The following is a 144,179-nucleotide window of genomic DNA, read 5'->3' on the forward strand; positions in this document are numbered from 1 at the left end:
TAAGTCAAGTTGCATTTATTACATGTCTATGTACAATCTGTCTATGAATGCTGGTGTGAGTGTGTGGTGGTCTGAGGTGGCAGTGGTGCAAATTGACAGCTTTTTTAGTCTAACAAGGGGCAACTGTGGCTACAGAAGGAGCTCACTTCCATGCATTGGAAAACCTCTGAGTATTTTGAAAGACAATTTAATTCTCATCCATTATGATTATCTTTGTGCATTAAATAACTGAAGATAATACATGTTTTATGTGCAAACAAACTGCACCCAAGTCACAGTCTCCAGTAAGCTCATGCTAACAGTTTGTCTCAGACCAATAGGAGACTGAATATAGTAATTATTGCTTTCTGCTGTGCGTCCAAGCGTCCACTGTCAGCGCATATGTAGATTCTGCTGTGTACTGCTATGTATTACTGCAGTGTACTACTGTGATATACTGCAAGTACTTCAGATGCTGTTTCTGTTAGTGCAGGTGTGTATTGTCTCATTAATCTGTGCTGCCGTTTGTCGCAGTCTCTTCCCCCTCCGCAGTACTGCCCCATTTACACAGAACAGCAGCACCCAACTGCTAAACAGAGTACTGCTGTACACAGCTGTTACCACGTACTGCAGTACTGGACAGTTTTAGAAAGTAGTGTGATACTTCACTGTCTCTACAAAGCACTGCAGTACTGAGGGGTTTGGTACATGGGTGATTACTATAACTGACCTGTGTTTTAAATGTTGTTTATTATTATTTTTTGTACAGGTGTCACTCCTCCACTTCTTGCCGCTCCCCGCCCTCCTCATGTATATCCCCGCCCACCTCATGTGTTTCCCCGCCAACCTCCTGTATGTCCCCACCCACCTCCTGCATAACCCCTCCCTCTTACCCCGGGTCATCATCCAGTCTTCCTCCAAACAGCTCCTTCCATCAGTTCTGCTGCGCATCCAGACTCTTGCACCTGCCCCCTCCACCAAGCAAGCACTCCAGGTATGCTCTAACCTGTCCCAAATCTGAAACACCATTTCTCCCCCCAAAACACGTGTGGATACTCTAGCCTGATTCATGTCCTTTAAAAACCCTTCAGACCTGTACAGATCCTACTGAAACTAACCGTGTCCCTCTAAACCTGTTATGATCCCTCTTATCCATGTGCTGTGTATTTTCAGGGAGGACGAAGATGATGATGTTGCTCATCAGTTCTGTTGCCCTGCCTCCGAGTGCAGTAGCCCCTCCTCCAGGTAACCATGGCAATGGGGATACAAAGATACAAAGAGCCAAGAGGACAGAGGACGCAAGGACCAGTGGAGTGACAGCGACCAAGATTCAAAAATGAATAAAACTGTTTACACTGAGTGGAACCGGAGTGAATGTGATTCAGTTGGATCTAGCCCTAACCAGGTCTAAACAGACTTTCAAAGAACTCTCTGTTAAAAGCATGAAGCCTATCTCCATCAGCCACCAAATACCCCAGGAGCAAAACTGGATACAACATTCTTTGAACAACAGACAAGAGAGAAGTGGACATGGGACAGAACAGAGTGGACACTGTGTCTCTAACCTGGATTTACTTTCACAACAAAGTATTCTTTTAAATACAGGATTAAATCAGGACAATGACCACCTGAAAAAACAGGAGCGCATCAGGCCTACACCATAACCTATCCAGGAGTAAATTAGGCCTAAACAAGGTCTAATCCAGGAGAAAAGGGTCTTAAACTGATCATTGAAGAAAGTTAGTCTCAGGGCTGACACTCACTGACAGAATACCACTCTTACTCATACATTCATTCACTCTGGGATGATACAGTTTGTGGGAGTAAATCCAGGGTAGAATCATGACTTCTTGTTTGGGTTTGAGTTTGTTCCCTCACACAAACTGGGAAGGCTTACTGTACTCACTGTGTTTAAGGCCTTGTGCATTTACAGACAGCCGCGGAAGTGCCATCCTTCATCTCATTTCTAGTGTAAATATTATCTTGTGTAAAATGGAGGAACTGTCTGAGAGAAATAAAGATAATGATGCTCTATATTCTGCAGATCAATAAAGTCTATCTGAACCAGAAACGTGTCGCTCAGAACACTTACTACACCTTATTTGAGATTGTCCAAATTTGAGGAGGTTTATAGCCTGCAGTTCCTCAGTGGGCCAGCAGAGGGACCTCATGGAATCTGTAGGAGGGTGCAGTGTTGCCGGGAGACAGTTTCTATGGAGACGGAGACGGTTGCTGTGGAGACGAGCAGCAGGAGGAAGAGGAGGAGGAGGCGACGCAGTCCCACTCACTGCTGCTGTTCACAACAGCACAAGTATTATACATAGATTTCGACTTCATTTTGCTGATTTTACAGTACTGATACTTATTGTACTGCAAATAGTACTGCACTAACATCTTATTTTTCTATTGTGTAGTGATTGTCATTCATGCACTGTCTTTGTTTACGAGATTAGAAAATACTCGCATACGACATATTAGACAATTCTAATGAAAAAGAAAAGAAAACAAACAAACAAAAAAATTATACTTACTGGCTATATATTTATTTTACTGTGGGCTACTTTAACTTTTGCGGTGACACTTTTAAAGCATAAATTCAAGTCGGATACAAATATGAGACATAAGCTGTGAAAAGAGCCTGTGAGTCAGTGTGAACCAGGTGGGACCGTCGCACCTCCTGGAATCACCGCCTCAGCTGTCATCTCAATGTCATCTGATCCATGTCTAACCCTGCCTCGTACCATTAGGCTATATCACATAATAACAAACAGCCCTATGAGGCAGAACCACATCTGAATAGGGCCAAAACAACAAAACCACCCGCCAATCTCAGACGGGCACGTGACACACCGCCGGAAGTCCGCACCTGCCTACAGCTCTGCGTCAGAAGGGAATAGGAGCGAGGAAAGGAGAGAGAGAAGGACACTTAGATGGAGGAGAGAGAAGGCAGGACGGAGGAGGCGTGACGTAAGAGCACCAGCACACTTCGCACGCGCCATCTGCCTCAGAACCTGCGCTCATGGACCAGAACCGGACCGCAACACCCGCGCCCTGAGCCCCTTTCCCGTGGTTCCGAGATTGTTTTCTCGCGGAGTCATGTGGTGCATCAATTGCGCGTCGGATAAAACACCAGCGCTCAACAACAAGCTTCTGTTCAGGTATGATTTGAGTATAAACTGTCTTTGAACCTTATTTACGCCGAATCTGACCCGGACCAAACCCTATTCGGTCTCTGGGACCAGGACCTGTCGCTGTCAGCATCATTAAACCCTGTTAAATCTGGTGCGAGCGACTCGAATCCGCGCTCCCCGCCGCATCACCGCGACACTCTGTATCTCTCTGTCTTTTGGTCTTGGTGAGGTGTATGCCGTTTTAATGTTTATTCTGTTTTGTACGGAATTGAATCCTCTTTTAGACCTGACTCAGCTTTGGGTTAGTCCTGGTTTGATTTTGGATTTAGTGTTGGTTTTACTTCAGTGATTTATGCCAGTGTGTGCCGCGCAGTGCCGCCTCCTGCCGTGCGTGTGGTTTGTAACTGCGACATGGGCCCTGGTCCAGGTCCGGATTCGGTTTAAACCAAATTGGCATTTGGTTCATTGGAGTCACGTGACAGTTATCTATTCACACACTGGATTGTTTGAGACAGGTGAGCTGATTCTGGGTCCTGCTGTGTCCAGGTTCAGATAACAGTCCAAGTTAATGGCTGAACTTCAGAATGTTTAAATACCGTTTGTTTTATTGTGTTCAAGAAGTCTTTACTGTTCACTTTACTCCAGGCTTACCTGTACCCCACCTCAGGCCTGCAGATGAACTGTAATAGAGTCACTCAGGGTCATATGTGAGTTTTTCTGAATACTCAGGCCTACAGCACTGACAGATATAGTTAGGTCTATAATGTCTGCTTTGGACATTTTTCTTATAGAATGTACAGGAACTAAACTTAAGTACAGTCTTAAGCTGAAACTATTTTGACACTGACATGGGCTAAAGCAGTTATAACTCAAGATTAATTATGTAAATAGACCTGCTGCAGATGGATCAGTGGTACTTTCTTGGTGAAGTGAACCAGCCCCCACCACGCACTGGTGGAGTTTTTCACTCAATTTAATTTTGCACAGTTAAATAACATGTATGCCTCATAGGATCATACAGACTTTATGATTTGATCTAAAAGCCTGGAAATAAAACAGTTCTAAGCAAATGGATAAAAGCCCAGGGCAGGGCATGAGTCCCCTCCTCAGAAAGGAGAGGTCCACTCCCATAGACAGCACTTTAGATGTGATGTAAAGATAAGGTCCAGTCACCACTGGAGTATCTACGGAGAGTAATCGAATAGCCACATAACATTTAGTAACACAGAGAGCAGTTTGGAGTTTGTGCTGTGAGTGACAGCAAACACATCATCAGCATGTCTTTCAACTGTTAGATTGGACAAAGGACTGTTTAGAATTTACCCTCCTGAGTCTAAACTATAACTTCCCCCATAGACCCGTGCAATTCCACATGTGCCCAGATCCATCACAGAAGAGTTTTGGTAGAATTATTTATGCCAGACCGAGGCATTAACAGCACATTCAGTTCTGTATCATTTCTTTTTGCTGACGAAATGTTTTAAATATTACATTTGCATTTAAATTCATACAGTAGTCACACATTATCTGTGGAAGAGTCACACGACAGTGGACCCAGTTTGAACCAGTTCAGAGAGAAACATATGAACTACAGCCCCAGGCCTCAGCCTCCCAAACACACACACTCTACCCCCCTCTGGTAGTACTCAGTACACACGGAGTACACACAACACATACGACTACACATCACTGATGTACACACTCTACGCTGGTCTACACTGCAGTATATCCATACATGTGATTCATATTTTTATCTGAATAAAAACTTTCCAGTCAAAACCTTTTCCAGTCAAAACCATTGTTACGGCTGTTGCACTGTGTGTAGTATATCATTTTCCATTTGGTGTTAAAAGTGCTTTTTCCCTTTGCCCTTTCTGATGGTACCTTCTGTGTTTCCCACTGTGGCGCTGCTTATGTGACTCTGGCTATTTTCATATTGTGTGATATGAAAATCACCATGATTTAAAGTACACTTTAGGCTATATGAATATTCTTTAAAAAAATAATTCATATTACCATTGTGTTTTCAGTCCGGACCAGGCCCACTGCGCCGAAGCCACCATGATGCCCTTTGACCCATCCTCTTTCTCCTCTCCCTTTCATCGCCATGGCAATAGTCCCTTGCCCCTTCGCCATAGCAACAACCCTCTGCACCGCCCCTGTGACCCATGTGACCCCTACTGCTCTGCCCACAAACTCACTCAGGTAACGCTGGCATTAGCACATCTGCACCTGATCTATACCTAATCATTACCAGTGGACCACGATCAATCCTGTTAATTCTGCAGTTTAAGTGTGAAAAGTAAAGTGTCTTCCTACATAAAACCAAACCTTTCCCTTTAACATGACCCCCCAGGGCTCTGTGTCCCCCGTGTCTCCCCCTGCTCCTGGGCTCACCTGGGCTCAGAGGAGACTGCAGTCTGCCAGTGTGGCTCTCAGAAACCAAGATGAGGACTATGAGCTGTCCACAGATCTGCAGGATAAGACAGTGAGTATTGAGCGCTCGCTTTAGTGTAATCTAATTTTAAGCAAGTCCAATGGTGATTTGTACCTGTGCAGGTGGAGATGCTGGAGAGGAAGTATGGTGGGCAGTTTGTCACCCGCCGAGCAGCACGGACCATCCAAACAGCCTTCAGACAATATCGAATGAGGAAGAACTTCCAGCGACTGCGGAGCTCTGCTTCTGAGAGCCGCATGACCCGCCGCATTATCCTGACCAACATGAGGTCCCAGGTACGACTGGGCAGGGGGCACAAGATTGGAGCAGACAATAGATATAGCAATAATCTATCTATTTATATAAATCTAAGCTAAACATGTTACATGAGAGAAATGAAGGATATGTGTTTTAACAGTACTCGTTTGAAGAGCGACTTCCTCAAGGTCAAGGGTCTCCAGGTCAGCAAGGCTCAGAGGTTGGGGGAGATCTGGAAGATTCTTTCTCCAAAGCGGTACAGTATTCACTACTCTCTCCTCACAAGACAAAAAAAAAGCACAGACTGGATTGTTTGGGTCAAACCTGAAGGGGGAATCATGATCTAGTACTATTGGCATGTTCTGACTGGCCCCACTAACCTGACAAACCTGACAAACACTTACCATAGCCTAATAACAGTCTTGGTCTTCCTAAAGGTGGCGTCCTTGGCTGACTCTATGGACGACTCCCTGACCTGTCAGTCCCAGTCTGGTCTGGACTCTCAGGACCCTCCTGAGGACAGTGCGGAGGAGACACCCGAAGACAGTCCAGAGGAGGACAGCCCAGATGAGGACAGTCCAGATCCAGAGCAGTACCAGGGCTACCGCTGCTCTCTGGGGCCCGGCTCTAGCTCTGATACAGAGTTCTGGTCTGGAGACAGAGAGAGCTCCAGGAGCGGCTCTAGACGGGGGTCCAGGGGAGGCACTGCACCAGGGCACCTGCCTGTTCTCACCATAGAACCCCCCAGCGACAGCTCTGTGGACATGAGCGACCGGTCAGTACCGCCCCCTCCTGATCCATAACTGTCTGAATTGTCCCTACTGAACATTAATGTGTTTCTGTTTTAGCTCTGAACGTGGATCGATTGGGCGCCTCGTCTATGAGCAGGATTCTTCAGTGGATCGAGGGGCAGAGGGGGAGGTCCGTAGTGAAACTGGAGGAGAGACAGCAGGAGAGGAGGAAGAGGACAGCCCAGAGGAGGAGGAAGAGGAGACCCGTGACGAAGGAGACTCAACTGAAACTGAGTCTCTGCAGGGGACCATCAAACACAAACCCAACCAAAACCAGGCTCAGGGACAAACCAGGGTCCCAGCTCCTCTGCCCATACCCTCAGCCCGCACTCTGCCCCCACACCCACTCACTCACCCTCAGCCCCACCCCCAGATCCACACTCACCCACAGCACCCCCTCCTGCCCCACCTTCAGCACAGCGCCCCCTACTCTCAAATGCATCATCCACACCAGCCTTATGTCCAGCACTATCTGCACAGCCAGGGATACAACCAAAACCAAGTCTACAGTCAGATCCATGGATTCCACCCTCACGCTCACCCCCAACTCCTCGCACACACCTGCCCACAGAGTTGCCCCCAAAACCTACCACCGCTGCCTGCCTCATTCCCTGAGCACACATGTCTCCAGCAGAAGCCCCACTATCCACAAAACTTGCCTCAGCAAAGACCCATTCTGCCCCCACACCCAATGCATAACCATCCCCCAATTCACAACCACCCCCAGAACTACCCTCAGGTCCATCCCCATAGTCACCCCCTGAACCATGCTCATTTTGCCCCACACCAGATTCACAGCTTTCCCCAGGCTGACCCGCACTTCCACCAGCTTCCTCCTCAGATGCCTCCTCAAATGCCTCCTCAGATGCCTCCTCAGATGCCCCCTCAGATGCCTCCTCAGATGCCCCCTCAGATGCCCCCACAGCTTCCCCCATTACCACATTTGCCCCATTTGCCCCCTCAGTGCTGCCCCGAGCCACCAGTCTCACCTCACCCTTTACTGTCCTCGGACGGCGATAATGATAGCGTCCAATCAGCGACCACGAATTCCAACGATGATACAACCACGACAGCCAATCACAGCTCTGGCTCCTCCTCCCGCGATAGCCAGCCAATGGGAGCGCTCACGGGGATGGGGGGCGGGACTCTGGGCAAAATGACCTACCAGAGGGAAAGCAGAAACAACTGGGACTCTCCTGCGTTTAACAATGACGTGGTTCAGAGACGACAGTATCGCATCGGACTCAACCTCTTTAACAAGTGAGTACTCCCTTGAAGCTTATCTCCAACCAGCAGATCTAAATAAAAGTTTAGACTTAGACAAACTTTATTGATCCACAAGGGAAATTATTCCGGCACAGTAGCTCACACATCACAATATCTTCCTGGGACCTGGAGAAAAAAGTGTATTAAGTATATTTTTTGTGATTTCCTATCTATTTGGAGGTAAATGAACACCTTAGCATTTAGATTTTGTTCATTTTATTTGGACTTATAAGATTTTAGTGTTAAATCCATGTGAAATACAACAACCTAACAAAAACAACTTTTTTGATGGCCAACATCTCTGATGAGCTTTTTCAGTTGCCTCAAAAATTTTTTAGACTTCCTTTTAATTTCTTTCTTTCTTTAGTTTTTTTTTTCTTATCATAGTGCAGCCACAAACTATCTCCTATTGAGTTCATTTTGTATTCTGGACATGATAGTACCCTATAATCCACCAGTCCTATTTAGGCAGAGGAACCTAGTTCCCCCATTAAGAGTCTATCTCAAAACACTTGAAAGATAGACTGGTTAACTCAATGTCCACTATAAAGTACACAAATGAACGGGCCGGGTCTCAGGAGGATATATTATAATAAGTAGCAAAAATAGCAAGAGACCGATCAAATAAGGCATAATTATACAAATGCACATGTACAAATAAAAATAAAATATGGGAATACAAATATATCTCAGCTATATACAAGAAGTGGGTAAGGCGAAACAGAATATGCAAATATGAAATAATGATTGACATGATGTAGGGTTATCTATTATATAAGGATGAGTGGTATGATATGAATGTAGTCCTGTATCTCTCACTGAACCAAATCATAAACCATTGTTGTTCAACCTTTTTTTGTCACAAACCCCATAATAACAACTGCTGCTGGGACCCCCAAACACAAGAAGTGGGTCTAGCCTTTTTATGTTAATGCATAAATATTACATTTTCCCTCCATATCATCTGAAATCCTTCCGTAATTCTCCCTACCTTTGATAATCACTGTCATAAGCAACCATAATCAAATCAATGCACAAAAAAGCTACATGAAATTAAATTATCAGAAAGCCTCTCTCTCCCCAGACACTTCCTACATCCGCTCTTCCCTCTCCTCAGACACCTCTCTGCTCCTAATGCATACTGTAAGTTGATGATGTGTTTCTTGTGTGCACAGAAAACCAGAGAAGGGTGTGCAGTACCTGATCGAGCGTGGGTTTGTGACGGACTCTCCTCTGGGCATCGCACGCTTCATCCTTGAACGAAAAGGGCTGAGCCGACAGATGATCGGAGAGTTTTTGGGCAGCAGACAGCAGTTCAACAAAGATGTGTTAGAGTGAGTAAACAGCGTGGAATCGGTCCTGTTGCAGATTAAAGTAGAGCTACTCAATACTCTACAATACTCTCGCTGTTTTTAAATGGCCCATGTTGTGCTATTTTCACATCTTTTTTCCCCTAATGTGTTATAATATTGTTTCCTCATCACAAACATACCTGGAGCTGTGGGGTTTTTTGTCATTTACACATGATTAACATACAAACCCTGCATATTTAGGCTTCGTTCTTCTCTCTCTTCCACCTTCTGATATCATATGGTAATACAGAAAGTGCTCCACTGTGTTTTTAAACACCATACACCTTCATTAGGAGCTTTTGGATAGTTTCAACCCTGGGATTTCCAGTCAATACTAAACTAATGGTAAAAGGAGCTGTTAAATCTGGATTACTCATGTGTGAATGAAACAAAATACAACTCCAGGTTTGTTTTTGAGGTTGTAACAACATTATAACATAAAGCTCACAAAAGCCATTTTTGCATTACATAGGACCTTTAATGCCTTTTGTTGTGCAGATGCGTGTTGGAGGAGATGGATTTCTCTGGGATGGATGTAGACGAGGCTCTGAGAAAGTTCCAGGCTCAGATCAAAGTGCAGGGAGAGGCTCAAAGAGTAGAGCGGCTAGTGGAAGCTTTCAGGTACTGCAATATCCTACTAATAATACTAGCACTACTAGTATATTACCTGACCAGCCAGAGCCACACACTTTGACAAAACTTTACGAAGACGAGTGGATCTGGAGCTGTATCCTGTCTCCCTGATTACAGAGGGCATGATTGACAGGTGGATTAACCATTCAGATTGACGCATGCTCCATTCACTTCAAAAACAAACCTACAAAAGTTAAAAAGGGGAAAAAACAGCACAGATGTTCGCGTGATCCACATTCAAATCCGAACTATTATTTCTCAGGTAAAAGAAGTTATATATTTTGTTCTGAATGTTACAAGAATTTTGGAGAGGAGACTTCTCTCACAGTCTCTCCTCTTCTCCACAGTCTCACACAAAAAACGTGATACAAATACAAAAGGCTGTGGTTGGACCATCTCAAGTTTGGACAAAAGATTTTCATGTTCTGTGGTCCGATTCCAGTCTTTTCTGGATTTGAACAGAATCTAGAAGGGACTGGCTGGTCAGACAAACTACTACATTTACTGCAGTTTTCTTCATCTGTCACAAAAATGTTACTTAGATACACGTGTTTTGTATTTCTGTATGTATTTGCAGTCAGCGGTACTGTATGTGCAACCCCGTCCTTATCCGACAATTCCAGAATCCAGACACTATCTTCATTTTGTCCTTCGCGATAATTTTACTGAACACAGACTTGTACAGTCCGAGTGTGAAACCAGAGAGAAAGATGAAACTGGAGGACTTCATCAAAAACTTACGAGGTGAGTAGGACTTGTGAAAAGAAGCACTTAATTAAAAACATTCAGTCTTTTAAAATGTAAAATGGACAAACTTTAGTATTAAGAAATTATTTGGACACACAGCTCAAACATCACACGTCAGAGCAAAAATATAAATTGTCATAATAAAATCAAAATAAGTAGCAAAAATAGTAAGAGACTAGTGTCAGATAAGGCATAAGTATTATATACAGTATGTACAATAAAAATATAGAAATACAGTAAATATAGTCTATATACAGTCAGTATAAATATATTTTTGCTTACAGGATTACAGTAGGTATGTACTCACTGTGAGTATTATGTTTTACAAAATGTTGTAATAGGATGCTCTTGTGAGTGAGAGCTTTCAAATACCTTTCCTTTTTAAAAAAAAAATAAATGTCACTGAGAGGAGCAGCTCCAGTGTTGTAGCGTCAGACTGTTTCCCAGCCCTGTGGTCTCTGTGTGGAGGACAAAGATGAGTGGGACGCTCTGTGGATGTGATGAGAAATTTCTGCAGTGAAATAGTGCAGCTGTGAGTTGTATGAATATACGGATAAGAACATTTTCTTTTATTATGGTAAATAATCACATTTTTATATAGCGCTTTTCCACCTTCAAGTGCTTTACATCAAGGAACCATTCACCCACAAACCAACCTGTGGGTCAACTAGTGATGTTGGTGAACTGCCAACCTTCGGATCAGTGGACAAATGTTCTTCCAACTGAGCTACTGTCGCCCTGATTTATTATCATATAAATATGCAAAAATGACAGTGAAATACCGAAGCATCCTCACAACCAAATCTACAGTGTAGCCCTGGGGTTTTCTCATTTTCAGTAATGACCCATATTATGCTAAATTCTGTTTTCTGTTATAATCATCAAAACTTTCTTTACTTAGGCAGAGTTCTTCTCGAAAACAGAAAACACTTTGTTCCACCTTGTGATGTCATGTAGTCATACAGGAAGTGCACCATTGTGTTTTTTTCCATACACCTTCACTTGATTCATTTTGGGTGATATCAGCCCTGGCATTCCCAATCTCTACTGAACTAAAGGTAAAAGGGAGCTGTTACAACTACTGCTTCATGACATCACAAGGTGGAACAGAGCGTTTTGAGCTTTGAAGACGTAGACAGACTCCAACATGTGTAAACAAAATAAAACACAAGTCCAGGTTTTTGATGAGGTAACAACATTATAACATGACTAAAAGTAATATAAGACCTTTAATATTCAGTTCAGAGATACTCACTTGTATCTAGACGAGATATGTAAGCTTTCTTTACATTTCTTTTTCAGGAGTGGATAATGGCAGTGACATCCCAAGGGATTTGCTGGTGGCCATATTTGGTCGGATTCAGAAGTGGGAACTAAGGACAAATGACGATCACGTGACCCAGGTCCAGGCACTGGAGCGGATGGTGGTCGGCAAGAAACCGGTCTGTACCTTTAGTGGTTTTCTCTTTTTTTCTCTTTTTCTGTTTGAATATTTCATAAAGTACAGCACAGAGTTTGGTATAGAACATTCATAGAACAGTGAATCATTCAGTATTTATAAAGGTGTTTTTACATTATTCCCTTGAGCTTGGTGGTTGTTCTATGCTGTATTTATTCTGTTTGGGTATTTCCTTTTTTACGAGCTTTACAAAACTTAAAAGACTTACTAAAACTTATTTATCTTGATCTACAGTATAAACAATATGACATGTCTGTAAAATAACTGATCAAAAACACATGTTAAAAGTATTGGGATTAGCCTGCCCTCCTTCTGACTAAAAACAGCATTAAAAGTACTTTATATTGTTTTTGATAATCATATTTGTTAACTGCATGTAGACAGATCATATGAACATGTGCCAAAACACAAAGGCAGCTGTATTATGAAATCTAAATGTTCTTTTCAAGTTTTAATCAAGAATACACTTAATTTATAAATATTCTCTATCTAGAAGCCTTCAGTCTTCATATCTTAACCTATTTATATTATTGTTGACTACCCGACAACTCAAAGAAATGTAATGTTAGTTGCAGTCTGTTTGAGAAAGCTCAGATCCTTCCTAATTTGATCACTGAATTATGCCGTAAAAGCCATCTTAAAACATGTGGCATCTGCTTACATCAATCATCCTCACTTTATTTAAGTAAATGGTTGGAAATTTCAACTCCTAGATTGCTTGAATGCAAAATTAAGAAAATAAGGAATAGCACTTGTATTTTTAAATTGCAGCTAAAATATATACATATATGTTATATATTTCCAGGTGTTGTCACTCCCTCACAGGAGGCTGGTCTGCTGCTGCCAGCTTTACGAAGTCCCCGATCCAAACAGAGGACAGAAGTCTGGAGTTCACCAACGAGAAGTGTTCCTCTTCAATGACTTGCTGATGGTGAGCCTCTCTTCACTAAACACGGAGAAACAACACCGATTTTTCCTTTACATCCATCTCACACAATGTATTTAAAGGTGCACTATGTAACTTTTTGGCTGGAAGTCCTCCACCTGCTTGTTTCTGGAATGTTCCACAGTGTGACATTAAACAGCTCTACTTTACATTTCTTCAATTAGAGTTGGTTTTATAGCTAATACATAGAAAAACAGGAACTCTGAATGTGAGCGGGGTTGCCTTTCCACAGATGTGAACTGTAACTTGGTCTGGTTGGGTCTCCTTGATGATAGAAAGGTTTAATGCCTGTAAAACTGTGAAACATTCCTGATAAAGCAATAACATCTCCATGGAGAAAAGCGTTTGACGGACCCTCCACCAGAAAAGTTACATAATGCACCTTTAACTATATATTACTCGATTTGTGGCAGTTTACTGGTCAAGGCTCTTCATCATTATGTTATTTGCAGGTGACAAAGATATTTCAGAAGAAGAAGAACTCTGTGACCTACAGTTTCAGACAGTCCTTTCCATTAATCGACCTCCAAGTGCAGACCTTCCATAACAACTGTGAGTTCCTTTAAATCGAATATATAATATGTGTCTTCAATCCAATTCCATGATTCATTTATTTACACCTAACCTGACTAACACCACCTCTTCATCAAGGAGATCGGATATAGGCAAAACATCATGACAAATACTTCCAGTTTACTGGTCAAAACGTCACAACACCGGAACAAGCTGAATCATACTTTTGTTAAATCCAGCTGAGAGAAAAGCTTTGACAGCTTTCCCATCCACAAATGCTCAAAGCGCTTCTCTCCTTATCATTTCAAAAACAAAATAGTTTGGAACAAAAAATAGACTGAAGTACGTCCGTCTGTGTCGCCAGGTTTGATTTTGGTTTTGCATTTTCATTTTTTGACTTAAATTCAAATTTCAAACTTTGGAGGCCTGGGCAATTGCAAAATCTGGAGCCATGCCACATTTGTGAACTCAAAAAAGAATTCATCTTGCTGACCAGGTTAATTCACACTTTGTTAATGGTCAATTATTTATATTGTTGTATTTCAGTTTACCCTCATGGGATCCGGCTCACGTCTCAAACACCAGGATCCGAAAAGAAAGTCCTAATGGTTTTCAATGCTCCGAGTCACCAGGACCAAGCCCGCTTCAGTTCAGACCTGAGAGAGAGTATCGCAGAGGTGCAGGAGATGGAGAAGTACCGCCTCGAGTGTAAGAATGACATCTATAACTTTTACCTGCCTGGGTGGCATAGAGCTAACCCGGACCATTGTGTAGCCACTCAGGCTGTAGGTGCAAAATGAATTGTACTGTCTCTGTTTAATATTCTTTTAAATTATATCTGTGTTCATGGCAGCGGAACTGGAAAAACAGAAAGGACCAATCAGAGGAGAGCTTGTAAATGGTACCGGACCAATAAGAGGAGAGATGGTTAACGGGGTCCGCCCCAGTTTAGATGATTCATACGCCAATGACGGCCTTAAACGCAACGCATTAAACTCCTCTTTGAGAGATCTGACTGAGACAGGTGAGGTATCAACCCACAACCCTGAGATATACAAGCCCTGTTTGCTGCATATACTTATACATATATGTGTACTACATGTCTCTGCTGATCATGTAGTACACTGCAATGCTGTACTGTATGATTTTACACTATTTTTAACAGAGTGTGGGTTTCTTGCATAAAGAGTTCCACTTAAACAATTATTAGGCTTCACTTTGCAGTTTTTTTTATGTGTTGTTCTCTGATTGGCTCTTGTATTAACATACTGCGCTCTGATTGGTTACAGGGAAGCGTGGTCGCAGGAACAGTGTGGGTTCCCTGGACAGCACCATCGAGGTAAGTGCACATGTACAAAACTTAGGCAGGTCAAGTCTCTGTTGTTTAACCACATTGTGTCGCCCCTTTAGGGTTCCATTTTGTCAGGACCACACTGCAGAGAACAGCGCCCTCCTCAGGCTGCGCCCTTCTCACCTGTCTCTCCATCACCTGGTTTCCAGGGATACCGCTTTGGGGGTGTGCCCAAACCACCAGTCGCTGCGCCACATTCATCGTTTGCAGGACGTCGCGCAAAGATTCCGGTGCCTTTGGTGATGTCACCGCCTGTGACTCCACCCCCATTAACTCCACCCATTTCCTCTCCACCACACTACCCCGCTCCCTCTCCGCCTGTGGCCCCACCCCCTCCATATCACCTAGTCCAATCACAAGCTACCGCCAAACGGACAGTCTCTACTCCTCTTTCTCCAAGATCCCCGCTTCCTAGTCAATCACGTGTCCCCAACAGCAGCAACCAATCGTCTCGCAGCCCTGGGTATAAACTACCTCTAAGCTCCTCCCACTCTCATCCTCTGAGTCCTGCCCATTTCCTGTTCAGCGCCCCATCTGCCCGGTTGGTCCCTCAGCACTATGCCCCTCCCATGCCAGGCACTCTGGCCCCACCCCCTCGCTCGCCGCTCCCAGCAGGCGCCACAGCAACAGCATCTATGCCAACGGCAGCCATGGCAACAGGGACAATAAAAAACAAACAGAGCCGCATAAGCACCGTCGTCTAGATATTAATATATTTATACAGTTTGTCTGACTAACACTGAGTGACATCAGGGTTTGACATATAGAGATTTTAAAAGTATAAGAGACAGTACACGAGCAGAGACATCTTAACCTGTGCATCTAACACATTAAGGGATTGTCAGGGTTAGTGCAGAGGTGAATGGAGAATGTAATGAGAACAGCTTGTTCCAGGGTCAGGTTTTCTCTAGAACAGGGAAAAGAGTGTGAACAGCCCACTCAACAGTATATCAGCGCACAGAACAGAACTGCATTTTTGGAGTTATCTGAGGACTGTACAACCCGTTACCCTGCTCATGAAGGGGATTGCCAAAGTCCCTTTAGCTCACTGCGTATTGATGTGATTCTTCAGATACAGCTTTATCTTAAATACACCAGACTGTTACGACTGTGGACGCATCAATCAAACTTTTCCAATGCAGAGAAATGGTCCAGTTTGTATCTGTGTGTCAAACATCAGTTGATACTGATTCCCAGGTGGTTCCAGTGTTGACAAATCAAGGCATAAACTTTTGTTGGAACTCTCTTTGTGTTTCATCCATGGGTGAAGTCTGCTGCCAGTCTTCTGTACGATGTTGTTTACTTAAGAAAGTGTAAAACATACTTTATTTTTAAGGCAAATTTGAATATTGTTTTTTATGGACAAAGGTGAGCAGGACCAGAAGCATGAGAATCCCTCCAAAAATCAGAGTAGGATCCTATTTCATTTGTACAACACAGGGTCAATGCATGAACATCCAAGATTTTAACATGTTCTGATCTCTTGGGTATTGCATTACACACTGCCCTAATATTAAGGCTAGAGTTAAAAGGATACTTGTGTTGTGTGCAGTCAGTGTGGTACAAACTGTTTTAAAATCTTTTATGTGCACAGAATGTACCCCAGTGTGTCCAGTTGTTATTCCGTTGGTGATTGGTGTAAGATAACTCTAACCTAACTCTTGGGACAACAATCGTTTTAACTGGACAAAGGATCATTTGCGCTAAGACACATAAAACTAACAACATCAAGCATTACTTCCATATCTACAACTGAATTCACCCTCTTCCTTCCCAGCCCTTAACCCCCTGCCTGGCTTTTAAGCTTGGCGCACCTTCTTTACTCACAGAACCACAGGAATACTCAGAGGCAATGATTCCCTTTGGCTCAGACAAATGAACTCTGGGAAACTGAGTTCCTGCAGTAACTCTATAATTGGCTGTGGATGGATCAAAGCCACGTCTGACGTACACTCTTCTGATGCAAGGACAGATCTGTGTTGTGTATGTATCGTGTGCACAGTGAATGTGTGACTGCGTTTTGTTTCTATGCTCTCGAACCTTTTGAAGAGGGTTTTCTGAATGGACATTTTAAACAAACACTTCCTGCTGCCACTGATCTGGTTCAGAGCTAAAATAATGTGATTGCTTAAAAGTTTATTTTCAGATTATTTGAACTGAAGGAGTCTTTAAATGCACTTTCTGTCATCCGGGATTCTTGGATTACTGTTTATGAATGTAACTTTAAAAAGTTGGATAAAATGCCAAACCTTTAAGAGTTAATGGATAATTACTAAACCTAACCACAATGAAAAGTCCAAGGAAATATATTTGTAATAAAACTCCACTTTGGATTATTACAAAGTCAAGAGATAACCCCCAAAAACATTATTGAATTCGTACACTTTTGCACAACTTGGCTTTCTCAAACTGGTTCAATTTGAATATCTTGCTGAAATGTAATAATAATGAAGTGAGAGGGAATTAAACAGAGCAATAACAATGTGGGACTTTTTTTTTTTCACAGCCTGAAGTTGTTTCGCTTATGAATGTGTTTATTGAAGATGTCAGAGTTTCTTTTGAAGCGGCCTTTAGACTCACTCTGGACCTATCGGAACCAGTCAGACACAGTCTGAGTGAGTCCAGAACCGGTTGGGACTGATCTAACTATGACACAGCGCTGTATATTTGCTCTTGGTTTCTGTCTCCAATGTACAACTGACAATGACCAGGAGTAAGCCAGTTTTAAACCAGGTCTACACAATGATCAAAAACAGTTCACTAGAGATCAAGACTTTCCAATGTCCCTAAACATGCATGTAAATAATATACTTTACTTACTTAACTAGACTAAGTACAATCGATTAGACCTGGTCTATATCTGGATTCTTCCTGGTTTAAACAACGCTAAACAGTCTTTAGAAAAGTGCATCTGCTTCTGTGTAGTGACCATGCTCTGCCTGTGGGGGCAGTGTAGGTTGCATGTTTTTCTGCGCTGTAAATAAGAACAACATAATAAATCCAAATGTTCAATGATTGTTGTTGCCCTCCTGTTATGCCATAAAAGGCCTTTGTTCTTTGAGCCTCTACATGTTTCATCATTTTTTTTAATGTTTCACCACCACCAGTGCTTTCACCTGGTTGTTTTAGTGTTTTACTCTTTACTGTAATATTGAATTCATCAGAAAGTAGATGTGTCAAACCCAAATAACCACTAACCAAACAGGAATAAACAAGACCTATTTGAGGTTTCCATTTCATAACAGAAACATGCAAGTATATTACTCACTGCTTTCTCAGGATGTAGGCAACACGTGTTTGACAATCGCTACTGATGCTTGTTTGTAACCTGTTTTGTTTTGTATCCCATAGTTTTTGACAATTTTTCAGACTAGATTTCAGACTTGTTGTTTCTGAAAAAAGATATGGTAATTTTTCTATAGAAGTATGTCTGCCTAAGCCATATTGGTCTTGTCAAAAACAGGCCAATACTGGTCATTTACACCAGTATATTGCAGAATAGGATACACTAAAGTAGATTGCAGAATAGGAAACATTGAAGTAGATTGCAGAATAGGATACGCTAAAGGTGTCCCTTGCTTTGCCTAGAATGTTTACAAAGCACTGAAATGATCTTGCAGGCATTTTTTGCAACAAAATAGTTTTCAAAGTGGCATCATCTACTTGTATGTCTAGAGATAGATCAGTTTAATGCAAATCACTAATACTGCATATAAAACATGGAATCAAGCAGATGGCACTGGCCGACCTTCCACCTAACAAATGTTCCAGTGCACCTTTACAATCATCCTTCCAACCTGTGGGGTGAAGTGACCAAGACTTACCTGAACCAAACCAGGTTTCAAAAACTGAACATTCAAAATGTGTCTTAAATCACATACATTACACTTATATTCCACTGCACTAAAATGCTATAAATGGCAACTTATTTTCTCTGGAAAAGATGTGATTTAACAGATTAATATTAACAATCCAAAAGTGAAGCTAATAATTCATAAAATTTAGTGTAGGTTTATAATTCTGCTTTTCATGTTTTGTGGTCTATTCTTTTCTATCAGAACCTTATTTATTTATCTATATCCATCCTGAGGCGTTCCTAGATCAGTCGTGAACCACAGTCCCTCCAGCGTGTCCTGAGCACAAGATGAGTGTTACTGTGAAACTCATTTTGGAGGAAATTAATTTTAACCGCTTGTTCTTTCATTGGTTTCCTAAATTTCATTGGGATGAATTGGGCATGTTAATGGACATGATGCAACTTGAATGTAACAGACTGAATGTAGCCAAAGGAATCTGTGCAGTATTTCATGTTTGTTTCATCTGTCTGTAAAATTACTCACTATTACTCAATTTGCTGTGTGAAATGATGATTTTCTGGGGGAAAGTCCGCCACCTGCTTTTTTTTTTTTTTTATAGATCAGCAGGGTTTTTTTTTTTTTTTTTTTTTTTTTTACCAACGTGATTATTGGTGTAAGAAATATAAACCTACTATTCTAAAACAGATTAAACAGACAAAGGACCCAAAATGCCCAAGTCTGGACTCAAAAGGTACCTTGATAAACATCCTTACTGTAAACATGGTCACTGCTCCAGTTTTGAGATGTACCTGTAAGCCTGTCTCCATGGAGATAGGTATATACCATGCCTGCAACATTTCAGAAGAAGCAATAACATCTCCATGGAGACAGCATGGGTAGATGCCAGAAAGTTACTATAATAGGCCTAATAATATTAGCCTACAGTATGGGTAGTGAGGAAACCATTTGGAGGAGGTCATTTGTGGGGGTTAGTTTGTGAGTTTGTTCAATTTTGAGATGTTTTTTAAGGTGTTCTGTAGGGATACAGTTGCACACAAGGGGCATGGAGCCTTTTTTCCCCATCAAATTTATTGCATATATACAGTATATACAAATTATTCTAAACATACATACAAGAAAACAGATACACAGTATACACAAAGATGACAAGACATAGAGGTAGTTAAATGATTCAGATTAATAATTTAAGTTCTTTATAAATTGATAACATCTAATTAGCTTTGAATTAGGAAGGTTTTCTAATGATTCAAAATAATACTTTAGATTGCATTTGAATTGAAAGATATTAGAATTGGTGTGATTTCACTTATGACAAACAACCATGGATCTATAATATAACCTTTTTATTTTAGATTTTTAAAAATGTATTTATTTTATTATGTTTTATTTTTTAAATATATATATTTTTTATTATTTTACTTTAAAAATATTTTAGATTATTATTATTATTTTTTTTATATTTACTTGATATTTTATTCTATTTCTATGCAAAACAAAACAAAAAAAAAACCTAAACAAAACAAAAAAAACGATGGAGCCAGAGGGCGTGGCCAAAGCGTACGTCATCAAAGTTCGACTATTTTTTTCAAAGCGACGCAGCATCCATGGACAATTACACTTCTATTATTTTATCTGAAAAGATGTTATAACAAAACATCTAGACTTAACAGAAAGTATGTGTTTATTACCTACGGCGCTATTTCGAATACATTATCGGACCGCTTCTTATAGGAAACTGCACTGGTGAAGATACGCTTTGTTTGTGTGCGTTTCTAGCGAACTCCAAGAGAAGATGACAACCTTAACAAGACAAGATCTCAATTTTGGAAAAGGTTGGCTCAGAGTTTATTGTTTGCGTATTACTGCATGTTTTTACAGTTGTTAGACTACATGACTTCAATTTAGACGTGATATGTTGTGCAATAATCCAACTAGCATCTGACACTTGAATTCTTTGTCTTGTTTACAGTTGTTGCTGATATCTTGTGCGAGTTCCTGGAGGTCGCCATTCACCTTATCCTTTACGTCAGGGAAGTGTATCCATCTGGGATCTTTCAGAAGAGACGGAAATATAATGTTCCTGTCCAGGTAGAGTCAGTTTGTGTTTTAATTTTTGCTTGTTTGTAGACGGGATTGCAACATGGTAAATTCCTTATGTCTTAGTTGGCCTGTCATGATAATTACTGTATCATTCAATATATGAAAGCTGGAACAATATATTTTGGTGCTAGTATTTATTGTGGGTACTTTTTCTTTGCAATAGTGGGGAGATTTTTCCCATTTTTATGTAATAATGTAAGATTTGAGCGGTATAGTGTAGAACAGGGAACTACCAGTAGCTTCCACCCTCCTCCAAGTAGCTCGCTAAAGAATTTCTGAATTAAATATATTATGCTTAATAACTAACATCTGATTATTTATCAGTTGTAAATTTATAATTTAGATGCCTGACTTCTGCACTAATGAAGGTATAATTGTATATGTTTTATAAGCTTCCAACTGTACCCCATCTAAGCCTCGCCGTGGCTCTTATACTTTCTCAATTTCTTGCGGCTGCTGAAATTAGTAGCTCTCTGGCATTTTTGTTTTGTAAATGTAGCTCAGCAAAGGAAAAAGGTTGGAGACCTCTGGTGTAGAATAAATAACTTATATGGATAATTAACGGCTCATTCTGACATTTATTTGTTGCAGCTTAGATTTTTTAATGATACTGTCTATTTAAAATTGGTTTACTAGAATTGTCCGGCCTTGTGTCAGTGGCATATTTTCATCTATTTTCATGCTTCAAAATTTTTCATCGTGACAGGCCTACTTTTGTGGCTTTTTCAGTCAGAACCATTTTCAGTCTTACCTTGATTATTTTATTTACTATTCCTATGTGTCTTCCACAGATGTCCTGCCATCCAGACCTGAATCAGTATATTCAAGATACTTTATACTGTATAAAGCCTCTTATTGAGAAGGTAAAGGAAAAACCTGTTTTCTTCCTTCCAGTGCTACTAATGCTTCTAATTCTACTTGTCTATTTTTGCAGAATGAAGCTGAGAAGGTGGTTGTGGTTATAATGGATAAAGGGCACCATCCAGTGGAGAGATTTGTGTTTGAGATTTCCCAGCCAACGTTGCTTTCAATTAGGTATTTGTTTGTATGATTTTGAGAACTCATACTGAGATAGTGTAGAGTGGACAATTTGTGACTGCTGTTAAAGGGCTCATATTATGCTATTTTTAAAATCTATGTTATGATGTTGTTTCCTCATCACATGGACTGAATTGTTTTGTTTCATCCACACATGTTTAACACACTAACCCCTTCATATTTAGTTCCTCCTTCAAACAGAAAATACTCAGTTCCACCTTGTGTTATGAAGGTGCTCCACAGTGTTTTTAAACTCCATTCACCTTTACTAGAATCATTTGGATAACTTCAGCCCTAGAATTCAATCTCTACTGAACAAAAGGTAAAAGGAGCTGTTAACTGGGAAACTACCCCCACGACACCACAAGGTGGAACAGAGCATTTTGAGCTTTGAAGAGGTAGACATAATAAAGGATTACTCAAACATGTGAATAAAACAAAACACAACTCCATGTATTGTTTCTGAAGAGGTAACAGCATTTTAACATGAGTTAAAGATGTGTAACATAGGACCTTTAAAGTAAAACCCACCTCTTCATTAGTCTATTCTGTGGATGTTTTGTGTCTGACTAACTTCTTTGGTTTATGCTGTTGCAGTTCTGAGACACTACTGTCACACGTGGAGCAGTTGCTGAGAGCTTTTATCCTGAAGATCAGTGTGTGTGATGCAGTTTTAAATACTAACCCACCAGGTACACATATTTCAAATATATGCATAAAATAAGCACACTCTTGACCTGATTATTAATAATATATTTTGATTTATTTATAGATTGCTCTTTTTCTGTGCTTGTTCACACGAGAGAATCTGCCACACGTAACATGGAAAAGGTTCAGGTTATAAAGGTAAGGTATTTGAAATGTTTATTAGATTTTCTTATTGCACTTATGTGTAACATGCTTATGATTTCTTAATACGCCGCCTCGATGAAAATCTTCAGATTAAGGAATACATCAAGTATTTGATGTGACTCAGGTGGATCAAAACCATTTTATGACACAATTGGTGTAAATTAGTTGATTAGACTATTGATTCAGGATAATTGCTTTATCAAAATAGCTCTCTTATTTTATCATTATTAAAAGAGAGAATATTGAATTTAACTTGCATATGGTGTTCAGATTGTACTTTATTTCTGGAAAAAACATAAGAAAAGGTAATTCCTTAACTACCTTGCAACTATACAATAAAACATATATATATAAAACATGATAAAAATCTTTTACCATTTAAATAAAATACTTAAAGCTGAACTGTAAGGCAGGTCAATGGGAAAGACCTGAGGTGTTGTGAATGCATTGGGTAATAGCTGGTGGGGCTCTCCTTCTTGCTTTGTTATTAAATCAATACAAATGTTTATACATTTGTTTGTTTATACAGTTGACTATAATGTCATAAATGTAGCCTATAGCTGATAGTTAACTGTGACATGTTGTCAGGATTTCCCATGGATTGTTGCTGACGAGCAGGAAATCCACATGCAGGAACCAAGACTGATTCCCCTGAAGACAATGACCTCTGATATTGTGAAGGTACATGAGATCAACTTTACATTTTTAACTTCCACCACAGTAGAAATGTGTCTTTGGTTTACCATCACACGACAAACTAAATAAAATCATTACAAAAGGTGACTGTTACAATTAACAGACTTTTAAAAAGTCTGCTCTGCATGAAAAGTGTAGTGTGGTGCAACTTTCATTTGTGCTTTTTACTGCATTTAGCATACATGAATATTTTTTCCCCTTTATACACTTTCTTTGTTGCTAGAGCCAACAAGATTGATAAAACACAGACTTGTACTAATACAATTTATTAACTTTTACAGATGCAGTTGTATGTGGAAGAAAAGGCCCAGAAGATTTAAACTGAACCTTATTTCACACACACACAAAAAAACTACAACAACAAAAAAACTAAAAAAAATGGCTGTTGGAGGTGATAACTGAGAAGTATGCTGACTTTTTTCTGTAAACTATTCAAATAACTACAGCCCTCCTTTGTAAATACTGTGTGAACCAACAAGATTGTGAATGCTTGTTCTTATTGTTTCAAACTATATACTGTAAATACAAAATGCATCAGCAGGATTTGAATATAGCCTTGTTTCTCTTTGCCCTATATTCCCTATGAATCATTGCTGGAGAATTTTTAGTGATGGTCTTTGCTACAGAAAAATTTTTAATCCAATCTATGAAAAAAACTCATATGTAGGGTGTCATAATGTCTTTAACATTGTAATCCATAAATAATATGATCATACAAGAAGAATAAAATGGGAGAAGTAATGGGTCATTATTTTAGTGAAGCTGAGCCAAATTTTTTGTATTGTAATTATCAGCAAAACCCACAGAAGGTCTAGCACTAAAGAGCACCCGACATCAAACTGTAATCCAAGATAACACTATATTTTGTCCCCATCTGTTCTAATCATTGCAGCTCCCAAGGACCTTTGAACAGAAGCCTGATAGTATGTTAACCATTACCTTACACTGCACTGAGAACAAGCCAAAGTCCTACATTCAGACAATGTTAGACGGCAAGCCAAGCTTGTTGTACAGCAACTGAAGCTGAACACATGATCGTTGACCCTAAAGCTCAAAAACAAAGTGTAAGTAGGTCTACAAATTACAGACAGTTGTATGAGCTGGCATCCCAGCTGAAAGATAAAATACATGTAGGCCAACTGTATGAGAAAATCTATGTGTTTATCATTTAGTGCTTAAAAGGGCTGATCTGTTTAATAAGCTTAGGTCAGTGGTTCTCAGAGTGGGGTCAGCGAACCTCTGGGGTTTGTCCACAACAAGCAAGAAAGAAAATGTAATTTAAATCAACTTTACAAAAAATATTTGTTTATATTTCTTTATATCATTATTAAGCCCTATGTAATGTATTATTTTAACATAAATCTAAGGAGGAAAAGATTGCATAACCTTTCATAATGTAAAATATTTGAGGCTCAGGGCTGTGTGGTCTTAGCATCAATGGGGGCTGTGGCACAGCAGACTTTGGGAATGACTGGCCTAGGTTATTAGAAAAATTCACCATGCATATGTGCAACATAATTATGACCTATTGTATCCTATAGTGGCACCTATAGTGCCATTATAGTAGGCAACTTTGAGTAAGCTTCTCAGATGGCAGGGATCCTATCCAGGGGTTTTCTCACGCATGCGTGTAGACTGGCGGCGTCTTCATCGCGGAAAAAAAGAAATGACCACATTAGCCACGCCTGTGTGAGCGCCTCTCATTACAGGCAAAGGTGCTGCATCTTTTTAAAAAGCTAAATGCCTTTCGACACCAAAAGGTCGCATGGTGTCAGGGGCGCGCCTAGTCACGGGAACAGTCCGAGGCGCGTTCACGAGGAGGTGCAAGATCGCGCTTCAACTATGGAGAGTATCAAACAGAGTGCAGAGATCCAGCGCAATGGTTTACATCGGGTCACAGCGACCATTCAATGAATTGCTCCGGTATTTTTCTTCAGCCGTAGATTTTGCGAAGACTTATATCTTGCACAAAAGAAACTAGCAAACACATCTGTATGAGCGCAGAGCTGGAGCTCAAATTATGGTCCGGGAAACCAGACATTTATGGGTGGGAAATTTACCTGAAAATGTCCGAGAAGAGAAAATCGTTGAGCACTTCAAACGGTAAGTAGCCTATCAAAGAAGCACAAATTCCCTTTTTGTTCATATGCAGACGGCACGGCGGCATCCTCCTCTGGCACATTTAGAACCTGGATGGAGCAGCAAGTCCCTTTGCCAGTCCGTAAGCAGCGTGAGGAGAGAGCGCAGACACATCTTGCGTGTGGCGCCGTCTCGGAGCCGGAGATGTAATAAGCTTAACTTTTCGCGGACTGTCTTTCTGAAGCGAGCCACATTGACTAAATGGTTCTGCTTTTAAACACAACCCTGTGAAGAATATGTGGGGACCTTGTATTGTACATCAGTGCGTTCATCCAACACGCTGTCTCCGCCGACAACGTGCAGCCTGTTATCATGCACTGTAGCGAATGCCAGCCGAGGAGCCGCTGTCCGTGCGGTGAGCTCACATCGACATGGTCATCCCAAAAGCGCTTCTCTCGGTTCACTGATGGCCACTGCCGTGTCGAAGGTAGCTAGACATCACGCCGCCACCTAGAAATCAGCATTTGATCGAGCATAACGCCTCGCTCACACGTTGGCAGCAATACTGTTGATGCAGAGGCGAAGAAAAGCCATCTCTGCAAATTACCTTGGGAAGCAGTTTGCAGGACTAAATCTGCCTCCACTCTGGCTTTATATCATACATTTCCCCCCCAAAATGTCCTAGGGGATGTGTGGACATTAATGATAAAAGCCCACTGCCGTAGGCTCATTTGCACAGATTTTCTTTGATGCATATGCATATGATTTGTTTGGATACTGTGTGCGCGCTCTCGCCACTCCGGTCGGCTGTCAAGGAAATGGCAACCCGCCACCGTACACTGTTAGACAGCCTTCTGTAATAAAGGCTATTTTTCTGTTTCACGTGTCGCCTCACCTACCCTCATGGACAGCGAAATCAAAGCTCATTTACGAGCGTGTTAAATAAATTGATCTGCTTCTTCTTGTACCACAGTGCCTTCATGACGCCTCTTGTGTCTTGTGTGGTGCAGCCTTGCAGGGGACTTTGCCTATAATGTTTATTTGAGCCTCTGCAGATGTGCGTAGCGTTCCGTTGGTAAGCGCATTTGCGGTAGGACACTGCTCTGCGCCCTTTTCTGCCATGCACCAGTGTGTGTCCGTGTGCCGAGAGCGAGCGGTCTGCAGGTGCATGGAAACCTTACGTGTGATAGGAGCCATTGAAGATGGGAAACGGCACAATGAGTAAACAGTGCGAGCAGCTTTTCTAAAATGGCGTCGGAGGCTGTTTGGTGTTGGGATACATTTATAGGCACCCCACTTGTGTAGGAGCCGCCGATAGGAAAACAGCCCAGTAGGCTAATGATGCGTAGGGAAAAGACTATTGTTGACTGTTCAAAATGTAACCAAATATTTCCATTTAATAAAGCTTCTAAATTCTGGAAAAACAAAATAAATGTGATGATGTTAATATTTGTGCATAGGCTTTAGAGCATTCTTAAAGATCTGGTGGTGTGTTAATTGACTTGGATGGAGAAGGGGCATTTACAGGGTTTGTGCAACTGCGCCATTGTAAAACGTTATTCGTTGTAGTAAAAGTTTAAGTTCACAGGGACTTTGAACTGTTGACATATCTCATGTCAAAACAAACCTCAACACCTCAAAATGTTGAAGCTTTGGGGATATGTGTAGCTCTGGTTTTGGATTTTTTTTTTTTTATAATAGCCTAATAATGCATAAAAATATATACACTGAATTTCATTAAACTTTACTTAATGAATAATTAGTTACACAAAAGGACTGAAAGTTTACAATCATTAAGATTATGTGTGCACAGTCTCAGTCTGATAGCTTTAAAATGTGCTATATTTTGCTTGAAATTATTAGCATGCAATAGCCACATTTATACTATTACATTTACCACTAGACACTCAATATTTTTGACACCCCCTGACTTAAATGTAGCCTATAATGTCTCCTAATAGTTTGGTATGCAATGATTATTAACATGTGTTTTATCCTTTTTAGATATGGACGTGTGGAAAGTGTCAAGGTCCTTCCAAAGCGAGGTTCTGAAGGAGGAGTGGCTGCATTCGTGGATTTTGTGGACATTAAAAGTGCTCAAAAAGCTCACAATGCTATCAACAAGATGGGGGACAGAGATCTACGGACCGATTACAATGAACCAGGAACCATCCCTAGTGCTGCACGGGCACTGGACGATAGCCTGTCTTTAGGTTCTCGTGGCCGGGATGTATCAGGGTTCACAAGGGCGTCCGGTGGGTCAGTATATGGCCCAGCCACGTCACTCCACAGCAGAGATGGACGCTATGAACGCAGACTAGACGGGTAAGTGGATTCAGTTTCTCCGAAGGCAGAGGAAACTGTGGTAACTTGTTAACACCTCACCACCAAGCATCTTTTCATCATCTTTCATTTATTTGTTGGGGGTTTAAAATGAGGAGAATTCCAGAAAGAAAGGATATTTAGGGAGTAACCATAGCCCATTGGATTTGTCCTTAATGGCAGCGTGTATTTAGAGTGAATAGAGAGAAGATAATGTATTTGTGGATGTATAATTTTCCCAAAAAACATGGGGCAAATATTGGATTTCGCAAAATTCCCAGGATTCTTAGAGATTGTGAGAGGGAGGGGGAGAGAAGGAAAGAGAGAGTGGTCCATCGGCTATCGCTGGGATTTGATTATTCTGGAGTGCCTTGCTTGGTGGATGTATTCTCTTCCAAGTGTACACACCACAGAAAATTACACATATTTGGATATTACTTAAAACATGCCAACAACGTACTTCTCCAGGACGAGTGGAGATAAATACAGGATCTATACCACTGTCTGGAATATCATGAAATGCACAAAACGGATGTACCCCTCAAGTAATGATGGACTACATTTTTATGGAATCCTACCTCAGACCTGGACACTGCTATAGGAGTGAGACCTCTGCTGGTTGTCCAACAAGCAGACTCATGATAAAGGGACCTGCTTTTCCTGCTTCAATTCTTTTCTGGAGAACTGTACATTTTTGAAGGGGGTCACCAAAGACTTTGAGACTTTGGATTGTACAGTTATGGTACCTACCGCATGTCGGTGGAATATTCCCCTAAATGAGAATATAATAAAACTATGGACAAAAAACTATGGATACAAACTTTAAATGGATGAAGATATAATGTGATTGGACAGTGCGGCCATGTTTGGAATTCCTCAAAGATGGAAAAACAGCATTCGGATTTTTTTTTATAATTTTTGCTGCAGAAAATCATCTCAAATCTGGATTACCTCCTGGTTCTAGTGGAATTTCATCATTTGTAAACACTGAACAGAGACCTTCAGATGTCCTAATGGGTTTTTGGATGTACTACAAAGTTCACAGAAGATGAAATACTAAAACCATTTTCATCCTTCTAAGCAAAGGATACCCATACTGATGACTGTGGCATGTGTTTTTTTGTTTGTTTGTTTTTTACCGGAAAAGACCAAGCCTACTCTGCCGTAAAGACACACCATACACCATCTCCAGTCAAGACAGTAAGGATTACAAATTACTGCCTGGACTATAAGCTTCATTTTTTCCACTCGCAACATTTTTGTCCATCTTTTCAGCTCACAAAACTATCTCCTTACATTTTATTTGGAATTATAGGTCAAGTTACCACTCTCTCAAAAGGTTGGTATATTCTGCCCTGTGTATTTTAGCTGTCCTCTCTAACCCCCTAGTTTGAACCTCCATTTCCCCACTAACCTCAGTATATAGTTCATAGACTGTTTCAGTCTGTAAACTCTGTAAACTACTTTTCACTTTACCTTGAAATGTTATCTGATTTTGTTTCCTCTTATATTGTCTTCCTAAGTTTCTCTGCTTTCAAAAAAATCAGTACCCATTGCATAGCTGCTATTAAAACCACCTAAAACTATCTTTTTACAATGTAGTTGTACAAAGTAAAGTAGTTGGTTCCATGAAATCATTGTTATTCAATATATTTGCATTGCCTTAATCCTTTTTTAAAATCTTTTTTTACCTTGTATGACCCAAGATGACACGTTACACAACCATAACTAAACATATCCTGATCAAAATAGTGATTATGCTTTACTTGTCTCCACATTTATCACTGCAACACACACATGTGAACTGTAGGTTACTACAGGCTAAGCCCAAACTGAGATGATTCGTCTGTACAGGATGTGAGTTGGAAGGGTCTGGTGATGTCATAATACTATTTTAAATTAAATTAAAACTCTTTTTTTTTTTTTTATTAAATTAAAACTCAGTTTTGATAAGGAAAATACTTTAATAGTACAATATCATTTTCAACTCAAAATATTTAGTAGTTGTTCCCAGCATTAGGTCTGAAATAATGAACATTTTAAAACAATTCAGGAAATGTTCCCATTTTTAGGTTAATAAACTAAGCAGCAAGAGGCTGCAGTCAGCCATCTCCATCACACTAAATACAGTGAATTTGTTCAAATAAAAAACAATGTCATTCTCTTTATTTCACAACAAACATTTATTGAACGTGCTGTATTAACTAACCTTAATCCTAATCTGTTCTGCCATGTGCTGTTGGCACATAACAGGGAAAATACTTGTGTACCTGATCATAATAATTAGGACAACACCAGTTAGGACATTTTAGGACCCATGTTCATTTGAGTTTGAATAACTGATCTATTGTCTGAAATTACAACCATTTTAATTCGTATTACAGATCAGCTTTTCCTCCTGAACATGCTATACAATCTATTACAATTACATCTCTGCATCTATGACTACAGCCTACAACCAGACACTCACATTCAGACTCAAAAAGGCAAAATGTCTTGCCAAAGCTTTGTATGTGCAGGAATTGATCCCCCAACCTCCGGGTTGGTGGGAGAGTGCACTAACCACTGAGCTACTGTCACCCTGAATATTACACACACGGAGTGTGATCCTTAATAATAGCCAAGTATTTTTAAATAAATCCACACATATGCACACATTTCCAGTGTGTACTGAATAAAGCAGGAGTGTGCAAATGTTGGTGTTGTGAATTTGTCTCGACCATTGGCTGAATGTCTCTACACTCTCTCTCCTCATTTCACACTCCTGCTGTCCTCCTGTCCAATAAAGACCACAGACCGTTTAACTAAACGGAAAATAACTGCAGGTGTGATATGGACAATTTGTACAACAAACAGGGCCAAAACATAAAAACTTGATTTTAACTGAAGTCAGAGCAGTGACTGCTCGTGTTTTAAACAGAGGAAGCTCTTTACATTTTCATTCTTCTTCTTCAGTTACATTTGTATATATAAGTAATCTATTTTTAATAGTTTAAATTATTTTATCAATATATTATTATATTTTTGCACCATAACCCTTCAAGTAAAAAATCAAGAGTAAACCTGTTTCATAAGAATCCTCGATTATTAAAAATATGAAATAATAAGATGTATTTAATTAACTGCCTAGTAACAACTAATGGGATTCATTTGATTAATTGATTATTCCAATAATCAACAATGTATTTAGTAATCAATAAGATTTGTTTAGAAGACTACATACTATAAAACTGAGCGGAGCCCCTAAAGTTCTCATAGGATAGTATTTTGTTCACATAAGATAATCTGTTTAAGGTTATACAGACGCTCTGGAGCCACAAGACAAACTGATATTTGTAATATAACGTCTTATTATAAAACATTACAGATGAATACACCTCAAATGTTGAGCTCAAAGAGCCTTTCATGGGCTATGGCTTCAAAAATATATGATTCAGTGAACTCAAGGCATCTTACAGAAACTTCAGTTTTACCATTCACCAGCAGAGTCACCTTTCCATAGATCTGACCTGTATATTTGGCCTGGTGGGTGTTACCTGCTTTTCTCATGGCAGATAGAAGTTTAATATCATGCTGTGGAACATTCCTGCCTAACCAGCCAGTCCCTTCTACGGTTTGAATCCAGAAAGGTCTGGAATTGGACCATAGAGCGTGAAAAACCTCCTAACTTGAGATGGTCCAACCACAGCCTCTAATTTGTAGCACATGTTTATGAAATGTGGAAGACATCTCCACTCAAAAATTCTTGCAACATTTAGAACTAAATATATAACTTATTTTACCTGATATAAATTACTTGTTTGTGTGTTGATTCTGCAGAAATCTGTTCTTTCTCAGTCTTCAGCTGTATTTTTTCTCTTTTTTTAATGTAAGCGGCCATGTTTTTTTACACATCTCTCTGATTGGTTTAACTGTCTGTCAATAACGCCCAACTCAAATCATGGAGACAGGACTCGATTCCAGACCCAGTTGTCTTTGTAAAATTTTGTCAAAACGTTATTCTGGCTGGTCAGGTAAGGACAGTCCAGTATTGTGGCAGACCGTCCACAAGAAAAAATGACATAGTGCAGCTTTAAAGGTGAAGACATTTGAGTACACGTATGTGGGCCATTGCTCTGGTTGTATGCGCCCTTTATCTTGTGTGAACAAGGTAATTTATTGGACTTTTACTGGACTTTATGGGGCTCAGTAATAACCTTATTAACACAGTGTGATAATTAAGTCTGAACAGGACAGGAAGAAAGTATATTTTAACACTTCCTTTAAGACGTCCTCAGGCAGTCCTCAGAGTGTCGCCATTAATTGAATTTAAATCAAATCAATATAAAGTGTTTTCAGATTGCAGTGATGTGCTTGGGGCTTTTAATCAACATTATAACAGTCAAGCGAAAGCATTTGTTTTTGTTTGTTTTTATATGAAATAGCACTGACTAAAAGTAATCTTAAAGGTGCATTATGTAACTTTTCTCTTTAGGGGAGCTCTGTCACAAGCAGGTGGCAGACGCTCTACCTGGAAAGTTGCGTAGTGCACCTTTTATATTTTATTAATTACAAACCCTGTTAACACTAAAGAAAAATCAAACTGAAAGGTGGAATAAAATTTTTTGACGATTACAGGCGTGATTTTCCTTTGCAAAAAGGACTAAGATACAAGATTATTATAGTGATCTATATTAGGTCTGTGGACCTAATAAAAATGTACTAGTAGGTATAAATTAATATAATCTTTTTAAATGTTTTATACACTCGCTATTAAACACATTTATCAGCTGTTATCAGAATGTGTTAAATATACATTTTTCAAGTATTGTCTGAAAATACATTGTAAGAAGATGATGTCCCTGTAAATTCCATGATGTGTGCACCAAAATTCACTCATGTTACTTTGCACTGTTGGTGCTTGTGGAGTTCTGAACTGACCCCACACTGTGGAGTCAAATATTGTTTTATACACACAGAGATATGGACACACAAAAAATATTTGTATAGGCATATGTTCAAAATTAATGTGAAATCTTTCACTCCACTCTGCTTAAGTTTGAAGTGTGTTTTGAATTTTATTTTATTTTTTTTAAACTAAAAAGAGAAACAAGGATTTTGTAATCTGCACTCTGCATGTAATCTTAGCTTCTTAAAAACAAACTTTAGTTTATGTTTTTGGTGAAGTTTTGTTCCCATTATTTCATGCTGTGTTTTCTCTTGTTTGTCAGAACTGCTGAAGGTCGAGATCGGACATTTGACCACAGTACCTATGGACACCATGAGCGCCCTGGCAGCAGTTTTGAGCGCCAGCGCCATTATGAAGCAGACTATTATCGCAGCTCTGGGAGTAGTTCTGGCTCCACTGGCTGCACTGGGTCAGTGGGGACATCGGGGGTCGGTGGAGCTCTTGGGGGTGGTCCCACAGGTGCCACTGGAGCTGGAGCAGCTGGGTCTGCTGGGTGCACCACAGGAGCAGGTGCAGGATCAACATCCAGTGTTGTTGCCTTCTACCGCTCCCACAGCAGGAGTCCATGTCGCTTTGAAACGGCAGAATCTCGTTACGAATCTCGAGCCAGGGAGGCCTTCACTTTAGCTAGTGTGGTTCACAGGGACCTTTACAGGGAGGAGAGGGCGCGTCGAGGGGACAGATCTTATCGACGCAGTCGCAGTCGCTCGCCGCACTCCGTTCACTCTCGGAACCCGTCTCCTCAGAGACTGGGCCCGGCCCCTCGTGCCCCCTGCTCCCGCAGTGGCTCCGGCTCTCACAGCCGCTCTTCCAGTTCAGACTCTGTGAGCAGCACCAGCAGCAGCACCAGTGCCAGGTAAGGACCTCTTTTAGTGCTGTCAGTTTAGACAGATTTTTGGAATTTGACTTTTTAAAAATATAAACCAGCAGATTTTAGTAAGAGCTCTGTCCTTCCAGATGTGCATGTTCTGTGCTGTTTTCTTTCATTCTATGCATTCTATGTCTGCTGTGCTGATTGATTTTTCTCGAATAGATAGAGTCATTTCATCAGGCACACTACCTTTTAGACAAATATATTTATGTAATTGTTTGTTTTATTATTCTATTCTATAAATATTGGGTTCTCCTCTTGTGTTTATTCTGCACGTCTCAGGATCAAACAAGGGCACATATTAAAAAAAAAAAAAAACAGTGAAAATTATATATAAAAAAGGAGTAATAGCTTCCTTACATATCGTTTTTATTAAAAGAGCTACATTATTAATGTAGTTGAGGATCAGTGCTTTTACATTGTGAGCACTGAGCATTCTTAATTGTGTATTTGATTAGTCGCAGTTGAAGTCTGAGTGTATAGCGACACATGTGGTGTAATGGGGTAGTGCTTCAGGAGAAAATCAGGAGATGCTGCCTACCTCTGTGTATGGGTATTAGACCCCGCCTCCGTGAGATCCAGTTGGAACTGGAAAATTCTGGCCACTGCTGGCTGTTTGCCCACTCCCACAGGCCAGGCTCTGTCAGCAACACTTCCGGGAGTGTCTGGACAGAGGAGGGAAGAGAAAGTGAGATGGAAGCAGACACCAGAGGGCATGCAAAACCAAGCTCAAGCATAGGGGACATTATGTAAAGAGCATGAGCCAGACAAAAGACCGTGTCTCATGAGGAAATAATGATTATTTTGCAAAATATTTCATAACTATTACATTTCTGTGTTGCTGTGCTGGACAAAATAAATGTATATGTATTTGCATCTATTTACTTTTCATTCTGAATCGGTACATTTACCACTCATAATTGTAACCATACATAATTATTTGTATGCTATTGTTTTTCCTTCTACACTTGTGGTCAGTGATTCTAGCAGTAGTTCCAGTGATGAGTCTCCAGCTCGCTCTGTACAGTCTGCAGCTGTTCCTGCTCACTCAGCGCTTCTTTTATCCTCTTCACTCGACAAGGATGAACCACGCAAAAGCTTTGGCATTAAGGTCCAAAATCTTCCTGTACGCTCAACAGGTTCGATTATTTCATTTCAGATGAAGTCATTAAAATATAAATATACCCCATAGAAAAATAGCATGGTAATAAAAATCCCTTTGAATATTACAGATACAAGCCTAAAGGATGGTTTGTTCCATGAGTTCAAAAAGCATGGCAAAGTCACGTCTGTCCAGATTCACGGTGCTTCAGAGGAGCGGTACGGGCTGGTGTTTTCCGACAACAAGAGGACCAGGAAAAAGCACTGGCAGCTTCAAAAGGGAAGCTGTTTTTTGGGATGCAAATAGACGTAACTGCGTGGAATGGCCCTGGTAACAGTTTGCTCATTTGTAAGCCTGTCATGATAACAAATTTGGAAGTGCGATATATTGCCTAATTAAATATAGACAATAAACAGTACTACATAAACCAAACCCTAAAGCAGAATTACCCCCCAAAAAGCATTCCAAATATATGTTACTGTGAAATATATGATCTCTAATTTATAAATAATAGAATGCAACACTTAAGAAATTTGTATCTCATCATAGTATAGAAAAATAACCAAAATGTTTCCATTAGTGCAAAGAAAGACTACACACGATAAATATTGATCCCCAAAAATAATTGTTCCATGTAACATGTGTTGATCAATAAGTCGATATAGTAATTATTGTGTCAGGCCTACTCATTTATTAAAGCGCATAGCTATTTGGGCAAATTATGTCAGTGTGTTGATATGTATTTTCAGAAACTGAAAGTGAAAATGAGTTTCGACCCTTGGATGAGAGAATAGATGAATTTCATCCAAAGGCCACACGGACATTATTTATTGGAAACCTTGAAAAGACCACAACCTACCACGATCTGCTGAACATTTTTCAACGCTTTGGAGAAATAGTGGTGCGTTGTTTTTGCCAAGTTTGTTTGAGTCTCATTTATCTCAAAGATGTCAATAATAATTACCTGACCGTGCTCACATAATATGTTTCAGGATATTGACATAAAAAAGGTCAATGGGGCTCCACAATATGCTTTCCTGCAGTACTGTGACATTGCTAGTGTCTGTAAAGCTATAAAGAAAATGGATGGCGAGTACCTCGGTAACAACAGACTCAAGGTAAGAGAAAAACAAGGTTTACATTATATTTTAAGTCGCATTCAGGAAGTCACTGACTTTTATATTATACACAGATTGTTGATCTTTATAGACCAAATGTTCCAATAAATCTTTATGTTTCAGCTGGGCTTTGGAAAGAGCATGCCCACCACCTGTGTTTGGTTGGATGGATTAGCCTCAAACACGACTGAGCAGTTTCTCACACGCCATTTCTGCCGTTACGGACATGTTGTCAAAGTAAATACTTTTTCGTTATGTCTGTTACCTCTTCTCTTTTTGAGTACTTAGTAAATTTATAAATTTTAATTCAGATTAAAATTTATGAAATGTAATTTAAAATTTGCAGGTTGTTTTTGATCGCATGAAAGGAATGGCTCTTATCCTTTATAACAATATCGAATATGCACAAGCTGCTGTCAAAGACACAAAGGGTTGGAAAATAGGTGGTAGTAAAATAAAGGTATGTTAATATCTCAAATGTCCATACTAAAAGTGTTGAGCAACAATTAACCCATGCATTTTGTATTTTTAGGTCGATTTTGCTAATCAGGAAAGCCAGATGGCTTTCTATCGCTCCATGCAGGCTTCTGGACAGGATATTCGAGATTTTTATGATATAGTTTCTGAAAGGAGGTGTGTATCAGTCTCCTTAAAGTTGAATGTTGAGAGGGCACCATTGCATTTTATGTTGTTACATTAAATGTTTAGAGGAGTGGCATAAATATATATTTTTTAATGTCTTGGTATTTTGGTCTGCAGTAGGGACGGGCATTATCACAAGTTTTGGTAATGATATGATACCAAGTACTTTTTTCCGATACCGATACTGGTCAAACAGAACACCTGACATTGAAACTATTAGTCCAAAATGCTGGTGATGAAGGAACAATGAAGACATGACCCTAACAAGTTTAAAATTTATGCCAGCCTTAACTTTTTTTTTTTTTTTTTCAGGGACGACCGAAGAACTCAGTACGAATATCAAACTGAAAGAACATATTATGAAAATGTACGCACCTCAAGAACGTACACAGATGATCCAAGCCGAAAATACACCACAAGAAGTCGTGAATTCTACACTGAGTGGGATCCATATCAGGGAGATTACTATGAGACACAATACTTTGAAGACCCTCGAGAGTACAGAGAATACAGAGCTGATCCATATGAACAAGACATACGCAAATACAGCTATCTGCAACGGGAGCGCGAACGAGAAAGAGAGAGATTTGAAACTGACCGTGGACGTGATCATAATCGAAGGACAATCGAGCGAAGCCAAAGTCCATCGCACCTCACATCTCGGCGTCCTGCCAGTCCTGCTGCATCTCCACCCCTTTTAGAGAGAGTCCCAGGTGATCCAGATCGACGTGTCTGCTGTCGCTCTTCAGACAGAAGTGGGAGCTGCAGTTCCATCTCTCCACCAAGATTTGACAAACCTGAAAAATCACGCCTCGAAAGGTACAACAAAAGTGAAAAAGTCGAGAAAGAAAGAGTGTTTGAAACAGATCGAGGTATTTTGGTTGAAAAAGAGAAACGTGTGCATAAAGAAAGAGGTGACAAAGAAAAGCGACTTAAGAAAACTAAAAGTGGACCACCAGGACTTCAGGCTTGTGAGACAGAAACAGATCTGGATAGGGATACAAGCCCTGATACCGCCCTTCGAAACGACTACAACAAAAGTTCCAAAGAAAGTACAAGTAAAGGGAGACTTGACCTTCTGCCCTGTGTGGTACAGTTAACACGTGTAAAAGAAAAGGAGGGGAAATTGTTTAGTCATGCGCTTGAAAAATGCAAAGGTGGGAGTGACAGTAGTCCACAACTAGCATCTCCATTAAGTGAGCAAAGAAGCCCTCTATTCCATTCAGATTTATCCAAAGGCAATGTCTCCAAACATGGGAAAAACAGAGATGGGCCTATTCAAACTGTCGATAGAGATTTGAAGAATAAACCCAAAAAACATGGAAAGCCAGAAATGGGTTTTGATATTGCAACTGCTCTAGATGTCGACCGCTTAGCAGCAAGAAAAAGGCGCTTTGAGGACACTGGCCCAGTTGATAAACAGAAAAAGACTAGAGAGGATAATCCCAGTTATTCTAGACCCCAAAAAGTCTTCACAAAAGAAACTGAAGCTGACACTATGAAACTACATAAAAAGGAAAGCACCAAGGAAAGGTGTGTTCAAGAAGTTACTAAAAGTAGTCCTCAAAATAGAGAAGATTATGAAGGGTTGATAGATCTTGAATGTCAATCTCAACTGAGAGAGCACTGTAAAAACTCACCACACCGAAAACAAGTTTATGAAGGCTCAAAAGGTGATTCTCTTGTGAAATTGTCAAATGATTGTCTTGATAATGAATTGAAAGAACAAAAATATCAATTATCTGAAAATGAGCAGGGTAGAGGAAAATGGAGAGACTGGGAAGTTGGGAATTCTCTCTCTGACCAAAGCAGTATGTCTAATAAACAAACTGAACAGATTCAGTGGTTGATGCAAAAGCTTTCAGAGTCTGAAAAGTTAGATGTCAAGATGTCAAGCCAATTATTACCACAGATGGACAAAGAAAAGGACTGTGACAACAGTACAACATTTCAAAAGAAAACAGAAGATGACATTTCTACTCGTAACCAAAAGAAACCTGAGCATTTTGAATTTGAAAATAAAAGCTTTGAAAGTACCCAAAGGCCAAATGAGGATAGTTTTTTGACATCACCAACTGAAAGCAGTCATTATTCAGCCAATGCAGATGAAATTAGTCAGATTTCTCTTGCAATACTGAACAAAGAAAGAAAATCCCAACCAGGTGAGAACAAAGCCTCATCAGCAGAATCATTAAAAAGCAGATTTGGACGTTCATCCAGGTATTTTTCAAATACACACCCTGAGATGTCAAAACTTTGCTGTGATGAGGGCTTGATGCAACACTGGAATCAAAACTTTAAACCTGATGGTGAAGGAGAAAGGGGAGCTTTGACCTATACAGGTGCAGAACAGAGTGGAATTCAAAAACACCTATGCCAAGATTTGGAACCTGGTGAAGTCCAGTCTGACTCGGACGAAGAGTTGGACACTAAACAGTCTTCTCCTTCTTCAAACAGTTCATTGTCTTTTATCCTCAGGGAGAGGGATGAGAGAATGACAGATGTTAAGTTATCATCTTCTTTGGAAAAGAATAAGTTTTACTCTTTTGCATTGGATAAAACTATAACTCCTGATACAAAGGCACTCTTAGAAAGAGCAAAGACGTTGTATTCTACAAGGGAAGATAATTGGTCATTTCTTCCCTCACGGTTCCCAACCTCCCATAGCTGTTCAGAGAAGGATAAACAAGAACTAGCTCCTCGACCGATCCCCTCTTGGTATATGAAAAAGAAAAAGGTACGCACAGATTCAGTAGAAAATATATCCAGTAAAACTGAAGAACTTAAATCACAAGACCCAGAGCGCCAAGAACTGTTTGCGTCTCGCTTCCTGCATAGTTCCATATTTGAGCAGGACTCACGACGTTTGCAGCATCTTGAACGTAAGGATCAAGAAATAGTGCCAGGGGTTTGTAAAATTGTAAAGCCACATAGGACAGAGGTCAAATCTAAATCAACTGTTGGTGGAAGTCCACAAGAACCTATTGTGCTTTTCCATAGCCGTTTTCTAGAGCTTCAACAACAAAAAGACAAAGATAATTCTTCAGAAAATGAATTTGTGACTGATGTGAAGAGAGATGGAGAAGTGCAAAAGGAAAAGAAAGAAACTGAGTCAGCCATGATAGGTGAAGACAAACCATCTAGTCCTCAGTTAACCTTGACTCTTTGTACCTCTGTTCCCTTAAGTAAAGAGTCTACATTACAGCCTGTTGAAACCCAGGCCACAGATCAAACCGTAAAAGTAGAGAACATAGATTTGGAAGCCTCACCTCCTGTCACATCACATGAAGTAAAACAAATGGCTCCCAAGGTTACTACAATTCATTCCCCTGTTGAGTTAGAACTCAGTTCTGACTCTCTGACAAAACAGAAGGAAATCAAAAAAGAAAGAGAACAGATTTTGTCAGAAGAAACTGTTGAAGAAAGATCAACCAATGTTGAAAAGAGAAATACAGAAATTACAGATTCTGATTTCATAACTGAGAATAAACCTGAAGCTGTTAAGAGTGAACTCAAATTAGATCAAATAGCACGAGAAAAAGAGGAAACAAAACAATCACCAAAAATTGAAGAGGACACTGAAGAAGTGCCAGAGCCTGACACGGAAATCAAACCTGTAACTAATCGCAGACAGTCTAAAAACAAGCGATCCAAACCCGTTTCAGTGTCTCGAACATCAAAAGCTGCCAGTGAAAAACCAGCCACCCGGAAAAGTGAGCGCATTGATAAGGAGAAACTTAAAAAAGCAATGTCACCTCGAGCAGAAGCCAAACCAACTGAAGTTAAAACTGCAACCAAATCTCCAAATCCCCCATCTGATTCTGAACAAAAAGTGGAGTCAAGCCTTATCCATGGTCGAACTCGTCGTAGAAATGTAAGATCAGTTTATGCCACACTGCGGGAGGTTGGTGAAGAGACTCCTCCATCTCGATTAACTCGTAAAAGAGCTGCTTCTAAGGATCCCCTACAAGAAACTCCACTTCCTGTTTCCAGGCGGGGACGTCCTCCGAAAAGAGGACTTAAACGAGGTGAAGATTCATCAATAACAAAACTGGATGAAAAAACAACATTGAACAACACAGAGGTCACAGATACAGATGCAGAAGTCATTAAAGAACCAGAGGGTTTGCAGCCAGTCTCCCAAAGAATATACAGTGCCCCAAATCCGGCTGGCGAGAAGAAAGGAATTAAAACAGGTCCTTTGAAGAAGGCAGGTAGCAAAGCTTCCATAGATGATACTGATGAAGAAAATGAAAAGCCAGAACCCAAAAGTACTGAATCTGAAATGCCGGGGAAGTGTTTAGAGAAAACTGAAAACTTGACTATTTTGAGCAAGAAAGAAAAGGATTTCAGTGCACATAAAGTGGAACAAACTGATGTTGAAAATAATGCAAATCTGCCAGAAAAGCAACCAGCAAAGAGCGGCAAAACCAAGACAGCTTGGGTCAAACGAAACATGAAACTTGAGGAAAGATCACACAATCTGAAAAATCTTGAAATCCGTGTTAGTGTTGATGATGTTAAAGGTTTGCTTCGTTCAGAAGATAATGAGCAAGAATCATTTCAAACTTCAATTCTTAAAACAAAAATGGTAATACAGGAAAAGACTGAGCCTGAAATGATAAGCAGTGATGATCAAAACCTTGGTCTGGAGAATAAAGATGAGACACTGTCTGAATCTGAGCTTAACACAGATCCAACTGCTGCTCTTTTAGCTCGACAGAAAGAACTAGAACAAGCTGTTGAAAATATCGCTAAACTTGCAGCTGAGCAGCCTGCCCGCACTTATAAGGAATCTGCAAATGCAACTACTACAGTGTTGCCTCCAGTCAGTGTGGAGCCAGAAGAAGCTGAGGAAGAGAAGAGAGCCAATCCTGCGAGTGAAACTGAACTTGCTGCAGCTATTGATTCTATCACTGCTGAAGTAAGTTCTGCAGAGGGAGATGCATTCACTACTACTTCAACTTACCCTGCTGTAGTACCTACCTCTGGTTCTGCAGCACCATCTTCATCAAGTGAGATTACAGAACCCGAGGCGCATGTAGCAGTCTCCAATGTTGCGCCACAATCAGACAATAGATGTCCAACACCTAGTCAAGGTTCCACTCTTCATGAAACACTCAAGAAAACAGGTAAAGTTCAGACAAAATCCCCAAAGAAGCCAAGAGGACGCAAAGCTACCAAGAGGGAGGATATGGCTGCTAAAGCTTCAGACCTTCAGCCCTCCCCATCAAAGCTACCTGAGTCAATTCCAGAAGACCCTGAGACTCCTAATTCAATGACAGTTACCACAGGGACTAGTGCTGCGGCCACTGTTGTAACTGCTGTTGCAACTTGCCGGCGAGATGTCACAAGTTCAATCACAGTTGACACACCCAAAGAGGCAGAGAAGCCTGAAGTAGAACAACCTGTGCCTAAAGAATCTGCCTGTCACTCTGGTACCTTTCATGTTTCTACATTTAAAAATCAACCCGTGGTGACGGAGCATCCAACCATTTCTCAAGATGCTGATCTACCGCCTGCCCCTCAGCACAATTTATCTCAAAGAGTCCCTAAAATGTCCCACTGGACTCCAAAATCTGAGGAAAGCAGAATGTATGTTCCTCCACCATGTCATGTCACTGTTGTAACACCCTCTATACCATCAACTGCCCTTGGAAATACTTCAGCAAATCCTCCACTCCCCCCTGATACCAAGGCATCAGATATAGATCCTAGTTCTAGCACCTTAAGAAAAATTCTCATGGAACCAAAATATGTATCTGCGTCAAGCACGTCCACTATGAGTACCACCACCACAACCACTTTAGTCACATCGACTCTTTCTGATCCTTTGAGAATGTCAGAGAAACCTGCCCCATTGTACTCTGAAGAAAGAACTGCACCTTTTCAGCCAATTCATCACAAACCATCCCCTCTAACAGAATCCCAGCAAAATTACAGAGATAAGCCACAAAATACAATCATTCCCTCTCCCACTACCTCCGTAATCAGTCGAATTCCTTTGCCCTATGACACAGAGGACACTCCGAGAATATCCTTGAGTGGCCGAAACGTTAGTCAAACTTCTCCTAGGCCGAAACATAGAACCAACTCAAATGAGAACACTCGCTATCACAGCATAGGCACAGTAGAGGATGGAAAGAGGGGACGTTTACTTAATGATGCATTCACCACCGCCTCTGTCCCTGGACTGAGGGTCAACACATCTGAGGGTGTTGTTGTGCTGAGTTATTCAGGGCAAAAAACAGAAGGCCCACAAAGAATGAGAGCTAAAATTAGCCAAATTCCACAGGCCAGTGTTGTTGATGTTGAGTTTCAACAGCCTACTTCAAAGTCTCAGACTAAGCAAGAAGCATCTCAGTTGTCCTCTCCAAAGGCTGTACCTAGTCCTTTGGCGTATGGACACACTGGTGGTCAGGCATACAACACTCAAAATGTCATTACCACTACTAAACAAAACAGTCCTGATAAATTAGACGCACCGTATCACACATCCTCTCAAGGCGGTGTGGTAAAAATGTTCCAGCAGCCTGGGAGTTCTCCTCAGGTGTTATATAACCAACCTGTCATCCAGCAGCATGGTAAAAGAGTACTGGGGCATGAGCCACCACCAAAAAAGATCGACTCAACTGGCAAAGTTCTTCAGACACACAACGTTAGCCCAGTCATGTGCCCACCACATGCACCTCTGTCAGGAACATGCATTAGTCCCAGCCCTGGAATACCAACTGACAGGTCAGTCTTACAAGGGAATCAAGAACCTCTGTCGCCACGCAGCACTGTGCAGTCCCCTCCTCCATATCATAAAGGCTGTTCACTCAGCAACTCTCCCATTGGTTCATCTGTTTTAGGTCACAGTGTATCATCGTATCCTACTATACACCATACACACTCAGAACAGTCTTCCGTTATAATTCAACCTCACAGTGTCTCTCATGCACTGGCTCACTCTGCCCGAGCAGACCAGAGAGCTATATCTGGAATAAACTATGGGAAGAGAAGTGACTCTCATTCCTCTTCCAACCCAGGACCTTCACAGCGCTCAAATGCACCACAATCTAATGTCATCCATAATATGGTGCTACAATCACATTTAAGTCCAAAAGGGTCCGTACTGAGCGCAGGAGTTAGTGGTGCAAATGAAGATATTTCCAGGCATTTAAATCAAGCCACCAGTAGGCACTCGGCATCCCAGTCCCAGCCAGATGTGACTATTATTCACAGTGAACACAGAGCGCTGCACACAGGGGCGCGCATGGATCAGTATAGAGACATGCACCAAAGGATGCTTATGCACCAGCAGCTGGGGGAGCAGGCATCAGCAGAGGTCAGGCAGCTCTGCTCCACTGATATTGGCACATTGTCTTCAAACCACATCTCTCAACCTTTAAAAAGTTCTATCGTGTCCAAGGGCATTGACCTCACGATTAAAGGAACGGACAAACAACCTGAAGGGAAACTTATACAATCACCACCCAGTGACAGTCGGATCAGGGGGGTACAAGTGTCCAGTCCAGTCTTCAGTCATCCCCATGGAGTCAAGGTCATACAGCCAGGTGCTCCAGGCTCCTTTCCAGTCTACCAAGACATGCAGGCTTTCCCAACACAGTTTACTGGACATCTCCCATATCACAAAATGGCTACTTCACAGGTGAGTGAAATACATTTTTCTTTCATAAACTACTCAATGTTGGTAAGATATTAGACGATACCTTTTTAATTTTGGAATGGTTCACTCCTTCAGGTTCCAATGCAGACTGGCCTTGGACACCGAAGTAAAGTTTCTCATCCTCATGGAGGAGGAAGTAACCCCAAACCTGACACTTCACACCTGCTCCATGCTACATCTACAGACTACTCCCACATCTCACGAATGCCTGGAGACACAATCTCACCCTCCTACCAGTCCCCAATGTCTTCACCTATAATGTCACCAGTGGGACTGAACCACAAACCAGAGGCTTCTGTTGTGAAACAACCTTCTCTTCTGCGAACCCCTTCACCAGCTGTACCTCCCAGTCCAATCCAACACCAAGAAACCAAGCAGGAACACACTGGACATCGCTCCTTTGACATGATGCAGCTACTCACGGTATTGTATCATATTATATCATAGATGAGTTAAGGAAATCAGTGTTATAATTAGTGTTTTTCCCCCAGAAATATCCCATTGTGTGGCAAGGGCTTTTGGCACTTAAAAATGACCAAGCTGCAGTCCAACTGCACTTTGTATCTGGGAACACACTGCTGGCTCAGCGCTCCCTGCCCCCTCCTGAGGGAGCACCCCTTCTTCGTATTGTCCAGAGAATGAGACTCGAGGCCTCTCAGCTGGACAGTGTGGCACGCAGAATGACTGTGAGTGTGCTTGAGGGATCTGAATTTGGTTTTGTAATTAATAAATTAAATTATATTAATAAATGTTGTTTCTTCTGCGGCAGGTGGAGAATGACTACTGCTTACTATTAGCTCTACCTTGTGGTCGAGACCAAGAAGATGTCCTTAGTCAAACCCATGCATTGAAAACTGGCTTTATTACCTACCTTCAAGCAAAACAGGCTGCTGGCATCATCAATGTTGCTAATCCTGGCTCCAATCAGGTCCGCTTCAGTGTTTTTTTTAGAGTTTTTAATCACCCTCTCTACTTTATTTGTTGTGTAAGGTTAAGATATAATGAAAGCGTGGTAAAAATGGACAGGAGTTTATCCTAAAATTTAAAATGTAAATTGTAAAAATGCACAGAAAATGCTTGAATGTGTGTACTTGTGACTTACATTACCTGTGTTTCACAGCCAGCCTTCGTGGTGCAGATCTTCCCTCCTTGTGAGTTCTCAGAGAGTCATCTGTCTCTTCTGGCTCCAGATCTGCTCAACAGCATTTCCAGTATTTCTCCTCACCTCATGATTGTCATTGCTTCTGTTTAATTACCTTTGGTTTATCTGGAAGAAAGCCAACACCAGCCCTTTTGGACTAATCCGATGAAGAAAACTGCCTCATATTTATATGAATTTGAATTTTTAAGAATCAGCATGCACCTCTCCCTCACTTCACCAAGTCCTTAATTACCCCTGTGACAATGTTTTTCAGAATGGGGACTTGTTCGTATTGGTCATTAAATTTTTTGTCATTTTAATGTAGTTAAGCATAGCTTTTTTATAATTACTTGCACCAAGAGGCTACGGACTGGGATATTGTATGGGAGGTTTTTCTGACATTCATAAAGTGTGTTTGTTTTAGTTTGAAACAATGTGATAAATTCTTGCACTATGTTGTGACAGCTGTGTACAGCTCTGGGTCTAAAATATCCATGTTTAAGTCTGCCATTTGTGCTTTTGTTCTATCTGCCAAATTTTATTTGATTTTACAATTAACTCCTCAATTGTTCCCATCCACTGAAACTCTCAAGGGACATTTTGGAGTTGTATAGTTTACACTTCAATGCCTCAAGTGGGGGATGAGGGGAGGGGGTTCTGACCATATATTTACTTGTAAATAGTCTACATATTTAAAGATGGACACAACGAGTGAAGAGAGACAGATCATGTAATCGTTTTATTTCTATAGCTGTGGGGACAGGGACAGAAAAGATGTATTGGGATTTTAAGGGATTATCAAATATTTGTAATTTTATTCTGTGCCAAAACATTTTTGCAAAAAAAGTTCAACACATGCAATGTACTGTAAGTTTGGAAATGTACTTATTTTCATATGTGATTTTACGGCCCGTAAGGCACTTACTTTTGTATTTAATATGTTTATTAACTGCTAAATTTCATCATTGACTTTGTGTTTGCATGTCCCTAATTTAACGTTGTTCTGTACCGCCCTCTACTGTTGGAAAACCTCTTTACAAAAAACTCCTCATCTACAGCTCAGAGACGCTGCATGCTTTTTATCATAATGGTTATAGACTCTCTAACAGACAAGAATGTGACTTGATATTATGCCGCTATTGGATGTGTTCTTAATCTTTATCTCACTCACTGTCTCTTTGAGCCAAACTGTACATAGTTGTTCTTAATCTGTGCTCTTGTCTACTTTACCTTTAGCCTATTATTTTCTTTCAGGGTTCTTACTTTGGTTTTGTCAAACAAAACAAAGTATTTCTGAAAGAAGGGGTGATGTTTCAAACCGATGTTGAAAGTAAATTACGCTTGTCAGTTTTTGTGTAAATATGAATTTCTTTAACTGCAAGCCGATTATGCTGGTTCATGGTGATGGCACTTAAAACTTTTTTTTTGTATAAAATGACTCAAAAAAATATACAAAAAAAAAATGTATAATATAAATCTGTCTTTGATCAATCTTAAACTTGAGTGTATTTTGCTGTTCCTCTATGAGGACATTTTAACCTGTAAAAAACTGTTGTTTAAATGCAGATCATTAAATGGTTCATTAATCAGATAATTTCTGGCATCCCATAATGTTTTACCGTACTTGTATAGGGCTGCTGCTGAACTACCTATCTCATAAATCACTTATAAAGATGAAAGACACAAGGTTGACACTTGTTTGAGATCCTGCATCATACATACAAAACCAGACCCAAACAACACTCGCAGCCTACTTCACGACTTCTACCAAACTCCACACAAGAATATCAACTTTTTTTTTTTTTTTTTTTTGTGCAAATAAAGGACAAATAATATTCAGATGCTCTATCATTGTGTTTATAAAATGTATACTGGACCTAAGATTAAAACTCCTGAACTTATTTTTGCTGAATCGAGAGCTTGAGAGATGAAGCTGCAGTATACTTATTATGCACCAGAGGACAGTGTCTGACAGCACTTGCATTGCTGTAGTGACTCATGACTCAACAAGAACTGATCCTTGGGTACATCTGCAGTGGGTGGAGGTCTGCAACCAGCTCGCTCTCCTGGATTCTGACATCCTGAATCCTGTGTGTTACTAAAATCATTTAGCTTGCAGAATACCATTCTAAAGAGCCAATATTTTGCAAGAAATATTTACACTGTCTAACTTCAGATTTTGACCCAGTTAGTTAATGGTTAATATCACATTTTACTTGGTTGATCAACACGATAGTTCTATTCACTATAATCATTAAAAATCACTAAAAGAATTGCAAAACTGCAACTGTAGCCTGGAAACTTATTGTTTTATAAAAGGTATTATATAATCACAAGTGGACCTGGGTTACCAGTGTCTTACCTGCTAAAGATTTTTGTAGTTTATATCAATTTAAAGACAAGCCATCCCTCGTGTGAAAGCTCAGGACCTCACTGAGCTGCAGAGATTGCTTTGATGAATGATTGCCTGCAAGTATTGGGGTTTAGATGTCTACTGCATCAACTGGATCTGAGCTTTGCAAACTGTCAACTCAAATAAGACACTCATTTAAGGTTAATTACCTCCGCCAAGGAGGTTATGTTTTTGCCGGCGTTTGTCTGTTTGTTTGTTTGTTTGTTTGTTTGTTTGTCTGTTAGCAACATAACTCAAAAAGTTATGGACCGATTTTGATGAAATTTTCAGGATTTGTTGGAAATGTGAAAAGGAAGAACTGATTTCATTTTGGGGGTGATCCGGAAGAAATCCTGGATTCTGGATCACTTTGAAATTTTAGTTAACATTGTGGTAAATGGGGCCAAAAAATTTGTTTCTCAATATCTCGGTTAATTATTGACCAAACCCCATGAAATTTGACTCAGGGATGGACAATGGGATCCTCTTTCATATTCCAAAGGCTGATCCGGATCTGATCCAGAAGACTGATTTTATCGCAATTTATATAAAAAATGGGGGTAGTCCTTGGCGGAGGTCTGCGCTCTCTGAGTGCTTTTCTAGTTAAGAATAAATCAGCATTATCCTTATTATACATTATACTCTGGGGAAACTGTTAGCACATTTGTGGATTCAAAGTCAAAATCTTACATACAAATCATTTAACAGGATCCATGTACCAGTAGTTCATTTGATTTTCAATTAAGAACGAAAAACAATTAAATGGAAAAACAGTTTGTTATTTCATTATTCTGTTTTAGCGTAAAACAAACAAGATTTCGAATATTTAATTTAATGTTTATTTCAAATAGCACCAATCAAAAACAGTCTCGGTGCCTATTTTAATTTTGATATTTTATTCTCTCTGGTTTATTTGCTCCGAAAGCTCTGCTGCTAGAAGGAATTACTTGAAAAATCATTGCAATTTTGCGAACAAACATGTCTTCCTCCTTTATAGTGACACGCTTACAAAAAAAAGTAAATGTTGAACTCCATGACGAGAAACTAGTAGTAGTGATAAACTTTGTTCAGTTGACACCATAGAATTATAATAAAAATAGTTTTTTATTATAGACCTATGGTTGAACAGCAGAACTTCCAGGACAGACAAACCAGAGAGAATAAAATATTATCAAAATAAAAAATAGTCACAGAGACTTTAAACTTTAAATTAAATATTGAAAATAGAGGTCAAAATCTTTTTTTTAAATTTTATTTTTTTTTATTTTTGACACTAAAATAGAATAATGAAATAACAAACTGTTTTCCCATTTTACTATATTTCGTTCTTAATTGAAAGGATGAATGGTACATGGACCAGAATACAGAATACCCTCTAGGCTTATTGCATTATGGACATTTTTGACTTCTGTGTTTTTATCATCCAGTCTATTATAGGGAAGAGCAGTTTTGTGTGCTGTGTCTAGAAGTGTTGCTTGGATGGTGACAGAAAAACAAATTTTTGCAAACTGTGTCTCGTTCTGACACTACGACCAGGAATGTTACAGATAGTAGGCCTACGTTGCCAAGGAGCCACAGGACAAGGCCGAGATGGCTTCATTACACAGTATAGGTTATGCATGTTTTGGTGATTATAGTTCAGCCTGACTCCCATTTTAAAGCTGTGTCATACTTTTAGCTTCTGCCACAAAATGTCACTGGGAGAGTCCAAGTTTAGCCATATAATGTTAGGAATGTTGACAACTTGCATTTGTGATAAGTATATGTTTTAGGACTGGCTTTGAACAATTTATACTTACAGGGTAAAAGAAACGATGCTAAAAATGTTAATAATCTTAAACTATTGTGTGGGCAATGATATGATTTTCCACAGCATAATTTCCTGCCCATTTTTTATGACACCATATGAATATTAAAGGTGCACGGCATAACATTTTTAGTGGAGTGTTCGCCAACTTCTTGACTCCATGGAAATGTTATTGCGTTGTCTAGAATCTTCCACAGTGTAGATTAAAGGAACAGACCAGAATTTTGGACAGAGGACTTCATTTCCTCGTGAGCCAGAGTGTTGGAGACGTGTGGAGACACTTTTTAAAATATTCCATCCAGTCCTTGTATTTGCAGAGGTCGATGGTGCTAGGCTAGCACATGTCAATGGTCAAAGTTAGCCTGACATTAAAAACAGTCTTACCCACTCTACAAAACACCTGAAGCCAAACCATTATTACACCAGACACCACTATTACACCAATAGAAACATTTTAGACGTAAAACCAACCTTGCATTTGAAGGATTTATGTCTGAGCAGCAGCGAGTTGTACTTACTGATAGAAAGTTTGGCAGTGGCGGACTGATATCACCTAGCACCTATCTTGCAGAGAAAATAGTCCCTCAACATGCGATGATTCATGCGATGCAAGGTTAGTTTTATTTCAAACATTATTCTGTCAACACAGACATTTACATCGATATTCTGGCGTAATAATTGTTTTGCTTTGGGTGTTTTGTGGAGTGTGTAAGACTGTTTTTAGTGGCAGGATAACTATGGCCATTGACATGCACTAGCCTAGCAGCAGCGACCTCTGCAAATACAAGGACTGGATGGAATATTTTAAAAAGTGTCTCCACACGTCTCCAACACTCTGGCTAACTAAGAAATGAGGTCCTATGTCCAAAATTCCAGGCTGTCTCTTTAAACAAGTTTATCACAACGGAGACAAGCATCTTACAGCATAATGCTACGTTACAATTCAGATTTGTGGAGAATTGATGTATTTTTGAGCAACAGAAACACCCACAATGAGTAAATACTAGATAAATATGTTTAAATTCATACTATGGAACATTCTAGGCAAGTATGTAGTAAACCCTGCACCAGAAAAGTTGCGCAGTGCACCTTTAAGGAAAAAAAGGTGTCTCTATATTGTTTTGCTGACAGGCCATGCTTTAACATTACAAAATAACTCAGATATGTGGGTATGTTTCGCTGTATCAGTCAAAAGTTAGCAGAAATGACTAAGCAGATCCCTTGGGAACATGTGTAGGCCGGGTTTACAAAGACATAGCTCTGCATTGCTAGCATTTCACAGGCATTACGACACTCATGTTCTTCTATCCTGTTTCCACCCACACAATTCTGGGCAGAGCGTACAGGTGTGCTTCATATTTGTTGAAAGCAAGCTTCAACAAGCCACATTTGAGGTCTTTTTTTTTTTTTTTTTTTTTTTTTAACAAGTGGCTACTGCATAAAAAATATACCTCTGTTACACAATATCAAATGCGGGGGAAAAAATGGTGTACCACAGGGTTCGACTCTTGGCCCCCTTTTATTTTCAATTTTTACTAACAACTTTCTTCAAGTGTGTGTACAAACTGTCATCTACTGAATATGCAAATAATAGTTTTCTCTATTTTTCAGGCTTCAACTCAACTCAAAACAACTCAATAACTATGCTGATTTATCCACAAACACAAGAGACACAAGGTTCCTTTTCAACTGATGCTTACGGCGGTCTTTGTTGGCGTCACAGTTCACATCGTAGAACTAGCAAACATATACAATAAAACATAAGCTCTGGCTCATATTATATACACACAAAGTTACATATTAACACATAAAACATGCATACCACTTTGGCCTGCTAGTAAACAAACCAGTGAACTAAAAACTTTTAAGATTCACTTCACAATTGTTTCTCGATTAGTGCTGTCTGGTCCGACTTCGCATTAATGTAAAATAAAACTGGGACAGGAAGTGGTTATTGACATTAAACTACACTTAGAATAAACAATACAAAATTTAATAGTATTGCTAATATATAGCCTTATAAAAGATTAACAAATAATGAGAAACCAAATATAAAACTGTATAAAAGAAAATAAGTGAAATAATCTCTCTCACATGAATTTTAAGTATTTTAAGTACCCATCTATGGGTATAACAAGTAAACTGTTACACATATTGTGAACTGTGACAACAACATCTTCTTTGTATATGCTTTATATGCTTTTTGTCACTCATTATGATCTTCAATTGTCTTCAATCAGCTGAATTAAGTGTACAGTTTGATAATGGCTCCCCAAAGACAAAGGAAAACTCAGAAATGCTTGTACAATTTGGAAATGTGGCTTGGCCCAGAATTAAATTTCAAAACACATCTTGACTCCATGATAAAACAGACATATTTTTGTTTAATGTCTCTATACAGATCAACAAATTGCTTTACACTACAAGTACAAATGTTAATCGTCCACTTTATCCTAACAATTACTGACTACACAGACATCTTAAGTCACTAACTAATGTAGTTAATACGATTAACTGAAATTCAGGAGCAGGACCACGCCTCAGCCGCCCTCTCCTCTCACCAGCGAACCACAACTCACCTCGACCACACCTCTAATTTCCCAGAAGCCTATATGTAGCAGCCTTTCCCATCATCCCAGTTTGTCTCGGCGAACTCGACCCAACCCTCCCATCCCCTATTTTGTCTTTCAGTCATAAGACCCCCTACAAGGTTCTGGCTGGGCCAATTGTAGATTGAGACGGAGCCCCCACCCATATTCTCAACCCAGCCATCTTTGCCTTGCTTCGTACATTATCAATAAACTTCTTCGCACTATGTCGTCGTTGGCGTGGTCCTAGCTAGTGAATTTAGTTTAATGTCCATGCTATATTGTACGACATGTGTTCACCCAGTATGTATACGACGGCTCTTCAGCTGTCCCACTTGACTGTCACACTGGACATGCCCATCATACACCCCCAGTAACAGCTGAACTGCACTGTGCAGAGGGAAGGGGGACCTGCTAAAGACTGCTGACAGCTCCAACACTTGAACAAAGACATCATCACATAAGAGATGAGGTGTGTCCAAAACAGTGAGGCTTTTGACCAATTCCACTTGTGCCTGTGCAGTTTTTAAGCTCATGTATGTAGTTGTAATGATGGGCCCCAACTGCTATAGCACAACTCATTTGAGAATTTCTGTGTGAAAAAGAAAAAAGTGCTTATGACAAGTGACACTATTAATTTTATTAAAACATTTAAACATCTAAGATCATTATATTTAAGATTTTACTAATAGTGGAGCTGTTATGGACCAAAAAAAAGCCCAATTGTTCACTTTTATGGTACAAGCATGAAACGTTGCCAGATAATTAACATCCCTACAGGACCAAGATTTCTGGGTATGGAATCAAACCCAAGTCGACTATGGAGCTGAGTTCTGCGCAGGTTACAAAATGGTTAACATGAAACAAGGCTGGTAGCTTTTTTTGGAAAATAAGTGACGTGTGGAGGGGCCTGGTTATGGAGGGCCATAATGTGCTTATGACTTGAGTCACAACATAACAAGCTGGGCTGATAACAGAACAGAAGAGTCTGTGAGGGAGTATGTGGAAATTCTTCCCCAAAACTGAGACATTTCTGCTTTCTTTCTGAGGTTCATCAAATACACATACACATACATACACATACTAAAATGCTGATAGTGGAGATATCACTTCTGTACACACTGTATCTTCTGTGACATTTATTACCACAGTATAATTTTCACTTCTGTGTTCTCTAAAGGCCCACACTTCTTTGGGGTTAAGGCTTGCTTCCATGCAACATTTCATTATCATTATGAAATATGATATGACACTTACAAATCTTTAGAAATGGTTAAATGGTTTCTGTTATCAAAAACCCAATGAATATGGCTATGAAATATAACTCTTCCAAGGGAAATCCACACAAACCTACATTCTTGAGGAAAACAGTTACATGACCTCATTAATGCTTTGGAGTTTAGAAAAAATTGTTGTTCAACATTACAAAACTAAACAAATTAGACTGTAAGAAAGGGATTATGTACAATTTTTATGCCAGCCTCGTTTTCATGTAGTCCATTTTGTGATATGCACAGTTCTGAGCTCCAGTGTTAAATTAGACTTGGTTCCATATTCAGAAATACTAGTCCTGGGGGTGTTAGTAATGTGGCAAAGTTTCACACTTGTACAATGAAAGCAAACTATTTTGGTCCTTAACAGCTCCACCATAAAGATTTTAAACTTTTTTTCCCCCAATTTGGCCATTTTTTAGGTTTCAAATTTGACTTACTAGTTAGAAATCATGACATGACGCTAGAGAATTTCATTACTATTACCTAGCTGCCATGTTGTACACTGGGCCAAAACTCCTCTAATGCACACCGAGATTATTATTTTATGAATAAAAATGTAACACCTTTAATTTGTGGAAATAATGTGTAAAATGTTAAGGAAAAAATGTGTTTCTTGCATGTAAATTATGTCAAACTTTTGAATAGAGCTCTCCCTAGTGTGATGTTTTACAACTCTCTGCTTGCTGTAATTTTTTTGATGTAATGTAATTTTTCCACTTTTCTTTGCAAATTGGTACTTGATTTGTGTAAAACTATCATTTTGATTTATACCAAGTATTATCACACAAAATGAAGTCAAAATTTGAGAATCATAAAAAAACAAAAACTGTCATACACACTTTGATTCTGAAATGTAGATGTTTTTTATATAAAGGATTTTAGATGTGAATCGATGCACTACTAGAGCTCGATAAAAGCAAATCTAAACAAAAGATTTTCAGCCCAAACATTCGTGCCATTAGGAGCACTGTCTCCACTTCCTGTCCCTGCCTGTGTCCAGTGCAGTGAGGTCATGTGGAACATTTGAATGGAGTTTCTCTTTGGCCTGGGGGAACGAAGCACTTCCTCTCTGAACCCCTTTAATGACCAATGCAAGGTTTTCACACTTTTATGAGCATGCTTCGACTTTAATAATGTTGTTTCCTCATTAATGGGCCTATATTGCTATATATTTTTTGTTTTTACACTCCACACACCTTCACTAGAATCATATAGGATGATTTTAGCCCTGAATTTTCCTGTCTAAAGTAAAAAAAAAAAAAAAATGACTACATGAGATCACAAGGTGGAACAGAGCAACCATGATAAATATTTACCATGGCGACAATCCAACCAAACTAAGTCATAGTCATAGTCATAATCTAAATTAATCTGTCAAATGCACTTTAATCTTTTTTCATTACACATCATAAAATAGGTTGGTATAGTTTTAAATGGCCCCTCCCTTCAGCCTGGGGGTCCTAAACTCTTCTCGCCACCTCATCTCCTCATCCTTTTTCTATCACAGTGGTCGGCGTCACTTGATCTGAGTCGGGAGGGACCAAGGAGGCACAGGTCATTCTAGTTGAGTGAGCAAATGTGGACATCTGCCAAATTCACCATGAGTCTGCAGTCTCCAGAAAAGAGCTCTCTGGAGGCGTCGGATGGGAATACGAGCACGTTCCGGCCCAGGGCATCGGAATGCTCTGATAATGTTGTGATAAGGATTTGAATGGACACAGGCTTCACGTAATCCAACCTCCCCCAGGATATCCGATCTATTAGACAGGAGTAGGAAGAGTTGGCGAGCAACACTGCTTAAATACCTGTTCATTTAACGCATATCTGGGAAAATCTTGGAGACACTGTCAAAAAAATGTGTCTTATGACTGGCTCCATGGCTAGCAAGACACCAAAACATGCACTGAAATCATACAGTTTAGTTAAAGCCATGATACAGAACATTTTATCCAACAGTTAGAATCAAATAAATGTTTTTTGAAAAATATTTAATAGGGATGTAACAATAACCAAAATAACATGATATCGTATGGTTTTATAGAAGCAACAACTTATCAACATAGGGAACTACATATCCCATGATTCATTTCAGTGCTGACAACATGAAGAGATATGTTTTTTACTTGAATTCTTGGAATTCTGACAGAAATAATTCACATCAAAATCTTGTCAAGGTATTTTAAAAGCAGCAACGTGTCCTATCTACAATTATATTAGCCTCCCCAAAATATCGTAATAAATATTGTACTGTGAGATTTGGATATCGTTACATCCCTAATATTTAATATTTTTATAATGTAATTATACTTATAATATAACTGCTGTATATAATATCCATATAGTGAATATGTTTGTCTTACTTACTTTGTCTAAAATTCACTGCAAGAATAGCATTGTCAGTGTGGTTTTGGTTCACTGGCATGTGATGTATCAGCACTTTGCAACAGTTGGTGGGGTTGGAGGGGCCAAAGACGCTGATTAGCAGCCTTGCTTCCATCAGTCAGCCCCAGGGCAGCTGGGCTACAATAGTCTGTGTGGAGTGAATGAATAATGCAGTGAAAAGCACATTGGGTCTCCTGGAAGGCTCTATATAAATCCAGTGCATTATTGCTGTGTATTGAGTTAGATGCTTTTGTTTAAAGTATGAACACATGAGATGGATTGTTTCGTAATGGGCCTTAAATGTTTTACAACAAATCAGATTAAATGCATATCCTATGACTTTTTTTCATGTTTGCTTGTTCACCTGTGCACAGAGGCTGATGTCCAACCATCCAAACCCATCTGAACCGTCACTAAACCTGTTCTTATAGTTCTTATGAGTGAACATGGACAACAATGCTCTTTTAACTTGACAAGAAGAGTTTCCTTGAATCTTGGATCTTATTTAGACCTAGACACCTTTTCAACAAGCTTTGCGATTCCTTCTAAAAGTCATCACACTGAAAACTAAGAAGCAAATAATAAGGCTGTAGGTTGGATCTGGGGGGCACCCCTGGGAAAGGTGGATATTTTGGTGGGGAGTCACAGGTGTAAGTCAACGACAGCAGCATGAGATGGCGAACAGGCGCCCTTTGTTTCCCGTAAAAACAGTGCGACAAGTGTGGCCCCCGGCTCCTATGGGCAGAGGAAGAAGCTCATGTTAGTCAGATCAGTGTACGACCCCGTGACCCCGCCCCTCACTCTCAAACTGCACCTGATCCTACACCGGACACAGATGGACAAAATGCTTCCATATGCAGAGATGTGTGGGAGACGAAGAGGGGGTGATAATGACCTGCTGATATGTTATGCGGTTCATTGTAAATAGACAAATTGGTTTTAAATTGCTTAGTAACAGAAATTAAACAATAGACTCTGTGCACAACAGCACCCTGTAACCACACTGTTAGCGTCACTACTTCCTGTCCAATTGTGTAGGCCTAATTATGAGGGTTTTGCTGAGTAATGCTCAAATGAATACATTATATAATGAATAAATATATAATAAAGATAAGGCATTGGACAGGATGTGACTGGAAGTGTGTTAAAAAGTACAAAAAAAAGTACTATTTCAGAGGAGGACACTTCTAGGTGTTTGTGTCTCAATGTTAATGCTATTTTGAGGCATGATACATATTAAAACAATGTCACAAACTCAAGTATTTTGCACATAAATCTATCAGGTTGCCTTGACTAGTTACATTTCATCATAGCAAGCAGTGGATTTAAAAAAAAAAAAAAATACAAGTTAATACTGGGGAAATGGGCGGGTATAGAGGGGAGGTGAAAATATACATTTTCTTTGGTTCTTCGTGCAATGATCTTAGAGAAAAGTATATGATGATGACACCAGTCAGAGATTAAACATGTGTAATATTAATATACTTAAAAATGTTATGATTTTTCCAAAGAGTTGAGTCATTTGTGCTGTTTAGAGCTTCCTATCTCAAAACCTTTTCCAGACCATGGGAAAGAGTTTTGCCGGGCATGTTAGCGTGTCCTGCAGAGCACAGGCTCTTCTCACAGTTATTATCCTGCTCTCTGAATAGAGTGGCGGCTGCTGGACCTCTTATCACCTCTGGCATTGGCCCACACTGTCCCAGGACAACAGAGGGAGCGCAGATACGAGCGGGCAGATTCCTCTCACTGCCAGTTGCTAGGTACAGGACTAATACCACTTATTAAAACTGCTCTCCCTCATCGCCCCCTGCACCTTCGACTCAACCTCCGAGCTCTGCTTCTAAAGAGATGGCAGGGTGCAACATTTTTTAAATATTTCCCATAAGTTATGACGGCGTATCAGCAGGCCAGCTGTACTGTGCAGATCGCACCATTCATGCTGCTATTATACAGATATGAATACATCTGTGTGCGGCTGTCAGCTCGATTCCACCTCTGTATGTGCGACGTCCTCAACAAAGACACAAGAGAGGAGGCGTTCCCGCGTGCTCCCTCCCTACAGCCATTCACTGAGCCAAACTATTCAGTGTCTTTATGCAAATAAGATGGTGCCTTCAAGGCACTGTAAGCAGCATGGTGCCTTTAAGAGTATACTGTAAACCCCAGTACTAGCAAAATATCAAAAGAACTGTTAGGTAAAAGATGGATCATCCATACTTTTCAGTTTAAATTTTCATCAATAAATAAACAGGAATACTTGAAATTAAACATTATTACTTGAAACAAACTTTAAGTTTCTAACCAGAAACAGATCATATATTCAGCTAAAGGAGCTAAAATACAGTGAAGACAACCATGATTTGAAGATTTCAGCCTTGGTTAAAGTGTCTTGCATCAAATTTACATTGTTTTTCAAATACTGTATTGAGATTTGTATTTGATCTTTTTGTGAAAAAAGTAACACTATAAACTTAGTCATTCAGTACATGAATAGACAACCACCAGCTATTCACACAGTTTGTGAAAAGACCAAAACCACAGAAACGTACTACTACTACTACTACTACTACACTTCTATTCATCTTGTTTTAATATAGAACATATTTATAGTAATATTTTATTTCCAAACCCTTCACAGGATGGGGTTTTCAGCTCCAGACAGAACAGGCCCATCACTGCTGTTGTCAGTCACGGTGCAGCTGTGCGCAGCAGAAATAGGTGTAGTAACACAATCTGCGCTCAGTATAAACTAAAGCATCAGATCACGCAGTATAAACTGTGGCATCAGGTGTGCTGTGGACAGTTTGATGACTGCACCATGGTTTTGTCGACTACAACAGCCAAACATTTCTTCTCCCTGAGACTGGACACTGGAGGGAGTTCAGCCGCACTTTACTCTGAGCCTGTATAAGTAGAACCATATAAGCTAAAAAGGAGCAGAAACATTATAATGAATGAATGATGCATAATCACGAAAACGATAATAGGCCTACTAATACACAGCTATACACCAGTTTTGCGATGAGTTTTTATCAATGTTAATCAGTGCAGCAAAAGTCTATTATTTTTCTAGCTGGACTTTTTCTAAAATGTTTCATACTATGCTGTTGTTTACACAGGAGTTAGGTCTTTCTTTTCTTTTTTCTTTTCTTTTTTTTTTTTTTTTTTTTTTTTTTTTTTTACGTGTGACTACTTCAGATAATCGCGATGTTTCCTTGTTCTCGTTGTATCGATAAGCCCCTGCGGGCTGCAGGCTCCACACTCACTTTACACACACACATTCCAGCGGTAGCGGGCGGAGTCGCGGGGCAGGGCGGTTTGTGAATGAGCGAGGACAGCGCAGGAACAGACGGTCCACAGAGCGCAGCGCGGAGCCCAGCAGCGCTCACACGGCGAAGGAGAGCCGCACAAATGGAGCTCTTTACGGGAATCGGATCTTTACTTTTCTTCTCTGTACTGATCAACGGCATTTTCATCACGATCCAGACCAATGAAGGTACATGTCTAATGTGTCAAACAAGTGCTATGAACTTTTTAAAAACTTTCGATAGTTGTCAAGTGGAGCCAAGCGCGCGTGCCATATGCGGACTGGGGAAAGTTTCAGCCCGTAATACCTCTGATTGTTGTGTGACAGTTTATTTGAACGCAGACTGCCAAACCTATTTTAGTTGGTTTCATTTTAACTTCGTATGTGTTAGATTAGTGTGTTTAGTGCCGATTGTTCTTGGAGTACAGCTGTATAAAGTCTGATTAGGCTGCAGTATGTCCGCAGATTTTATTTTACGAGGGCAACAGGTGAAATGTCAACACATTTTTAGTGGAATAGTAATTTCCAAATCTTCGTATCTTTTTATTGACATTCCCGTTGGTTTTATCTTTAGCGGCGGATTGTTGGCTACAACCTTGAAGCGTCCAGATAACTTTGAGGAATCTAAACCTGCTCCACTCGCACTGATAAAGAAACGATTTAAAATGTGAACATATTTAATCATCTATGTTCGCACTTTCACACTTTATAATTTATGTTGATAAATGAATGTTTATTTTAAAGAGTGCATAGTTAAATTTAAAAAAAAAAAGCGTTTTGTACTGGCACAAGCACACTTATACACTTTCCTTGAAACAAAACTCATTATAAACTGTCTCTTGTGTTCACAGAGGTTCTCCTGGACATGCGGGCTACAGGAGTGGACCTGGGCTGGCTCACTTGGCCCTTAGACCAGGCGGACAAACCAGGGGTGAGTACTGCTCCACACCATCTCCAGCGTCTCCTCCATCTCACGTGTGGAATGTGCCTGAGGGAAAGCGCTTTGAGAAACGACATAGGAAAAGTCGGGCCTTGCACAGCACTGACCGTTTGACTTGTGCGGTTAGCTGTAAGCTGCTTTTGAGCGTACACTTGTCACATCTCTGTAAATCTTGAAGCAGGGGCCCATGTTACGCTAGGAGTACTGGGGTCCTAGTAGAGCGTGTCTCTGCTGCAGACAGACTAGCTGCAAGCTCAGAGCTGGGAATACTTGTGGCTTCTTGTGGTTTCTTCAGAATTGTATGTTAGAGAGCAATTAACTTTTAAAGTTGTAGCATGTGGTACCTCTTTGGGATGGGAGGGGCTATAGATGTGGGCCAGTTACCTTTTTCCGTAACGCACATGAAAATGACTGAGAGAGATTCCACCCTTTATTGCACCCAAATGCTGTGGTTCTTGCAGTGCCAGCAAACGGGACGCATGTGTCTGCCTCCGTGTTGTGTCGTTTCAAAGTAATTGACAAACTAAGCTCATGCAAATCCGCTGCTGATAGGTTCATTTTGCGTGAGTCAAAGGCAAGTGTGGGCGTGTTCCTCTGACTATCCCTGCACAGTTTCACTCTTACATCACATTTTGACATTTTGTTTCACTTTTTAAAATCACCATTATTTCTTCAGTACCAGGGTGTCTGTAACATAATGCACAATTGTCTAACTGCGGGCGTCATTTAGCATAACCTCGAAACGTATAAAAACCATCACCAGCTGGGTAATAGAGGAGCTGGCCCTGCTGTACATCAGGTTTATATGCAGAGCCACACACTCGGCCAGCAGAGCACATTCCTTTAATTAACAGCACAGTGACTCCATGCAGAGAGTAAACCACAGCCCATGCCCTTGTGCAGCCCAGTTGTTCTTTAAGAGCCAGCCGTACCTTAAAGGGCCCATATTACGCCATTTTCTGATCTATGTTATAACGCTGTTTCTTTATCAAATACATATCTGGAGTTTTATTTCATTCACACATGGTTAACACACAAATATCTAAATTTTGTACCGTTTCATGTGAATGATACAGTATTGATATCTTGGGCTGCTGTATCACTGTATCGCCAAGAGTATTTTTTGGTATATTTTACTAAATTATTTTGTTACAACGCTACAGTTTTGTTGCTTGTTTAGAGGAAGGAAACACATTTTTGAGCCACATTTGACATTTTCACTGTTTTGATGATTAAAATGTTTCATATGAACTTTGCACAAGAAGTGGTTTAACAAACACTTTTAGTATCAGCCATGATTTAGCCTTTATTTCTTATTGAACCGTATTGATTCGATTTGAAATATATCGTATTGAATCGAAAGTGCACTGTATCGAGGTACATATTGTGGCCTATGTATCGAGGTATGTATCGTATCGGCAACTTCTTAATGATACCCAGCCGTACTCCATTTAGTTTTAAACTCCGTACACCTTCACTAGAATCATTTGGATGATTTCAGGCTTGGAACTGCCTATCTTTACTGAACTACAGGTAAAACTTAGCTGTTAACTTGAAAACTGCCACTACATGACATCACAAGGAGGAACAGAACATTTTGCCAAGAGATGTACACGGACTAATAAACTTGGTTTTCTCAAACATGTGTGAATGTAACAAAACACAACTCTAGGTATGTTTTATTGGAGATAAGAGCATTCTAACACGACATAAGCTCACAATAGTCAATTTTGTGCAATATTGAACCTTTAAAACATGCTTAAATATCTCTGTGATGGTTCTAACATGCATTGTTTCACCAAATTAAAAAGCATTGTATCTTTATTTGTGAGTTGTATATTCTTTCCCGTGCACATCCTTGAGGTCTATATTGTTGGACTGCTGAAAGGTCATAAAGTGGAATTCCCAGTCTTGCAGTATGCGTTGTTGTCAAAGCTAGTTAACATATTTGCAGGAAGCAATTAGCAAATGTGTGGACTAGATTTTTTGTTCTAGTTTCATATTACAACGGTTAGACCCTCACACAAGCCCCTAGGTACTAACTCTGTTTTCTTTTTAGAGGAAAGCGCTTACACGATGATTAGGTGTTCCCCAGGGGTCTGTATTCGGTCCGGTAACATTGTGGCTTGTTTCTTGTTGCAGTGGGAAGTGGTGCAGCGGACTCTAAATGGTTCCCAGTTCTACACGTACTCAGTGTGCAATGTGGGGGAGCGCGAGCAGGACAACTGGCTTCGAACCACCTTCATCCAGAGAAGACCTTCAGCCTCAAGGGTTTTTGTGGAGCTCCAGTTCATCGTAAGAGACTGTAACTCCTTTGATGGTGCATCACTGACCTGCAAAGAAACCTTCAATCTCTTTTCTTCTGAGGCGGACGCAGATGTTGGCACCACATTTCGAAAAGGTCAATTCAAGAAAGTAACCACTATTGCTCCAGATGAGATCACCAGCAAAAATGAACTGCGTATCAACACTGAAACAAAAGTAGTCGAGAACCTCTCAAGGAAAGGGTTTTACTTAGCTTTTCAAGATATTGGAGCTTGCGTGGCTCTGCTTTCAGTTAGAGTTTATTACAAGACATGCCCCGCTACGATCAAGAGTCTCGCATCTTTCCAAGAAACTGTGGCAGGAGGAGAGAATCAGGCATTGAGAGAGGTCATAGGTGAATGTGTGGATAATGCTGTGAGTGAGGAGCAGCCGAGGATTTACTGCACCGTGGATGGCGAATGGGTCGTGCCCGTTGGACAGTGCCAATGCAAACCTGGATATGAGGAAGTCGGGAATGTGTGCAAAGGTAAGGAGGTTTTGTTATATACAGGCCTGTCATGATGATTATTATATCGATGTCAATACATGAAAGCTGGAACAACGATTTTTAGGTGTCAGTGTTTATCATGTGTACAATTTCTTTGCAATATTTTTCTATACTATATTTTGAGTTGTAGGGGGTAGAATAATTTGCCAGGCTGATTCAACCTAGTGCCTCTGCTCAATTTCATTTCTGTCCAGCGACTAGGTCAGGAATCGGAACACACTAGATGGGTTGCAAAAACCCTGGAAGTGCAAGTTCGGGCACCAGCCAATCAGTGAAGAGCCATATATTCTGTGTTGACCACGATTCCCGAGATTGAGGAATAAAAGCCGGAACAAAGAGAATGTTTGGTGAATTTTATTAAGGGGAAAGACGTTATTGTCCTTCTTCCTATGGGATTTGAGAAAGCTTAATATACCAGTTAGCCCCATTAGTGCCGCATTTCATACATCTCAACCAAATAGCAGCAATTAGTTAAATGAAAAAAGTACCGCCTACCATTGAGCAAACAAATTCTAACGCTGCGAGGTCAGACGGTCTCCACAAAGTGAAACTGGCTGATGAAACAGGCTAAGAATAAATAACTTCTATGGCAAAATTTTGGTTCATGATGCTGCTTTGTGTCAGTGACATAAAGTACTTTCAGTATAATTGTTAATGACATATTTCTCTGTAGCTGTATATTGTGCTTCAAAATTTGTTATTGTGACAGGCCTAGTTATGTGTTATGTTTTCTTTCGTTTGAATCAACTGGGGTGTGATTTCAATTTGAACCAATAGCAGCAGTTTTCTCTAGTGACAATTTAGTAAAGCTGCCCATTTCACTTTATGTTAATTGCTGAGCTTGTAAAACACGACTGTGAAAGAGCACACATATCTATCATAGGTGTTATTATCATTGTTGGGTGGAATTCTGCCCGTGGCTAACACAACTCCTCTGAAATGGAAGGAATGCTCAAGTATACTCGTACATGCCTCGACATCTGCCTTGACCTTGAACCGATACCTGTAAACTCAGAAAATGTGCATGTCGTTTGAAATATAATTTGAATATGCACATGTTTGAAGAAAGTGTGTTCAGAGCTTTTACAGTTACACCCTTTGTGCTATCAGATCAGGTTTGAACATTGACCAGGGGTGTTTGAAGGAAAGCCTTACTTGGAGTTCCTGATTAGTTTTAATGTCATGATGTTATTAGGTGTAACTCTGAAGGACAGTTTGCATTTTTAGCCATGAAGTTACATCTTATGACATATTCTATCCAAAAATTGCATTAATATCTGCCAGAATTTGATCATTTCATTTCTAAAAACTAAACATAATAAGACCAAAACTTTAATACTGTTATTTTCCACTTAAAAGAAGGGGCTTTTATGGTTTATAAGGTCAAAACCCTGTCTTTCCACAGTTTCCACTGCAGTGCTAACAAAATTGTCTGAATTAAGTTATTGGACATGGTCTTAATATGACTATAATCTCCACAACACACAGCCCATTGTTCACAGTCCACCTTTTGGAATCAATCACTGGGCCAAAGGAATCCATTCACTTTATTAAAATACATTTTGAAGCAAAAATATATGACTTTCATAAAGCCGTGTTTTCTTTGGGCCCGAGCCGTGGCGGACTGAGAAACCACATATTCCAAAGGCGGTTTAATGAATGTCATGCCTCTGTGTAAGTCCTCTTGCGTCAGGTGTTCCCCAGCGCCCTCATTATCAGCTCAGCTCTTATCTGCTTGATACGAGCTTACCGTGGAGTGGAACTATAACTCAGGCCTTTGTAGTGAGGCGTCTCTGTGCTTGCGGTGAATAGGAGGCCTTCATTGTTGTGGGACCGGTCGTCAAAGTGCTCCAGAGTGATCAAAGACTCTGAGGCTACTGTACTGTGATGGATTAGCATCTTCAAGAGTGTTGTGGGTGAGGGGAGGGGGGAAGAGGGGGCATGCTGACTCCATGTTCCCCTGTCTGAAGGATCGTCGCTCCTCTCTGCTGCTCCCAGCCTGAGCTTTGGCCTGTATTGTGTGACTGCTGTGACGGATTTAACAAACTGAACTGGAGCTGGCATGCAGAGGCCTGTTGAGATCTGCTCTATGACTAAGTAACGCATGACTCCTCTTCTGCTTATTTTGATAGTATGAATTTCCTGAAATGACTGGTGGAGACATCTTAAACTGATGATAAACTCTTTGAAGGATATATGTAATCGTGTGTATTTCCGTGCTTGCTCAAATTTACTGGCCCGGATCCCTCCACCTCCCTTTATATTAATAGTGATACGAGAGTTTAAATCCATTTACATTAGGCAAGAGAGGAGGAGATTTTTATGCTTTATTTGACAAAACAGGATAGTGTGAAATGGGGGTGAAGAGTGGGGAAGACATTCATCAAAGAACATTTGATCTGAATTGAATTTGGGTGCATAAATGTAAAATTAGCCATTGATTGTCAATGAAACATAACAAAAATTACAGAGTACTTTTTGATAGTTTTAAAAGTAGAGTCTTAAAGGTGCAATATGTATCATTCGTTCATTTGTTTTTCAAAATAAAACCGAAAATAAGAAAATGAAAAAACAACTATTTTCTTCATTATTTGTCTCCAAAACCAAAATGAAAAAAAAAGGATAACGATTCTTTTTTTTTTTTCAGTTTTTGATTTTGTGTGTTTAAATGAATAATGGAAAAAATGGATAATGACCGTTTCTCTTTTCCGTGACTTAAACTGCGATGCCGGAATTTTGCACCGCACACAGACTGAACCAGGACTAAATCAGGTCTAAACCAGATCCGTTTTTTTTTTTTTTGGGGTTTTGGAGACAGATAAGGAAGAAAATTGTTGTTTTTTCGTATTCTTATTTTTGGTTTTATTTAGAAAAATGAATGAACAAATGATACACAGGTTAATATGCAACTTTTTTGTTGGGGATCCATCGTCTGCTTGTTCCTACGTCATTGCTCTGCCTGGAATTTTCCACAGTGTGACATTAAACAGCTCTGATTTACATGTACTCAATTGCAGGTGGTTTTATAGCTCAAAAATATCTAGAAAAACTGGTATTCTGACTGTGTGTGGGGTCGCCTCTCTGCGTGTCTGACCTATAACTTGGTCTGGTTTGGTCTGTATGAAGATAAAAAAGGTTTAATACCATACTGTGAAACATTTCAGACAAATCATTTCCATGGATTAAAGCATTTGAAAGACCCTCCACCAGAAAAGTTACACAATGCACCTTTAAGTGAACCGCATGGCCACAAATGAGCCTGGAAAAATACTCAGTGAATTCCCTTTTGCTGTTAGAACACACACCTTGAAAATGCCTGTAAATCCTCCATAACTCCTCCTGTAATTAGGCACTTTTTCCTCTCCGCTGGCTGTCAATTGATAAAAGTGATGAAGTCTTCTGTCACTGCGTTGTAAATAGGGTATGGTGGTGGGAAAGTGTCAGGTACGATGATCACGGAGGGGTCATAACAGAGGGGGTGGGGTTGGGGGGAGTGATCCAGGAAGCGGGAAGTTCTAGCGCCAGGTATAGTGTTTATGCGAGGGGAGCGAATCCAAAGGAGAGAGGTGAGGATTTGAGATTGCAAAGGTGCAAAGGTAGCAGAACAATGAAACCCTGTGTTGTCCCACCTCCGCCCCCTCCATCCACCCCACTTGGTACATTCCTGATCAGTTTGCCGAGGAGGAGCCAACATTACTGCAGACCTGAAGAATTCCCAGAGGGGGAGAGAAGGTCCTGACCTAGCATCAAAACGAATAAACAGCGAGAAAACCCCACAATTGGTACAACTAGAGGTCAGATAGTAACTCAGGCAGCTGCGTAGCGAATCTTAACACACACTCATACTTAATCATCTCTTGCCTTCTCTCCTCCAATGTTTTAAACTCCACTTGAAAGTTTCCATGTTCTGCTGATGTACACTGTCTGCCCTTAGACTCCTACGCTCCCCGGAGACTTTTGAGATGTAAAAACTGTCAGGGCAGAGAATGCAGGGGTGCTACTTGGACATGAGGAATGAGGTCCTGGTTGAGCCCAAGTACATTTTGGGATCTTTCAGAAATCCCCTAAAAGTCCGTCTATTCCATATGCTAACGCCACACATGATTACCATGAAGCTAAAGGGCAGTTAAGTCAAATGGAACATGGCTTTTTACAGCTCAGTAAAGTTATACCGTTTGATGTAGTGACATAATACACAAAGGAGGAGAAAAGAAATAAGATGCTTACAACACCAGTTTACACTACATGCATGCGAGAAAACCGTTGGCATGTGTTTAGAGGCGTATCCACTTTACACTATAACAAAGACACAAATTATAGTACCTCCGCCATGGACTACCTTGTAACCTACTGTACTGTTGTGCTGACAAAGGTTAAAAATGAAAGTAGTCCAATTGAGCTGTAGGAGAGTTCAGTTATAGACTTAGACTTAGACAAACTTTATCTATTTACTTATCTATTATCTGTCTATTTACTTTTATTTAGCTCACACATCACAATATAATATAATAACAAAGAGTGAAAATAATAATGGTAATAATAAATTCTAATAAGTAGCACAAAAGATAGACAAAGGACAGGTGTCAAATAAGACATAATTATATAAATGTATGTGTACAAGTCAAAATAAAATAGAAAGACAAGTAATAAAATGAAATCAGAGCTTTATACAAGAGGTCATTGGAAGAAAGTGCAACATATGATGATTGATGATGATTGAGTTAGAGTTTGAAAAATATACTTAAAGGTCCTGTATTACACAAACTTGACTCTTGTAAGGTTTAAGTCATGTTATAATGTTGTTACCTCCTCAAAAACATACTTGGAGTTGTGTTTTGTTTCATTCACATGTTTGTGTAATCATTTTTTTTTAGTCTGTCTACATATCCAAAGCTCAAAATGCTCTGTTCCACCTTGTGATGTTATGAAGTGGTAGTTTTCAAGTTAACAGCTCATTTTACCTTTAGTTAAGTAGAGATTGGCAGTTCCAGGGTTGAAATTATCCAAGTGATTCTAGTGAAGGTGTATGTATTATGGATGTAACAATATCCAAAGCTCTCAGTACGATATTTTCATGATATATATTTCACGGTATGATATTTATTGCAATATTTTGTGAAGGCTAACAAAACTGTGGATATGCTACTTTTTCCTCTTAAAATGCCTTGACTGGATTAACCCAAACCCTAAGATTAAAAATGCTTAGAACAGTTATTTCTTCATGGAGTCAGCACTGAAATGGAGCAAAGGATCATGGTCTATGTAGTTCCTTCTGCTTTTTTAACAATGAATTTAAACAGAGAAACTTGTAATTTGATATATTGTGATGGTCCATATTATTGAGAGATTTCTGACGATAGGATATCATGATATTTGGTTATTGTTACATCCCTAGCATGTATGTACGTATATACTAGTATGTGTCAGTTGAGCTCTCTTGCTAATGTTGTCTACCTCACCTCACAGTACATGTCTTAAATTTAAATCATTTGTCAACCAAAAATTAGTCCATGATCATGTGACCTGTTATGTAAATCTTCGCATAAAAACACCTTTAGGGCCTCTAGTTATTCACACTCTTGGCAAATTCACTGAACATGCCTGGGCATGGAAGATACACAATATTAGTTTTGAATAATTATAAAAGGCATAATTAAATGTCTAAGTACTCAAATGTATTCAAATCCAGCTTAAAAGTGCCCTATGGAACTTTTTAGTTGGGGGTTTCTATGGAAATGTCATTGCTCTGCCTGTAATGTTCCACAGTATGACATTAAACAGCTTTATTTACATTTATTTAAGTACAGGTGGTTTTATAACTCAAACATACCTTGAAAAACAAACATTCTGACGGTGAGCGGGGTCACTTCTCCACAGATCTGACCCGTAACTTGGTCTGATTTAGCCTCCATGATGATTGAAAGGTTTTTCGCCATACTGTGAAACATTCCAGACGAAGCAATAACATCTCCATGGAGAAAAACATTTGACGGATCCTCCAGAAAAGTTACACAATGCACCTTTAACTGCTCCGTCAGCAGCTGTACTGTCAGTGAAATCTCCCATCCGCATTGCGTCTTATTTTAGCCGGATTTGTCTATACATTTGCTGTGTGGTTTGCGTAGGTGGTGTGTGACGAATACTCTGTGGTCATCCCCGCTTGTGCTAACTACAGGGTCCTGTTTTGGACAAACCATCTTCAAAGCTAACGCATCACTTCCTGTAGCTTGTGGACGTACAGAGGGATAGAAGCGGCTGTGTAAGCGTCTCTAAATCACGTCCTCACAAGAGATAAGGCGAAGACTATTTATTAACATACCATTCCACTTGGAGAGGTTTATAGATGAGGCTGGATATACAGTAGTGTTTGCTCATTGTTAAAGTCAAACATAGTAGATCCCTTTTAAAAATGTCCCCAAACTGTTCTTATAACATGGGGTTAAAGGTCCTGTATTACACAAAATTTACTCTTCTGAGCTTTAAGCCATGTTATAATGTTGTTATCTTATCAAACACAAACTTGGAGTTGTTTTTTGTTTCATTCACACATGTTTGAGTAATCTTTTATTATTTGCCTGTCTACATCTCTGAAGCTCAAAATGTTCTGTTCCAATTTGTGGTGTCCTATTTGTGGTGTCAAGTTAACAGCTACTTTTACCTTTAGTTCAGTAGACAGTTACAGAGGATGTCCCACAGTATTTTAAAAGACGTGCAACATTCACTAAACTCAGAGTTTCAGCTGCTTCCCGCTGGTCAGAGGCTTTTAGTCCCAAGATCTAGAATGAATCATTTTAAAAGGAGCTTCGTTCCAGCTACTATCGTACTTCAGTGAATAAATTGTAATCTATTTATCTATCAGTTTTAGTACATTGTCTTGAAAAAAATGTGTGTGTTTTTATATATTTAATATTTATTGTGATCTTAGCCAAGTGTGATGGATGAATTTAATTAATTGTTTTTGGAACAAAGCCATTCTGCACTGGAGCACTGTAACACTTTATTTTGTAATTGTGTTTTTATGTGTTTATTGTAACGTGGATGAATGAAATGTGAAATGCGGGACGAACCTCTCAAATCTGCAAAACAAATTTACCTATGGGTACAAATAAAGCAACTTAACCTGAAGAGACTGGCAATTCCAGGGTTGAAATCATCCAAATGATTCTAGTGCAGGTGCATGGAGTTTGAAAACACAGTGGATCACTTCCTGTATTACCACATGACATCACAAGGTGGAACAGGACAGAGGTTTTCTAGTTGTGTTTTCAGTTTGAGAGAAGAACTTAGCCTAAATGTGCAGGGTTTGTGTGTTAAACATGTATGAATGAAACAAAACACAGCTCTATGTATGTTTGTGATGAGGAATCATCATTTTAACAGATCAGAAAATAGCGTAATATGGGCTCTTTAGAATCCCCAAATTATTCTTTTTTTATAATATGGGGTTAAGTTGTTTCCCAGAATTAAAGGAAAACCTATAGTCTCAGTATTTAAATATAGGAAGCCGGTTTCCGTTGTTCCACTCGGCCCCTGATCCCAACCACAATGCCGTGATTTAATCCTCATTCATGAGTAAATGAACATTCCTCATTTATATTCCGGAAAAATCTAAACTTGAGTTTTTTCTTAGCACAGAAGCGGTTGATTTTAACGTGACAGCACCGTCGTGGCTTTAACCCTGTGACTCACTGTTGACATTGAGACAGTCTGGTCCAGTGCATCACGCCCTTTAACCGGCCGTAATCCCTCCACCACAATGGACCCAGGGCAGCCCCGACCGCTCCCCAACCCGCCACACCAGGCCCATGTGTGCAAACTAATCCCTGTCATGGTTTCCACGCGGATTTTCAAAGGGATGCACAATGCGCGGCGTTTAGCTAGCTCAGGGCACTGGTGAGGCCCAAAGTGAAGTGGGTTTCTGGTTTGGGCTGGTCCATTGCCATTTTGACAGAATAAAGACAGGCTTGATTGAGGGGGAATTTATAACCTGTGATGGGAACAATACTATGAAAATGTATTTAGTATTGGTGGATGAGATACAGTTTCCACAAGACAAGATGAGACACGAGATTGGATCTACGAGACAAAACGAGATTTTGACATTATTTAGACCACACTACCTTTCAAAAGTTTTAGAACACAACACTTTTTCCATTTTTTTTTTTCAGTTTACTGTTTACTGTTGACCAAAATGTATTCTAAACTTTTGATTCTGAAAGTGTCCACCTTTGGCAGATATAACAGCTGAACGCACTTGTGGCTTGTTCTTTTTACAATAGAAATCAAATATTCTTCAGAAAGTTCTTCTCAAATCTGTTGCAGAAGTTTCCATAAATGTGTGTCACTTGAAGGTTGCGTGGCCTTTACGTTTCTGTCCAGTTCATCCCAGACCAGCTCGATGAGGCTTAAGTCTAGAGACTGTGCTGGACACTCCATGTTTTCAAGTTTACCATCTTGTTCTTTTTTCCTGAGGTAGTTTTGGCAGAGCTTGGGCTTGTCTTTTGTTATCTTTTATCTTTTTTTAACCTCTGGCTGTTCAGTACCTACCGAGCTCTTCATTGGACTTGCACGACTTGAATTACAATAAAAAACTGGAAAAATTAGGGTGTTCTAAAACTTTTGACCAGTAGTGTATAATAAATACATCTAGCTTCATATTTTTTTATTTACTTATATTTAATATTTATGCTGTCATTGTAGCTCTGCTTTTTGGGACTTCACATTCTTAGAAAATGTAACTCACCAGTACTTTATTTTTTCAATCCAAATGTAAAAACATGAGGAAAAAAATCACACAAGATCATTTTCAGTATCAATCTGGTGTCAGTTCTGTCTCATGAGATATTTTGGCACGAGATCTTGTCCCTTTCCTAGTATTTAGTAAGAGAATACTGAATACCTGCATTAAAATGTATTTTGTAAAGTATTCAGATACATTGTCCAATCAGAGAAGGCGACGTACACTATAGTGTAAAGACTCAACATTAAAAACAGCTTTATATTTGTTTCCCTGTTTATTATACATTTCCTATCACTATCTAGAGAGGTAAAAATCACACATGCCTCACCACAAGAGCTGTGTTTTCTATTTTTCTCACTAGTTATGTTCAGTTTGAAGCCTAAATTCTGTGATCAAATATCACTGTGTATTTTTTGTAACTTTTTTGTACCTCTATTGGAATACAGTTACTCAAAACTAGTCTTAAGCTTCATGTGTTCTGTGATCAGTTCAGTTACTTCCCGATGTGGTTATAATAGACGCAGAGTTATGGTGCCGACAAGAATGGTTTAACTGTGATTGCTAATTAACATGAAATTTATATCTTGGAAAGTCGGGCTGGACGATTTTGGAAGCAAAAATAACAGAATTTTATGATTTGCGGTTGTGATTAGATTTGTGATTAGCTTTAAAAAGTCGGTTTGGAGTGCACATTGTAAGTTGGACTCCAAATCTGAAATATCTGCTGGATTAGATATCGGCTTCCAAATATCGGTTCGCTCCTGGTTGACCATTTACAGTAAATCAATGTAATAAGACAATTTACTGGTCATAATTAGCCCTGAAAATTTCATGTTTGAACTTTTATTTATACGAAGTTGTTCTGTAGTTGCCTGAGAGTTAAATAACACATTTCAATTCGTTTTGTCTTATTTTATTTATGTTTAAAGGAAATAAATGCTGTTTTTAGTCCCTTCTCTGGTAACGGTTGTTATTGTTCATCTGCACATACTTAAAGGTGCACTGCGTAACTTTTCTGGTGGAGGGGCCACTACCTGCTTGTCTCCATGGAGATGTTATTGCTTTGCCAAATTGATTTGTTTAAATTTATACTTTGTGTCTTATATATACAGTAAGCCGTAAGTGAAATTGTAAATGTAAACTTGCTGTTCAAACACTGCTTTTTTTTCTTGTAATACTTTTTTACTTCAGCCTAAACTCTTTCAGTCATGATCTATGGGATTGTAGTCTATCTTTTTATGTTTTGTTTTGTAGTGCGGTAAAATGAATAAACTACTACTACTACTACTACTACCAAAAAAGTTGCACAGTGCAGCTTTAAAGCAATGGTATCAATATCGCATCAGAACTGAAAACGCTGGATCGGTGCATCCCTAATTGTAAACAACCAAAAGCATTAACATGTGAGAGAAGACTGAAATATGGACGTATAAACTAATAGACGAATCCCCTGCATTTGTTTATAGAAGTCATTGATTGACATATTGCTTGATGTAAACTATTTCCTGGGCAGCCTCTCCCTACACAAATACTCACTATTGTCTCGGTATCGTAGTTACTAATAAACACTGGAAGAGGTGATGATAGGAAGAAGTATTCCTAAAATTTGACAGTGGAGTGTAGGAGTCATCATCCAAGTCTGTGTTTGTGAACTTGGCTCCACACATCGGATCTTCGGAATTCCAGTAAGACAGGCTTCCGAAGTGCCAAAGTCTTTCCTGTATTAGCCTCTGTCTCTTGCCCGTCCATCCCTGTCTTTGGTCTTTGTGTCCTTATCCTCTCTAGGCCTGTCACGATAATTACCATAATGACTTCAATCGTTCAGTGTATGAAAGCTGGAACTATAGTTTTTTGGACTCTGTATTCTTTGCTAGACATGGGACAAGATCTCGTACCACCAAATTTTGAGATACAAAATTGCCACAAGATTGTGCACACATGAGAAAAATGATCTCGTGAGATATTTTCCTCTGGCAAGTTACATTTCTTGAGAAGCTGTAGTTCCAAAAAACACAGCTACAATGACGACAGAGGCCAAAATTATGAACTGAAATGTATCTATTATGAGTTATGATAAAACATCCCACCCCGATACTTTGCGTTACTGGGAATTTTTAAATTATTTTTTAGAGATTGATTGAAGGCTGATTGAAGATTTAAATTTTTTTTAAATTTTATTTTATACAATAGACACAATACAAAACTTACCGGTTTACATTAAAAAACATACAAACATACACATATATGCCCTCCTGCCAACTTGTCTTTTGAGCCATTGCCTTGTCTTGTCGCCACCTAGTGCCTACGCTCAATTTCTTTTCTCTCCAGCGACTAGATCAGGACGGAATACAATAGACGGTTCGCAAATATCTTGGAAGTGCAAGTTCAGGCACAAGCCAATCAGCAAAGAGCCATACATTTTGTGTTGGCAACGATTCCTGAGATCGAGGATTTAAAGCAAAGTGAATGTTTGGTGAATTTTATCAAGGGGAAAGACGTTATTGCCCTTTTTCCTACGGGATTTGTGAAAATATACCAGTTAGTGGCACATTACATACGTCAAGACCAAATAGCAGCTATTGGTTAAATTTAAAAAAGTACCTGCCCACCGTCGAGCGAACAAATTTTAACGCTGCAAGGTCAGACGGTTTCTACGAAGTGAAACCGGCTGATGAATCAGGCTATGAATCAATAGCTTCGTCTACTAAGTTCTAAAGTGTTTCATTCTGTTGTTGATTTATTGCAGCTTATAATTGTTTTACAACATTGTAGATTTAGAATAGTTTTGTGGTTTTAATCTGCTTTTGGGCTATTGTGTCAGTGGCGTAAATTAGTTTCAGTATTATCGTGACAAGCCTGGTTCTCACATGATGTAACAGTCGTCCTTTGCCTGTCTACTGTGGCTGGTGATTCGCATGCCTAGTAATTGACTTGGGTGTGTGTGCTCCTAAAACTAACTCTGACCACTGCCTGCGTTTTCCTTTGTGCGATGTCTCTCTTTATTCTATATTTTAACTGATGTTGTTGCCATGTATTTATTCAATTCTATCTTATCGGAAAACCACTGCAGTCACCGCTTTACAATAGTTTACACAAAGCCGTACGAGCCATCCTAAGTTCAACAAACAGACCGGAGCTGGTTTCTTGTCGTGTTGACGGATGGAGCTGGTGTTATTTTTGGCTGAGCGAAGGTCCCCTTTCACATGGACTCCTCTGGGACACTTGAAACTATTGTGTACAGGCCTCTTCATATTTATACCACAAGTACCGATGGTAAACAGAAGGGAGAGTGGACAAAACTGCCGTCTAGGGCACTAGCGGACTTGGATTAATGTGTGTATGGAGGTTTGGGGGAAAGTAGGGCAAAAATGTGATAGTTAAACATTTATTTATTTCAGCCTAAATTTGCACACTAGCTCAAGTTTCATGTTTAAAGATGTAGTGTGGAACATGTCTGGTGGGGGTCTATAGCACCTGCTTGCCTCCACTGAGAAGTTATTTATTTTGTGGTAATGCTTCACAATAAGAAATTAATCCAGTGTTAATGAAATTACTTTAGTTGAGATTTTGTTGGTAAAATATACCTTTAAAAATATGCCTTCTTACTGTGAGCAGGGTTGCCTCCCTGCAGATCTGACCTGTAACTTCACCTGGTCGTGTAATTTTCTTGTCTTCATTCCAGGCAAAGAAATAACATCTCCACAGAGTCAAGCAGGGGGTGGGCAACTGAGTTATTCAAGTTTTAACAAAAAAAAAAAAATTGGGTGCAATTTGAATTCTTAGGTGATTTTTCTTTATTTAGTTTATTTAAATACTGGCTTCATCCATTTTGAGATTGAAATGTCCAAAAATTTTACATTTTTACACATAAAATGCCTTATTTTGATTTGAAAACATTACAAGAAAAAAAACTTGCAATGCCCTTTTGTCTTACATTTATGTGAATTAACGACCGAAGAAGTTTAAAAAAAAAAAATCTCTAATTTTAAGTTTTTTTCCTCTTCACCTTGGCTTATTAAATGTTTATCTTTTGCTAAATTAAATGTTTGACGGATTTGCTCTATATTTTAATGTATTTTAATAATAGCAGCCTGTTTGTATTTTTGAATTAACATACGTTCTCGTTATATAAATGTCTGTATTGTCTGGGCACAGTGAAGAGTGTACACTGAAGACTGCAGCTGCTGATTATTCAATTAGAATACAACAGAAATAAGTGGTTGATTGAATAATTCACCAAAACGTGTGACTGTTCACCCCAACAGAGAATACACTCTGTGTTCACTATGGTTTACAATTCACAATGTCTCACCTTTTGGATGCGTTTCCAAATCGGTGTCAAGATTGACTGGAATGCTGTTGTAATTACTTCCTTGGTTTTTATTCAGGGCACATGCTTCCGATAATGCTGCTCCACTCACTGAACAATTATAATGGGTTTACCTGCTGCATCTTGTTCACCTTTAAAGAGCCATACCACAACTGGGTCATGATAATTGCTATATTGATCTATCTTCAATATATGATAACTAGAACAATATCTTAAGGCACTCAATATTTATTTTGTATTTAATATGGTGCGATTCGAGTTGTAGAGGGTTGAAAAAGTCACTTCTAAAACTAATTATTGTTTTTTTCCTGCTATTTATTTATTGTAGCTCAGGCTTTTAATGATACTGTACTTTTAAAATGGGTTTTCTGACATTATCCTGCTTCTTTTTGTGTCAGTGGTGTAAAATAGTTTCAGTATCATCGTTTATCACACTATATCTCTGTATCAATATATCACAGTTTAAAATTTATTATCTTTAGGGGGTTGCAAAAACATCAAAATATTGATATATTGTCATACAAAATTTGGTGATAAAGTGTCATTATCATGGGCTGTTGTATCCATATATTGCCAAGCGTATTTTTTGGAATCTTTTGTTTGAAGGAAATGTTTTTTATGCAATACACTTGAAATATTCACAGATTTGATGATTAAAATTGATGTATTTTATTTACATTTGCACAAGTAATGGTTTAACAACAAAATATTGTTCCTAAAATGTATTTGGTTCTTAAAAACGGCAATATATCACAGAGTATCATGTGCAATATATCAATTATTACATGTATCACCATGTCATGATAATATCATACCAAGAGCCATTTTTTGTATTTCGAATTGTGAAGGATCATGCGATTCCCAGTCTTAGTTTTCATGACAGGCCTACATCAGATAATCAGATAATGCGTTTTCACGGACTGAACAATTATAAAGGGTTTGTACCTGTGCCCATCTTGTTCACCTTTAAAGAGCCGTACTCACATCTCTTATCTGACAGAACTGTAGACTGGAGAATACTGGTCTGATTTAGGCATTTATTTACATTATACAATTATAAAATAATATAAAACTGATCCAAATCTGTTATATAACTGTTAAAGCTTTGTGTAAATACACATTTTAACATTATGAGACTTTCTGGGCCAATTACATCCAGAAAATAGACTTATTACATGAATTATATGTCAATCAATATTATCCATTCAACCGATATTTGAAGGCCGATATCGGATCCAGCTAATTTTTCAGTATCGTCTGGCTCAGTGGATAGAACAATTGCCCACTTATCCAAAGGTTGGTGGCGTGATCTCAAGGCTTTTATTCAGAAAAATTTACCAAACTTGATGTGAATGCGAATGTCTGTGATGGAAACAACGTTTTAATGTGTATTTTGTGTGTGAATAATTGTGAGAATCCTTAAATCTGTAGACTGGTCTGAGTTAAGATTTCACATAATGGAATCATCTCACTCTGAGGGGATAATCCGCACTCTCAAATTTTCTGCTCCACTGATTTTCCGAAACGCTTGATCCGGGCAGATTAGAGCATTTAAAGTGAACCCGGGATTGTGTCAGTTAAGATGCAGGGCTCTTTTTTTCTCTTCTTTTCTTGTTGGTAGGTTTGATGTGGTGCCTTAGGGGGCTGCTTGTACACTTGGAGTCGTGCACTGTCATGTTTTTTGCAGTTAACACATAGCATTACTGTGAAGGAGATGACAGCAGCAGTTACCTCTCATGCCATCTTTGAGTTCAGTATAAATCTTTGGGGTTGGGGAAGTGTCATCGGTGAAGGAGGGAGGACTTTGATCTGCTAAAAAGAGGATATCCATCTTGAGCGCTCGTATTTCATGTCTCAAGGTTTTGTGAAGTCATGTTCGAAAGCTGACATGTCAACGCAGCAGACTCTTTTATCAACAGATTTACAGATTAAGATCAAATTCGTGATGGTTTGTCTTTTAGGTAACCCAAAATAAAGTAAAAACAACCTTTGAATTACAGTATTTATTGATACAAAAACACATTTCTTGTTTGCACCTTTTTATATTATATATATATATATATATATATATATATATATATATATATATATATATATATATATATATATATATATATATATATATATATTATATATATATATATATATTTTTTTTCAAATCAGTGATAATGTTGTAATAAAAATACATTTGTTTTAGGTTTGTGTATCACTTTAAGCAACAATTTTATTCCCAATAGTTTTCTCAAATAATTTTAAATAAAAGCCTCTTGTCAGTAGAGCTCCTGCACCCATGTGACTGAATTTGAGAGACGCCGTATTAGCCATGGTGAATTTGCAGTAATGAATGGCACAGAATGAGCTTTTGGAGTTTTTTTTTTTGTCATTAAAAGTGCATTGTGTAACTTTTCTAGTGGAGGGCACACTAGGAAATGAGGTCCTATGTCCAAATTTCCGGACTGTCCCTTTAACATTACACTGTGGAACATACCAAGCAAAGCAATAACATCTCCCTAAAGACAAAAAAGGTAGCGTGCCCTCCACTAGAAAAGTTACACAATGCACCTTTAATGACAAAAAATGTCATTTCTGTCTGTTCAGGCTTTATTTCATTAGAGGTGACTTTATTGTTCAGAAATAGCTTTAAGAACATTCATTCTTGTGTCAGCGGGTCCTCCTCTCCAGCGAACTGATCTGTACCTTGACCTGCTTGTCTCCATGGAGATAAGTTTAAAGCCTTACTGTGAAACATTCCAGACTGAACAGTTAAGTACATCCACATGGAGACTTGCATGTGACCCACATGTACCCTCCCCAAGAAATGTTATGTAGTGCACCTTTAAATGAAATGATAGACAAAGCTTTATGTTAAAACTAATCAGATCTCTTGTTAACTCACATGGGTGTAATTTTAAAGTAGTAGAGAGAGCAGTAGAGTAAAGCTCACGAGGATTTTCCCCTTAATTCTGCAGTATCTGGACATCTGGTTTACTTTTCGCCTTCTCGCATCATCAAAAAGGGTCCTTGGAGATGATTGTGAAAATATACTATAAATCATTCGAATGAAAAAACAATATTGATGTAAAAATATATTCATAGCTTCATAAATGTCCGGTTTGATTAGCTGCTAGTCTGTTCTTCTTCTACTTCAGTATGGAGCTTTGTAAATCCGGTAAAGGACTCTGTTTTTTTTTTTATTTGGTTTTTTTTACCCTTTAATAATGTGTGCATCCCAGTGCGTAACAAGAATCCAAAATCTCAGATAAAGATTGTTAATTGTAGCCCACGGCGCTAGTTTTCTCTGGGAATTCTCCACTGCTTCCACTGCCAACATGGGGTTTGGACGTGCATGCTGGGATTGCATGACAACAAGCGCATGAGCTCTATCGTCGTGTTTGATATTGAAACAGTTAAAATCTTTTCACCACTTTATGGCTAACGAGTATTAGTGGAGGAGACAACTATAATTCTCAAGTCCAACCAAGTCTAGTTTAGTTTTTGCCACTATATTACAGCTACTTTTCGCTCCTCCAAAATGATGGTTCTTTTGGAGCACCATTAACCAACATGAGGCTTGGACTAATTCCAGCCTCTCTCCCTGTGGCCACGAGATATGTTTAAAACTGCTGACTGTCCACATCTGTTGTCAGTGGGAATGCACCAGTTCCCATTATAGACCTGGGTCAAAGCACTTTAAAAACAGCCCACTTTTAAAACTTCATGAGAACTCTTTATTTGTTAAGCGCGTTATATCCTGCTTTATTGTCCCCGACCTTCGACCTCTTTCTTCCACATGGTGATTAGTTTGGAGTGAAGCAACTTTGGACTCCAGCTCCTTCACAGCTAATTACGACGAGCTACAATGTGGTGTTAGTCATTGAACAGCCAGAGATGGAGCTTGTGTCAACGATGATGTCAGGGTTACTCACTATTAAAAATGGAGATGTACATGATCATTTTTTTTGGTTCATTTCACACTTTCTTTGCTTTTGGTGGAGACATTTGCCAGGATATTTGAGCAAGTTCACCAAAAGCTCCAAAAGTTAGCTCCATAAAAGTCAAGTTATTCATTTTTGTCAATGTATTAATTACATTTAGGAAACCTTCTTCATTTTGGGGGCTCAGTTAATAAAGCGATTGCCTGCAGATCCAAATTAGGGATGCACCGCTATGGATTTTTCGGTTCTGATACCAACGCTGATACTATGGCTTTAAGTATCTGCCAATACCAGTGCAGAGACAAAAATAGACTTTATTTTCCTAAGAACAACTTTGTATTAAAAGCTCAAACATAATGAGTCTTTCTGGACCAGTTACGGTCAGTGAATAGTCTCAAGTTGCACTATTCCGCTCACAAAGTTGGATGTGAATGTGACTGTATATGATGGAAACAGCTTTTTGGTGTGTATTTTTTGTGTAAATAATTGTGAATCCTAAAAGCATGATGTCTTCTCACAATAATAACAAAAAGCATTTTCTCCTTTAGGGCCTGTTTACACGAGAGCGCTTGAGGGTAAAAACAACTAAATATTTTATTGGAAGTGCTTTTTGTTTAAACGGAGACGGCGTTTTTTGGGCTTAAAAACGTGAAAGTCTGAAACCACCCTCCAGAAAGGAAAAGTTGAACGTCATCCGCTGTAGCGTTTCTGTCTACACTGCCCAAGACGCAAAACTCTGGTCAGATCTGCTCACATCGCTTACACGTTTACATCACATACATCACCAAACCCGGTCAAATTCCATACACTTTTGCGTCACCATATGCACACAAATTTCCTCCCAAAAACGCTCATCTAAACGCGGAATAAAAAGTGAAGACGTGATGCTGCTTTTGCTTCTTCTGTTCAGAGCGTGATCATATAAACGTATCCATAGAGATCAACCAATATGAACAACCTTTAGCTGATAAACTCTGCTGATAGTTTTGGGCTGATATGTAGGGCCAGTTTAGATTATTTTCCCCCAAATTATGTTGTTTAAATTTACTAAATAAACACCTACAGCTCCTTTTCACCACAAACCCATAAAAGAGCTATGTAGTCTCGTGTTCAGCTGTTCTATTTGCACTAAAGTGTTCAAATAAAGCTTTATGTATAGTTTTAGGCTGCAGGTCACCCAAAACAAAACGTTCTGCCTGTGCTGGAGATTTACGGCCAATTGCAAATACGCTAAAGTCCAAAGTCTATCTCTAGTGTGTTCCTCAGTGTCAACAGGCCAAGTATAAGTGTACATTAGATTATCTCATTAAACAGAGCAGTGTCCAAAGGGCCTGAGCCTCATAAAGGATCCACAGAGCACGATGGCGGTGGAGGGACAGTGGCATTCCTGACCCTGAATGTGAGTGCAGAGAATAGGAGCTGTTGCATTGTATTGTACGACTGTTGTGTGAGATCAGCACTTTCCTTCCCCTCTGTGTGCCGCGCTAACAGGCCCAGCGGAAACCGGAGGTCACCTAATCCCCCAGTGACTGCCGACCCCGCGGCTCAGGCCCTTCCATTGTGGGACCTCACTCAGCCACTTTTCACTCAGCTGCCCTACCAGTGTGACAGTTTGTTTATTGGTGCTTTTGGCCCCAGTTTGTCCTTCCTCTGAAAGCAGGAAGCAGACGGTTCAGTGTGTGACCTGTGGGCCTGGAAGTGAAACGGTGTTGTGTTTTACACCACCCCGTCTGGACCGGGCCTGCTGTAAGGTGGCTAAAGGCTAAAGGGGCTGCCTGTAGCTCTTCTCTACCTGGTCACTCTGAGCTATATGGGCCATTACAGCTTGTGTTTAAATAGTTTAGTTGAGGTTCAAGCATTGGTGGAATGCAACTAAGTAGTAAATTACTGTACTTAAGTATACATTTCAGGTATCTGCATTTTACTTAAGTACATTTTACACTGGATACTTTTTACTTTTCCTTTATGACATTTGAGAGGAGGTTTCTGAACTTTCTACTCCACATTTGAACTGATCTGAAAAGTAAAAGTGTTTCTTATCGTTTGAGTCCTGCTGAAAAGGCTGAGGGGTTTATTTTTAACATGTTCATAGTTTGAGGAAACAAAAATATACAAAGAAGAATAGCTAGGAAATTGAAATATTAATTCAATTGTTTATGTTGAACAAAATTCAGCACAAATCTGTATCAAAATCTCTTACCTCAAAATCTGTTTGGAATATTTTTTACTTTTTACTCTTTAAGTAATTTTTTTTAAACTACTACTTTAATACTTTTACTTAGATTTTTATTTAGATTTTTACTTTTACTCTACTTCTATCTACTTTTATTTATTAGATTTTGTCAGGTGATACTTCCTTTTTTTTGCTCTGGTATCTGCACTTCAACTTAGTGAAATGACCCACAAAAGTGCAGAAATATCACTTTATATCCTTATTTTCAAGTTTAATTTTTTTCATTTTTAATTTTTTATCAGCTCTTTTTGCAGCATTTCTGTTTTGTAGATAAAAGATAAAAAATATCTTCAAAACAACATTCACAATATTCTGAAGTTTCTCTACCTGCCACACATGTAAATTTACATTACAAACATCCCACATTATGCATTATTCAAAGTTTCTTTTCCTCTGTTTATATTTCCTGTACTCTTATGAAAATACTTCGAAGCCTTAGTTTGCATGGACTTTTTAAAGTGCACATTGCATAACACCACAGCAATATTATATCTAAAAAATGCAATTTTCGACTGTTAAAGGGCCATTTTATAATATTGTGTAATGTTATTGTTGTAATGTTGTTTCCTCATCACAAACATACCTGGAGTTGTGTTTTGTTCCATTCACACATGATTTCTTTTCTCATTCAGAAAAAAACTCTATTCCACCTTGTGATGTCATGTGATAATACAGGAAGTGCCCCACTGTGTTTTTAAAACCCCCCCACACCTTCACTAGAATCATTTGGATAATTTCAGCCCTGGAATTTCCCATTTCTATTGAACTAAAAGTAAAAGGAGCTGTTAACTTGAAAACTATCACTTCATGACATCACAAGGTGGAACAGAGCATTTTCAGCTTTGCAGATGTAGACAGACTTACAATAAAGATTTACTCAAACATGTGTGAATGAAACAAAACACAACTCCAGGCATGTTTTTAATGAGCTAACAACATTCTAACATGACTTAAAGTTCACAAGAGTCAATTTTGCAAAACATAGGACCTTTTATAATATTTGACTGGTATTTTCCATTTTCATTTCCCAGCACATCACCTTGCACGCCCTGATGTCTTCATTATGTTTCTAAGTCTTATGAAATAGACAGTTAGCAGATAATTCCATAAAGTCTGCTCATTGTATGCTACATTATTCAGAGTGTGTGGTGTTATATTTGGATCTGGTAGACATATTTTGGGTGCATGTGAACACAGCGGTGCCCCGTCCAATCACAACAAGCATAAAGATAAATAATTCAACTGTGGTCTTGTTGTAAAATTCATGTCCGTGGTTGAGACAAGACAGAGGAAAAGAAAGAGACAGAGAGAAAGAAGTCTTAAGAGCTGTCTGCGCCTTGAGACAGATTTGCAGCACTAAAGCACAAGTGTCAGTGTGATGGTTCTTCTGAGCGCCTGCTTCCACTCACAACCTGTTGGACATGTTTTATTATGTACCTCGAGTCCACATTTCACAGCCCCCCTCTTCTCAGCGCGAGTGGACACAGCCGTTCAGAGGAGAAAGCCCATGCAGGAATTTATTGTGTTTGTTAACAGCCCCAGATGAAAGCCTGAGTGCAATTGTAAAACAGATGTAATGCCCTTACAGCTGCTCCATTGCTCTGCTAATCCCCAGCCTAACGTCCCACACTTCCCCAGACCCTGTAGCCCCCCTCCCTCCTCCTCCTCAACACGCACTGGCCCAAAACCATCACCTCCACCAGGCATACAGGCTCAGGTTACAGACCCCACTCCCCCATCAGAGACCCCCATTGTTCCAGCGCTAACTTACTCCACCAAAATGCTAATGGCGAGTTGTCAGTCTGCACACAAACATCGTGACATGACATATTGCAATTACGGCCCTGGTCAAGCCTGGAATGAAAATAAAGTGAGGATGTAGGGGGCTGGGGCACTGCTCTCATTGGATCTTTGTGTAGAAGTAACTTTGTCCAGATGCCCTGACTTTATTGGCTGCAGTGCAGGTTCACAAACAACGGGCTGACATGATTTTTAATGTTGTAATTATTTTGGCCGATCACATGTGTTCACATGTGCATTGGGTCCATTGATTGTTGTGATTATGGGTTTGTTAATCCTCAGTGACAAATGAGGAGTTAGAAAACCACTTTTGGCTATGTCTCCCAATAATTATAATTTCATTAAATGTTGCAATATTTATATTTACATTATAGCAGTGTCCAAATCTCTTATTTAGATTTTTATCATTTAACAAAACAGGAAGTGTGAGAGCAAACAGAATTAGGTTAGTGCAACATGTTTGTTGACCTACTGGTCCATCAGCCTGAGCTGACTTTTTCTATTGAACTGGGAAATGCCTTTATCTCCTGAGTGTTGCACAGATGGTCCACATGTTGTGTGCATGCACATGCTCTGAGGTAGCTGTGAACTATGTCCTAATTCCTGTCTGTTGTAATTGTATTGTGACAGAGCATATAAATCTAGTAAATCTTTGTTTGACAAACTCATGGATTTATAAACTTTTGTTAACCACATTCTGTTGTAGTGACCACTCAGTTCCCTCCTCACCTCTCGTCTGAACATGTGTTTGTTTGAGTTGGCGAGCAGCTCCCATCAGCCGTGCAGTATTTAACTCAGCAGTGGCCTGAGGCAGTCGTGACCTCCCTGTCTTTAAAAGCCCCAGTGCACAGCTCCACTGTGGGGCCCCACAACACTTACCCCTGTGGGGCTGAGGGCCCTGTGGACTGAGGGCCTCTGGGCTGAGGGTCCTCTGGGCTGTTCAGCCTCCATGTTACCCATTCATCCATCCATCTCAACATAATTCATCACTGTCGCCATCTCATCCATCTTAACTTGCACCGACAAACTTGGGGGGCCCTCAGTGACAGCTTCAGAGCCACTGTGGCCCTCTGCATTCAGGCCCCTGCACTCAGTCTCAATAAACAAATACAGAGCCACTCCAGGCCTGGGCCCCTAAATGACAAACAGAACAGAACCAGGAAAGGAAACTGTGAGTCAGATGTTTCAGCTCAGGAGACGTGTGGTATGAGTGGTGGCTTCAGAAGCTGTCACTGTTCACACTGACTCACAGCACTCACAGAACTCACAAAACTCACAGCAGTCACCAGGATTCACCAGGACTCACCAGTGCCTGCTCCAGCGAACCACAGGGTTCTGCTCTGACCAATCTTGAACATTTGACTGTCATCATCCACTTTGATCTGTATCTGCTCAGATGAGACGAGCACTAAATCGACTTTAAATATCAGAATGATTTTACACTTCATAAAGTCACGCTAGTGAACAAGTGTCTACTGTTTGTCTTTAGTACTGGGATTCTTTGTTACACAAGTCACCATGACTAAACCACGGTCTCGTGGGTCAGGAGCCTGTTAATGAGTTAAAACAGTGATTACACAAAGTAAGAGACAGAGTTATTATTCTGCTTCTCTGCCCAGAGCAAACACCACACATAATCTCCAGTTCAGTATTGTCAGCTCCTGCCACACAGCACAGTGTCGTCTTGTCTCAGGGCCAAGCTCCAGCTTCCGTGCTTTGATTGGCCGAACTCGGAAGGAAGTGCTGCGTCAGCCTTACACTTCCTGCTTCCTGTTGTGGAGCAACAGTCCCAAATTTAAAACTACCTTTTGTGTGTCAAGCCTGGAAGTTTATCGAGGAATTGCACTATCGAAAGTTCACTTACAGTCTCTCCTTTATGCTGAGCTCACCATGACGATGTAAAAAAAAGGGATTTTTATCATAATGTGAAAGCTGTATGGTCCAGAATAATAATAACAAAAGGCAAAGAGTTGTTTGCAACATAAACCCACATATTCACGTTTGTACTTTTATAGGTTTGAACCATGATGTATCATTGCAGCAACACAACTTAAAGGTGCAGTATGTAACATTTTTGGTGGAGGTTACAGAACTTGCTCGTCTCCCTGGGAATGTTATTGCCTTTCCTGAAATGTTTCTACAGTATGACATTGACAAGACAATACGGTGGCGGCACTAGGCCATATTATGAGTCAGATTTATGAATAGACGACTACACAGTGTATATTTTTAGCTATCAAAACCCCTTGAATAACTGCAGATACACAGGTTTAATGCAATACTGTGGGACATTCCAAGAAAAGCAACACTTTTTCCAAGGAGACATGCAACCTTGCACTTCAGAATCCATCTTGGGGTGCTCCCGCTGTTAAGTTAATTGAGTGGGCGACCAATCACAGAGTAGCAGTGAGGTTTGTGCAGAAGATAAAGCACCCAAAAAAACCAAAATAAACATGGTGGTGCCAACAGACTTCAGCCTATTTTAGGTGTGAGCTAGGTTAAGGTGGCAGACCCTCCACCAGAAAACTTACGCAGTGTACCTTTAAAATCTTAACTATAAGAGTTTTGTAGGAGAATTCTCAACAGAAGTACAAGTAATGCCTGCTTCTGTATCTTTGTGCAGCAGGGGCGTGCAAAAATATCAAAATATCGATAAAGCGTATTGTTTAATGTGATGATGATATCATGAGCTGCTGTATCGATATATCGCCAAGAGTATTTTTTGGTATATTTTACTAAATTATTTTGTTACAGTGCAACAGTTTTATTGCATAAACGAGTTTTCTTCCTCTGAACAAGCAACACATTTGACATATTCACAGTTTTACCTATTAAAATGGGTGTGTTTTATATGAACTTTGCACAAGAAGTGGTTTAACAAAGACTGTTAGTGTCAGAGCCGTGATTTAGCCTTTATTTTTTATTGAACCGTATCAAATCGATTTGAAATATGTCATATCAAATCGAAAGCTCACTGTATCAAGATATGCATCGTATCGTGGCCTCTGTATCGCGGTATGTATCGTACCAGCAACTTCTTAATGATACCCAGCCCTACTGTGCAGTCCGTTTTTCATTGTAATTGCATCTTTTGAATGTTTCCTCAGATACATACTGTTCCACCATCTCCTTGTATTAGAATGCTGTTGTCTTGTGAGTGCCTGTGTCCTGGTGGTGTGCACAGGAATGCGCTCTGATTATAGAGGCAGTTCTGGGTTCGGGCCGGAGCGCGCCGCAGCCCAGCGCTCTGTCTTCTCCTGCCATGTGGCACTGGGCGATTCCCAAGCGCTGCCCGCCTCTGTGTTTTTCCTGTCAGCGTTTGAATGGCGTGGCATTCTGCAGGCCCACTGGTCAGCTATGAATGGCCACGCTAATGGGTGAGCCGGGCGCCTGAGTGGGGAGCTGAGGAGGAGAGACGAGAGGGAAGGAATTCGGGGATTAGGAGCAGGCAGGAGCAGGCAGGAGCAGGCAGGAGCAGCGTAGGAGTGGGGTAAGAGGTAGCAGCTGTTGCCCCTCCTCAGTAGAAGAGTGGGACGGGCTCTCTCCCGTTCTCTCTTTCTCTCTTTCTCTCTTTCCTCAGCAGGATACAGTATACCTCTGTTCTCCTGCCCTACCTCTCTGCCTGTCCCGGGGCTGTTAATGAGTACTAGCGGCTGTGGGGGTAACAGCTGTCTCTCTCCACAGAGTTGAGGTGAACACAAGTGTAAGTGTGCTCTGTATTGTGATGTGGGACTGATATTGTGACGAATGGATGTTTATAACAATGCTACGCTCTGGGCCCTTTTCTGGATATGGATAAATGAGGTAATCAACAGCTCATTGGGGGGATGCAGTGAAGCTCAAATACAGAAAACAGATGTGTGAGCCCTCAAAAGCACTCGCATTCAAATGGGACGAACCTCAGTCAAATGAATATGTAGATCATTGCAGGAAGCAGGAAGTTAGTGTAGAGGTTAACTAGTAATCCAATGGGTCTTTTTCTAGGAATTGGCTACTTTTTTATATGTCTGAAGATTGATAGAAGACAAGTTATATATTTGGTAGGTTTATCATGATAAAAATTTTTCAAAGTGCGATACATTGCTGAAGTACACTGAAACTAAACCATAAAACAGAATAATGCCCAAAAAAGTATTCTAAATGTACAATATTGTTAAAAATATGAGCTGTACTAAATAAATAACAGGATCCAACACTTAAGCACAAGTCGATTTTAGAGTTTCCATGTATATTGAGTCAAGTTCATAATGTTTTGCAACTTATAAGAGGTAATGTAATGCTGCTGAGGTTTCTCACTTCACTTCACCTGTCACTCACTTAGAGCATGAAGGAGGAGGCAATGAAGATTTGAGGACATATTTTAGTTTGAGCGTAGACATGGATTAAACAAAAAAATCACTGAATCACCATATATGCATCTCCTAAATCAGGGGTGTCAAACTCAAATTCACGTAGGGCTAAAATTAAAAACTGGGACTAAGTCGTGGACCAAACTAAATATTTATTTAAAAATCTCAACATCTGTATGTTTTCTCTTCTTTTGAGATATGTAATGTTAAACCTTTTCTTATTAAAATAAATGTTTAATAATAGTTTTACTTAAACATTGAGTCCAGAACAAGTATTATATAAAATAATAACAACATTTTAAATAAATAATGTCTCTATAGTCTATCTGTAGCCTGCGGGCCAGCTCTAATACATATTTGATATGATCTCGCAGGCCAAATATAATAACTCTGAGTTTGACATGTTTGTCCTAAAGGGTGAAATTAAATAATATTGAATTTTATGGCCATATTGTTCAGCCTTAAACTTCCTAAGGCCCTCCATTACAGACGTAACTGTTTTTCACATGTCCTTTAAGTGTTAACTGATAATCTGATTCCTCAAGCTGTATACACTTTTTAGAGTTAGCTAGGCAGCTTTACCTAGTCAAATAATTTTCTTAGTCAAACATTATGATAACACTGTTTACACCATAACTCAGACACCCACTCCTCCTCTCATCTCAGAGCAGAGCATCTACTAATCTCTTCAAGTGTGGCCACATACATCCATAGGAGCCGTCTGTGAGAACATGACCAGCCAGCTCCTCGTCCTTGGCTGTCTCTGCTGTGTGCTGGAATCTGACATCTAATCTGCTGTTTGTCTTTGACTTTATGTTACACGGATTCTCCCTGCTGTCTCTATCACTATGTGGACAGGGATCTTATACATAATGTGTAAGTCAGTAGTTTTAAGGGTCAGTTTCGTATTTTGTTAAAAGATTTTATGGAGAACTGTAGTCATCCATGTCAACATTCAGATTCTCTTTTTTTTATTTATAGAAACCTAATAACTATACCTTAATTAGCCTTAAAGATGTAATTTTTCTGGTCTGTGAAATGCTTTTTTTCATGGAGATGTTATTACTTTGTCTGGAATGTTTCACAGTGGGGCATTAAACATTTCTATCTTCACGGAGACCAAACCAGATCAAGTTACGGCCTGTATTTTTGAGCATTAAAACCAACTGTAATTGATCAAATGCAAGGTAGATTTGTTTAATGTCATACTGTGGAACATTCCAGGCAGAACTATTGTTATTACATATCCATAGAAACAAGAAGGTGACGGACCCCCAATCAAAAAGTTACACAGTGCACCTTTAAAGACATCAATATTTGATGTAATTACCAATGCGATTTGAGAGGTAATTGCGGTTAAAAGCATAAAAAGTCAAATTTCGAAACAAGTGGGTGCGTCTCTTTGCAAAGCCAAAAGTCAAAAGAAAGCATTGTCTTTCTCTTCAAGTTTTTTCCCCTTCGCACTAAAGCTTTTATATTACATCCAGGCGCCTTTTTGAAGTGCCTGAGTTCACTTGTGATTTTAAAACCGATCCAAATCCACCGTTTTATTCCAATAAGGTTGTTTTTTTTAAATAAAGCATGAAGAAAGACTTAACACATAACATATTTAGTTCACCATGCTACCTCGATTTTTGCCAAGTATAAATTATTAACATATTTTATACATTTCACTTTCATTTTAGACCCTCTCAGTTTCCTGTCCCTTTGCTCTCTGTGCTAGTCCCCCTTCAGAGCGCTATCACAACCCAATCAGCGTGCATCCCACTAATGATACTACACTTTTATGACGTAGGCTACGGAAACTTATATCAAGAAGATCGAACTAAAAATTCTACCTTACATAACCATTTGTTTTGCCACTGTTTCGTGTTACTTTTGCCAAGTTTTTTGTGTGTTTTTTTTTTTTTTTTTTTGTCTTGGAACACCTCATTTACACATCCACTTTCTCTGGCTGGTGTTGGGCTGTTTATTGCTGAGGGCGATGATAGGAGACTAATGTGTGCATGTGTGTGTGTGTTGCATGTGAAGTGCGTGCCTTGACGGAGGAACACGAACAGGTGAACAGGCCCTGATCCCTAGCTGTGAGGCAGGGCCGCAAGGATAATCACAATCCAACCAAAATCGCTGTTTGACGTAACATAATTTCCTTCACAAACATCAAAATATCCTGTCTTACTTTGCGCAAACTGCCAACTGTAAAATCTGTACAAACATGTTCTGAAATGTGATTCTTGTATTTTGTCAATTCATATTTCAGTCTATTTGTCAATTCTTCTGGATGAGTTTAAAATGTAAACTTTGAGCAGACTTCTTTTATTAAAACATACATCGCAAAATCAAATCTCAATGCTTGTCTGAAAAAAAGTAAATAAAATTCTGTCCACCACAACAAAAGAGCTTCTAAACTGGGCAGAGCCTGTGGAATAAAAAAAAAGTGTGAGGTATAAGAAACACTGTGATTGGTCTAACAGGTACACTTCAAACTCCGCCCCTGCCGTCAAGTGTTGGTAATTGTACAAACCTGGTCGTCATCAGGGCAGTCTTGTGTGATGTCATGTAGTACTTGAAATTGCAGAAGCCCCTGAAAGCAGCACAAACTTACATTTAGATATTCTACCTTTGCGTAGTTTGCACTAAAGTGACCAAAAATGACATTATGAACAGTAGACAATGCTATGCTTCAATATGCACACAGTTTAGTAGCAAAAAAAAAAGTGGATTTAATGTTTAGTTCCTCTTTTTAAACATTCTTTATTACACAAAATTGACTCTTGTTATATTCAGTCTAGTCACTTTTTTTATATAGCACATTTTATAAACATGACAGTTTACAAAGTGCCGCACAGACGAATTAATACAATAAAAAATAATAAATCATAATTTAAAACAATAAAGAAAGTGTCAAAATTCATAAAGCTAAAAATGATAAAACAATGAATACAATGTAATAAATAAATAAAAGACACAGTGTTTTGTTTCATTCACACATGTTTGAGTAACCTTTTATTAAGCTCAGAATGCTCTATTCCACCGTGTGATGTCATGTGGTGGTGATTTTCAAGTTTACAGCTGCATTTTCACTTTAGTTTCAGTAGATATTGGCAATTCCCAGGCTGAAATCTTCCAGATGATTCTAATGAAGGTGTATGGAGTTTAAAAACACAGTGGAGCACTTCCTGTATTAGTGCCTGACATCACAGGGTGGAACAGAGTGGACAGGATTTGTGTGTTAAAGATTTGTGAATGAAACAAAACACAACTCTAGGTATGCTTGCAATGAGGAAGTGACAATATAATGCAGATCAGAAAATAGCACTGTATGGGCCCTTGAAAAAAAATCCTAAATCTTGTAGCTCTATTGTGTATTGCATGTTTTCCGAGTGCCTTGGCGGAGGGACATGAACAGGTGACTGGCTGGACCCTAATCCCTAGTCCTTGAGTGGTTCCAAGACATGTCTGTATACGCAGTGAACACAGAGGAGCGCATGTGAGAGTGTGAGGGGCCCTTCTTAAGCTGGGCCCCTGCTCATTCTCACTCTGCGGGGAGGCTCTCACAAAGATTTCACACTGTATTAAGTTCATATTTCAGCTTGGCCCCTCACAGCTGGACGCACTACCTGCACCTCTTTATTCTGAGCCTGTGAAGCTTGAGCCATCTTAGCTCACTGATAGAGTTTCAAAAGTCTGAGTATGAGGGCCCCCAAAGGAAAGAATGATCTCAGTTTTATTTTTGTCTTGTACTCCCGTCTGGTCCGTATGCACTGCCACTGACTCAAAAGCATCAAGTAACCTCCTATTAACTTTACGTGTGCACACAACTTTTATTACTTTTTCCTCTGAATTGTTTGTTATAAGTTATAATTATCAAATATACCGGTAATAGCAATTTGAATGCACGTAATTAGCAAATTGTATAGACTGTGATTATAAATTCCTCTGCAACATTGAAGTGTCCGGTTTTATTGTGTATGGCCTTTCATGTTATGAAATGAGATACTTTTATTAGTTAAGCAGTTTTTCATTTTCGTCTTCTCTCTTGTAAAAGTTTAAAATTGAAAATAAGGGAAGCACCAATCAAGCTTTTAACTTTGATACTATTTATTTATCAACTGATACCAGCGCAAAGACTGAAAACTGCATTTATTTCCCTAAAAGTAAAATAAGACAATACAAAACTGATCCAAATGTGTTACAGAGGTTCCTTGTTTATCACGGGGGGTTATGTTCTAAAAATAACACGCAATAGGTGAAATCCGCAAAGTAGTCAGCTTTATTATTATATTTGTTTTAAGGCTGTAAAACCCCTCACCTCACACTTTATATTCTTTTCTCAGACAGGATAGTTACAACCGTTTTTGCATCTTTCTTAATTTTCTTTCTTCATTATGTAACGAACCGAAGATTAATTTATTCTGTAATGGAACACTACAGCCACGTCACTTCTACCTTCCTTCAGCGTGTCCAGAAGTCCAACTTTTTGTGCGATGGTTTGCATCTTCCTCTGCCTTTTGGGTGCTACCACAAAAGCCTTTGTCGGTGCCGAATGTTTTGTCGACATTGTGGGTTTTGTCAGACAGAAAACTTGCAAACATACAGCACTTCAGAGTCACACTACTAGTGATGGAACATTTATGTAAATTTGGCAAGCTAAACGTATTCTGTACTGTAAAGGAGACACGGCATGGAGGAGATTGATTGAGAATGGTCTACAGTCCCTTAGCCAATCAGGACGCAGGGGGAGGAACGCAATCCATGTTCATACGCTGTAAAAAAAAATTAAAATAAAAAAAGCAAAATTGCACATAAAAAAATCCTCCGAAACAGCGAGGCCGTGAAAGGTGAACCACGCCATAGTGAGTTATAGTGTTATACCCAATCTTTGTCTGTCTCTCAAGTATCTACAAAACAACGTTGTATAAATAAAAGTTCAAACATAGTGAAACTTTCTTGACTGACTACGACTAGTAAAAAATGGTATATCGCCTGAATAGATATTTGATATCTGTTCCAGCAATTTTTCCATAACGTTGCCGATATTCACTACCAGTATCAGATTAGCGTATTCCTATTTAATTCTTAACACCCTGAACAAAATCCTACAATTAAAACAAAAAAACTGTATTTTATATTTTCAAAAACTGTTCCATGAAGAAATTCTTATTCTTAGACATTTGTACTTTTAGAATTTGACTCATCTTGTAAAACACAATATTAACAAATTACAATAGGTCTAAAAGTCGCATTGTACTGTAGATTTAATGTTTTATTTTAAATGGCTGGTTGACAAGTTGATTGCACAGTCATCACAGTCATTAATCATTCTTTTTCATTATTTTTTTCTTTTTATTCACTTCTAATAATAAAACTGATCTCTCTATTCAAGTCGCAGTGGATGGGTGTGGAGCTCATGGTAGTAGGTTAAAGAACTATTGAATACCATGAATACAGTACAAATGATCCAATAGAGAGCAGGATACGCTATTGACACACAGAATAAACTCTCTTTTGACATATTGATTTCCCAAAAACAATGTTATGACTGCTTAGGTTGGGGAGTATAATAGTTTTGAATGGGAGGGATTCGGATAGTGACTATAGGGTTAAAGGCCGAACACAAACCTATGCGTAAAACATTAAGCCACTTCAATATATTGTGTAAACATTTCAAACTTTAGCGTTATTGCCTTAAAGGTGCATTGTGTAACTTTTTGCTTGGGGGTCAGACACCTGTTTGGTTCTATGGGAACGTCATTGCTTTGTCTGGAATGTTTCACAATATGACAACAGCTCTACCTTACATTTATTCAGTTACAGGTGATTTATAGCTCAAAAATACACAGAAAAAGAGGCATTCTGACAGTGAGCGGGATTGCCTCTGCACAGATCTGACCTGTAACTTGGTCTGTTTTGATCTCCATGAAGATAGAAAGGTTTAACGCTATACTGTGAAACTTTATAAACAAAGCAATAACATTTCCATGAAGAAAAGCTTTTGATGGACCCTCCACCAGGAAAGTTACTGTTATTACTTGCAGAATTTTCTAGAGTGATTTTGCCCTGTGAAAATGTTGTAGGAGTAAAAGGAGAGGAGTATATGTTCTGAGGCCTGACTGGGAGCGGAGGAATGCAGGATGACAGGTTGTGTTTGTTGAGAAAGACAGCAGAGGAGCAGCTCTTAGAAGGTTGATAAGTTCGTGAAGGAGTGGCAGGAAGGAGCTCTAGTGAGAAGAATCAACAGAGCAGACTACCTCACGTGTCCTTCTGTGCTCTATTCCTTCTGTGTCCTACATCAGAGGAGGACAGAGGATGTAGTATGTGTCCTTTAACTGTCACCTGCTCATGCACCTGTCCTGTCTGTGTTTGCAGAGTGTCCACAGGGCTTCTACAAACCGACCGCATCCGGTGACAGGTGTCAGCCATGTCCTGCCAACACCCAGAAGCAAGGGACAGGAGCAGCCACCTGCACCTGTCTCGAGGGCTTCTACAGGGCCCCCACCGACCTAGAGACTGACCCCTGCTCAGGTGAAGCGCTGTCTACAAATATTAGTCTGTATTTTAAGGCACTGTCACTATTCTATTTAGTGCATCACAGTACATTTAATCATAGTAATGGTAGTGTAAAAGTGCAGTGCTATTGAAATAAAAATGGGTGTGCGCATATATATTGTTGACATATTGATTATGTTTTATAGTTTCATTATTACACACTGCCTCTCTACCAGCAGTACTTGGACTGAACACAGTGCAACTTGGTGTGAAGTTGCACTGTGTTCTAACTTCTCGTAACCGTCTCTCTGGGCAGGGCTCCCGTCAGCACCTCGGGACCTTGTGGCCAGCCCCATATCTGCAGGGAAGCTGCAGCTGTCCTGGAGCCCCCCGGAGGACACTGGGGGACGCTCTGATATCACCTACAGTGTGGAGTGCCAGCGCTGTGATGGGTCTGTGTGCCAGGCCTGTGGAGAGAAGATCCGCTTTGACCCGAGCAACACCGGGCTCACTGACACCCGCGTGTCTGTGAGTGAGCTGGACGCTCATCTCAACTACACCTTCAGTGTGGAGGCTCACAGTGGAGTGTCTGTGTACGCACAGCAGCTGCCCTCCACCTCCGCCCTCACCACCTCCCTGCACTACACAGGTGTGTGCCACAAACACTGATCCTATCTGTGCACAGCTACCTCTGCATCCAAATGAGAGCAGGAAGTGAGATAAGTCCATTTTCTGTCTGCTCTCAGCTGGAAACCACAACAACTCACCAAACTGTACTGTCATGATACATTCCCCACAATATTGTGAGATAGTGCTGCTGTGAGATCCACCACATTCCATAATCTGAGATCTTTGTCAGTGTGGAAGTGATGGGCTCTCCCACAGTTTAAGGCTGTTTTATATTAACAGTGCTATCTCACTCATGTGCCTTCAAATAATTTAACTTTACATATATAAATAATGACTATATTTACATATATCCAGTCTACTTCATATGTTCCTGTGTTTACAAATGTACAATCTTCTCACACAGTAAACTCTTTCCTTCTCAGAGCCTCCAAAGATCACCACCATGAGACTGGTAGAGAGGACGCCCACCAGCCTATCCCTGTCCTGGGCAGTGTCCTCCAAAGCCCGGACCGCACCACGTGCCTTCCACTACGAGCTCATGTACCGCAAGAATGTGAGACCCTAATCTCCTGTATACTCTGTATTATAAACTGTGGTTCAGCTCAAACTGTTTTGTTCTAAACAGGCTGGTGTTGATGTGTTACAGGATGCAAACTCAGATGTAACCACATACACGGTCCTGATCCTGGAGAAGAACTCAGTGCAGATCAGTGACTTAGCCCCTGGGACAGCCTACCTGTTCAAGCTGCAGGCGGTGGGGTCTGATGGCAGCCATGGATCCAGCATGGAGGAGCAGTTTGAGACCTCCTCTGAAGGTACACACTGGACAATAAAGTCAAATATGCCCCTGTTTATATGAATCACTCAAAATGCAACTTTAAGAGAGTTAATGATGCAGGGACAGCACTATCACATGCTTTAAAGCTCTTGCATGTCATTTATGCATGTTGATTAATTGCAGCTAATCTTATTAACATTCTCTAGGAGTGCAAATCTGCAAACTGACTGAAAGCGCTCCTCTGTCAGAAGCTCTATTACCTAAATTAGACAAAATATAAGCTCTATTTTTACACCATCTGACCAGAAAGCAACTGACTTGGTTGGAATAAATAGGTGAGATAATTTGTGTCCTTAAAAAAAGTAAAAAAAATTATAGGTCAGAAGCCAAGAGTTTTTCAGAGTTTTTCATCACAACCTCCTGAAAATGTGTTGTTTAAATCCATTTTGTATTACTTTTTCTTGAGTTTTTGTCCGTGTTTGCTAGTGTGTCCATTGTGTCACCATGGTCACTGATGAACATTCTGCCAATAGATATACACGTAGAACACCCTCAGCATGACATCACTGCAAAGTATCAACTCCAATTGTTATTGTTCACTCAAACAGCCGTCAAATGTTTTCATATAATATCATGGCTACACGTGTGAACTGCCTGACCCTGTTTCCTCTCTGTTTTCCTCAGTAGACTCCCTCACCACCAGCAACACGGCCGTCATCTTCGGCGCAGCGCTGGGAGGAGCCGCCATGTTGTTCATTGTTGCTGTGGTGCTGTTCCTGCGCAGACGGTTAGTTACCCCGCACCCCCTCTCTCCTGTCTGCGCCGCTGTAGCCCACTTCCTGTCTAATTCTCCGCGAGCTTCCTTTGTGGAGATTTTCCCTCTCACCTCAGCTCCCCTTTGGCCCTGCTTTTATCTGCCAGTGTGCACCAGCGGCCGCTCCGGAGGGCTCAGTGCTGAATGGGCCCTGTCATTACTCCGGGTTTATTCTGCCGCGCGCGTTGGGGAAGGAAGCGAGTGGGAGTGGGACATTGTGATGATAAGGAGCTTGCTCTCTCTGAAAAGCTTTGTAGAGATGACCCGTGTTCAGACAGTACCGACGCAGCCTCTAATTCACTTCTGAAAACACACTTGTATGAAAAACGCTGCTTTCTTTAAATAATGTGGAGTGGCAGCAGTGGAATTCTTTACAGGGTTTTACAAAGATTTCTGTGTGCTCCAGATTACACTGCTAATGATATCTGTACAATGCTGAGCTTGCTTTGATTAACTTTTTATGTTCTTTTTGAAAACAGTACAGTAAGGAACATATTTATCTTGTTGCTGTCTTTAAAATGTCCAGAGATCACTGTATTCTGCCTTTAAAAAGAACCCAAGAAGTTAATGTACAAAAGAAGAAGTTTGGGGATTATCTTACTTTGATGATTTGAAGTAAATTGTGTGTGTGTGTTTTTTTGTTATTTTTTTTTACAGAAAGAGAGGCTCTCATGTGAGACAAGGGCCAGAGGACACGTACTTCTCCAGCTCAGGTACAACTTCTAATGCGCTTCAAGACAGAATATACAGTACCTATAGTCTACTGACATATTTTAATATTGTTTGTAGTCCATTAAAACAAAGACCTATACTGTGTACATTACATTGCGTAATGGTTTAAAGTGGCTTTGGTTTTGTGAATAATATTATCAGGATTACCAAGAAGTAAAAAGCAATCCCCCAAATAATTCATGTGCAAGATTAAAAAAATATGTGGTGGTGAAAAACGTACTAAGTAACATTTGATTCAGGATCAAATAAACAAATATAAAAATAAAGCATCAATTCTGGTATTTCCAAAGAATACAGTGGTTTTTAGGGGCTCTGAAAAACACAGTATTTTTCCCCATGTATTTCATTCCAATCCAACTTTATTTGTATAGCACATTTTATAAACAAGACCGTTTCCCAAGTGCTTTATATAGCAATTAAATCCTTTTACGTAAAAAAATTAAAATAAATAAATAGAAAAATAAAAAATAAAATAAAAAAGTAAACTAATAGAATCAATAAAAAATCTATACATTAAAGCAGTACTAAAAAAATAAAATACATAAAAACTATAAATAAATAATTAAAATAAATAAAAGACACAGAGGACCACACAACTCACATGTGTCAATTTGAGCAAAATTGTCTTTCCCCCATACAGCATATATTAAATAAGCAGCTCTTGAGGTCAAAACACATAGTAAACATGTCTCGATTTAATTATAATGTGCTTTACTGTCCAAGAATCAGAAAGTGTGCTGTAGCATTCTAGTCGTTATTAGCTTTATCGTGACAGCAAACTCTCCTCTCATGTTTGTAATTTCTGAAAAGCTTTTGTAAATAATTAGGATGCTCAGAATGCATAACATAAATGAATAATAACTTTAAAATTAACTAGTTATTTATTATTATTATTTTTTAAAGGTGGTAAAAATCTGGTACAGCACCTTTAACATTAAACAAATACTTTTTTTTTTAGAACTTACTTTACTCAATTAAGAGTCCCATTAAACCATTCAAAAAGTTACTCAAGTAAATGTAACTGAGTAAATATAACTTTTAAAACCCACTTCTGGAACCGCCTTGTAAACGCGCCTGGTGTGTTTTGCAGAACAACTGAAGCCTCTGAAGACCTACGTGGACCCCCACACCTACGAAGACCCCAACACTGCCGTCATGAAGTTTGCCACAGAGATCCACCCCAACCATCTCACCAAACAGAAGGTGATCGGAGCCGGTGAGTGAAGCTCGGTGGAGACCTGCCCAATCCGCCAGAGTGTGTTTGGATAGTGTGTTTTAGCTTCACAGCTCGGGTGACAGTGCTTACTTTGGTGAGATTAGTCCTCTGTCAGTCAAGCAGATCCCGCACAGAAAGCTGACATTTGTTTTGTATGGTCTCGGCATGCACGATTTACTAAGAAAGGTGTTTTTTCTTTTTTTTTTTAATAATACGCAATATTGACTCGTGCGAGCTTTAAGCCATGTTAGAATATTGTTACCTCATCAGAAACATACCTGACGTTGGTGTTGTTTCATTCACACATGTTTGAGTAATCCTTTATTATTAGACTGTCTGCAAAGCTCAATATGCTCTGTTCCAACTTGTGATGTCGTGTAGTGGTAGTTTTCACGTAAGGCGCTACCTTTTACAGATTAATTTTCTGCCTTCTTTGTCATTATTGTTGATTTGTGCAACCGTAAACGAAAACAAAACTGGCATCTTTAAAAAAATGAAGATAAGAACTCAAAAAAAAAAAAAAAGTTAAAAAAAAAAGGTGATTGTATTTCTTGGTGGAATGATCTGAGTGATGATTTTTTTTTAAAGTCTAACACTGTTGAAGCCTTTAAAAAAAGAGTATAAAGCAGATATAGAGCTCTGGAATTAATAAAATATGCAATAAATTTTGTTTGTTTTAATTTATATTTCGTCTCTTATATATACAGTAAGTGGTAAATGAAATTGTAAATGTAAACTTGGTGTTCATACGATTGCCTTTTTTTCTTGGATTTCTGTCATTGTTTAATAGAGTTTTACTTCAGCTTAAACCCTTTCGGTTATTATCCACGGGTTTGTAGTCTGTGTTTTGTTTTGTTTTATTTTGTTGTGTATTGCTGCAAAATGACTGAATAAAAAAATTAAAAATAAATATATAGTCAGTAGATATAGAAAATTCCAGAGCTGAAGTCATCCAAATGATTGTAGTGAAAACACAGTGGAGCACATGACCTCACAAGGTGGAACAGTGTTTTTAAAACCCACTTCTGCACACAAATACCGAGACATTTTACCATGGCCCTGACTGATCTCTAAGTGTGTGGAATCCCCTTGTAAACGCGCCTGGTGTGAGATCAGTCCTGTGTCAGTCAGGCCATTCCCGCATAGCAAGTTGTGACATTTGTTTTGTAGGGTTTCAGGTTGCGTGATTTTCAAAGAAAGGTGTATTTTTTTTTGTTTTGTTTTGTTTTGTTTTTTAAGGAGGTACCTAAGCCCTCCTCTGCAGATCTCTTATAGGATCGGTGTAGTGAAGTGTGACCACCTTTACCCCCTGAACCCAGAGGCGCTCGCAAAAGCCCCTCCCCTCCCTGTTTCCCACAGACACGGGCTGGGTTCATGTGACAGCTGATTCCCATGGCTACATTGAGGCCCGCCGCCCGCCCTCTGAACACCTCCGGGGCAGACACACGCGGCCTCACACGCCTTGTTCTCAAATCTCTGTCAACAGGCCAGAAATATGTACCGCAAACAGGGCTCAGCGTGCTTACAATTTACAAATAATGTCACAAAATATACATGGTTTAACCAGAGCATTGTGAGTACTTGTATTGTCAGGATGGAGGTAGTGTAAACCTGTGACCTGATATTGTTCTGTATGCGTAACAGAGCTTCAGTCATTTAGGTACACCCATTGACTGTATAAAGAAGTGGACTAAAAGGGAGTGTGGTTCCAGTATTTAAGGTTAAGTATTTAAGGTTAAGTATTTCTGGACAAAATAGTGAAATAAAAAACACCAGGCTCATGTAGAGCGGGTTAATACAAACATTTTAAGACCAAAATGACAAAGCTCACAGCAGTAGTTTTAAGAGTCAACTGGAGCCAGAGTTGATGGAGCTGGAAGCTTCCTCCATGCTTACTTCCTATTTGGAACGCAGCAACTAGCAGGTTAGCTATGTCTATTTACTAGGGTTGTAACGATATCCAAGTCTCAGAATACGATATCGTCACTGTATAAACCTCACGGTACAATATTTATTGAGATATTGTGGGAAAGCTCACAATATGATGGCGAGGCTCATGATTAGGGATGAAACAATATCCAAATCTCTTGGTACGATATTTTCCCAATATACATCTCACAGTACGATATTTATTGTGATATTTTGTGGAGCTAACAAAACTGTGAATAATAATAACAATAACTCTTAAAATGCCTCAACAGGACTTAATCCAAAGAACTAAGACTTAAAAGTGCTTAGAACTGTTATTTCTTCTTGTAGTCTACACTGAAATGGAGCAAAGGATCATGGTCTATGTAGTTCCCACTGTCTTTTTTAGCTATTGCTGCACCATAACTCTTAATTTAAGCAAAGAGACTTGTAATTTGATATATTGTGATGGTCCACAATATTATTGTGAGAAGATATTTTGGTTATTGTTACATCCCTACTATTTACAGTATATATACAGTCTATGGCTATACCTTATCACCCTCTAGCATTGAAGCTTTTGAATGTATCTATAAAGACATTTGCATGTATATTTTTTCAGATTTTAAACTGTATTTTGATGATTTCAGGTTGTATAAGTGTTGCACAATGTCATGTGTTCTATTTAGACATAGCATGTAAAGACAAGCTCATTTTACAGCACTCCTTCTTCTGTCTATTAAGCTGAAACTGTATGGCTGCTTTCCAGCTGTCATTTTGTTTTCTGAATCTTCCACCTTGTGATGCCATGAAGCGGTAGTTTTAAAATTTACAGCTAAATTTGACCTTTAGTTCAGCAGAATAATGCCAGGGTTGAAATCATCCAAATGATTCTTGTGGAGTGTAGTTTAGAGAGAAGAACTCAGCCTAAATATGCAGGGTTTGTGTGTTAAACATGTGTGAATGAAACAAAACACAACTCCGGTATGTTTGTGATGAGAAAACAACATTATAACATAGATCAGAGCAGAAAACAGCGTAATATAGGCCCTTTAACCCTATGAATTATAATAATGCTATAATTTGGCATACATCTAGTTTTTGCAACAAAGCTGTGAGATGTAAATGTCATATTATGATGCCCGCAGGGGAGTTTGGTGAAGTTTACCGTGGAAACCTGAAGGTTCCTGGGAGGAAAGAGGTTGCCGTGGCGATAAAGACCCTGAAACCAGGCTACAGCGAGAAGCAGAGGCAGGACTTCCTGAGCGAGGCCTCCATCATGGGCCAGTTCTCCCACCAGAACATCATACGTCTGGAAGGAGTGGTCACTAAATGTAGGTTCACACTGTCACTGCATTTTCATGATTCTCTCATTTTGACTTTCTTTAACTTAATTTCGACTTACTAAATTATAGTTTTACACCAAGAAAGACACAATTTGTGAAGAAAAGTTTAAAAATATGTTGAAAATTAAAGGAAGTAGAGAGTTGAAACACACTGATGATATCACACTGGGACTCAGTCCAAAGGTTCAACAAAATTTACACCTATAATAAACACTTTTTTGATACTTTAAACATGATTTCAACAGAATAAGTGTGTTTTGTTTTATTTGTATTTGTCAGATAATACCTTGTGTGTACATTAGAGGACTAGGTAACAGTTATATAATTCTCTAGGGTGAGGTGATGTGATTCCAAACAGGAAATACAATTTTAAGCCAAAAAAATTGCCTAATTGGGAAAATGAGTGTGAATGTTTTTGCTAAATCTTAAATATAATAATCTTAACATTTTTTTAGGAAAATTATGAGTAGCTGAACCTGTTATAGACTCTTTAACTGTCAATGAGGTCCACATTTTGACACGTGTTTGTTTTCTGTGCAGTCAAACACGCCATGATCGTCACAGAGTACATGGAGAATGGAGCTTTGGATCGCTTCCTCAGGGTAAAACTATATTACTACCACATTGTTTAAATATTTAACCAACTTTTAATACTAGTGTTGTCACAATACTAAAATTTCAAAAGGAACTGACTCATTACTCAATTACAATACCACAATGAAGATAAACCATGCTACTTCTTTATTAGTAACAGGATATAATTTTCATACACGCACACATAGTACTTTTCTTTTTGTTACCAAATGTTTATTGTTTTTTGGCATAACAAATAAACAATATACAAACAAACAGAACAGGTCCAGGACAAAAAATTAAATTAAATGAAAAGATTAGTGCCCATTTGTGCCCATTAAGCTTAGACAAACTCAGACAACAATATGACTTAACCACTCAATGGTCTCAATTTAGGAGGTATTAGCCACTCAATACTTGCTAAAATAAAGGTAGATTTAAGATCAGATACTGTTTGATTCCAGAGCTGAATAGATTTCCTTTTAGCATTATGTGTGCTACAGTACTCTTATGTAACCATGCAGGTCAGTAGACAGAGGGGACAAATGCTTATATTAGAAGGGGGCTTGTGTGAGGCTTTTTGCTCCAGGCCCCCAAATTTCTGTTGACATCTGACAGTCTGTTGCCATGGGATCTTATACTAATTCTGATAAAGCTCAAAATGGCACAAAAAGTTCAAAACTGTTCAGGAAATTGCACAATTTTGTCCTATTAATGTGATTTTTGCAGTATCAATACTTGTACAAATGAGTATCTAGTTTCGATATTAGTTTTAGTGTTGATTAGTATCTGATTTTTGATACTTTTGACAACTCTAATAATAATAAAAAACAATAATACATTTTATTAATATAGCGCTTTTCATGACACTTAAAGACGTTTTACAAAACATTCAAAAGAGCAACAAAAAAATAATATATAATAATAATATATATAAAATAATATTCACATTTTCACACTTTTTGACTTGTCCAGGACCACGATGGGGAGTTTTCATCCTTCCAGTTGGTGGGCATGCTCCGTGGGATTGCTGCAGGGATGAAGTATCTCTCGGATATGAGTTACGTGCACAGAGACCTGGCGGCGCGTAACATCCTGGTCAACAACACGATGGAGTGTAAAGTGTCCGATTTTGGCTTGTCCCGAGTGCTGGAGGACGACCCCGAAGGCACCTACACCACCAGCGTGAGTACCAACAAAAAATTTACTTGACAACTACCACTGCATGACACACAAGAACCTTTAAATATTTACTCAGTAGTTTGATTTTTTTGTTAAAATTTAATTAACATGATTTCGGTTGTTTCTGTTTGCACACAGGGAGGTAAGATTCCCATCCGCTGGACAGCCCCAGAGGCCATTGCGTACAGGAAGTTTACTTCAGCCAGTGACGTGTGGAGCTTTGGTATCGTCATGTGGGAGGTGATGGCATTTGGAGAGAGGCCGTACTGGGACATGAGCAACCATGAGGTGAGAGCTGCTTCCATGTACTCATCAATATGGGCAGAACTACTTTGTTTGACATGTCCTTTTCACATTGTTTGTTTGGTGGAATTCCATTTAATATGCACCGTAAAATATGCATTTGATGTTTATTTTTCTCTAGAAGTATAATTATGGATGAAATATACAATTTATTTTCAGTGGTGGAACTTAACAAAGTGTATTTATGTTTGCTCAAATTATGAATGTGTTAAAAACAAACCGTTAGCCTTTTCAGCAGGCCTCAAACAGTAATAAAAAATATGTTTACTTTTCAGTTCTGTTAAAAAATGTAGTGGCTTATGAAGTTCAGATACGTTGCTTTCAAATGTTAGTGAAGTAAAAGTAAAAAAACCATCCACTAAAATACTTATACGTAAAGTACAGATACCTAAAATGTATACTTAAGTACTTTACTACTTTTACTTTGTTATGTTCCACTACTACATGTATTTGGTTCCAATGAAAATGTGTAGTAAAGCCTGCATTTGTCATTTGTCTTTTTATAGGTGATGAAAGCTATAAATGAGGCCTTCCGTCTGCCTGCGCCCATGGACTGCCCCTCGGCGGTGTATCAGCTCATGCTCCAGTGCTGGCTCCAGGACCGGTCCAAGAGGCCCAAGTTCGGAGACATCGTCCCTCTGCTGGACAAACTGCTCCGGAGCCCCGACTCCCTGAAGACCATCGCAGACTTCGACCCACGGTAAGATTTATTTAAACTTCAGATACTTGTGTGTTTGTGTAAATGTGACCTACAGCTGCTACCAGCGTCCACACCGGAGTGAATAAGCTTATATCAGGTTCTTATTTAGTCTGAGGTGTTAATTAGATTTCCTCATGGTCAGAACAGATTTCATATAATGGTAAGGATTATATATTATTATAAGACAAGACTTTTTTCTTTCTTTTTACACTAATTGGTTTATATATTATGTAACACAGAGCCACAAACAAAGCAATGTGGCTTACTCCATTCAGTGTAGTGAAGACAGCCACTTCACAAGAGGATGTACCAACACAGACGAGAGAGCAATAGTGGACCTCAGTCTTCTGTACATCTCCACCTAAAAGCCACGGGCCACTCCTTTGAAGATTGTGAGGGACAGATCTGAGCCAGAGAAAAGAATTGGTTTGAGAGGGGAGTTAAAGAAGCTATTTTTGTCAAGAAAGAGAATCCTTCTTTAAACAGAAACTGAGGACTCAGACACCATCTATCTCCTATTTACAACTCCATCCTCATCTAAATCAAAACAAGCAAAGAAAACAATATGGATAACCAGATCAGGCCCAGAGGTGTGAAAGCTCCATTATGGCCCTGAATGATTATACTAATATGACCCCACACGCAGTGCAAGTTCAATAGGCATAGCTAACATGCAGAAACTGTAAACAAGTAGATGTTTTAGTTTTAAAGTAGTTTCATTGTAGTTAGCTTCTCCTTTCAGGAAGTTATAAGGAAGTGTCCACCAGCATCTGACCATAAATTGAAGAAGCAGATTGCAAAACGTATTCAACCAAATAAAACTTTTGTCCAGTTGACAAATTGAATTTCTCCTTTTGCTATGGATTCTACCTGAATGACTGAAGGATTTTACACACAGTTGGTTTATATTTTTAAAGAGCGACAAACTGTATCATAAACTGAAAGATTATATGTTTTATCGTAACGAAAGGATTTTTGGTTTTTGGTGGTAGAATATTCAAATAAAAAATATAAAAAATTTGTGTTAATCTAAAATTCCTGAGTGATAACCTAATAGTGTGACAATTAAACCATACCCGTTCCCTCTTAACTCTTCACTGTCCCCCTGTGCATTTTCACTTTGATTTCAAAATGGCCCCTCAGTATCTGTCCAATCTGCTTGTACCTCACACACCCTCTCGTGCATTCTTCTCCACGTCCCAAAGACCAAGAAAAACAAAGAGGTGACTGTGTTTATAGTGGGTGCTCTAAGACTGTGGAATCAGCTCCCTCTGTCTGTTAGGCTGGCCTAAGAGTCACACCCTGTTTTTGAATCCTTCCTAAAGCCTCATCTTTTCTCCTGGGCTTTAACTCAGTTTGTGGGTTGACTAGTTACCATTTGTCACAGTTTGTTATGCATTCTGTTACGTTTTTATACAGCACTTTGCTCAATTGTGTTGTTCTTAAGGTGATCTAGAAATAAAGTTGAGTTGGTTTGAGTTAAGCCGTTATACCGTTAAAGGTCCTATGTTATGCTAATTTGAGTCTTTTGAGCCGTTTAAGCCAGGTTATAATGCGGTTACCTCGTCAAAAACATACTTGGAGTTGTGTTTTCATTGATTCACATATGTTTGAGTAATCTTTATTATTAGTTTACATCTCCAAAGCTCAAAATCCTCAAAATCCACCTTGTGTTGTCATGAAGAGGTAGTTGTCAAGTTAACAGCAACCTTTTACCTTTAATTCAGTGGGGATTAGTTCTGTGGTAAATCCAGGGCTGAAATCATGTAGAAGATTCTAGTGAAAGTGTATGGAACACAGTGAATCACTTTTTCTATTTAGTTTGAGGGAAGAACACAGGTAAAAGTGCAGGGTTTGCGTGTTAAGCGTGTGAATGAAACAAAACAAAACTCCTGGTCTGTTCGTGAGGAAACAACATTACAACACAGATCTGAAAATAATGCGATATGGGCACTTTAAGTAGTAAAACCGTAAGTAGCGACAGCCTTACGCTACAACATAATGGCTAACCAGACCATTAGCAGTATCATTTTAACACAACGATAAAAATAACTGTAATTGTTAAAGGAAATTGCATTAAAATGATGTGGTGTGTCACGGTTCTTCGGCTTTGAAACACTGGGTCAGAATCAAGCTAAAACTGTTTCCTATCTGTAATGCAGTTCCCAAGCAATTTAACTTGGTAAAAATCCAGTTGGACCTTTGTAACTAATAGTCTAAAGGGGTGTGGTTATTCCTCTAATTTGTATGGCCTGTGTATCTGGTTGCAAGAAAAAGCAATTGAAAGACCAGTCAAATTGCTCGAAATAGGACGGTTTGCCAGTTTAATAGTTCCATACGATAATAGTTATTGTTTTTACACATTTTTGATGACCCTGAGTTGTTACGCTTTGAGACTCTGAGTACATGCCTCATTCAGTATTTATGGGAATTGATTTTGGACCTGTTCCAGTTTAAAACAATTCAAAATTGGGCCAAGAATTTAAATGTGGACCCACAGCTGAGATCGCTTAGCTGAAATGGAGTAGGCCTCGGATCCCAACTTTTATACATCTGCACTTAGGTTATCACTGATTTCTACAACTTCACGCTAACCACAGGCCCACATATGGCTGAGTTATGCGATATTACACGCTCCGCTGAAGATTAAATTTGATGTGACATTTTCAAACTGGTGTAATTTGGTCTTCACTGTGTCTGGTCTGACCTATGGAGCGCTCGTGGGTGACTCAGCTCGAATACAGAAGAGAACTCACTCAGACGGAGCTAGCCACATGCGTTTACAATGTAATGGCAGCACAGCTAGTTATAGTGTAAATGGTTTTAAGATGGCCGCTTGTTAGGACACTTAGCCCCAGGGGTAATGGGTCAAATGTGTGCTGACTACACCAGTATGCCAGTTTTGCGGAGTTACTGGATCTGATGTTTTTTATTTATTTATTTTTTTTTATTTTTTTTAAGGTGCTATATTACACGAAATTGATTCTTGTGAGCTTTAAGCCATGTTATAATATTGTTGCCTTGTCAAAAATATATGAAGTGGTGTTTTGTTCCATTCACACTTGTTTGAGTAATAATTTCTTAGTTGTCTGTCTACATTAGGGTTGCAGTACTCAAGACTGGTCTTGGTCTTGAGACCTGCCTCGAGACCATTTTTTGTGGTCTTGGCCTTGTCTTAAATTCAACCACGTTTGGACTTGATATTGTCTCAGTCTTGATGGCGCTTGGGCTCGGTCTTGTCTGTATCTAGATGGCGCTTGGGCTCGGTCTTGTCTCTGTTTTAAAGGCACTTGGACTCGGTCTTATCTTGGTCTTGAAGGCACTTGGACTCGGTCTTTTCTCGGTCTTGAAGGGGCTTGGACTTAGTATTGTCTAGGTCTGACACTCAACGAGTGATAAAATGTAGATAGATTTATAAAAATACAAATACAGAAAATACAAAAAAATTACAAAGATGGTACCTAAATATGCAGGATTTGTGTGTTAAAACATGTGAATAAAACAAAAACAAATGATAATACAACATTATAAAAATTTTGTATTCTCTGTTGTATAAAAATGATTTAAAAATATTCCCTTTAAGGTAATTCACATTAAATTACAAATCCCAAATATTGCTTAAAATTTAATAAGGAAATGGCACAAAATAAAAAATAAAAAAATGTGGAAGTGTGAAAAAAAAAAAAAACATACCTGCAATGCCACATATATCTATTTTATTTTTATTATTAGAATATATCAAGATAAGATATATTGTTTCCAAAAAGTGTTAGTGAGGGTGCACAAAAATATGAAACTGTATTTTGTTAATGTGATAAGTATCTGCAGAAATACTGGCACACCTCCATGACATTAAGATTTCCTCAGAGCTCAGTAAAAGACGTGAAAGGTAGCGCCTGTCTTATGGCCTTTCTCCAACTGCACCAACTGGTTTTTATTACCACACCGGTTCCAGCTCTGTAATTACCGACCTCAGCGCTGTGCCTTTGTTGTGGATAAGCCTGTTGATTATTGTCATTTGGAACTACTTTTCTCTTCCTCTGCAGCGTATCCATCCGCCTCCCCAGCACCAGCGGCTCGGACGGCTCCCCCTTTAGGTCAGTTCCAGAATGGCTGGAGTCCATCAAGATGAGCCAGTACAGCGAGAACTTTAGCCGCGCTGGAGTCGTCACCATGGACCAGGTTCTGCAGATGAAGAATGAGTAAGTGTCTTTTTATATCATGACTTTTATTTATTTTACTTATTGCTATTTTATGATTTTACGGTTTGCTTTCAGTCAATTTTATATTTGTTTTATTGTTTTAGGATTAGTATGAGCAAACCTTTAGCAGTTATACCTTTTGTTGTTTTCTTTTTATGATCGCTGTATATGCATTTTAATTTGGGTGTATGTTTATATCAGCCAAAATTGGAAGCCATTCAAATTTTCATACATGCTCAAATGTTTTAAGATGCCACATTGGGGTGTATATATATGTATTTATTTAGTCTTCTTCAAAGATGTTGTGTGTTTCTCTTCTGTCAGTGTCCAGTTTATCCAGATCTTTTCAGAAAGTGTTAAAAAACTACAATAGCTCCTTCATTGTATAGCTACATTACCATTATTATTCCACAAAGGCTAACCCTAGGACCACTTTAGTTTACTTTGAAAGAACACGTGACAGATTTTCTCAATAATAGAAAAGACTATAGTGGCCTCTCATAGTCGAAATTTCTCCCTCATAGTCTAAAATGGACATGGACTAGACTTTTGCATAATCAAATTTCATTTAAGCTACGTGCAGACTGCAGGGCTTAATGCTCAATTCGGATTTTTTTATGAAATCCTTTTTGCAAGGTCATTCACATTTCCAATTAAATGCGACTTGTATGTGGTCTCCAGTGTGAACTTTAAACGCCCCAAAAATGTCCTGCATGTGCATTGGACACGACGACGTCACACGCAACGAGTGTGCTCAGTGTTTATGGAAGCAGCCTAAACGCTGGGCTTGTCTCCCAAAATAAGGTCCAGTTCTCCGTAAAATGGACAGGTTACATGTCTACGGCCGCTTCGTTTGTTTGAGTCTTTAGCCTCCTTGTATTTGGGTTGGAGGCTCTTGGCACATTGGAGCCAAGGCCATTTCTTTGGGAATCATTTCAAAAACCACCCAGTTCCGATAAGACCCCTCCAATTTAGTCTGAATACAGCATTCCCCCCAAATATGAATGAATTCTCTGACCTCGCTTTCCCTCCATTGACAAGACTCTGAGCCTGACGTGTAGATGGGATGAATGCGACCTGGCCGTTCAGACTGAAGTCGCATGTCAAAAGAACGGATTTAGGAGCACATAGCCAAGTGGCCTGGATCACATTTGAAAAAATCAGATCTGCCTCATTCAGACTGTCATTAAATGATCAGATACAGGTCGCATAGGGGCGAAAAAATCTGATTTGGGTCACTTCAGGCTGCAGTCTAAATGTAGCTTTAGTTGCTTCATACATAACATAAAAAGTAATTACACTGTTTAAAAAGACTGCTAAAATACGATACAGGCAATAAGTGACATTTAAACTCCAAAGGGTATGAAAGAATGTAAAAAGTATTTGTCTGAACCAAATCTAAGGGAAACATTGGATAAATATTCAGAATTCCAAACCAAGCATGTTAAAAGTTGAACTCAAAAACTAAGTTAGCATACAAAACAAGATGTTTGTAGTTAATGTATGACTCTCTGTCTTTGTATAGAATATAACAGCATACAACTCACATTTTATATATAAACATTTGACATTTCAGTACATTATGACCTTGCATTGTTGGAGTCAAGTAAGATTAGTCTTAGACAGAGAATTCAGCGGTACTGTAATTTGCCATCAGTAATAAGTAACCTATTCTAATCTGAGACCTATTATGCAACTCATGGGAGCCAGCACTTAGCATAAGAATGTGCTCCTTTAGCGGTTTGTGTTTTCCCAAAAGTAACCTAAAAGTTGCAGCCAACACAAGTATTTCCACACAACATGAGAAATAGTTGATATGGAAAAACTAATGTGGGAGGAGGGCTTGATTTGCGGTCTGTGGTTTGTCCTCCTCTCTCTCCTCTCTGGTCTCATCCCTCGCTTGGGGCTTGTATTTGGCCAATGCTACAGGACGCTCACTTAGAATTGTGGCCCATGGGGGGGCACGGGTCTTCGACTTTAAAATGGCGTAGAGCAGTGTTGGAACTTAATGAAGTAAAAGTAGGAAAATACTATAGTTAAAGGTGCATTGTATAACTTTTCTAGTGGAGGGTCCATGGAGATGTTATTTCTTTATCTGGAATGTTTCACAGGATGGTATTTAATCTTTCTATCTTCATGGACTCCAAACCAGACCAAGTTACAGGTCAGATCTGTGGAGAGGCAACTCCGCTCACAGTCAGAATGCCTGTTTTTTTTTTTTTTTTTTGAGCTTTAAATCCACCTGTAATTGAATAAATAAGGTAGAGCTGTTTAATGTTACACTGTGGAACATTCCAGGCAGAGCAACAATAACTGAAATATCGTGATATCATATCGTCAAAAGTCTCACAATAATATCGTGGGCCGTCACAATATATCGAGTCACAAGTTTGTTTGCTTAAATACATGGTTTTATAAGCAACAGCTTATAAACATTGGAAAACTACATATCCCATGATTCATTTCAGTGCAAACAACATGGATATGTTTTTTACTTGAATTTTTGGAATTATGACAGAAATAATTCACACCAAAATCTTGTCCTATCTACAATTATATTAGCCTCTCCAAAATATCGCAATAAATATTGTACAATGAGATGCATATTGTGATAATATCATGCCGAGAGATTTGGATATTGTTACATCTCTAATATCCATAGCAGGTGAAAATGTACTTAATTAAAGAGTAAAAAGTAAAAGTATTTTGTGTATTTTGAGGTCTTAGGAGGCTTCATTTGAGTACTTCTTCCACCACTAGTGTAGACCCGGGTGGATTATACTGCTGGAGGAGATGGACAAGAGCAGAGCCTGGAAGTCGGTATGTCTATGCTTTTGAGAGATGGAGGAGGTGAGCTCAGAATGCACCCCGTGAACTTTACAATGGCATAGTTTGGAGCAATTGCAAGGTCTTGTGTGTAAGGGAGACTGTAATGGTGGAGCTTAACCTTTAGGGCAGTGATGCTTTAGCTGAGCACATAATAGAAGGTTGGGAGACTTAACGAAAACCAGGGTCTTCGGAGAGACCACATAAGAAGTCCTGAGATCCGGAGACGTGGTCGGACCAGGGGCACGTGAGGAGACACTGTAGAACCACACTCAACCAAACTGGGATTAATCACTAATGTACACTTTATATCACGCGTGACATTCAAGGACCATGGGATAAACCTGGGATTAGGATTGGAAGGAGTTGGGGCATACCTCTTGCAAAAACGTGGAATACGCCAAAAATTTAATATTTTGGCAGTAGAAATCTCCATGTTCTGTCCTCATTGCCAAAAAACAATGTTATAAAGAGTTTGATTTACGATTTTTTTTATGTATATGTGCAAATTTGGTCTTGCCCCAGTACAGATATATTGTATAAGCAGCTCTTGAGGTCAAAATAAGTCCCTTGTACTGTCACTATATAATTACAAGATGTTTTTGAGAATCAGGAAATGTGTGGTTAGCAAATTCTTAAATAATGAGTAAATAATGAGTGAATAATTAAGATGCTTGGAATGCACAAGGTAGATTATATAACATTTTGACTGTGCGTGTGTTCCCTAGAAGACAATTATAACTTTGCTGCAAGAAAAATACTGGAATCCTGTTATCACATGAACCGCATGAAATCTGCAGCACTTCATTAAAGGTCCTGTATTATGCAAAACTGACTTTTATGAGCTCACGTTAGAATGCTGTTACCTCCTCAAAAATGCAGGGTTTGTGTGTTAAACATTTGTGAATGAAACAAAACACAACTCCAGGTGCGTTTTTGATGAGGAAACAACATACAACACATAACTCAGATCAGAAAATAGCGTCATATTGGCCCTTTAAATGGTGTGACTGAAGCTACAACTTGTGTTACTTTGTGAAATGCTAGTGTATGGTTAGACTGTACTAGAAGCCAACAAAGTGTTTACTGAGTTGTTTTGGCCTGGGGTCACAGCCACAGTTAAAAGGAACATGGCAAAGATCTTGGAAACTGAACTTAATGTATGTGCTGATGGAACAGGAAGGACGCTCCACAATTTGACCATTTTTATAACGATGCCAAACAGCTCGTCTTTCTCCAAATACTTTCCATTCTCTTTATTTGACATTTTTACATGAATATTTTTTTGAATTAAATTATTGGGTACAGCAGTGGTTTAGGTTCAGGGTCGCAAGAGATTATAGGAAATAAACTTTGAGAAATTAGAAATAGATTGTGTTCATGGGAAATCAAAATTCTATAATTCCTATACTGTCCATTTTTTGTCCTGTGTTATGGCTAATATAAGTGCTGGGCCTATCCAAATGTAAGAATATCTGGCAGAAAACTCTTTAAGTTTTCTCTGCCATTATAAATATAAAACAGTGAGATAGTTTTTTGCTATAATTGCTTCTGAAATTTGAATAGACACCATTAGCAAATCGCAAAGACCACAGTTTTTGAAATACCATAATTTAGAAACATAACTTCCTCCACAAACAACAAAATGTCTTATTCCACATAAAAACTGCAAACCCTGTAGTTTCGATCTCTACAAACATTTGTTAGTTTGTCAGTTCATATTTCAGTCTTTTTTTAGTCAGTTTTTCTGGATACGTTTAAAATGCAAACTAAATGAATAAAAATTTATTAAAGGTGCATTGTGTGACTTTTCTGGTGGAGAGTCCGCCACCTGCTTGTTTCTTTGGATATGTCATTGCTCTGCCTGTAAATATTCCAGAGTATGACATTAAACAGCTCTACAAGTGGTCGAAATGAGTTTCCTCCGTAGGGTGGCTGGGCACTCCCTTAGAGATAGGATGAGGAGCTCAGTCTCTGCTGTGCAGTCTCAGTTTCTGCCTCCACGATCTGGCTCCGGATAAGCGGAAGAAAATGGATGGAAGTGGTTTTAAAAATGCTTAGAAAAACAGGCATTCTGACTGTGAGCGGGGTTACCTCTCCACAGATCTGAGTTGTAATCTAGTATGGTTTGGTCTCCATGAAGATAGAAAGGTTTAATGTCAAACTGTGAAACATTCCAGACAAACCAATAACATTTCCATGGTTTAAAGCAATTGAGGGAGCCTCCACCAGAAATGTTACACAATGCACCCTTAATGCATATCAGAAAAAACGCAAATCCTTCAGCCCTAGAGCACGCCACTTGTGACTTTGAGAATTCCTCGCCATACAGTATCTATAAGACTATCTTCTCTGCCCCTTCCTGCACCTGGCCCTGCAGCCTCTCCAGCTGACTCCACTCTCCGATCGTGAACTTTGAAGACAGATCCTGAGGCTTTCTGGGCTCACACATGATGTTAAAACTGTGAAGTCCTAAACACAGCGGTGCAGTGCAGGGCTGTTATTATCGTCTTAATGACTTAACGAGGATCCTTCGCTGACCATGAAGGAGTTTGTCTGGTGAGCAGTAAATAGCATGTGGGCCGAGCTGGAGAATGCTCCCAGATGCAGATGAAACAGAGGCACAGATCACACCATGTGGAGCACTTCAAAAGAACACTGTCACATACACTGGGCTCCGATAGGGCTGTGTGGACATGATGGATGACTCTGCACAACTAGTGTTACTTTTACACACTGTAAAGTATAGGCTGAATTTAGGTACACATTATGGTGTGGGAAACACAAGTGGTGCAAAAACTGAAGTTGAATGAATGAATAAATGCATAAAACATACATAGAAAAGCATAAATGTATATATATAATACAAAAAATAAATACTTTTCTGGTGTAGGGATGCACCGATCCAGCTTTTCAGTTCCAATCCCGATACTGATACTATAACTCTAAATGTCTGCTGATATCAGTACCAGTGTAGATGGAAATAGTACTATTTCCTTAAAACACTGTTTACTTTTTACCCAACTGTTAATTATCCTTCACATCATGACTAAAGCCCTTGATATAAGTAAAAATTCAAAAATTATGAGACGTTCTAGGCCAAAATCAGCCTGTAAATAGTCTTGTTACATCAGATATCATGAAACCGATATGTGATACAGATAATTTTTCAGTATCTGCACTGATATTCCATGCCATTATCAGTCCCTACTTTGGTGTAACAAGCAAACAAAAGCAATTGTCACACATAGTTTGCTGATGTCCAAAAGGGAGTTGGAGGAAGTAAATACTTATTTAACCCCACCCCTTTCCTTCTGTCCCAAACTGTTCTACTGACAAATGAACATTTAGACTTCTTTTTTTCTATACATCATAGGCTATAACTGCAGAGTAACTATAACTATATATTACATTACATTTTCAATTTTGCTGTTTGATGTTTTGTGCCCAGTGTCCATTTTAGTTTTAGTTTTGTTGTTATTTTATTTGAGTTGGAAGATGTTCAGGTCACCGTTTGTTTTTGGTGTGGTCCTTGCTTGGTCCTTAATCTGTTTTATCTTGAGGATGTTACTTTACTGCACAAATATTGCCTAAAGGATATTTTGTTGGAAAAGTAACTGCCAGAATATTCATAGAGACTAGAACATTTACATATTGAAAATCTTGAACTACATGATAAAAGATGAAGTAATATTGTCTTTATCATAAACTACACCTCAGTGGATAATTATAATGGAGCTGTTTCTTTTTTACTTTTGAAAATCTTTTATTTTATCATTTTGAACTGTATAAAAGACATCATGTGCTTGTGCATTGTACTTGTTGATATCCTGTGCTATTTATAGATAAACGATACTCTGACATGACCTATATCTGCTCTCTTAGACTGTCTTATTGTTGTGCAGTGCAGTGATACTTGTCTTTAGTACACAATTTCACACACTGAAACTCCTTTGACCTGATTGTGGGACTACTTATTTTTGTTTATATATTACCATATTTTTGTTTATATATTAATTATTCCTTCAATATTAAAGAGGGGGTATTATACGAAACTGATTTTTGGAGATTTTTACCACATTATAACATTGTTCCCTCATCAAAAACATGCTGAAGAGGGTTTTAGATGTCATCCATACATGTTTGAGTAATTTAGTGATCTCTCCCAGGCTCTATTCAAACCCTTTTTACGGTTAACTGTAAGATTTTGTCCAATTCTCTGCTCACAAGCCTACGTCATCCATACTCCCCGCACGACATTTCTCTATAAATATACAAAAATTATGATATGAAAGTGTACACAACAACTTGCCAAACCTGATGTGACGTGCAGTAGTTTCATTAGCGGGATGCACGCTGATTGTGTTGTGATAGCGCTTTGGAGGGGAGTAACTGGAGCATGGAAAGCAAAGGGAGCGGAGACTTCAAAATGAAATTGAAACTTATAAAATACGTGAATAAAATAACAATAGAAGATAACATGGTGATCTAAATATGCCATCTTAGAAGTTAATACACCATAGAAGTAAAATACCGCCTCTTTAATGACTTGTTTCTATCATAATATTTCTGTAATGTTCAACATCGTTAACATTAACCTTGAATTCTCGTGTGTGTTCCAGGGACATTAAAAACATTGGTGTGCGTCTGCCAGGGCATCTGAAACGAATCGCCTACAGCATCTTGGGCCTGAAGGACCAGACCAGCACCCTCAGCGTGTTCGCCGTGTGACTTCTGACCTATTTGCGGATTATGCTATTTGACCTTTGACCCTCTGAACTCTGAGCTGGAGCTGGAGCTAAAGGCGTGGAGAGGGACTGAACCAGCGTACACTACCTGGAGCTCGCATCGGAACCCAAACGCCTTTCTATAATGTCCCACGTAGCCTTCCAATTTGTAGATATCATTTTATTATTCACTTTCTTATCCATACGTACACTGCTTTTGATCCTTTATGGCCCTCCTGGAGCCGGTAGTGAGGATGACAGGCCACGCCCAGCATTGTTAAAGCTCTAATCTGGCACTTTGGACCACTTCCTGTCAGCCCAAATATGGACGCAGCGGGCGACACGGCTGCGGTAAGCTAGGGCTGGTCCAGGTGTGAACTCGTGGACTGGAGTGGGACTGGCCTGCTACCGATACTAAGCTACAATCATATAATAGATGTTGTTATATGAAAAAAAAAGACTTTGTGGTACTTTGTGTGTGTATATACTGTATACTCTATGGCTTTAGTTCCTGTTTTGGGCAGTTACCAAATACTTCTTGATGTAGCACTTAGTTCAATCTTCACTTCAATTAAAGATAGTTTTTAAACTTGCAATGCATTTTTATCTAACGCTGTGTGCTGTTGTGTGGAGAAAAAAAAACACACCAAGGTTAATCTGTACACCAGTCAAAAGTTTGGGCTCAGCCTCTCATTCAGTGTTTAGTACTTTCGACATTTTATATAAAAATCCTCAAATCAACCACCTTTTGCTTTTTTGAAAAATATTTTGTAGAGCTATTTCACCTTTTCCTTTACTAAATAATTCCATAAATCTTGCTTCATATATTTAATGTCTTCTGTGTGTATTTAAAATGTTGAAAGCTGTAAGAAAATAATATTGAATGTTAGGGTGAGTTCAAACTTTGACTTTGACTGGTAGTGTAAGTCAGTGTAAAACCAGTCTTAATGTTGCCACTATTTCATCAAATGCTATTGTTTACCTATCTGCCTTAAAATGCTTAATTTTCATAAAAACAAAGAAAGAAATCACTTTTTTAAATGTATAGAAATATATATGCTGATTTCTATAGCCAAATCTTAATTCTTTGACTTGCAAATTGTGGGCTGGTCTGAGTTTTGTGTCTGTTTACTTTGCGAGACTAGCTATAGGTTGCATAATGGGGTTTATAATATAATTTCATACAAAGAGTTGAGTTGCTTAAATTTTTTATTTTTTTGTGAAATTGTTTCCGATTGCATTTGAATCCAACGTGCCTGTGTGTGTGTTGCGTGTGATGTTTAAAGTGCTCTTAATGATGACTGCAAACCTCTGTGTTACTGATCTACTTGAATACGCATCTCCTCTTCTCATGTACCTGACAGACCCGCGTTGGAAAAGGGATATTTTACTCTGTCCGCAGATTACTTTTGTACATTTGTCTGATTCTCAAATTATTTTTGTATCTGCTCAAAGTTTGTGCTGCCTTTTCTGAAATCTGGGGAGCTCTTTCTCTCCTCCTTCCAGTTTTATACCGTATTTAATAGTATTTATTTTGTACTTTTATTTATTTACTCTGTTGAACACTGAGCTGGGATTATAATTGAAGGCTGTTCTCTTCTTAATAAAACTGTCTAAAAAAATATTGTCTTAAAGTGTGTAATATTGTGTGGAGTTTATCTGAAATCTGTACACACATTCCTTGGGAGACAAAAATCAAGTGACGCAAACTATTTATTGTTAGATCAGATATGGGATCAGGTTTGGGCTTAGGTTAAGGTAATAAAATAGTGATTATAAAATGGTAAATGATCTCATTCATATTTTCTACCTTTCAAGGCACTTAAAGAGCTTTACTTTTAACAAACACACACACTCACTCACGTTCATACACCAGTGTACACAGACACTGCGAGTGGGATGGGTTAAGTGTTTTGCCCAAGGACACAATGACTATTAATTTCATCTGTGAACGTTGGAGTTGCCCTGCCACCAGTCAAAATTTTGGATGCACATCTCATTCAGTGTATTTTTTCTTTATATTTGCTATTTTTTACATTTTAGAAACAGACAGAATTCATCAAATATATTATGTAAGATTTACTGTATAGATTTCTGGTATTTCTCTAGTTTCTCATGTTCTTTTTTCCTGATATTGCCATCACTTGGTATTGCAATTTCCACCACCACGGCTTCGTTCTGTTGCTTACCCAGCCACAACCACTATGTCTGGTTGGTTCGCCATCACCATCCTGTCAGTCTGTACTGGAAGTCCCACAGGATCTTGGCTCGGTCGTTCTCCACAAACTTTGGAGTTGTTTCCCATCTTGACCTTGGGGTCTCCAGCCCGTACTCTGCACAGATGTTTCTGTACACTATGCCCACCACTTGGTTATGTCGCTCCATGTTTGATTTCCCTGCCAGTATCTTACACTCTGCAGTTATGTGCTGGACTGTCTCAGGAGCCTCTTTGCACATTCTACATCTTTAACTTGTCTAGTGTGGTGTGGTATATCTCAGTGAGCTTACTGATGAAGTCTTCTGAAATGGTTTTCACAGATGTGTCTTGTCAGGGTCAAGGATCACCAGGGTTCAAAGCAAAGGATGGCTATTATTTTTTTTTTTTTTTCAATCTTAATACACATTTTTAGTTATTTTGAGTTTAATTTTTGTTTGCTAGATTCCATGTGTGCCCATTCATAGTTTTGATGTTTTCAGGGAGAATCTATAATGTGAAAAATCATGAAAATAAAGAAGAAAAATACACTACCAGTCAAAAGTTTTAGAACACCCTAATTTTACCAGTTATTTATTGCAATTCAAGTCGTGCAGGTCCAGTGAAGAGCTTGAAAGGGTACAAAGGTAAGAACTGGACAGCCAGAGGTTAAAAAAAAGATACAAGATAATAAAACAGAAGTCCAAGCTCTGCCAAAACTACCTCAAGAAAAAAGAACAAGATGGTGAGCTTGAAAACATAGAGTGGTCAGCACAGTCTCCAGACTTAAACCCCATCGAGTTGGTTTTGGGATGAACTGGACAGAAGAGTGAAAGTCAAGCAAACTACAAGTGCCACATATTTATGGGAACTTCTGCAGCAGACTTGGGAAGAACTTTCTGAAGAATATTCCTCTGAAGAATGCCACGAGTGTGTTCAGCTGTTATATCTGCCAAAGTAAAAATTTTGCAAAAATGTGTTTGCCTGGTAGTCTGGTATTTTTATCTCAAGAGCAAGACTTGAACCACCGCCTTGTAGATCAGAGGATAAGTATTCTACCGACAGAGCTACTGCTGCTGTAAGGATCATTCAGGAAATGAATGTAAGGCAAGGCAATGTCCCCATAAAGGATTGAAAACCTAACATGCGTGCTTGTGTAGTGTGTGATTGACAGAGGAATTTCATAATGGCTGCCGGGATGTTTAGACTTCACGTGGATATCCTTCCGACCCTAATCCAGACTAAGATCCTCTAATAAACATTCCAGATCTCCATGACCTGTGTGGGAATTTCAGAACTCATTCAGGTATTCTTATCTGAAGCTGATCTTTGGAGGTTTCACATAAAAAGGGCTCTTGTCTATGTTGTAAAACGTGTAATTGCTGTTTGCATTTCTCCAGTGGAACGTAACAAAATAAAAGTAGTAAAGTACTGTTTAAGTATACGTTTTAGGTCTTTGTACTTTAGACTACTTTAAGTGGATAACTTTTACTTTATGTATTTGTACTTTCTACTCTAATACATTTTTAAACAGAACTGAAAAGTAAAGGATTTTTTTTTTATTGAAACAACAAAAATGTGGCTACTTGTTGCAGGTGTTCCAGTCAGTGGGAGCAGATAGAGGGTGTTCTTGGAAAAAGGATCAAAACTTTAAACAAAACTGAATCCAGGCACTCCAGAAGTAAAAATCACACAAGGAAAAATATAGTTAAAAGGCCTTTATTTAGATGGCCAAAGCCAACATGTTTCGACCCAACTGGTCTTCATCAGGGCTCAGTTAAAAGTTTTTTTAATTGGTTGAGACCCGCTGAAAACGCTGAGAGGTTAATTTTTAGCATATTCATAGTTTGAGCAAACAAAAATATACAAATAAAAACAATCAATTCACTTGGTTCTGTTGAAGCTTTATTGTATCTCAAACTTTGCACAAACTACTTTTAATGTTCACTCTTTAAGTACATTAAATGGGATACTTTTAGTTAAGTAGATTCTTTCGTGTGATTATTATGAGTATTTTTTGTTCTGGTATCTGTACTTTTGCTTAAGTAACAAAGCTGAGTACTTCTTCCACTACTGCATTTCTCAAAGGGCCCACACTAACTCAATGTTTATTCAAATGGTTGAAAGCTGCCCCAATCCTGCAGTTTGGGGCATTTTCTGAGGCAGCTTTGAGCACTGCGGAAACACCCATGCCAACCCCACCCACAGGATTCTACCTCAAAAAGGCTTTATGACATTACAGCACATTTCCATACAAAACGGTCGTCTTGTAAAAGGTGCACTCTGTAGGATGAGTGTTGTTCTCATTGTGATGGATCAGTTAATATTTTGCACTATGTGACTTTTTTGTCTCCGTGGGGATTTTCATTACTTTGCCTGCAATGTTTCACAGTGTGGCACTCATTTATTATATCTTTATACTGTATTATTATATTATGATCATACCTGCTTTTATAATTATGACAGCTTTTTTGTTATACTGTCATAATTTATTATTTTATTATGAGAGTCGTTTTGTAAATATGACATTTTTAGTTGTATTTTTTGTGCTGTGTCTTTGCGTGAGCCAAGGAAAAGTGCTGTATAAATAAAATGTATTATTATATCGTGCACGTATTCAATTTAGGTGTTAAATCTGAAATAAACACGCATTCTTACTGTGAATGAGGACGTGTCCCCACAGACCTGACCTTTGCCAGTTTCCATGGAGACAGATATGTTTTTAGAGGGGGTGTTATGCAAAATCAACTTTATTCCACTTCTTTTGTGATAGTGTTGAACATTCCATTCCAGTGCAGTCTAGCCTGGCTATGCTTCCATTGTAGGGAGTATTAAACCTCTGATGACGCAGACTAAGATAACAAGGACTGAGCTGAGGGTAAGTGTCCTAGATACATCACGGAAATGGAATTTGTCATAAACCTTCCTTACGGTTAGCAGCATCAGCCCACAAGCCACGTAACCCATTCTTCTGCACAAAAGTTTTCCATAAAAATACAAAAGCAGGATGCAAAACAATACATTACAACTTCACAATGTAACGGACTAGGGCTAGGATATGGCAGCGATCTGTGCAATCAGAAGAGGGTTCAGCAGGAGTGAAGGTGTGTGAATAAAACAGAACACAAAATTAGTTCAAAGGTATGTATTAATAATATAAATTTGGAGTATAAATATATAAGGGTATGAATAATAGAAACGTATTTATATTATATTATTATTATTATTATTGCTATGTATATATAGGTATAATTTGACAAAACGAAATAACACACAAAAAAAATGACAAAACCAATAATTTTCTTTTCAAGTCAAGAGTCCAGTTCATAGGCAGAGGTAGAGGGTGATATAGTTCATTAAAGTTATTGTAATCCAAGGAGAAGAGTTATTGTAATCCAAAAGAGAATGTGGGTCCGTTGTTATGAAAGGGTTATTTTTATCCTACCGCGATTTCATGTGGCGTTCAGTAGCTCGCCATCCAGTGTAGTGGTGTTGATGTTCGAGAGAATGATTCAGTATGGGAAAAAAACCTGACCTGGAACAGGGTCAGTAAAACAAAAATTAGCAATGAAATAAATTAAAATAGCCTTAACTGGAGTAATAATCCATTACTAAAGGAAATGAAAATTCAATCACACAATAAATTCAATACATACAAAAATAAACATTTGCTTATCATTTGACTAATAATTCACAAACTAAAATAATACTACAAAAATACGGTGCACCTTTAAACAAATAAATCAATATTCGTGAGCAATTCAATGTCGTGTTGTTGCGCAACCGGTTGCTTTCAAAATGATCATTGCCGCTTGGGCTCGTTCTGAAAATAGGCTAACATTCCATTAATGTTTGGGGTAATCAATTAAAAATGTATTTGGTCAATGCGAATGGCGTTGGTGAAACGTTCGGGTTGAGTGAAAAGTAAAATAAAGCGGGAATTAAACAAAAAGTCAATTTGGTTGCCGCGCTGACGGCGTTTCTTTGTGGGAGTGGTGGGCGTTAGCTTAGATGGCTACGCGGGTGTTGACAGGTTAGGACGGATTGCGGATATCTTTCAGGAGAGGTAGTTTTGTCACTCACCGTTGAAATGCGTTCTGAGGGGAAAGAAAGAAGAGTGTAGCGGTAACGGTAAATCTTTATCAGATCCGTGGTGAGGCTTCCATTTCCAACAGTTAGCAGCAGCGCTGTAGCACCGGAGGAGAGGAGCAGGAAGGGTGTGTGTGTGTGTGTGTGTGTGTGTGTGTGTGTGTGTGTGTGTGTGTGTGTGTGTGTGTCGTGTGTGTGTGTGTGTGCGCCGGAACTTAAAGAGGGTTATCCCGCCACAGTAAAGGTGCCACTGGACGTGGTGTTACGTAATGTGGGTTACACCTTCCCCCCCTGATCCCATGTTCGTCCTCGGACATGGACCAGGCTGGTAACGAATAGTTGGCTGACTGGAGCATGGAAACACGTTATCTTCGTCCTCCTGAACAGCCAAGGTGAAGGCAGAGCTTAAGCCATGAAGCAGGGTTTGCTTTTTAAAAGTGGATGGCCAGGCCTTGTGTACTGCAGTCGCTCAGGTGGGTTTCTTGTGCGGGCAGAACGGCGCAAGGTTGGCTCAGATTCAGGACTTGACGGTTCTGATACAGCAGGTGAATTAGGTTCTGGATCAATGCTAGAAGACATGGGAGATGGGGAAGGATTACTTTCTTCCATGACAGAGTCTTCAGCAGGATTGACTGGTTCAGGTTCAAAGTCAGGTTCAGGTTCTTCTGTGCCTTCAGCAGTCTGACCTTCCCTTCAGCAACTGGAGGCCCTTCATCCACAGGCTCATAAACCACAGACTCGTGATGCTCTGAAGTGGTAGAGGCTTGGGGTGCAGGAGGGACAACAGGTAAGTTAGCAGAGGGTACAGGCAACCGGGCAACAGGTAGGTCAATGATAGTAGAAAACTTTACAGGTTCATTCGTGGAGGGAATGTACACATGTAAGATCTCATCTTCTGATTCTTCTTCAACAGGTACTGGAAGAGGTGATGCTGGAGGAGGTGGCACTTTCTTTACAGGTAGGTCTTTGACTTGAGCAGGTAGGTACCCACAGGGCAGGAGAAGATCTCTGTGTAAAGTTCTCAGAGGTTTAGTTTTGCCCTCAGGTTTCACTGTGTACACGGGGAGATTGCCGGCTTTCTTCACCACAATATACACGTCGGATTCCCACTTATCCACCAGCTTGTGTTTACCTCGCAAACGTACATTCCTCACAAGAACTCGGTCTCCAACGTTCAATGTAGTGGTAGTGACATGGCGGTCAAATCTGATTTTGTTTCGGTCCATCAGTTTTTGGGCATTCTCGATGGCCAATTTGTAACTGTCTTCCAGGTGGGATTTCAACTTCTGGACATACTGCTGGTGAGAGGTTGGTTTGTCCTCACTGAGTGGCAGTCCGAAGGCTAAGTCCACAGGAAGTCTTGGTTGGCGGCCAAACATAAGTTCATAGGGTGAGAATCCCGTGGCGTCATTCTTTGTGCAGTTGTAGGCGTGCACAAGAGGTTTAACGTGATCTTTCCAATGTCTTTTTTTCTTGTTCGCTCAATGTTCCCAACATGTCCAATAGCGTCCTGTTACATCGCTCTACAGGGTTTCCTCTTGGATGGTAGGGTGTTGTTCTTATCTTGTGGATGCCAGCCATTTCACAAAGCTCTCTGATGGTGCGAGATTCAAAGTCAGTGCCTTGGTCACTGTGAAGCTTTTCTGGAACGCCATAATGCACTAGGAAATTATCCCAAAGACACTTGGCAACAGGCTTGAATTGCTCACGAATGTTATTGATATTGATTTATTTGTTTAAAGGTGCACCGTATTTTTGTAGTATTATTTTAGTTTATGAATTATTAGTCAAATGATAAGCAAATGTTTATTTTTGTATGTATTGAATTTATTGTGTGATTGAATTTTTATTTCCTTTAGTAATGGATTATTACTCCAGTTAAGGCTATTTTAATTTATTTCATTGCTAATTTTTGTTTTACTGACCCTGTTCCAGGTCAGGTTTTTTTCCCATACTGGATCATTCTCTCAAACATCAACACCACTACACTGGATGGCGAGCTACTGAACGCCGCATGAAATCGCGGTAGGTTAAAAATAACCCTTTCATAACAACGGACCCACATTCTCTTTTGGATTACAATAACTCTTCTCCTTGGATTACAATAACTTTAATGAACTATATCACCCTCTACCTCTGCCTATGAACTGGACTCTTGACTTGAAAAGAAAATTATTGGTTTTGTCATTTTTTTTGTGTGTTATTTCGTTTTGTCAAATTATACCTATATATACATAGCAATAATAATAATAATAATAATATAATATAAATACGTTTCTATTATTCATACCCTTATATATTTATACTCCAAATTTATATTATTAATACATACCTTTGAACTAATTTTGTGTTCTGTTTTATTCACACACCTTCACTCCTGCTGAACCCTCTTCTGATTGCACAGATCGCTGCCATATCCTAGCCCTAGTCCGTTACAACAAACTTGATGCAATGTGCAGTAGTTTGATTGTCAGGATGCACAGTGATTGTTTTATATTTAGAGCTCTGAAGGGGGAGTGACTTGGTTATGAGTTTTGGTTCTCTATTTTTCACACATCACACAAAGATCACACATCACACAAAGAGCAAAAATATAAATGGCAATAATAAATTCAAAATAAGTAACAAAAATAACAAAAGACTGGTGTAAAATAAGTAAGGGCAAAGTGTTTAAATAAATAATGGAAAAAAAAACAGATAACGTTCCCGTTTTCCGTGACCTAAACTGCGATGCCGGACTTTTGGGCCGCATATGGACTGAACTAGGACTAAACCGTTTTCAGTCCTGGTCTGGTCCCGGTCTCAGTCCCGGTCTGGTCCTGGTCTGGTCCTGGTCTCGGCCCCCGGTCTGGTCCTGGTCTGGTCCCGGTCTTGGTCCCGGTCTGGTCCTGGTCTGGTCCCGGTCTCGCTCATGGTCTGGTCCTGGTCTGGTCCCGGCCTCAGTCCCAGTCTCAGTCCTGGTCCTGTTCCCGGTCTCAGTCCTGGTCTCAGTTCTGATCTGGTCCTGGCTTCAGTTACAGTCTCAGTCCCAGTCTCAGTCCTGGTCTTAGCCTTGGTCCTGGTCCTTGTCCTGGTCTGGTCCCGGTCTCAGTCCTAGTCTCAGTCCTGGTCTGGTCCAGGTCTAAGTCCTGGTATCAGTCCCGGTCTGGCTCCAGTCTGGTCCCGGACCTGGTTTAGTCCTGGTTCAGTCCTGGGTTCAGTCCATATATGGCGCAAAAGTCCAGCATCACTGTTTAAGTCATGGAAATGGGAAACGGCTGTTATCCGTTTTTTCCATTATTCATTAAACCCAAAATCGAAAATTGGAAAAAACAAATCGTTATCCTTTTTTTCCCTCTTATTTTTGGTTTTATATTAAAAAACGAATGAAGGAATGATACAGAAATTGACATGACAGGGTTATCTTAGATGTTGTACAGTTGTAGGGAGTATGATATGAATGTAATCCTGTATCTCTCACTGACCTGAATTGATCTGAATGACCTTGTGTGACAGCTTTTCCTTTCCTTCCATGAACTCCTCACTGTTCTGCGACTACTGTATTCACACACCGCAAGCCTGTAGAGCTTTGCAAGGATTTGACCATGTTTAGAAGAAATGTAAGTAGAGTTTGTTGGATCAAACCGATATTCATCTTGTGTCCTTTCACTGAATCTAAGGATTGAAGAGCTGCTGGCTGTTGTACTCAGATAACTCATAACACTGAACTTTTTCAATATTTCTGATTTACAGCTGTGGTTTCTGGTACAAATTGAGTTAGCCGTGTTATGTAAACCATAGGGTTCAGCTGATTTGAGTGACATTTCTTAGCAGACACTAGCTCGCTTGTTTCTTCATGTTCTTTCAACTGGCTTGGCTTGGCTTTGTATTTATGAGTTTGTGTTTGGGGAGAATGATCCCATAATTCACTTTTAGAGTAAATATTTGAACGTCAGTATAACAAATTGAGTGTTAAATGTCACACTTTAGCAGTACTCTGTAAACACTGGGACTGTTGGATTTAAAGGGGACTTATGTTCTTGTATACAGCCCGGTGAACGTATGTAAACTGAGGTTAGGTTAGTGTGCGTATTGTAATCTGTTTTGTTCTTGTTTGATTGAACACAAGTTTAGTGAGTTGAAGTCGGGCGTGTATATTATAACATGTACTGTAGCACATTTGGATTTAAAGGCCATGTATAGACGCAGGCCCCAGCCTTTTTTCTCATAAGGACCTTAAATGATAATAAACAAACAAACAAATAAATAAATAAGCATAGAGTGCTTTTCAGGGACCAATGAAGAGGGTCATGGCTGGTAATAACAGTGTAAAATGCCTACAACTCTTAAAGGGACAGTCCAGTTTTTTGGACATAGGACCTCATTTCCTAGTGAGCCAGAGTGGTGTAGACGTGTGGAGACACTTTTTAAAATATTCAGTCCAGTCCTTGTATTTGCAGAGGTCACTGGTGCTAGGCTAGTGGATGTCAATGGCCATAGTTAGCCTGTCACTAAAAACCCACTCCACAAAACACCCGAAGCAAATCTATTATTACACCAGACTGTCGATGTAAATGTCTGTGTTAATTTTAGAAGTAAAATCAACCTTGCATTTGAAGTATTTATGTCTGAGCAGCAGCAGTGAGTTGTACTTCCTGATAGAAAGCTTGGCAGCGGTGGACTGATATCACCTAGCACCGATCTTATCGGCAAAGTAAAATTCCGCTGCTGCTGAGAAAATAGCCCCTAAATATGTGACGATTCGTGTGATGCAAGGTTAGTTTTATTTCAAACATTATTCTATCAACACAGACATTTCCATCGACAGTTTGGTGTAATAATAGTAGGGGTGTCAAATTATCGCGTTAATTGCAATTAATTAATTACAGTCATATTTAGCGCGTTATGTTTTTTAATCGCGTTAATCTCATTTTTAATCTCTAACTTTAGTGTTTCTGTATGTGAGTTTCTTTATTATAAAACCTGTTTTTATGTGTTGTTGGGACAACAACACACACACACACAAAACACATTTATACATTTTTTTATTTCGGTAATTCCACTCATTGCCGGAAACCCACACAAAACGCGCGCAGTAAGAGCGATGTAAACGGCATGTTAACGTTGGCGGCATCAGTCGCACAATGGACGAGGTTGAAGAGCCAGTAGAACAGAGGCAGCAGCGCACAGGTAAAAACACATTCGTGTCTTGGAATTTATTCTCCCGACGTGAAATATAAAAGAAAATAACAAATATAATATCGCCTGAAAACAACCTGCATAGGCTCATGATGTCTGCACTACTGTCCTATAGTGTGACCTGCCACATGAGGGGACACGCACACAACACACACAACACAACACAGACACAAACAAACACACACCTTCATCATCGTCATTAACCTGAGAACGCGCGGACCACGTTTCCTTCCGTAGACACTGCGCGGACACCGCTGTCCTCCCGTGAGCCGCGTGTGGATCGTGTTTTCTCGTACGTACGCGCGTAAACCGCGCTTCCTCCTGTGCGCCTCTAAACCAGAACTAACACCAAGACTAACACCAGGACTAAACCAGGACTAAACCAGGACTAAACCAGAACTAAAACCAGAAACTAAAACCAGAACTAAACCAGGTCTAAACCAGGTCTAAACCAGGACTAAACCAGAACTAAAACCAGAACTAAAAACCAGAACTAAACCAGGTCTAAACCAGGTCTAAACCAGGACTAAACCAGGTCTAAACCAGGTCTAAACCAGGACTAAACCAGGACTAAACCAGAACTAACACCAGGATTAATCCATTCCAGGACTAAACTAGGACTAAAGTAGGTCTAAACCAGGTCTAAACCAGGACTAAAACCAGTGATCTCATATATATTTCTCTATCAATAATATTTTTAATATGGTTAAGGAAAGACTGGACTTTTTATTGTCTTTAAGTAGACAAAAGTTATTATGTTCAGATTTCCTCGTCTTTGCTACTTTACAGCAAACAGTTTCTTATTCATGGAGACTTGGGCTCAACAGCCAATTTGGAGAGATTTGTTAAACAATAAATGACTTTATAAAGTCACTTTTTAAAATCTATATTAGTCTTTTGATCTGCCACAATAATGTAATAATGAATTTAAATGAAAATACCTCAAATTGAAGGCTTTTCTCAGCAATTTTTAGGTGAGATTAAAATGAGATTAATTAGATTAATTAATTACAGATCATAATTAATTAATCTCTCAATTTTTTTAATCGCATGACAGCACTAAATAATAGATTTGCTTCGGGTGTTTTGTGGAGTGGGTAAGACTGTTTTTAGTGGCAGGATAACTATGGCCATTGACTAGTCTAGCACTCTGCAAATACAAGGACTGGATGGAATATTTTTTTAAAAACACAACAACAATGAGGTCATATGTCCAGAGTTTCGGACTGTCCCTTTAACCATAGTTTGAAAAAAAAAAAAAGTCTTTATATTCATGTTTATTGGTTACCTGGTTAATTTACACTATAGTTTCAGAGTAAAATACACACTAGTCATTACAGCGGTAGACTCCTTTAAGAAAATGTAAACTCTTGTGCAGCCCAGTACCAGATGGCACGCTGCCCAGTTTTGGGCCCCAGACCGATGGTTGGGGACCCCTGCTGTAAATAATTTCTTTTCCATGTATTTGAGGATAATTAATCTTGACACATTTTGCATGAGCAGCATTGTGCACTGTCAGCATCTAATTATAAAGGGTTTTATTGTCTGATCATTAGGAAGTCCACGGCTGTGGCCTCAGAAAGGTGTGAAACCTTTTAAATTAACTAGATCTGTTTTTCACATTTTAAGACAATAAAAATGAGATTCATTGAGGGTATTTTACTTCTCTGGGGTAATAACTGTTGTCACATGACATATTTAGATCAGCGTGTTACCTTTTATTGCTCTGAAAATGCTATATTCCCCATAAACAGCATATTAACATGTTTTAAAACTTTCACTTTTGTTTTTCACATTTTTGTTTTTGACTCCCCGTGTTAAGTTACTCCCCCTTCAGAGCACTATCACAACACAAACATCGTGCATCCTGTTAATGTAACTACTGCACATCAGGTTTGTGGAGTTTTAGTGTATTATTTTTCTCATGCTTTTGTATATTTATGGAGAATTGCCGTGTGGGAGTTTGAATGACGTAGGCTTGTGGGCTGAGCACTTCTTAGAATCAGTTAACGGCAACAAGGATTTCAATAGGGCCTGGGAGAGATCGCTAGATTAATCAGACATGCATCGATAATATCTTAAACTTGTTTTTGATTACAACAAACTACAACAAAGCTAAAAGAAAAAAACGTTTTACATAACAATCCCCCTTTAAGTTAGATCATTTTATATCGTGGGCAGAAGTGTGTCTTCCAAAATAAATGTCTTACGTCAATATTTCATTTCTTTCAAGTCCAAAAGTTCACTGTTTAATATCCAAAATCCCATAGGCACATTAGTACATTTCTGCTAACCCTTTTATACTGTAATATATCATAGGTTCAGTGACACAGGAGCAGCAGAAGAAGCTGTAACTGTAGCTTTAAGCCCTGGGTCCATTGGCACCACACAGAGCGCAAAAACAAAGTCATTCATCAATATCAAAAGGAGGAGTCAAATCAAGGTAACACACAAAACACGTGTGGTATTTAAACCTTTTTAAATGATCAATCAAAAAAATCTTCTGGAAAAAGTTGGTAAAGAGACTGGGAATAAAGTTTATCTGTCAAGTCCATTTCGGGGTATTTCATGTCAAACACCATCAGCTTTAAAATACATACAAATTGATGAGAGGGTGACTCTTGTTTTTGTTGTCTTATGTCGCCATTTTTCTGTTGTGATAGCGCTCTGAAGGGGGAGTGACTTGGCATGGTGTGTACCTGCTTATCAATCCCTGATCTTGTCTGATCTCAGGATATAAGAAGCCGTTCCTGGTTAGCGCCTGAATGGGAAACAGCTGAGAATACAAGGTGCAAAAGTAGGGCAGCAGAGGCTCCAGTGTATAATATTGGTGTGTCCTTTGGCAAGACACTTCATCCACATTGCTTAGTATGAATGCGCAGATTGGCAGCCTTGCTTTTATCAGTCTACACATCAAAAATATACCCGGAGTTGTAGTTCAGTGAGGTTCATTTGGTCTTCTTCTTATCACCTGGTCCCTGAAGGGTTGACCAGGTTTTGTATTCCCCCTGTGTGGCTGTGTGTGTTTGTGTGTGTGTGTGTCTGTCCACCCGCGAGAATTCTGCCATTTATGGACTAATTGTCACCAAATTTAGTATGTGGGTCAAGCCCCCACGCCCGATGCTGCAAAAAAAAAAAAAAACTTTGGTGATGATCCGAGGTCATTTGAGGTCACACGGGTCAATTAAATGGTCACGCCATTATAAGAGAAAGACAATTTCAGCAATTTCTGAACCATATGCAGGCTAAAATATTTACCCAATCATCACACAAGTTGGCACACACATAACCGGAGTATGGGCTGGGCTCCTCATAAGCTGCTTCCATGGTGATGAACTGCTGATGCCTCATGGGGGACCAGGTTGCTATCTCTGACTGCACTTGTCAGGTTCTTTTTTCAGACCAAGTTTGTTTTCATACCTGACAATTTTGGCTGCTCACTAGCGCTCTTCCTCAGAGTCATGTGATGTTGCTGTGACATGTCCACTCAGCTGATTTATACAGGGTTTGGCACTGTCTTCTTACCGGTGGAGGCAGGACAACAGCGCCATCTGCAGGACGGAAACATGCCCACAGGACTATAAATCGGGACAAGGGAGCTTTTATACTTTTACACACCTGGGATACTGTCCTGAGGAAGTCAGACTTCAGATGGCACTGTCATCCTGCTTTCTCCAGTAGAAAGACAGCGCCAAAACCTGTGTAAATCAGATGAGCGGACACGTCACAGCAACATCATGTGACCACTCTGAGGAAGACTGCAGTGAGCAGTCGAAACTGTCAGGTATGAAAACAAACTCTTAGTCTGAAAAAAGAAGCTAATAACATATACCTGGAGTTGTGTTTAGTTTCATTCAGACATGTTTAACACACAAACCCTGCATATTTAGGCTGAGTTTGTCTCTCAAAAGGAAAACACTCTGTTCCACTTTGTGATGTCATGTGGTAATACAGAAGGTTCTGCTTTGAAAGTGCATACACCGTCACTAGAATCATTTGGATGATTTCAGCCCAGGGCAATCATGGCGACAATTGTATTTTAGTGAATGCGTAATTCTTTTTTAGCTATATAAATCTAATGTATTATTATGTTATTATTATATGACAATAAATCACAAATGTAAAAGCTTAGTAATCACTCTTTGCCACCACACCTCAAGATTAAAGAGATTAAATATAATGCAGTTGTACAGTCCAATAAACAAGACCTACAAGTCTGTTTACTTGTACAAAAGAAGGATAGATTTTCTTCATTTCTAAACTTCGTTAATCAGCAGTTTCAAGTTACTGTAACCTCCAGTGACTCAAGTTTCAGGTTTACAGGAGCACCAGCTAAATGATTTTCAGTTCAACATGGGAATAATAAGTGATTTCCTGGTGGGCGGAGCCTGAAGTGGCAGGGGCCCAAAGTGGGAGGGGCCCGACCTTCCTTGAGTGAAATCTTTAAGTCAAGTGTGGACAATTACAGGAGCAACAAGTCAACACCTGCCCCCAAAACGCTCATAAAACAACCGACAGGGGGAGTGGCAGGGACAGGAGGAGTGGCAGGGGCATGTTGGGGCAGAAACCCAGAACCATGCTTCACCTGCCACCTATGATTTCAGTGCTGGACCCTCCCTCAGCCCCCCAAGGTGAGTGAGTAAGGACTGAAAGCATTCCTATGATAACACTAGCAGAATTTATGGGTGAGACATTTTTGGAATATTACATTACATTTCTCACAGTGTTGCAAAAGGAGTAAGTGTCAAGTGGGGGTCAAAATAGTGTTCATTCCAAAGCAAAGATTATGAAAGACAAGCCAAAAAATGTCCTTTATATGAAGAAACCATTGTGCACGTTAAAGCGCCCATATTACACTATTTTCTGATCTAAGTTATAATGTTGTTTCCTCATCAAAAATATACTTGGAGCTGGGTTTTGTTTCATTCACGCATGTTTAACATACAAATCCTGCATATTTAGGCTGAGCTCTTCACTCAGAAAACACTCTGTTCCACCTTGTGGTGTCATGCCTCCATGTTTTACACTCCATACACCTTCACTAGAATCATTTGGATTATTTCAGACCTGGAATTACCAATGTCTACTGAACTAAAGGTAAAACGTAGATGTTAACTTGAAAACTTCCGTATCATGACATCACAAGGTGGGACACAGCATTTTCAGCTTTGGAAATGGAGACAGACATGTGTGAATGAAGCAAAACACAACTCCAGGTATGTTTTTGTGGAGATAACAACATTATAATACACCTTAAAGATTACAAGAATCAATTGTGTGTAATAGAGGACCTTATCAATTCTTTTTGTCAGACAGGCATGGTTGTTTACCTGTACTTTTGGTTTTGAAACGTAATCGCATCTTGGTGGAAGAATACCAAATTCCACTACTGGAGAAGGAGACGCCATCGAGATCGGCAAACAAGATACAAGGAGTATATTGGACAAGGGAGCCTTCACTGGTATCAGAGGGCGTAAGTTTAAAACTCAAGACAGAATGAACCTCTTTCACAAAACTCATGTGAATGGTCTGGATGAAATTTTAAAAGGCTCTAAAACATTTTACACATAAAAAAAAAAATATAAGGCCAGAATTATAGAGAAATATAGCGAAATACAATCATTTTTTACCTTATGGAACTTACAGATTAACTTTAACCCTCAATTATGTTTATATATTTAAGTGTATTTATAAACCAATAGGTATAAATATTAACATGTACATGGTCAGTGTGTGTGTGCGTCTTTGTGTGTGTATGAACATCGACGTATATTGGTTTGTGTTCTGTATTATGTATGTGTATACCAAAAGATTTAAGTACGTATTCTTTCCTGCACTTCCTTTTTTCTGTAAATAGTTCTGCCGTCTTGCTTCTGTTCTATATGTTAATAGGGTTTGGCAAAACAAGTGTTAAACTTCAGCCTAAACCCCTTTGGTCTGTTGAATAACTTTAGTGATATGTATTAACTGCATAATTTTTGTGTTAAATCATTGTAATATGATGTATGATTATGTTAATTGACTGAAGAAAAAATAAGCTAACTAAAACTAAAAACGTTTAACAAAGAATAACATTGTATATATTTTTCCACATCATGGTCTGTAACTTGGCTTGGTGTTGGCCATAAAGATACATATATCTGATTCAAAGTACAGTAATAGTAAATAAAAAATAAATTTAAAATGAAGACCCTAAATCCTCGATCAACACTGCAGCAGCAAAACAATTAGCTTCATCACCTCCTCTTCTTTATCACTCACCCTCGTCATCACCTTACAATATATTTTCCATTCAATAAACTCTTCATCCCCATGTCTCTGTCAGTTCTCGTCTGGTTGAATTGGGGTCATGTGACTAAACAAAGAGCTGTTCCTGAAGACTTGTGCGTGCAGCTGCTCCAGGCCTGTGTGGTGATGGTGGCTGTGTGGGGACTGCTCCAGCCCTGTTCCTCTGTCCCTATATATGCATTGCTTTAAGACTCTGAGTTTCCCTTCTTTCTTGTGGTCTGTTGGAGGCCTTTGTTCCTTGTTTTTAAGGGTCATTTTGAGAAGGAGATGCTTGGGCGCTGGTTGAAGGCACTGGGGTGTGACCTGGGGCTCTGGCAGCTCTCTCTGTCACATGTGGAGGCCCAGAGCAGAGGAATGTGCGTCCTGCTCAAATTTAGCGCTGGTTCCTGACCAGAAAACACATCCTCGTCCCCGGGTCTAAAAGTGTCTCAATGCGTCTTTCCGCTGCTCGGCCTCTGAGACTCTATCTGCTCCATCTGCTCCATCTGACACTGGAGCTTCCCCTGGGCGAAAATAAACGGGACACTTCAGGTCAAGTCCAAGGGAATGTTTTTAAACAAGTGTAGAGGAGATAGTACTTATTGTTTACATATCTGCAGGACAGTTTGGAGTTTATCCAACTGTCTTTGTTTTTACATAATGGAAGTGTTGGCCTTTGTCCCTCTGTCCTCTGGGGAAGTGGGGATTTGGGGTGGCTCAGTGGTTAGAGCACTCATCCACCAACCCAAAGAGAACTGATTCCCTCTTGAACCAAATTCTGTTGCTTTGTCCTTAGGCAAGACAACTCACGCACCTTGTCTAATCCATCTAGTATGAAAATGGTGTGTGAGTGTTGGTCACGGTCGGAGGGACAGATGGCGCCTCGCTTATGTATCTACCTCGCCTATGTATCTACCCCAGGGCAGCTGTGGCTACACTAGTATTGTACCACCACTCAGGGTGAAGTGAATGCATAATGCTCTGGAAAAGCCTTTGGTTGCCTTAAAAGGTGCCAGTTGCTCAGGTGATACAGAGCAGTGTTTCCCAAACTTTTTTGGGGTGACTCATATTTTAAAAGTCACAAACCTGCATGACCCAAGTCAATAGACATTATTTGTAAAATAAAAAAATAAATAAAGGTGGATTTGCCCATTACTGAACATTAATGAGGATATTTTATTGTTGACTGAGTGATCGTGCCTCTCAGAACAATTAGTATTAATTAGTTACTTAGTATTAATTAGCATTAAGTTTTAAACAATGAAAAACAGGAATTGAACAATAAAAGGATCCATAAGTCGCCTATTTGGACATTAAATGTAGCCGATTAATTTGTCTTTTCAATATTCAATTGAACCAGCAATATTGGAACAAAATAGTCAATAAAATAATCACAAAAAGATTAGAAAATATACAAAACATGTCTTAACATTTCAACATTTCTAACGAGATAGGTGTTCCTGTCTGTGTTTTTGTAGTTCCAGTCCAGGTGCAGGAGAAGAGCGCAAAACGTTTATCCCCCCCAAAAATCTCTTGCAACCCACCTGAGGGTCGCAACCCAGTCTTAGGGAAACAATGGTATAGAGCATTCATCCACTGATAGGAAGGTTTTCCGGTTCAAACCCCACACTTGACATAAACATCATTGGTTGATTATTCAGATCTACTGACCCACAGGTTGGCGGTGCAATTCCAGTTCCCACAGATGAAAACACTTAACCCACCTCGTCCCCAGAGTCTGCATACACTGATATGTGAATGTGAGTATGAATGGGTAAGTGGTTCCTTCATTATACTTGAAGGTCAAAAAACGCTATATAAAAATGTGACCATTTACCATCTTAAACTAATGCAACATTATTATCACTACAGTCTCTGCCCTCTGTCCATGGTGGAGTGGACTCATTCTGTCTTTTCCTTCTACCTCCTTCCACTCAATCCCAATGACGACACACAGATCCACCATCATCCTGGACAGCTCGGAGCGATCTTTACCACTGTTGGTTTTTGCATTAGGAGCTCAGACTTGGATCAAAGCGTTTGTTTACAATATTCAGGCGCTCAGCGGTCCACGATAAGATTGGAAAAGATGATGACTCGCTCCAACTGCCACTGATTTCGGGGGATCAGGTCTGTTTGATGTCAGCATGAAGGGACTGCGGAGCCTGTGGGACTGCTGCATGTGGGACTAGGGCCTGGGGAAGGGGGGGGACAGGATCAGTTGGGGGCAGTAGTAGGCGGGGGCAGAAACACTAGCCCCTGTTGACATAAGCTCTGTCTGTCGGCGGTCCCTGTGTATATTTTGAAACGTGGGTCTAATTTGTACCATATTGCGGTAATGGCGGGGCTGATGTCACTCGTCACATGGACAGAGTGCGTAAACAGCATGCTCCACTGACAGCACCAGGTCTCTGTTTAAACTACTCAGAGACAGTAGCAGGGCCCAGGCTGCGCTCAGCAGGGTGGTCCCGTGTCAACAACCCCAATCAACATCAGATGATCAGATACATACAGTGCATTCACTTATCAATAACAGGATTAAGATCAGTCCGCTTTTAGCATTTCATAATATTTGTTCAGATTTGAAAGATAAATAAAAAGCAAGTAAGCCGGCACTAAACAGCTCTTTGTTTTGTTTTTCTTTTGGTCCATCTCACAAAGACACAACAGTGAACATGGATATGTGAAGATGTTGTTATTCTATTATGTGTGAAGTCAGAGATGGTTACCATTACCATTATTAAAGGGCCCGTATTACACTGTTTATGTTGTAATGTTGTTTCCTCATCACAGACATGCCTGGAGTTGTGTTTTATTTCATTCACACTTGTTTTAACACAGTTCTCTACCAAGTGCCACAGTGGGATGCCAGTGGTAAAACTTTAGCTGTGTCCTTAGGCAAGACACTTCACCCACATTGCCAAGTAAGAAAGTGACGTGTCCGTGAGTGATGGTCTCAGGGCAGCTGTGGCTACAATAGTATCTCAACCTTAGGGCTGGGTATCATTAAGAAGTTGTCGTAATGATACTTATCTCAATACATAGGCCACGATAGGATACATACCTCGATACATACAGTGAGCTTTCGATTCAATACAATATTGATTGGATAGGTTCAATAAAAAATAAAGGCTAAATCAGGGCTGTGATACTAAAAGTCTTTGTTAAACCACTTCTTGTGCAAAGTAAATATAAATACAAACATTTTATTCTTCAAAACAGTGAAAATGTCAAATGTGTCACATAAATGAGTTTCCTTCCACTGAACAAACAGCAAAACTGTAGCACTGTAACAAATTGACTAAAATATACCAAAAAATACTCTTGGTGATATATTGATAGAGCAGCCAACAATATCGATACTCTATCATCACATTAAATGATACCATATAACAATATTTCAATATTTTTGCACACCCTATTAACCACCACTGAGCATGGAGTCAAAGAATATCCCACTGTGAACTAGAAAGGTGCAATATAAAATACAGTGATTAATTAAATAATTCTTCTCTCAAACAGAAAACACTCTGTTCCAACTTGTGATGTCATGTGGTAGTACAGGAAGTGCTCCACTGTGTTTTTAAACTCCATACACTTCCACTAGAATCATATGGAAGTTCTGGAATTACCAATCACTTTATATTACAATATTGACAAAAAGTGGGGAACAATTTTGGAAAACATCTTCAAGTAAAGTGTTAATGTTGAATGGCTATACAAAGTGAATCCGGTCTCACATCTGCCTAGTGGAGCACTAGTTAGAGTAGATATCCATAAATAGTATTACCCTTGTATGTACAGTGTGAATGTGTGTATACAGTCTGATCTATATTTACAGCAGCTCATTGTAGCGCCTGTCTCTGGCTGAAGAGTGTTTATGTCTCTTTGTTTGCTCCTCTATATTTGACCTGTGTTCTGTGACGACTGCACCAGAACTCCTCATGTGTCCTCAGTGAGACAGTCAGCTGGAGAGGACGATCCTGCTCCCAACCAGTTTGATCCAACGCTCTCTGTGATCACATATATAGAAAATTATGTCTACATTTTCATCGTAACTATAGAGCGTACATGAGAGAAGAAATAAACTGGAGGACACTGTATGTAGCCTGAACTTCTGCTGGTTGTTAAAAAGGTACTACACTCTTTAATCAATCTACATGGACATCTCCAAAGCTCAAAATGCTCTGTTCCACCTTGTGATGTCATGAAGCAGTAGTTTTCAAGCCTTACCTTTTAACTTTTGTTCAGTAAAAATGGCCAATTCCAGGGCTAAAATGATCCAAATGATTCTAGTGAAGGTGTATGGAGTTTAAAAACACAGTGGAGCACTTCTTACCACGTGACATTCTTCAGTTTGAGAGAAGAACTCAGTCTGAAAATGCAGAATTTGTGTTTTAAACATGTATGAATGAAACAAAAGACAACTCCAGGCATGTTTGTGATGAGGAAATAACATTTTAACAGCTCAGAAAATGGTATATATGGGCCTTTAAATCCGATATGTGCATACTTTTGCTTGTAATTAGAAGCAGCTCAGACTTGGACCACTTTATTTTACGGCCGACTGTACTTGCAGAATCTTGAAGACTGTGTAAAATAAATAGGCTCGTACTACAATAGACATTCAGTGGAGAAAACAATTTTGGATACAATGCAACTATTGTTACTTGGAGGAAAACTGGGCCAAGACGGAACATTGTCAGCCAGAGTGAGCTCCAAGGAGGAAGGGGAGAGGGAGGAGAGAAGGAGGAGAGGAGGAGGAGAGGAGCAAGGAGAGAGAGAGGAAAGGGAGAGGGAGTAAGGGAAGAGGAGAAGGAGAAGAAGGAGGAGAGGAAGGGGAGAGGGAGGAGAGGAGGAGATGGACAGGAGGGGAAGAGGAGGGAGGAGAGAGGGAGGAAGGGAAGAGGAGAGGGAGGATTAGGAGAGAGAAGAAGGGGAGGAGAGGGATTAGAAGGTGGAAAGAGGGAAGACAAGGAAGTGGACAGGGAGGAGAGGGGGAAGAAGGGGAGGGGGATTAGGAGGCGGAGAGAGGGAGGAGAGAAGGAGGAGGAGGAAGAAAGGGAGAGGAATTAGGGGGAGGAGGAGGGATGGACAAAGAGGGGGAGAGGGAGGAGGAGGAGAGGGAGGAGGAGGAGAGGGAGGAGGAGGAGGAAGAGAAGGGGAGGAGAGGGAAGAAGGAGAGAGGGAGGAGGAGGAGAGGAAGGAGGAGAAGGAGGAGGAAGAAGGGGAGAGGGATTAGGAGGTGGAAAGAGGGAGGACGAGGAAGGGGACAGGGAGAAGAGGAGGAGGAGAGGGAGGGAGGCTGAGGAGGAGGAGGAGGAAGAAGGGGGGGATTAGGAGGCAGAGAAAGGGATGAGAGCAGGAGGAGGAGAAGGAAGAAGGGGAGATGTATTGGGAGAAGGAAGGGGAGAGAAGAGAGGGAGGAAAAGAAAGAGGAGAGGAAGGAGGGGGTGAGAGAGTGGAAGAAAAAGGAGTAAGAGAAGGAGAGGGAGGAGATGAGGGTGGAGGAGAAGTGACAGGTATGATGAAGTCCTGATGTTGGACTTTTAATTTGAAGAGAAACATTTACCCATTTAACACAGACAAGATCAAATGAATCATGTTTGAAATTGTAAAGCAACTTGTGGCAGTGGAAAGAAAAGTGTTTCCTTAAAGGCACACTATGTAACTTTTCTGCACGAGTTAGGGTTGCCAAGAATGTTCCACGGTGCAGCATTAAACTAAAAGATCTATCAAATATTTATTTAGTTTCATGTGTTTTTATTGTCAAAAAATAGATACCAGCTGGTGAAACATTCCAGACCAAGCGCTAACATCTCCATGGAGAAAAGCTTTTGACAGATCATCACCAGAAAAGTTCCACAATGCACCTTTAACTGTGCATGTGGAAGATTACAGTCACCTTTGCTGGAATGGTTTAACAACAGCTCCTTCTATGTCACAGAACACATCTATAAAACGGCTGGCAGCTGTTAAGAGTAGGTAGCTCTGGCTGTAAAGTTATAAATAAATACTAATTGTGCAAATAAAAGTCCTTTTCAGTGAAGGACAGTGAAGGAGCCAGGTTTCCACGCCGCTCTAAATTCTTCAACTGAGAACACATGTCTGACCCACACTATTGAAAGGACTACATATAAAAACTATTAAAAGCCGTGCACCCTGCCAACATGTCACACTCAATACAGTTATAATACAGTTTTCACATACTCTGCAAACTTAACACACGTGAGGGGAACAGCAGAGTGGAGCCACAAAGAACCAGTAAAATCATACGAGACGCACACCTAGACGAGTTTTGAAATGTGTTGCCGTGGTGTTTTACAAATCATTTAATAATATTTGCATTTTTGTTTGTCTGTTTCTTGGCGTAAAAGTTTGAAAAACACTTATTTGACTGACAGGGAAATTGTGCTGCTGTGTTAAGGACACCGCCAGCTCATCCGTTGTTATCTGGCCTCCGTTATCAGTACGGCTGGGTATCATTAAGACGTTGCCGATACAATACATCCGTCGATACATAGGCCATGATGCAATACGTTTTTCGATACAGTGCACTTTCGATTCAGTATGATTCGATACAATGTATTTCAAATCGATTCGATATGGTTCAGTGAAGAACAAAGACTAAATCAAGGCTGTGATACTAAAAGTTTACTAACGCTACTAAGTTTGTGCAGAGTTAATATGAAAATTTAGCCAGGCTGGCGCCACCTAGTGCCTCCACTCAATTTAATTTCTCTCCAGCGACTAGTCAGGAATCAAAATACATGAGACAGTTCGCAAAAAACCCAGGAAATGCGAGTTTGGGCACCAGCCAATCAGTGAAGAGCCATATATTCAGTGTTGTCAACAATTCCCAAGATCGAGGATTTAAAGCAGGAACAAAAAGAATGTTTGGTGTATTTCATTAAGGGGAAAGACGTTATTGCCCTTCTTCCTACGAGATTTTAGAAAAGCTTAATATACCAGTTAGCCCTACTAGTGGCGCATTACATACGTACTACCAAATAGCAGCGATTGGTTAAATGATAAAAAGTACCCGCCTACCGTTGAGTGAACGGATTCTAATGTAGAACTGGGAGATCAGACGATTTCTATGAAATGAAACGGGCTGATGAATCAGGCTAATGAAAATGACTCATTTTACTTATTAAAACAGTGAAAATGTCAACGCAATTGCAGCTCTTACACAAAATGATTTAGTAAAATATACCTAAAAATACTATTGGTGATATATCGATACAACAGCCCATGATACTGATACTGATACTGAATCATCACATTAAATGATACGATATATCGATATTTCAATATTTTTGCACACCCCTAATTTAGATTATAAGAGATTATAATACTCCCTACAACTGAAGTGTAGCCATGGCTTGGTCGCACAATGCTACAACAGTGTTTTATGTTGTTAACTTACTGAATAAATGCAGCAGAGGGTGAGTGATTCCAGCTTCTGCCAAGGAGTGAAGTTGAATGGACTAAAATACTAACTGCTAATGTGATAAAATGTTGAGTTAAAACAGTCTGAAAGATGTTGGTGAAGGTTAACAGACTAGGTTTCATGGATTACAACCAGATGATGTCACAAGGTTACACAAGATGTCACAAGACTACAGCTATGTTCAGACTGCAGGGCTTAATGCTCAATTCTGATTTTCTGTGAAATCCGAGGTTGTTTGCGAGGTCGTTCACATTTCCAATTAAATGTGACTTGTATGTGATCTCCAAACCTTTAAACTTCCCAAAAATGTCCCACATGTGCATTGGAGGACACAACAAAGTCCCACGCAGCAACTCAGTGTTTATGGAAGTCGCCTAAACATGGGCACTAGTGTTGAGCACCTGGAGATTTGAAAGTTGCTGTCATACTGGAGCCAGAACATGTATAGCTGATTTGTTTTAAGGAGGAGATTGAGAAGGACAAGGTTTTTGGCCATGGTGTTTTGTGGGGCAGTGGCAGCAATGCCCGTAGAAAGGAACGTGTGAGTGTGGAGTCGCAGCCAAGAGTGGTGGGATTGATATGTGCTTCACTGTTTCACTGATACGGAGTTCAGACACAATTTTCATATGACGAGAAGAACGTTTGTGTACATTTGAGAGTTTGTTGATGACATGTAGGTGGGATGAATGTGACCTCGTCGTTCAGACCGAAGTCACATTTCAAAAGATCGGATATGTATCGGTTTTACGTGCATATATCCAAGTAGCTTGGATTGCATTTGAAAAAATCTGATGTGTTGTTCAGACTGTCATTAAAAGTTCAGATACAGGTCGCATAGGGGTGGAAAAATCAGATTTAGGTCACTTCAGGCTGCAGTCTGAATGTATCCTAATATGCAGGATCTGTTCAACAAGCACAAGTTAAATAGACTACTCCAGTTTTTCTGAAAGAATGAAAGAAGAATGTTACTTTTGCAAACAGCAGCACGGACAATGCAATTAGAGAAGGCTTGGTTCACCCTAAAAATAGGCACGGATTGAGCTGAGTACAAGATGATGGTTCCAAGTCACGATTTGTTTCATTCTGTTCTATGATAAAATGAAACTCTAAATGATGGTTTTCTGAGCTTCAAGCTTAAATGTCCTATATTACACAAAACTGACTCTTGTGAGCTTTAAGCCATGTTGGAATGTAGTTTCCTTGTCAAAAACATACCTGGAGTTGTGTTTTGTTTCATTCACACATGTTTCAGTCATCTTTTATTATTTGTTTGTCTATATCCCTAAAACTCAAAATGCTCTGTTCCACCTTGTGATGTCATGAAGCAGTAGTTTTGTTAACAGCTCCTTTTACCATAATTTTTATGCAAGCGATCTAGTGAAGGTGTGTGGAGTTTAAACGGACAGTCTGGAATTTTGGACATAAGACCTCATTTCCTAGTTAGCCAGCATGTTGGAAACGTGTGGAGACACTTTTTTAAAATATTCCATCCAGTCCTTGTATTTGCAGAGGTCGCTGGTGCTAGGCTAGTGCATGTCAATGGCCATAGTTATTCTGCAACTAAAAACAATCTTACCCACTCCACAAAACACCCGAAGCAAATCTATTATTACACCAGACTGTCGATGTGAATGTCTGTGTTGATAGAATAATTTTAGAAGTAAAACCAACCTTACATTTGAAGTATTTATGTCTGAGCAGCAGCAGTGAGTTGTACTTCCTGATAGAAAACTTGGCAGCAGCAGCGGACTGATATGAGAGAAAATAGTCCCTCAACATTCAACGATTCATGCAATGCAAGGTTAGTTTTATTTTATTTATTTTATTATTCTCTCAACACAGACATTTACATCAACAGTCTGGTGTAATAATAGATTTGCTTCGGGTGTTTTGTGGAGTGGGTAAGACTGTTTTTAGTGTCAGGCTAACTATGACCATTGACATGCACTAGCCTAGCACCAGTGACCTCTGCAAATACAAGGACTGGATGGAATATTTAAAAAGTGTCTCCACACATCTCCAACACTCTGACTCACTAGAAAATGAGGTCCTATGTCCAAAATTCCAGACTGTCCTTTAAAAACACAGTGGAGCACTTCCTTTATTACCACATGACATCACAAGGTAGAACAGAGTGTTTTCTGCTTTTCAGTCTAAATGTGCATTGTTTGTGTGTTAAACATGTGTGAATGAAACAAAACACAACTGCAGGTCTGTTTTTGATGCAGAAACATTATAACATAACATAAATGTGCGCAACAGGGCCCTTTAACTTCTATTGTACCACACAGTTCCTGGGGTGTCCTCTCAGTTGGACTCGCCTCCCTTTCTCTTGTCTGCATGAATGTTTTGGAGCCTGTTAATGGTCCCCAGCTCGACATGCTCCCAGCACATAATGAGGGCCATTAAATCTATTACAGA

At 39.4% G+C, this 144,179-nt stretch overlaps 4 protein-coding genes across 6 annotated transcripts in view; all 4 read left to right on the forward strand.

Annotated features, from left to right (window-relative positions):
- LOC110158105 (IQ motif and SEC7 domain-containing protein 2-like) overlaps window positions 1-15,567 on the forward strand; it is a 19,030-nt gene extending 3,463 nt beyond the window's left edge. Inside the window, exons 4-22 of the mRNA XM_055165897.1 lie at window positions 749-973; window positions 1,153-1,224; window positions 2,988-3,137; window positions 5,141-5,315; window positions 5,467-5,598; window positions 5,670-5,843; window positions 5,966-6,061; window positions 6,243-6,580; window positions 6,654-7,856; window positions 9,038-9,196; window positions 9,713-9,835; window positions 10,425-10,591; window positions 11,897-12,036; window positions 12,859-12,984; window positions 13,452-13,551; window positions 14,059-14,220; window positions 14,366-14,536; window positions 14,802-14,851; window positions 14,923-15,567. Of these exons, the coding sequence (XP_055021872.1) occupies window positions 749-973; window positions 1,153-1,224; window positions 2,988-3,137; window positions 5,141-5,315; window positions 5,467-5,598; window positions 5,670-5,843; window positions 5,966-6,061; window positions 6,243-6,580; window positions 6,654-7,856; window positions 9,038-9,196; window positions 9,713-9,835; window positions 10,425-10,591; window positions 11,897-12,036; window positions 12,859-12,984; window positions 13,452-13,551; window positions 14,059-14,220; window positions 14,366-14,536; window positions 14,802-14,851; window positions 14,923-15,567 (4,408 nt within the window). The remainder of the gene's footprint in view (window positions 1-748; window positions 974-1,152; window positions 1,225-2,987; window positions 3,138-5,140; window positions 5,316-5,466; window positions 5,599-5,669; window positions 5,844-5,965; window positions 6,062-6,242; window positions 6,581-6,653; window positions 7,857-9,037; window positions 9,197-9,712; window positions 9,836-10,424; window positions 10,592-11,896; window positions 12,037-12,858; window positions 12,985-13,451; window positions 13,552-14,058; window positions 14,221-14,365; window positions 14,537-14,801; window positions 14,852-14,922) is intronic.
- A 4,696-nt stretch (window positions 15,568-20,263) lies between these two features.
- mad2l2 (mitotic arrest deficient 2 like 2) lies at window positions 20,264-23,916 on the forward strand. Of its 2 annotated transcripts, XM_055166053.1 has the most exons (9): window positions 20,268-20,354; window positions 20,458-20,513; window positions 20,651-20,769; window positions 21,573-21,644; window positions 21,716-21,816; window positions 22,417-22,511; window positions 22,592-22,665; window positions 23,260-23,352; window positions 23,649-23,916. In XM_055166053.1, the coding sequence occupies exons 2-9, from the start codon at window positions 20,474-20,476 to the stop codon at window positions 23,685-23,687; spliced, it is 633 nt and encodes a 210-aa protein (XP_055022028.1). In that variant the 5' UTR covers window positions 20,268-20,354; window positions 20,458-20,473; the 3' UTR covers window positions 23,688-23,916. The 2 variants fall into 2 exon arrangements, with proteins under 2 accessions (XP_020778086.1, XP_055022028.1); XM_020922427.2 differs by having other exon boundaries at window positions 20,264-20,513.
- A 1,211-nt stretch (window positions 23,917-25,127) lies between these two features.
- Window positions 25,128-46,667, forward strand: spen (spen family transcriptional repressor). The gene is given in 16 exon segments (XM_055166221.1): window positions 25,128-25,470; window positions 27,451-27,771; window positions 32,979-33,572; window positions 34,566-34,726; window positions 34,820-34,918; window positions 34,921-35,019; window positions 35,439-35,590; window positions 35,682-35,807; window positions 35,931-36,044; window positions 36,154-36,267; window positions 36,340-36,440; window positions 36,762-44,103; window positions 44,197-44,544; window positions 44,613-44,807; window positions 44,891-45,049; window positions 45,242-46,667. Coding segments are annotated over 16 exon segments (10,140 nt in total). The 5' UTR covers window positions 25,128-25,387; the 3' UTR covers window positions 45,374-46,667.
- Window positions 46,668-59,068: 12,401 nt separating this feature from the next.
- Window positions 59,069-118,199, forward strand: epha2b (eph receptor A2 b). 2 transcript variants are annotated; one of them, XM_020922315.2, is made up of 17 exons: window positions 59,069-59,201; window positions 59,864-59,943; window positions 62,095-62,743; window positions 94,521-94,676; window positions 94,957-95,289; window positions 95,693-95,823; window positions 95,917-96,085; window positions 96,733-96,835; window positions 97,520-97,575; window positions 98,685-98,810; window positions 101,867-102,052; window positions 102,605-102,666; window positions 103,613-103,822; window positions 103,958-104,107; window positions 104,629-104,822; window positions 108,869-109,024; window positions 116,473-118,199. In XM_020922315.2, the coding sequence occupies exons 1-17, from the start codon at window positions 59,117-59,119 to the stop codon at window positions 116,579-116,581; spliced, it is 2,955 nt and encodes a 984-aa protein (XP_020777974.2). In that variant the 5' UTR covers window positions 59,069-59,116; the 3' UTR covers window positions 116,582-118,199. The 2 variants fall into 2 exon arrangements, with proteins under 2 accessions (XP_020777974.2, XP_020777975.2); XM_020922316.2 differs by having other exon boundaries at window positions 96,736-96,835.
- The last annotated feature ends 25,980 nt before the right edge of the window (window positions 118,200-144,179 follow it).

Source organism: Boleophthalmus pectinirostris, unplaced genomic scaffold (assembly GCF_026225935.1).
Source record: "Boleophthalmus pectinirostris isolate CB_2022bp ecotype Guang Dong unplaced genomic scaffold, ASM2622593v1 HiC_scaffold_8, whole genome shotgun sequence".
Classification (NCBI taxonomy): domain Eukaryota; kingdom Metazoa; phylum Chordata; class Actinopteri; order Gobiiformes; family Gobiidae; genus Boleophthalmus; species Boleophthalmus pectinirostris.

What these genes read in the sequence shown, in the direction of transcription:
- mad2l2 (XM_020922427.2), top strand. Translation starts at nt 20,474, where the DNA reads ATGACAACCTTAACAAGACAAGATCTCAATTTTGGAAAAG. An exon ending in AATATAATGTTCCTGTCCAG is followed by an intron (nt 20,770 to 21,572) that starts GTAGAGTCAGTT and finishes TGTCTTCCACAG; the next exon opens with ATGTCCTGCCATCCAGACCT. An exon ending in TAAAGCCTCTTATTGAGAAG is followed by an intron (nt 21,645 to 21,715) that starts GTAAAGGAAAAA and finishes CTATTTTTGCAG; the next exon opens with AATGAAGCTGAGAAGGTGGT.
- epha2b (XM_020922315.2), top strand. Translation starts at nt 59,117, where the DNA reads ATGGAGCTCTTTACGGGAATCGGATCTTTACTTTTCTTCTCTGTACTG. An exon ending in ACCAGGCGGACAAACCAGGG is followed by an intron (nt 59,944 to 62,094) that starts GTGAGTACTGCT and finishes TTCTTGTTGCAG; the next exon opens with TGGGAAGTGGTGCAGCGGAC. An exon ending in CTTTGGATCGCTTCCTCAGG is followed by an intron (nt 102,667 to 103,612) that starts GTAAAACTATAT and finishes TGACTTGTCCAG; the next exon opens with GACCACGATGGGGAGTTTTC.